The sequence below is a fragment of the Homo sapiens genome, chromosome X (genome assembly GCF_000001405.40).
Source record: "Homo sapiens chromosome X, GRCh38.p14 Primary Assembly".
NCBI classification, from domain to species: domain Eukaryota; kingdom Metazoa; phylum Chordata; class Mammalia; order Primates; family Hominidae; genus Homo; species Homo sapiens.
Genome location: NC_000023.11, coordinates 149,564,196 through 149,687,124, shown reverse-complemented (window position 1 = coordinate 149,687,124; position 122,929 = coordinate 149,564,196). Strand labels below are relative to the sequence as shown.

Here is a 122,929-nt window from a genome sequence, read left to right as displayed (position 1 = left end):
CTATAAAGAACTGGCAGAGACTGGGTAATTTATAAAGGAAAGAGGTTTAATTGACACAAAGTTTCACAAGGCTAGAGAGGCCTCAGGAAACTTACAATCATGCAGGAGGGGAAACAAATATGTCCTTCTTCACATGGTGGCAGCAAGGAGAAGTGCTGAGCAAAAGGGGAAAAAGCCCCATATAAAACCATCAGACAACTCACTCACTATCACAAGAACAGCATGAGGGTAACCATCCCCATGGTTAAATTACCTCTCACCATGTTCCTCCCATGACACATAGGGATTATGGGAACTACCATTCAAGATGAGATTTTGGTGGGACACAGCCAAACCACAACATTCTGCCCCTGGCCCCTCCCATATCTCATGTCCTCACATTTCAAAACAAAATCATGCCTTCCTGACAGTCTCCCAAAGTTTTAACTCATTTCAGAATTAACTGAAAAGTACAACTTCCAAATCTCATTTGAGACAAGGCAAGTCCCTTCTGCCGATGAGCCCGTAAAATCAAAAGCAAGTTAGTTACTTCTTAGATACAATGGGGGTAAAGACATCCATTCCACCTGGGAGAAATTGGCCAAAACAAAGGGGCTACAGGCCCCATGCAAGTCCAAAATCCAATAGGTCAGTCATTAAACCTTAAATTTCCAAAATGATCTCCTCTGATTTCATGTCTCACATCTAGGTCACGCTGATGCAAGAGGTGGTCTCCCATGGCCTTGGGCAGCTCTGCCCCTGTGGCATTGCAGGGTACAACCCCCCACCCAACTTCCCTCAAGGAAGATCCCATTCTGGGATCTGGAGGACTGTAGTTCTCTTCTCACAGTTCCACTAGGGAATACCCCAGTGAGGACACTGTGTGGAGGCTCCAACCCCACATATCCTTTCATCACTGCTTTAGCAGAGGTTCTCCATGAGGGCCCCACCCCTGCAAGAATCTTCTTCCTGAACATCCAAGAGTTTCCATACATCCTCTGAAGTAGGCAGAGGTTGCCAAACCTCAATTCTTGACTTCCCTGGACCGGCAGGCTCAACACCACAGGGAAGCTGCCAAGACTTGGTGATTGCACCCTCTGAAGCCATGACCCGAGCTGTACCTTGGCTCCTTGTAGACACGGCTGGAGGGGCTGGAACACAGGGCACCCAGTCCCTGGGCTGTACACAGTATGGTGGCCCTGGCCCAGGAAACTATTTTTCCCTCCTCAGCCTCTGGACCTATGATGGGAAGGGCTGCCGTGAAGGTCTCTGGCATGCTCTGGAGACATTTTCCCCATTGTCTTGGTGATTACATTTGTCTCCATGTTACTTATGCAAATATCTGCAGTTGGCTTGAATTTCTCCCCAGAAAACGGGATTTTCTTTTCCACTGCATTGTCAGGCTACAAATGTTCCAATTTATATGCTCTTTCACCTTTTGAATGCTTTACTGCTTAGAAATTTCTTCTGCTAGATACGCTAAATCATCACTCTCAAGTTCAAAGTTCCACAGATCTCTGGGGCAGGGGCAAAATGCCACCAGTCTGTTTGCTAGCATAGCAAGAGTCGTCTTTATTCCAGTTCCCTACAAGTTTGTCATCTCTATCTGAGACCACTTCAGCCTGGACTTCATTGTCCATATCACTATAAGCATTTTGGTTAAAGCCATTCAACAAGTCTCTGGAAAGTTCTAAACTCCTACATCTTCCTGTCTCCTGAGCTCTCCAAGTCTCTAGGAAGCTTCAAACTTTCCCACATTTTCCTGACTTCTGAGCCCTCCAAACTGTTCCAACCTCTGCCTGTTACTCAGTTCCAGATTCGCTTCCACAGTTTTGGTATCTTTACAACAGCTCGCCACTACCCGTTACCAATTTACTGTATTAGTCCATTCTTATGCTATTATAAAGAACTGCCCGGCCGGGCGCGGTGGCTCACGCCTGTAATCCCAGCACTTTGGGAGGCCGAGGCGGGCGGATCACGAGGTCAGGAGATCGAGACCATCCCGGCTAAAACGGTGAAACCCCGTCTCTACTAAAAATACAAAAAAAATTAGCCGGGCGTAGTGGCGGGCGCCTGTAGTCCCAGCTACTCGGGAGGCTGAGGCAGGAGAATGGCGTGAACCCGGGAGGCGGAGCTTGCAGTGAGCCGAGATCCCGCCACTGCACTCCAGCCTGGGCGACAGAGCGAGACTCCGTCTCAAAAAAAAAAAAAAAAAACAAAGAACTGCCCAAGACTGGTTAATTTATAAAGAATAGAGGTTTAATTGACTCAGTTTCACAGGGCTGGGGAGGCCTCAGGAAACTTCCAATCATGGTGGAAGGGGAAGCAAATATGTCCTTCTTCACATAGCAGCAGCAAGAAGTGCCCAGCCAAAGGGGGAGAAGCTCCTTATACAACCATCAGATCTCATGAGAACTCACTCACTATCACAAGAACGGCAGCATCTGGGTAACCACTCCTATGATTCAATCACCTCCCACGGATACCTCCCATGACACGTGGGGATTATGGGAACTACAATTCAAGATGGCATTTGGGTGGGGACACAGCCAAACCATATCACTGACCAAACCCTTCTCGAAGTAAAGATAAATGGGAATTTCGTGTCAGAAGATGTTTACTGCACAGTGATTTCCATGGTCTTTCTTCATGTACCACTGTGAGAGAGGCTATGGTTTTGACCACCTAGGAAAGTTTGTTTATATGCTCAGTACTCAGTTTTAAATAAGGCTACATCAAAGGCATTCTTCATTTCTGTTACATTACCTTTGAATTCTAGCACTCACTTTAGATTATTTAATACAGTTTTCACCTCTTTGCTGTCATTTCCCATCTATTCTTGTGTGTTGTCTACTTTTTTTATTAGACCTTAAACATATGAATCACTGATATTTTATATTCATATTTTATAAGTATAAAATTTGTGTTATACTCAGTCTGCTTTTGCAACTTGCTTTGTCACCTCAGGCTCTTTTTCCTTGCCTTGCGTCATGCTGTGGAAGTTTTTGTGAAAAACTGAATGTGATGTATTTGGTAATAGTAAACCAAGATGAAAAGCTTTTAGTGTGATACTTTCTGTTAATTTGACTAGGTCTTGGACAGGGCTTAATGTTTGCTGCAGCTGTAGGTGCCAAAGCCTTCAATGCCCTGCAGTATTCTTTTTTGTCTCCCTCCTATTGTCTTTGGTTTTCTTAATAACTACCAATTAAATTAAGCCTCTGTCTTCTAGCTCTTCATCCATTGTAATCCACTGTCGATGTGGTTGTATCATCCATTGTAATCCACCATCAATGTGGTTGTAAGGTGTTAGGGAAAGAATTGAAACCATCTTTGTAAATGTTATACAATTAATCAGGGAAGAAGAGAGGAGGAGAAATGAAAACAAACCAAGCTTTCAGCACAGTCAGCATTAATCACTAGGTTAGCTTGCTCTCTGACCCACTCCTCATAGTCATTTGTCTCTGCCTCAAAATCACACAGACCTTGTTATCAGATTATAGGTCCCCATAATTGCTCTATAGATAGCAACTTAAACATTCTGAAACGTTAAGTTTTCCTTTTGAGATATTCTTTCCAATCCTTCATACCAGTGAAACCTACTGATTGTAGCTGGTCTGAAGGACCCCAGGAGGAGCTGGCTCACGGAAGAATGCAGTTTCCACATCCTGATGACTTCATCCCTCTTACCCCAAACAATCAACGACTCCAACTTTCAGCCCCTTGCCCTCCATGATCCTCTTAAAAACTGTCACGCGTATCCATGTGAAAAGACCACCAAACAGGCTTTGTGTGAGCAATAAAGCTTTTTAATCACCTGGGTGCAGGCGGGCTGACTCCAAAAAGAGAGTAAGCGAAGGGAGATAGGGGTGGGGCAGTTTTATAGGATTTTGGTGGGTAGTGGAAAATTACAGTCAAAGGGGGGTTTTCTCTTGCAGGCAGGGGCGGGGGTCACAGGGTGCTCAGTGGGGCAGCTTCTGAGCCAGGAGAAGGAATTTCACAAGGTTAATCACTCAGTTAAGGTAGGGCAGGAACAAATCACAGTGGTGGAATGTCATCAGTTAAGGCAGGAACCAGCCATTTTCACTTCTTTTGTGATTCTTCACTTGCTTTAGGCCATCTGAATGTATATGTGCAGGCTTGGGCTCAGAGGCCTGACAAAAATCTCATCCCAGAACTCCTTGGGGAGATGGATTTGGGGGTCTCCTCCCATCTCCTTACTCAGGGCCCTGTGATGATTAAACTCTTTCTCTTCTGCAAACTTTGCTGTCTTAGCGTATTCAACTGTTACTGCTCAGTGAGCACATGAACCTGTTGGTCCTATAACAGGATCATTCTTAATCTTATGATTGAATTGCAGGACTTATTGAATATGTGTCTCTGAGTTGTGGCCTTCGTGACTGTTTCACCAGCAGTATAGTTTCTTTGCCCCATTTCCCCCAAATCCTTTTGCTCACTCCTGTGTTCCTAAGCAAAGAAAGACTGTCAAATCAGGCAGCTCCAGAACCAAAATAGGTTCAGAGCAACTCCAGGGTTGCCACGTGGTGAGATAATATTTGTGAACCAATAAAGGATAGTAATATACAGAAAACAGAAATGACGTACAGAAAGAACTGGATTGGCAACAGCTGGGGATTTGCCTTGTTTGAACCTGCTTTGAACAGTTGGCTGCCTGTGGTTGACTAAGACTCAGTTGCTTGTTACAAGGTATATTACAATCTGTCTATACTTCAAGTTAGGTTACACTTCACTATGTGTAGAGGAATCTTTAGGCCAACCTTCAAATATGTAGAGGGGAAGCTTTAGATCAAACTCAATTTGATATCCTTTAGGTAAGACAAGAAAGCTAGAAGTTTGCAGTGGGAGGAATGCCATTCCCCAAGCTGGGATGACGCTATGGCAAAGCCTTTTACTGCTGGAGAACACCTTTGTTATGGAGAAGGCTCTGAGTGTTTTTCACAATAGCTATTTTTCTCCTACTCCTGCCCAGATGAATGAGAGAAGCTTGCTCAGACCTTCACGGTGAGAATTCGCTGATGCTCCTGGAGGTAAAGCACTCAACAATTTGCCTCCCAAGACTGTGGCTGCCAAGTAATTTATCACTCTCATGGTACTCCACATTCAGCATCTAAAATTTCATTCAATTACCATTTAAAGGTTTTTTACTAGGTTACAGACCCAGAATTGTCTACTCCTGATAAGTATATCTTAGCTTTGCCTCTTTGTACCTGACTCTCCTGATTTTGGGTGGTAATTTGCCCTGCAACATCAATTCCTTAGTATGTGTGAGAAAAATAACTGATTTTCAGTTTGCCAAGCATATTTTTGTAGTAAAAATGACCATGTCAGTGTTCAACACCTTTACAGTCAGGGCTGAAGTTAGAAGCCCTGTATTAACTTTTTAGTTACCGATTTATATTATGTATACCTGTTAGAGTAGGCAGATAGCCAGAAATGAGCAGGCAAGGGAGTCCCTGGGAAAAGAAGTCCTGGGAGACACTGCCCACTGACAATCAGAAAAAAATAAAAATAAAAATAAAAATAAAAACCAATGGCTATATTGGCTACAGCTGGCCTTGTGGTTAGGCTCTTCCAGCCCAGAAGGGGTCTTACCAGGCCCTAACTGGAGGCAACAATGGTAGGGACTTTTCCTACTGAGGAGCATGCACACTCCTCCCATAAATCACCCTGGAGTAGCCTTTTGCTTATTATAATAGTGAAAAACACACCCTGGGGTGGAGACTTTAAATGCTAATGAGACATGCCACATGTGTACTAGTATGCACAACCACAGAGCATGTGCGGTCAAGGGGACCACATAAAACATGATTGCAAGTGACATTCCGTCATGCCCCTTCATGAATAATCATGTAAGATTCTCATAAAGAGAGTCCCCCAGCACTAGCTGCTGCTGGCTCATTCTCTCTTTCAACAGCCCACTCTGATTTGTCTTCCAGAGTGTACTGTCTCTTTAAATAAACACTGCTATTGCTCTTTTTCCAGCCAAACCAGCCAAGGTTTGTCCTAGGGCAATCAAGGCTATCCAGTCAAGGGATTAATGTGCTCACTTGGGTAATTGATAGTGATTATCAAAGTGAAATATTAGTTATGATGGAACGTAAAGGTCTGCATATTCTTCTCCCTGGATCAAAGATAGCCCAGTTAATACTCTTACCATACTGGGTCCCCAAAGCCCAGGGAAAAGAAAGGGGAAAGGGAAGTTTTGGAAGCACGGGAGCCACAGGAGTATATTGGAACCAATTAATCGCTTATCAGAGACCCATGATTACCTTAAAAATTGGAAATAAAAATGTTACTAGCTTATTGGACACAGAGGTGGATATTTCAATCATTAGCGATCAAAACTGGCCAGAAACTTGGCCTTCGGTCACTCAGAAACGAAAAATTGTCGGCATCGGGGAAGCGCACACAGCCAAGCAGAGCACACGCCCCCTAATATGTTGCGATTTGGAGGGAAGAAAAACAGTTATACAACCTCTAATCATGTCCATCCCTGTTAATCTTTGGGGGCGGGACCTATTAGCCCAATGTGGGGATCACTCTACAGACCCCTTTCTAATAATGGCCACTGTTGTAATTCTTCCCCTACCCCTCACGTGTCTCTCTCTAGATCCAGTTTGGGTAGAACAGTGGCCTTTAAAGGGAGAGAAATTACAAAGAGCCCATGAACTAGTTGAGGAGCAATTAAAAGCCAGCCATATAGAACCATCAAATAGCCCTTAGAATTTGCCCACTTTTGTCATTCCCAAAAAGTCTGGTAAATGGAGACTTTTGCATGACTTATGTGCTATTAATGCTAATTTGTAACCTATGGGGCCCCTTCAACAGGGGCTCCCTTCCCCCACGGCGATTCCTCAAGATTGGCCTACAGTTGTTATTGACTTAAAAGAGTGCTTTTGTACTATTCCCCTTGCAAAACAGGGCAGAGAAAAATTTGCGTTTACAATACCAGCTATCAATAATGAAAGGCCAGCTTGCAGATTTCATTGGAAAGTGCTTCCTCCAGGAATGCTGAACAGTCCTACCATGTGTCAGTAACATGTAAATCAAGCTTTGCTCCCCAGTAGAAAATAATTTCCTAATTGCAAGATTATTCATTTTGTGGATAATATTTTACCAGCAGCCCCAACAGAGCCAGTACTTTTAAGTTTATATTCCTCTGTCGTAAAGAACACGCAGTTAAGAGGTTCAATCATAGCACCTGAAAAAGTACAAATGTCCTCTCCTAGGAAATACCTTGGGCACATACTAACTTCCCGGTCAGCAAAACCTCAAAAGGTTAAATTAAATACTAGCAACTTACACACCTTAAATAATGACCAGAAATTACTAGGCAATATTAACTGGCTTCGCCCCACCTTAGGCATAACTACTTATAAGTTCCAAAACCTGTTTTCTATATTAAAAGGCAATGCTGCTCTAGACTCTTCTAGGCACTTAACTCCTGCAGCATAAAGGGAAATTGAGGGAGTAGAGCAAGCTATTTCTCACAGGCAACTAGATTGCATAGATCCATGATATTCAGTTCAGTTGTTTGTTTTTCCCACTAAACATTCCCCAAGAGGATTAATAGGACAGATGGGCCCAGGGCTGCACTTTCTAGAATGGGTTTTTTGCCCACATAATAGGACTAAAACACTCTCTCTATATATCCAGCTAATTAGTAAAGTCATCCATTCAGGCCGCAGACAATGCAATAGGTTGCTAGGTTATGATCCTGATGTCATCAGAATTCCTTTGAGTAAAAAGCAATTCGAAGCAGTATTGCCTTTATCTTTAGGCCTGCAAACAGCACTCTCTGATTACACAGGCCATGTAGAGCATGCCCTTCCTGCTGATAAATGACTTCAGTTCTTATCTCATACTTCTGTGGTTTTGCCTGCAAAAATAGCTCACTCCCCCATACCTAACATTTTAACACTGTTTACCGATGGCTCTGGTAAACATGGAACAGCGGCTATTTGGTGGAGACCGCATAATTCCCTCATTCATTCTGGATTTACTAGCACTCAGAGAGCTGAAGTTGGAGCCTTAATATTGGCCTTCGAGAATTTTTTCGCTCAACCCATCAATATTGTTAGTGACCCTGCTTACTCTATTTATTTACTGCAGAACCTTGAAACAACCCTCATTAAGTCCACTCTGGAGCCCACACTGTGTGCACTTTTTGTTCGACTTCAGCAATTGCTAGATCAACGTACACATCCTATTTTTATCACATATATTCGAGCCCACAGCTCACTGCCTGGCCCACTGGCTTATGACAATGAACAAGCAGACCTACAAGTGGTGACATCACGGCTTAACCAATCCACCCAATAACATCAATTTTCCCACCAAAATTGGAGAAACTTATCCAAACGATTTCAACTTATCCAGAGAGTAGCTAGACAAATTATCCTGCAATGCCCAGATTGCCAGCTCACAGGCACATCCCCTCCTTCTACAGGTGTTAACCCTAGAGGACTAGAACCTAATCAGTTATGGCAAACAGATGTTAGACACATCCCTGAATTTGGAAAACTAAGATATGTACATGTGTCCATTGATACCAATTCTCATGTAATTAGTGCTCATGCCTTTCCTGGAGAGTCCACCCGATATGTCATTAAACATCTTCTTTTAACTTTTGCATTTATGGGGCGGCCCACAAAAAATAAAACTGATAACGGTCTGGCTTATGCCAGCTCACAGCTTCAACAATTTTGTCACATGTGGAACATCCAACATTCCACAGGCATCCCGCATAACCCCCCAAGGACAGGCCATAGTAGAACATGTCCATTTCACCTTTAAAAATATGCTCAAAAAAACAAAAAAGGGGGAATATGAGTTAAGGACACTGCAACACTATTGGCACAAGCCTTATTTACCCTTAATTTTTTAAATTTAAAGATAAATTTCCATCAGCTGTAGAAAAGCACTTTGCTAAAACCTCTCAAGACATAAAACCTGCTGTTTTACAGAAAGTTGTAAACAGTAATGTATGGTATGGTCCAAATGAATTGCTTAAATGGGGGAAAGGATATGCTTGTGTTCACACCCCCTCAGATCCTCTTTGGATTCCAGCAGGATGCATCAAACCATACCATGGCATGACTAGGACCCAACCCATACCAGAAATGAAGAAAATGACCCTGCAGGACCCGCAGCCCCAGACAATACTGCTTCCTCGGATGACACAAGCCCCAGACATTACCTGGGGGATGCTGAAGAAGACAACTCAGGAGGCCGAGCGAATCCTGCTCCGGACACAGACACCATTCACTCCAGATAATTTGTTCCTTGCTATGCTCTCTGTTGTACATTGCAACTCATGTAGGGCATTGATCCTTTTTATGCTCTCGCTTTGTCTGCAATCTGCACCTGCTGCACTCTATTGGACTCATCGCTTAGATCTGCCCTTCTTCTGCCCCATCACCTGGGCAGACACCCCCTTCCCAGCCTCTAATAACATAACTGCTTGGCTGGGAGAGATAGATTTACCCCTAGTGGGGTCCCTCATTAATGGCACACAGTGGACTAAGGTGCCAGGTAACACTACATATCACTCCACTATCCTCCCACTGTGTGTAAGTTATAAAAGTTCTAACCCTTACTGTGTACCTGCTCAAACACAATTTTGGCTACATTGTGGCAAAGGAAATGCTTTAACAGTCTTAGTAGCAGGTAGCCTCAAACCAGGCAATGCAATCAATGCCATTTTCCCAAACATTCCTCCCTGTGCTAAAGAACAAAGCTGGGAAAGTAACGGATTCCACTTTAGCTGGGAGGTCTGTCACGGGGAACAGGCCTGTAGCCTCCAGTTAAGCAATTATAACATCTTAGACTGGAGTCCTCCCAGCCATTTGCAGGGCGATCGTATTGATGTCCATGTCTATCTTGGCATCAATGGCAGTTTTGTAGCCACATCCCGTTCCCCTATAATTTGGGCCGATGGGGGGAGGGATATCCCAGACCCCAAGTAGAGTCCATGCCACCCCAAGACACTTTATGGCACCTGGGACATCTTAGCACTTCCCTTAACACCTGGCATGGGACATATCATAATTCCAGTCACAATTATACTATGACCTTTTTTCATAATCACACCGATCAGTGCCTGATTTGCCTGATTTGCACTACCCATCCATATGTTTTCCTTATGGGAACCAATATTTCTATTACACCCCAAAACTCCACGTTTGTGACTCGAATGCAGGGACAGGCTTGGTTCATCTCTTGTATCACTAATTATAATATATCTAATTTAAATATTGCTAGTGTCATGGTATTGAGGAGACAATCTGAGGCTTTCCTACCGGTCAATTTAACATGCAATTGGCAAGGTTCCTCTGCCCTTGCCACCTTAGAATGTGCCCTGTCCCAGGTCAGACGCAAAAGATTTATAGTTACACTTATAGCCTTTATGGTCTCAGCCATAGTCATCCTAGCAACTGCTAGTGTTGCTGTAGCATCTATTACTGAATCAGTACAGACAGCTACTTTTGTAGATAATTTGGCCAGAAATGTGTCTGATGTACTTCTCTTACAGCAGGGTATAGATCAAAAGATTCTTGCACATCTGCAAGCCCTTGAGGCTGACTTGGAATATGTAGGGGAGCAACAAGATGCACTTGCGTTCCAACAGCAATTAAACTGTGACTGGGAGCTTAGGCACATCTGTGTTACCTCTCTACCTTGGAATCAATCAATACATAGTTGGGATAAGGTGAAACAGCACCTCTGGGGAACCTTTCGTGATAATTTAACAGCAGACGTAAAGCAACTTAAAACTAAAATTCTAGAATCCCTAAACGCCATAGACCTACAAGCCCAACAAATAGCCATACGGAAGGGTATGAGAGAACATCTCTCCTGGATAGATCCCCACTCCTGGGGGTCACTCCTTGATTGGAAAAGAACGTTGTGAATTATACTCATGTTTGCCTTATGTTATTTACTAATTCTAGGATTCAAAGCCAGAATATGAGTTATAACCGCTGTGCCAGACAAACATGTTGCTGTACACATCTGTGCTCTTCAATCAACAAAATCTGATGCAAAAAAACAGAAAAGGGGGAGATGTAAGAGATAGGTCAGGGTGGTGGGAGAAATTATAAGAAGGAATTATAGGAAAAACACAAGCCTTGGAAGGCCAGGAGGTTTTGCAAAAGCTTCAAAAATTTGGCTGAAGGCAGCCAAAGTCTCTTATCCAAAGCCAGAGAGCAAAAAGCAGATAACAAGGAAGTGTAAAGGAATTGATCTAGATCAGTTAGTTTACTTAGGCCCGAAACCTGGCCTTTAACCATCTGTGTGCAGGACTGCTCTCTCTGGGGGGCGGCCATGTTAATTACCCACAAGATGTGTTGACTCAAAGCCTTTGTCATTAAATCTGTAGTGAATATTTGCCCGCAGTGCCGGCTTGTTGGGGCCATGGCTGCTACAACTCTTTATGTGAATGGCCCAGTCCCCTAGCCTTCTCTTTCACTGGATACCTGTGTCTGAGTACATTTTTTATCCATCGCTCGGTCAGCGTCTGCCAGTCAGATCTGGCATTAATGTATGTGGATATTTTATACTCTCGTGAACATTTTACTATATTAATTTTAAAATTTTGATCAAAAATATGAGTGAAAAATATTTTCTCAATGTTACTTTAATTTGTGTCTCTGCATTTTCTAGCTAGGTTAATTAGAACACTAAGTTAATTTCTTACCCATACGAAGCTGGATTTATGCAGTGTTCTAAGTAAGACTATTCCTCTGGGCATGATTTAAAATTTAAAATTTTGAAATGTCAACATATGTTTTTCATTTGAGGAAAAAAGATTCAGTCAGACTGACCAGGAGGCACGGAAGGAGAGCAGACAGGACATGCTCAGCCCGTGAGGGGCATTGGGTGGATCCAGGGGAGAGCAATTGTCAGAGTTCATGAGTGAGACCACATGCAAAACCAAGTCCACAGAGCCCCAGGCAGGCTGGCACTCAGAGCTCTGAATCCAGAGTTCAGCCCACTAGGGACAGGGACCCTGGAACCCAGGGGAAAGAAGCCAGAGGGGGAGGGAGTATACGACAATGTACAGGAGTAGTTTTGAGAAATCTGAGAAGAACAATCATCAGCTGGGTTGGCATTTCACTGTCTTGATGGTGTCCTTTGAAGCCCAAAAGTTTAAAATCTTTGTGAAGTCCAATTTATCTATTTTTTTTCTGTTCATGCTTTTGGTGTCATATCTAGGAATTATTTGCCTAATCTAAGGTCATGAAGATATACCCCTATGTTGTTTTCTGCAAATTTTATAGTAATAGCTCTTATATTTAGGTCTTTTGTTCATTTTGAGTTAATTTTTGTATATACTGTGAGGTAAGGTCAAACTTCATTCTTTTGTATGTGCTTATCTAGCTGCCCCAGCACCATTTGTTGAAAAGATCATTCTTTCCCCCATTGGGTTCTCTTGACACCCTTATTAAAATCAGTTGTCCCCAGAGACATGAGTTTATTTCTGGACTCTCAATTCTATTTCATGGATCTATACTTCTATCCTTGTACCACTACTGTCTTGACCAGTTGCTTTGTCATAAATTTTGAAATCAGGAAGTGTGAGTCTTCCTATGTTTTTTCTTTTATCAAGGATGTTTAGACTAAAATGGGTACCATTAATATTTGACAAGGAAAATCAATTGTGGGAATAGCATTTTTAAAACATTTTATGTGTCATTTTTAAAGAATTCTTACTTTTGTGGGTACATAGTAGTTGTACATCTCATAAGTACATGAGATGTTTTGATACAGGCATGAAATGTGTAATAATCACATCATGTGAAATGGGGTACCCATCCCCTCAAGCATTTACTCTTTGTGTTACAGACAATTCAATTATGTTCTTTTAGTTATTTTAAAATAACTAAAAACTATTGACCATAGTCACCCTGTTGTGACTTAACAAAATGATCTCCAGTTCCATCCATGTTGTTGCAAATGATAGAATCTCATTCTTTTTGATGGCTGAGTAGCACTCCATTGTGTATATGTACCATATTTTATTTAGCCATTCATCTGTTGATGGAAATTTAGGTTGCTTCCGAATCTTGGCTGTTTTGAATAGTGCTGTAACAAACATGGGAATACAGATATCTCTTTGATATACTGATTTCCTTTCTTTTGAGTATATGCTCAGCAATGGGATTGCTGGATCATATGGTAGCTCTATTTTTAGTTTTTGGAGGACCCTTCAAACTGTTCTTCATAGTGGTTATACTAATTTACATTCCCACCAACAGTGTATGGGAGTTCTCTGTTCTCTACATCCTTGCAAACATTTGTTGTTGCTGTCTTTTGGATATAAGCCATTCTAACTGGGGTGAGATGATATCTCACTGTAGCTTTGATTTGCATTTCTCTGATGATCAAACAGGCAGAGCACTTGTTACATGCTTGTTTGCTATATGTATGTCTTCTTTTGAGAACTGTCTATTCAAATCAATAAGGAATTCTCTATAAATACATATACGTGAATATATTTCTAGACTCTCTCTTTAGTTCCATTGACACATTTCTATTGTTATGACAATACTACACTCTTCTGATTATTGTGACTTTATAATAAGCCTTGAAATTAAGTAGTGTAACCCATGCAACTTTTGTTGTCTTTTTTTTTTAACTTATTACACTTTAAGTTCTGGGATACATGTGCAGAACGTGCAGGTTTCTTACACAGGTATACACGTGTTGTTGTCTTTTTAAAAGTTATTTTGGCTACTCTAAGTTCTTTGTACTTATACATGAATGTGAACACCAGCCTGTCAATTTCTATTTTTAAAAAAGTCTTTCAGGTTTTTGATATGGATTTTATTGAATCTATATATGAATTTGGAAAGAATGTACATCTTAACAGTAGTAAGTCTTCCAACTCATGAATAAGATAGCTATCTCCATTTATTTAGGAGACAAATACCAAAATAAACTTTATTTAGGCATTTATCCTTCATTAATTTATCACTGCAATATTTCTTAGTTTTTGGTGTACAGATCTTCTACATATTTCATCATAGTTATGTCTATGTATTTCATGTTTTCTAGTGTTACTTTTATTTTATTATTTTATTTTGAGACGGAGTTTCGCTCTTGCTGCCCAGGCTGGAGTGCAGTGGCGAGGTCTCGGCTCACTGCAACCTCCATCTCCCAGGTTCAAATGATCCTCCAGCCTCAGCCTCCCATGTAGCTGGGATTACAGGTGCCCGCCACCACACACTGCTAATTTTTGTATTTTTCATAGAGACGGGGTTTCACCACGTCGGCCAGGTTGTTCTCGAACTCCTGACTTCAGGTAATCCGCCTGCCTCGGCCTCCCAAAGTGCTGGGATTGCAGGTGTGATCCTTCACGCCTGGCCTAGTGTTACTTTTAAATCATACTGTTTTTAATTTCAATTTCCAATTTCTCATTGCTAGTATATAAAATAGAATTAATTTTTGTGTATTGATATTTTATCTTGTGACCATGCCAAATTCAATTATTAGTTCTAGAAGCACTTTTATTTTAGATTTGTACAGGTTTCTGCATAGACTAAAGACGGTTTTGCTTTTCCCTTTCCAATCTGGAGGTCTTTTTCTTTCTTCGTTGCACTGAGCAACAAGTATAATGTTGAACAACCACTCCACCTCTGTGAACTCAAACGTCTTAGGTTGTAGTTTCCTGCATGCAAACACCCCGCACAACTTCTGGCAAATGAATATCTCCCTCATCCCTCCTGTTAAAACCCAAATCTGGTACTACACAGACTGAGATGAACACAATGCCCATAGTTGAAACAAGACTAATAAGATACTCAGTAGAACAAGGCTGTTTACAGCATGAGAGCCTGACAGCCTGAAGGCAGCGATTTCAGATTGGAAAACAGAAAACTGAAGGGACCTCTACGGACACTAGGAAAAGAATGCGGGATGGAACTTTTCCCTGACAGTAACCAAGAAGTGAGTGGTCTTCAAGTTACATAGGATAAATTTTTAGGAGGGAAGTGGGATGATTCACATCTCTGCATACAGCTAAATCGGCCATATTACCTTGGAGGGATTTTTGGTAAGATGTACAAAAATTAGATAATCGTGAAGGGTAGGAGAGAATGGAGTGAGCCACTCAATGAGGTGGCCATGGGGGAAGGCTTGGAGGGAACACTCTCTCCCCACGATGTGACCCACCAGAACTTAATATGGGGAGATGGAGAGGGTAGCAGGTTAGTTTGGATGGCTGTATAGGGTTGCTAATGAAATGCTACGTTTCTCCAACCAGAGCATCTTGGCCCCCTCACTGCCACCCCTCCCCCACCATCACCACAGAGGTGTCAGGTTGGTGCTTTGTATATTTAAGCCTTCCAGAGCCACCACTGGATGGGTAGTGGCTCTCTGACTAGTCAAAGCTTAGGGATGTGGTTCGTCATTGTCCTGGGAGGGGTATATATGGGGAGGCCAGGTGGCCTGGAGTAGACCATTGAGAGACGAGGACAAGGTGAAGATGGCCAAGAAACCATAAGCCTCCAGCCCAGTTGTGGAACAACCACCTGCCAACACCAAAGAGGCGAGGAGGAGGAAGACCCCTTCTCAATCAAGGTCCAGAAGCCCTATCAAGGTGAGGAACCCACCCAAGCTCCTCCTCGTCTTCCCCTTGACTCCTCCCTCCCAAGACTTCTACCCTATCCTGGCCTGACACAACCCCCCACCCCAGCCTGTATCCCTTCTCATGAAACCCGTCTTTCCATCCCTCCTCCATCCACTTCCCCAAAAGCAATGCCTTTCTGTGATCTCCTTGTTGTCCTTTCAGGTTCCCAAACCAGCAAGGGAAAAGAAACACTTTGATGGCGTTCCAGAAAAGAAGCCTCTCCCAAAATGACCACTGCTTGAGGAAAACTCCAGGAAGGGAGTAGGCCAACACTACCAGGCCACCGTGACCAGCTGAATGAGGAGCTCAATCAAAACGAGCCACAGCGGGACCAAAACCATCTCCAGTGTGTCCCCTGGGCAGCCAGTAATTTCAGGGCAATACCAGAGACCTGAGATCTATCTGCAAAGTCACCAGAGGTCTAGTCCCCAGAGAAATAGCCAACAAGGTCTAGGGTACATTTTATACCCAGCAGGGCATGCTCCATGGTGATGAAAATTAAATGACTCATAGAACAGAAATATATAAAAATATATGTTGAATGTTAACAGGTATTTTCACAGGTTTGACTTGTTTCTTGATAGTTATTCAGACACTAGGGGAAGGTAAATAAAAGTAAATGAAATAAGCAACTAAATGAGACCTAATAATTGGCCTTTGATTTTAAATATTTAATTTGTTATTATAAACCTTATCAATAACAATAAATCTAAATCAAAAAAGAAAACTAAATGAGTCTGTTGTAAACTGATATGTGTGTCTACATGTTCTCCGATGGTGGGGAGAGAGGAAGGAGGGAAGAGGTAGTGTGTGGGAAGAGATGGAGGTGGGTGTTGCCCGGTTGGGGTCACATGGGCAACCCCAGCCAGGTTGATTCACAGTTAGCCAAGCACATAGGAGAAGGATTGGGTCGGGGCTGAATTCTGGAGACAAATTTCCTCCTTAACACATTGGCCCATGGGAGAAGAGGAAAAGGTTGGTATATCCGTGTGTGCTTGCAGGGCTGTGGACCCAGCTGGGGAGAGGAGTTATGTGTATGGTTCCAGCGTCGCCCCCCATAAAAGGCACACAAAGTAATTGCCCTCATAAAAACCAAAAACCTTCCTACTAAAAATCATGAACAGCACTCTGAAGCACTAAATTAATGGTGTTTGGACATTGAAAATCCAACACTGATTCAGCAACACTCTCGCTTAAAAAATACCTTTGGAATGGAGCAGTTGGCTACCAAGGATGGGGTGTGGGAGTGGCTCCTCCCCCGTGCAGGCAATAAAGGGGAGCATTGTCTACATATTATTATTCAAGTTCAATTTTTATTTGAGACAATTGTAGACTCACATGCAGTTGTAAGAAATAATACAGATAGACCCTGTGCACCCTTTATGTACCTTCCTCTAATGATAACATCTTGCAAAAGTGTAGTACAGTATCACAATTAGGATATTAACTTGATACAGTCAAGACATAGAACAGTCACCACAAGGGTCCCTCATGTTGCCCTTTTATAGCCACAGCCACTTTCTTCCTACACCACCTTCTCCTCCTCAACCCCTAGAAACACCACTCATCTGTTCTGTATTTTTATCATTTTATCATTTCAAGAATGTTATTTGAATGCAGTCATACAATTATGTAAGCTTTTGGTACTGGCTTTTTAAAAATCTGGCATGACTGTCTGGCGATTCATCCAGCTTATTGTGTGTATGAACAGTCTATTTCTTTTCATTGCTGAGTAGTATTCCAAGGGACCTGGATGAACCACAGGTTTTGTTTGTTTGTTTGTTCGAGATGGAGTTTCGCTCTTTCACCCAGGCTGGAGTGAAGTGGCGTGATCTCAGCTCATTGCAATCTCCGCTCCCCGCCGGGTTCAACTGATTCTTCTGCCTCAGCCTCCCAAATAGCTGGGATTGTAGGTACCCGCCACCATGCCCGGCTAATTTTAAATTTTTAGTAGAGACGGGGTTTCGTCATGTTGGCCAGGCAGGTCTCAAACTCCTGACCTCAGGTCATCCACCCGCCTCGGCCTCTCAAAGTGCTAGGATTACAGGTGCGAGCCATCGCACCCGGCCAGCAGTTGTCTTTTAAACCATTAGTCTGTTGAGGGACATCTGGGCTGTTTCCAGTACTTGCTTATTAATAAAGCTGCAGTGAACATTCTTGTACAGGATTTCGTGTGAATATAAGTTGTTAGTTTTCTAAAATAAATTCCCAGGTGTGTGATTGCTGGGTTGTTTGTTAGTTGTATATTTAGTTCTAGTTGTTTTTTAATGAATAGGCTTTATTATTAGAAAAATTTTGGACTGGTAGAAAATTGAGGAGATAGTACGTTTCCCATATACTCCTTTTGTCCCCTGTACAAAGTTTTCTCTATTATTATCCTCTGCTAGTATGCTACATTTTTCACAATTAATGAACTAGTATCGTTATTGATACATTGTTTTTAACTAAAGTCCGTAGTTTACATGAAGGTTCACTCTTTGTGTTGCAAGGATCTTTGGGTTTTGACAAATGCATAATATTGTGTATCCACCATTACAGTTTCACCACCCAATGAATATGTGTGCTTCACCTATTTATCCCTCCCTTGCTGCCTCCAAAACTCTGGTAACCACTGATCTTTGTAACTGTCTCTCCAGCTTGCCTTTTCTAGAAAGTCATGCAGTTGGAATCACACAATATGTTGTCCTCTCAGACCGGCTTCTTCACTAGGTTCCTCCGTGGGTTTTTTGTTTGTTTGTTTATTTGTTTGTTTTTATCGTTGTTGTTTACAGACAGTGTCTTGCTCTGTCACCCAGGTTGGAGTGCAGTGGTACCATCACAGCTCACTGTCCATAATAAACCTTGAACTCCTGGGCTCAAGAAATCCTTCTGCCTCAGCCTCCTGAGTAGCTGTGACTACAGGCACACACCACCACGCTCAACTATTTTCTTAAATTTTTGTACAGACAGGGTCTCAGTATATTGCTCAGGCTGGTCTTGAATTCCTGGCCACAAACGATCCTTCCACCTTGGTATCCCAAAGTGCTGGGATTCCAGGTGTGACTCATCGTACCCGACCTGACTTATTTTTATTGATAACATTTCATTGTCTGTAAGTACCACCGTTTATTAATTCATTCACGTATTGAGCACCTCTTGGTTGCTTCCAATTTTTGGCAACTATGAATAAAGGAATTTCCACTAAAGGAAAACGCTTGCTCACAAGTAGAGATAGAATCCAGGCAAAAATCTAGTCCACTACTAGTTCATGCAGCTCCAGAGGCAAAGAGGAAATGCGGTTTGTGGACAAGTTACTGTTGGAAGAATGATGGTTTTTGATGACAGCTGCAAGGTACACAAGCCCATTCTGTGATAATACCTCAAATGAATGCATCACTTTGTTAGCTTCCAGCTGCAGATGCTGAGCCACAGCTTCTATAACCCCCACCCAGAAACCTGCTCCCCAGAGCTCTTCTGTAAAGCTGCTGGCTCCAGGCATGTCCCTCATGCTTCAGGGTGTGGAGGCCCTCCAGGGCTGGCTACACCGGGGTCCTGAGTTGGCCTAAGCTTGTGGAGGACCAGAGAGGTTGTGCCAGGCAGAGGCTTAATATCACCTTTCAAAATTAAACAAGAAAATATCTTTTTATTGGAAATTTCTGGTTTCTGGTCTGGCATATAAGGAGCTTAGAAGTCATCACTCTCATCCTCACAACAAGAACAGAAACTGAGCAAAGCAGAAATCAGTAACTCTTCTCAGATTCATCGGAGAACTAAGGTCACAGAGCAAAGCAGTGCCCCCAAAACTGGAGAGCTAGACAGGTGGATACAGAGAATCACAGCTTACTGAAGCAGAAGCCCAGAAACAGAAATCACTTTTGGAGCCAGTAATGGTGCAGAAAACTTAAACTGTAACTGATGAACTGCTGGAGGCTCAGTGTGGACAAACTTGAGAGTTAAAGTCTTCAAGGTTGCCCAGTCTTAGGTTGTTGGGTTTTTTCAAACTTTATTGATGTATAATTTACAAACCACAAAATTCACCCATTTGAAATGTACAAATCAATGATTTTTTACTAGAGTTACTAGGTCATGCAACCATCACCACAGTCCTAGTTTTAGAACATTTCCATCACACAATAAGATTCCTATGCCCACTTATAGTTAATTCACGTGCCCAGCCCACTCCATGGCAACAACTAATCCACTTTCTTTCTATCTTTAATGATTTGCCTTTACTGGAAATTTCATATAAAAGGAATTATATCACATGGCTTATTTGTTTAATCCATGCTGTACCATGTACCTGTAGCCCTTTCCTTTTTACTGTTGAACAGCATTGCAAAGATGCAGCATATGTTGCTTATCCATCTACTAGTTGATGGACATTTGGATTGTTGTAACTTTTCAGTTACTGTGAATATGCTTCGATGAACATTCCTGTACAAGTCTTTGTATGGACGTATGTTTCCTTTTTTTTTTTTTTTTTTTTAATAGAGTCTTGCTCTGTTGCTCAGGCTGGAGTGCAGTGGTGCAAACATGGCTCACTGCAGCCTCAACCTCAACCTCCCAGATTCAATGGATCCTCCCACCTCTGCCTCCCAAGGAGCTGGGACTACAGGCGCGTGTCACAATGCTGGGTTAATTTTTGTATTTTTAGTAAAAAGGAGGCTTCACCATGTGCCTCAGGTTGGTCTCGAATTCCTGGGCTCAAGCGATCTGCCTCAGCCTCCCAAGTGCTGGGATTGCAGGCATGAGCCACCAAATCTGGCCCATTTTCTTAATTGTGACTTTTCCAGTAAAAAAAGTTTTAAATTTTGATGAAGTACAATTTGTTGATTTTTTTTCAAAAGTGTGCTTTGCTGATGTTAATAAAACTTTGCCTAAGCCAAGGTAATGAAGATTTTCTCCTATGAGTTAATTTTTCTAAGGTCTGCTATAAAGGTGCAAATTCATATTTTTGCAGGTGGATATTCAATTTTCCCAGTGCCATTCGTTGAAAAGACTATTCCTTCCCCCGTGGAATTAATATGTTAGCACCTTTGTTAAAAATCAGTTGATCACAAGGATATGTGGGCTTATTTATAGACTTTTAATTCTGTTACATTGATCTGTATGTCTACTCCTATACCAAAACCATACAGTCATGATTACTATATCTTGAATCGGCAAGTAAATGTTCTCCAGCTTTTTTTTTTTTTTTTTCCAAAATGCGTGTGGCTATTCTGGGTCTTTTGCACTTTAATATAAATTCTAGAACTAGCTAGTCAAGTTCGACACAAAGATCTGCTGGAATTTTTATAGGTATCATGTAGAATCTACACATCATTTTGGAAAGAACTGACATCTTAACAATATTGCATCTCCTGACTCATGAACACAGTGCATGCATCTCTCTCATTCAGATTCCCTTGCACTCCTCTCAAGAATGTTGTTTAGTTTTTAGTGTATAAGCTGTGCACTCATTTTGTTAGATTTCTTCCTAAGTATTTTATTCTTAATGCAATTATTTTCTTAATTTCACTTTGGGTTTATTCATTGTTAGTATATAGAAATGCTACTAATTTTTGTACTGACCTTGTATCTTGTGAACTTGCTAAACTCATTGAATAGTTCTAATACTTTTTGGTGGGTTTGTTAGAATTTTCTGCATACAGGATCATGTCAATGAATAAAATCAATTGCACTTTCTTTCTTCCAAGTTGGGTTAACATTAACAATTCAGAGTTCACTGACTGCACTCACTCCTGCATGACACGGGGTCTCTATCCTCTTGTAAACATGACTCAGTTGTTTTTTTTGTTTTGTTTTGTTTTGTTTTGTTTTAATTTCTGGAGCTGCCGCATGTGTGTTCATGAATAGCGCTCTGGTGAAATTTATACTTTCTCCCCTAGTCCAGACCCTGGGAAGCCATGGGAGGTCAGGGCCCACAGCATCACCTGTGGTCAGTGAATTCTGGAGTTGGTGCTATGCAGATGCTGTCTACAGAGTCTCTATTTCTTGCAATTTCACCCCAAACTGGAAGCTTTGGGCCACCTGCCCCTTTGACTACGGAAGTGGCACTTAAATTTCAAAAGCAAGATGGTCACAATGATCATAATAAGCAGGAAACTTGAGTGGCAAACAGGGAATCTCATCTGCAGAGAGGAGCAGACTCTGTTAACAGAACACAGTGCTTTTAGAGCCAAGATAGAAGAACAGACAACAAGTATGTTGCTTAACTTATATACCCACATGAAATCGAGGCTCAATAAGCAGTAGGCTGGGTAAACTGCTCCAATAAAGTTTTAATCCATCTCCCAGTTTCCAGACCTGAGCCAATTCTCAGACACAGAATTTATTAACTGAACATAACACAATGGTAGAGTCCTCTTGAGGAAACCACCTGCAATACTATGGCAAGTTGATACAATAGTGGTTTTCCAAGCCCAGTTTCCAAAGGAACCTATGTCTATTCACCTCAGTAACTGAACACTGGGAAGGGGGAAAACACTCAAACATTTCAAGGACCGCTGGACACAGAATCTGCATTGACACTGACACCTAGGACCTGAAGCTTCATCATGGCCCCCTGTTTGTTAGAGTGGAAGCAAATGTGGGCCAGGAATAAATGGAGTTCTTGCCTAGGTCTGACCCAGAGTGCCCATTTATCCAGTTTCCAAATGGGAAATTGAAATGGACTTCCTCGATAATGGGCACAAACCCTGACTGGGTCCGTGGCTGTTAGTAGAAGAGCTAGCAGAGTAGAGAAGGCCAAGTGCACTTCCTGCACCTTGGCCATGATAGTAAGTAATAAACAATATTGCATCCTGAGGGATGGAAAATGTTAATGACACCCTTAATACCTAAAGGATGTAGGGGTGGTGATCCCCATCATATCTTAATTTAAGGTAGCAGCCTGGCTCCTACAAGAACCTGATGGGTCACTGGGACTACTGCAACTTTGCACTACTGCAAGCTCAATGGCAAGAGCCTTTAACAGATTTGTTATCTTCACTAGAACAGATCACCACGGCCTCAGGCACATGGCATGTCGCTACTGATCATCATGAGCTAGGTTCTGTCAGACCCACAAAGTCAGGTGATTCCAAAAGTAATCTGTGATAAGATAGAAGTAGCATATCCAGGACCAGATACCAGCACGGCCATAGATTACAAGCAGGTGACCTAATCCCCAATGTCATCTGCCACTGTTGTGTCTGTGTCTCTCCTTCAGCTCTTTTTTATTCCTATAGATTAATGGACCAGGAAGTTCTCTTATGACCAGCTGCTGGAGGAGTAGAAGTGCTGAGCTTAGATAATAGATGGTTTGGCCGGATTTAGAGCGCAACCTGAAAATGAACTTCTGTTGTAATACTACCTCAATCGTATGTGGTCAAGAAATACATTGTTGAGCAGAAATCCCCAGGTGGCAGAGCTTCAAATGGTGCATCTGATGATCCACTTCATATCTAAAAAAGAAGTGACCCAAACTACGAATGGACTTATGGACAGTGAAAAATAAATTGGACAGCTGCTCAGGGACTTAGAATGAGAAGTAGTGACAGATTGCAATAAGCAGGATTGGGGACGGAGGTTTATTGATGGACGTATGAGAAGGGACACTATATGTGAAGATATTTGTATCACGTCTTAAGGCTCAAGAGAGCATTCACCATGGAAGAGACACTAAACGTTTAATCAAGAAAAAAATGACCTAACTAGTTGACATTAGCCAGCCTCAGTCGCTGGCCACATTAATGCTACACAATGGCCTTATGTGTGCAATAGCCACGGTGGAAGAAGTGGATGCTATGCATGTGTTCAACAGCATGGGTCCCCATTCACCCAGGCATATCCAGCTATTTTTGCCAAATGTTCAAACTGCCAGCAACAGAGGCCAGTGCTGAATACCCAGTAGGGCACCATTACTTAAGGAGACTAATCAGCCCCTTGTGGCTTGTTGATTGCGTCCAGCAAATTCCATCCTGGAAGGAGCAGAGATTCATCTTTACTGGAATTTGTACACATTACAGGTATAAGTTTGACTTTCCTGCTCACATTTCTTTGTCGGGCACCACTAACACAGGGCTTAAAGAATGTTGGATACACTGAGCCAGGATACTCCATACGATCAGCTGGGACCAAGGGACCCACATATAGCAAAGGAAGTGCTCAGTGGGCACATGACCGTATGATCTAAAGTTGTTATCTCATACTGCGCCACCCAAAAGCCACTGGTCTACTGGAATAATGGAGTGGCTTCTTCACAGTGCAAATGAGGTGCAAATTTGGAGATCACAGCCTTGAGGATGGGGTGTCATTCTCTACTGTACTGTATATACCCTAAATCTATTACCATTCTCTTCCATCAATAGATAGAATACATGATGCAGATACCAAAGGGTGGAATGACCTCACTTACTGTCACTCCCTGTGACCTGTATGGGAATTTGTACTTTCTGCTACATGAGTTTAGGTTCTGTAGTTCTAGAACTGTGCTTTCCAATAAGGTGTCACTAGCCACATTTAGCTATTTGCACATAAGTTTACACTATTTAAAATTAAATTTAAAGTTCAGGTCCTCAGTCACACTAACCAGGTTTGTATACTCAATGGTCACATGTGGCTGCTGGTTACCCTATTGGACAGTGCTGGCTAGATATATTGGTTCCCAAAGTAAGATTACTTCCACCTGGAAAAAAACAATTTAATGGGACTCTTTCCATTAAATTTCAAGCTATTGCTCCCATCTGGGCACTTTGAGCTTCTCATGCTATAGGACCAGCAAGCATAAAAAGGAGTTGCCATGCTTGCAGGGATATTGGCTCTGATCATCAGGAGGAGGTAGGGCTGCCCTTATACAATGGGAACAGAGAGGAATGTTTGGCTCTCGAGTGACCCCTTGAATGTGTCTTCGTAGTCCCCTGCCAGATTTCTATAGTATAGGGACAATTGTAAGTGCCACAGCCTGAGAAGGTCGTGGAGGACCAGGAGCCCAGAACCTTCCGGGATGAGGGTTTGCACTACTCTATTGGGTAAGTAATAGAGAACAGCAAAGATTCTGGTTGAAACCGACAGTACTCTAGAATGGATAGTAGACAAGGAACAGAATTATCATCAGTTGTGGCTTAGAGGCCAGCTGCCACAGAGGGCCTATCGTTTGTACACTCTTCTTTCTCATGTGAACTTCTTTAGTAAGGGATCACCAGAATCCTTGAGGAGTTGTGCTCAAATGAGGTGAACTTTCTACATGAAAAAGTAGGGTTAATCCACTGCTTGGCATATACCCAAAAGAAAGGAAATCAGGATATCGAAGAGATATCTGCACTCCCATGTTTGTTGCAGCACTGGTCACAAAACCCAAGATTTGGAAACAACCTAAGCATCCATCCACAGATGAATGGAATAAGAAAATGTGATACATATACGCAATGGAGTACTATTCAGCAATAATAAAGAATGAGATCCTGTCATTCACAACAACAAGGTGGAACTGGAGGGCATTATGTTAAGTGGAATAAGCCAGGCACAGAAAGACAAACTTTGCATATTCTCACTGATTTGTGGGAGCCAAAAATGGCAACAATTGAACTCATAGAGACAGAGTAGAAGGATGGTTAACAGAGTCTGAGAAGGGTAGTGGAGTGGGGGGGGGGGGAAGGATGTTTAATGAGTACAAAAATATAGTTAGATTGAATGAATCTAATATTTGATCATACAACAGGGTGACTACAATCAACCATAATTTATTGTACATTTTAATAACAAAAAAGAGTATAATTGAAATGTGTGTAACACGAAGAAAGGATAAATGCTTGAGGTGATGGATATTCCATTTACCCTGATGTGATTATGCATTGCATGCCTGTCTCAAAATATCCCATGTGCCCCATAAGTATATATGCAGCTACTATGTACCGCAAAACATTATAAATAAAAAAAATAGAAAAAAATGTAGGTTTAACTGTTGCAAGAGAAGATGGACTGTAGTGGATGGTATAGTGCTACCAAGATCTTTGCTTTATAACTGAGGCGCTCATTCCCCCAAAGGTATTGTTTGTTGATGACCGATAACCAGGGTCCTCTCCATGGACGGCCCTCAGTTGTAGGAAACTTCCTTTCCGGGGTCAGCTTCCTTCTAGTGACTAGTCAAGGAATCAATGGGAGGAGTACGAAGCCCCCATCCCCCTGCTTCGTATGGGGTTACTTCTTCAAGGCTATCCTGGTTGCTTTCTGTTTTCAAAAATTACTGTAACTACTGTGCTCCGAAATGACAGCAGAATGAAGTGGAAGTTAGACCCTGAGATATCACCACTATTGGAGGCTTAAGCCATGGGCAGGGGCCATCCCTGTCCGCTGTCGGGAACTCTAAAAATAGACTCCTCAGGAATTTGACTTGGGCTCAATCAAAAGCCAGAATCTCAAGCCTACTGTGTCCTGTTACTTGTTTCAGCAAATGAGATAACCTCTGTGGCCCACTGAATAAACTGTAAAGTACTAGTGAGAGGATGCTATTATTGCTGTCACAGCAATAGTTCTGCATCCCACAGTAAGCCAGTGTGGTGGATAAGAACTGAGCTTTGAAATCAAAACACCTGTTATTTGAGAGCTCCACTGAAAAAATGCCTGTGACCCACCCCGGGCTGCCCAGCACTGCACAATGATGGCAGAAGCCATTCAGGATGTGAAGGGGCTTCACCAGGACTGGACACTAGGAGGCTGCAGAAAGTAAGAACATTTGACAGATGCAACAGCACCCTCTGGAGCACCCGAGGATCAGGGGAAGCCTTAAGGACGAGGATAACTGTACACAGTTGACAGATCATTTACTGTGCCAGGCAGTGGGATAAGTGCTTCAAGTTCCTCACAGCCCCGTGGAGGACAAGTTTCGGCCATATTTTACCAACCTTCCACGAGCTGTCTTACTGGATCCTGAAGCCGCACACACACCAGTGACTACTGAGGTCAGGAGTTGCTGATTTAATAAACACTCCCATGACACTTGCTATGTACCAGGCATTGTTTATGTGCTTGACAGATATTACCTGATGCAGTCCTTATATGTGCTTCGTGAAGTACATGCTACTGCTATTCATGTTTGACAGATGAGGGAACTGAGATACAAGGAGTTTGGAAGCTCGCCCATGATCACACAACTAGGAAGTGGCAGCGCCAAGACTCATATCCAGGCTGGCTGGGTCCAGAGCCCCTGCTTCCAGCTGTGTCCCTTAAACCTAAGTCCGGCTAAACTATTCTCACTTGGAAACAAACATGTTTCTAATTGTACATTTGTGTCCTACACACACCTTGGCTCTTCTGAAACCATGCAGAAAGAATCTACTAACCCAGCCACATACCCCTATTAGATCGTGAGCACCTCAAAGCAAGGTTTGAATGCCATGTTTGGAACTACTGGTGCCCGTGATAAGCCTTAGCGCCCACTGGGAGATCATGATATATTTATTAAATAATGGTTTATTGAAAAATCAAATAATCTTCTTGGATCAACTTTATCTGGCTTCCAACACATGCAACAGGCTTGGGCCCTGGTATGTCAGCATGTAAGGATACGGGTGAGGATGTTGGATCCTGGAAATGACTCCTGAAAAGGCCGTGCATGTGGGAGATGGGGAGGTACCTGGGATGTCCTTAACTGCCTAGGGCACCACTCTCCACACCCACTGGCTCCCTCCAAGAAGGGACATGTGATGTCGCTGTTTCCGGTAATGTCCTGTTCCATCCTGGAGCGCCCACAGGGGTCTGACCCAGGCCATTCCTGGGAGCACCCACCTAATGACCTGGTCCAGGGTTCCAGCTCACCTCAGCCTCCTTCTGCTCCCATGTCCCTCTCCCCACAGCCGGCCCAGGGCAGTACAGCTGGACCTGGCAGGTGCTTCTCCTCACGCCCCTCCTGGGGTGGCTGATGCTCAGCACAGCCTAATCCCTCAGGACCCCAAAGCCCTCTCACACCCAGCTGCTTTCCAAGTCCTAACGTGGATCTGGGAGTATTCTGCGGACTGCGGAGTGTCCCGATACTCAACGCCCCCACCATCTGCTACAGCCTTTAGTCTTCTTTAGCTGCCTGTCTGGGGATACCGAGGCCCTAGCTGCCTCTGCTAGGACACCCCAGCCCCACCTCTCTGGATCATCAGCCTGAGAAAGCAAAACCTCATAGTCACCCATTTAAGGTGATCGGTTAATCAAAAGCCAGACATTACCTGGGGAATTATTTGAATAATATCTCCTAATCATCGTGATTTGTCACTCATCATGTCAGAATGCTTATTATTCACTAGGAGCCTCCCCAAAAGGCTTCATCATCTCCTGCCAGTTCTGTCACCACAAGACCTTGGAAGGAGATCCTTACCAGGGAATTTATCACAATGATAATCGCATATGAGCATCAGCTCCAGGTCTTGAGCAGTAGTTAGTGGGGAGAGAGGAAGCGCAAAGCCCCAAGCTGGGCAGACTGAGGCCCGATTGGGGCAGTGTGGACACAGCAGCAGGGGACATGAGAACACAACTATGGGCCCCAGGAGAAGGAAACTTGCAATCCCAACAAGGGCATTTGACTGCTGGCTGCCAGCCTCCAATTCAAGGACACATCGTGGCTCTTAAAATACTGATGGGTCATGCTTCAGGGCCCAAAGGGTGCAGATGGCAATGCAGGAATTCCTGCAGTCAGCTTCCTACGGGGTGTTGCTTCCTGTGAAGACCTCCATCCCTGCCCAGGGCCTTCAAAGTACAGAATCTGGCATCTCGCATAGAAGGGAGCAAATGTGTATGACTTAAGTCTCTGGATGTGTTCTCAGGATGTGAGAATGAAACCCAAAGCTCCCGAGTCTCCTTCTATGGAATCTGCCTCACATAGCTTCATGAGCCCCAGCTTCTTGCCTGCCATCCCCTGAGGACCTGGTGCCAGTTCCCCATCTGTGTCACTCCTCTCCTCACCTGACCAGATCCTGTCACATGGCTAAAGGAGGGGGAAGAGAATGCTTCATCTCAGAAGGAGGGTGAGTAGTGTGCTCTTCCCATGGAGGTCATGTCATTCTTGTGCAGCCTCAAACTCCTGCACTGCTCCCCTGACCTCTCCCTGGAGGGTTCTGCCCACTCCACAGTCCCTCCTGCTGTGCTCCCAAACCCCAGTGTGTATCTCCAGAACATGTCTGCAAGGACCTAGGCCTCCAACATACTCTTCCTTCTTCCCCATCTTGGCATCAAATCTGTCTTGGAGGACTCTAGGAATACTAGTCTGATTTTTGTAGAACATCCCTCAGTTTCAGTGGGTCTAATGTCTTCTCACGATTAGAAGGGCATGCATGATTATGCATTATTAGGAAGAACACCACGGAGGTGGGAAGCCCTTTTTATAGTGAATACAGTATCTCCAGCACTTAGGTCAGTGCCTGGAGCATATGAGGAGCTGGATAAATATTGAATGAATGAGCGAATGAAATCATGTTATGTTACCTCTTGGAGAGTGTGTAATGATTCCTCAAATAACTTCACGCAGCAAGGAACGGTGTGTACAAAGGCAGGGATGGCACCTGTCTACTGGCATTGGGGAGAAATCATGATGGAGCATTCTCCAGATGAATGCAACCTTGCAAACCACGTTGGCCACCCTTCCTACTTTCTCCAGGGAAGTAGCATCAAAGTCATTGGCGAACATGGGACTTCTGTCTAGAGCTTGTCCAGGAATCAATGGGAAAGTGTTACTTGAACTGAATGTTACATAAATCCCTTTAAGGCCCAGCTGAAACCCAGAGACATGTGAGACCTTGACATTGGCTGCTTGCAGACCCAAACGACCAGAGAGAGGAGCAGGGAATTGGGACAAGGGCCACAGCTGCCTACTGGCAAGAGAGAGTGCTCAGATAGCCACTGATGTTTGTAGCCCTGCCTTGCTGACTTCCCCAGGATGCCAGGAGCACAGACCAGGCGCTGGGGCAGCAGGTCTCTGGAGTCCCTAGAGCTCAGTTGCTTACCTGTTCCATGACTCAACAATAAGAGGGTGCTGGGATGCATTTAAACTTTGATTGCTGGGTAATTGGGAGGACTGAAAATGCCACGAGGCTCCAATGCAGAGGCTGCGAATACTAGGACCATGGAGCTGTAGTTCTTCATGCGTCCCACAGCTGAGTACTGAGCATGTACTGTTTGCCAGGCACTGCTCTAAGCTCTGAGGATACAGCATTGAACAAATTCCCTGCTTCTGTGGAGCTTATGTTCTAGCGGGAGGGGAGGGGCAGGCACACAATGAACTGCGGAACAAAGTTACAGGTGAAGTAGGTTTTATGGTGACAAACGCTATGGAAACAAATTGAATCGAGAGAGCTAAATAAGGAGTGCTGGAAATTGGGTGGAAGGAGGGATTGCAATTTTTACAATGGTATTCATAGAAGGCCTCACAGAAGAGATATCTCGAGAGAGAACCGAGGATGTCTGGGAAGGAATGCTAACAGTATTATAAGAGCAATCGTCTAGAAGAGAACAAAGACATGCAGTCGCTCGGGGCCTTGGAACAGAGTGTAGAGGGCAGGGTCTAGAGACACTGGTCTGGTGAGCCAGGTAAAGGGTATTCCCTGATCCTCTGAGCCATGGACTGCCTCAGAGCCAGGTCAGCTGCACTGTACCATGAACTGGCTTCTTGGATCCAGGTTTCTATTCCAGGTTACTGACTTGACCTGAGGACTGGGTACAGAATACAGGTCTAGGTGTCCAGAAACCTTTCTCTCGGGATAAAGGGGATGGAAGGCACCATTGGCATTGAACAGGCAAGGCTGTTGGCCTGCTGCTGTGGCACTGCTGCGGCGGGCAGGACAATGGTGCACGTGTAAAGACTGGGTGCAGAACAAAGCAGAAGGCTGTCTGGTGACACCTAGTGCTCATTCCAGAGTAGACTCTGTGTCTTCAATGAGGGGCCAGATGTCTTAATCCAGGACTGGATTTCCTATCTTTCAAAGTTCACCTCAGGTGGAGGCCAGAAGCAGGTTTGGCTTTTTGTTGGGGGGGAAGGTACACATAGGAGGCTCTTTGTGCTTCCTACTGTACTCCAGCAGGAGGCATACAACTTCTGGCTGTTCAACCCTTGATCATATTGGCTCTGATCAGTGGGCTCAGGTGGAGAGGTGGAGACAGCCTTGTTCCTCCATTGCAGAGTGCGTCATCAACCCTTCAACAATGTTTCATCCATTGATTAGCATGGATTGCATCAGTTGCATTGCTGGATATTGCAAATACTTGTTTTCCTTTTCTCTCATATGTTGCATTTTCCTCAGCTGGAATTCTCCAGTAAGGAAGAAACTTTCCTCATCAACTGTAGCTATTGTGTCATCCTGAAATACAGTTAGTACAGGAAATGCAGGATAAATGTTTTATTCTCTCTCTTGCAGAGCCAATTCTCAATGTGAGGGGTGGTTATTCTTGTTCCTTCCAATGGGGTCCAACAAGTCATTCTTTATTAATGACTTTTTATTTTAGAAAATGTTTAGGCTTACAGAATTATTGCAGAGATAGTACAGAGAATTCTCATATACCCCACACCCAGTTTTCCCTATTACCATCCTCTTATATTAGCATTACACATTTGCCACAATTAATAAAACGGAAGACAAAAACAAGGACACTAGAGGAATCTGAAGCCTCTGGCATCTATAGGTATAAGAAATAAAGCCCAACTCCCAGCCAAATTGACATACATCCTCACTGTAGAGATCTAATTGCCTCTGTTCCTATGACCTCATACAACACGTTCACTCTCAACAAAAGGATTGCAAGGGACACACGCAAAAGAGTAAGAAAATACATAGTCTGAAGAGACAAGACAATCAACAGAACTGGACTCTAATATGACTCAGATATTGGAATTAGGAGGCAGATAATTTAAAATGACTATTTTTAAAAATTTAAGAGGCTTTAATGGAAAAAGTAGGCAACATGGAAAAACAGATAGGTAATGCAGGAAGAGAAGTATTGCGCTCAGCAAAATCCAGAGTATGGGAAACTGGACAGAACACAAGGCATGTCTTCATTTTCAACAAATGAGTTTCAAAAAAAGGTAATGTGGGGGAATCTATAAATTACTTAAGGTGGCTATTAAGAACATAAACACAATGTATAGATCATATTTGCAAACCGATTCAAAGAAACTGCATTTTAACAGGAGCATATGTCCACCAGATACATGTGACAAATAAGTGAACATTTCATTATATTAATGACTTGCTTACATGTTTAGGAAAGATAATAATGTTGGCTTTATGTTTTATAAGAGAGTAGTTATCTTTAGAAATGCACTCTGATGTATTTGGAGATGAGATCACATGGTGTCTTGGATTTGCTCCACATTATTTCAGTTTCTGCTATGCGGAGTAGGTAGGGGTATAACTAGAACCAGATTGGCCATGAGTTGAAGATTATTGATACTGAAAGTCTGGTATATTAGATTAATTATAGTATTTACCCTATTATTAGGTGTATTTGAAAATGCTTGTAATGAAAATATTTTTGAAATAAATATGATATTTAATTTGAAATCCTAAGTGAAATGGATAATATTTTAGGAAAATAAGTACATGAACAAATTGATACAAAAAGAAATTCAAATCTTTAACCAAACAATAAAAAGTGAAACTAATCTAAGCTCAAGCCATCCTCAAATGTGGACAAGGCAGCTTCGGAGGCCAATTCTACATTGTTATCAGGTAAAGCTCAAAGCCACCTTAAGTAAACTCTTCCAAGGCATACGAAAAGTTGGGCAATTATTCAAATTATTTTCCCAAGCTAACCATTCTTCATTCAGGTACCAGAGGAGGACAGCACCGTGAAAACACTTGAGCCAAACTTCACTCACACAGAGGCAAATATATTAATTAAATTAGTAGCATATTCAACATAGAAGTGAATTAACGGATTGTGTCCAAGGAACAAAAACATGATTTAATATAAAACAATTTTCAGTTGTGATTTCCTACGTTATCGAATTAAGATTTTAAAAAGTGATCACTTTAATAGGTATAATAGGTACAGAAAAGATTCTGGAGGAAATTCTACAAGAGGTCATGGTCAAAAGTTTTAGCCAAATGAGGTTAGAAGGAAATTAGCTTTTCCTACGATCACTGGCCAGCATACCCAAATATGAAATGTCAGAAGAATTATTGTCATAGGACTATGCTATAACCTCTATCTTTGGAAATTACACTGTAACATAAGGCCAGAGAGGTGGATATAAAAAAAAATCAGTATAAATATTGAACAGATTTAATATTTGGTACGACAATATGATTATCTAGAAAATTCAAAGAATTGTGCAGATGGAATAGTCAAATAACAGACTTCAGAAAAATAGTATACAGAAGATTACTACAGTAAAATCAAAATCCTTGCAACCCAAATAAATAACTATTCAGAACAAGTAATAGAAAATACCCCATTCACAATGGCAACAAAATCTAGAAATTATCCAATGGAGACAGACAAAGCATACAAGATCTTTATGGAAACAACTATGCAAGTACTGATAGAGTTAGGTCAAAAAGTTCCCAGATAAACAGAGCCGTATTCTATATCCCTTAATAGGGAACAGACTATTGAAAAGATATCAATTTTTCTTATTCAAGATTTACAGATATAATGCTTAAAATTTAGCTGCCAAGATGAATGTCAGGCTTGGACTTCTGCCCTCAACTACCAAAATCAATCCTGGAAAACTATAGAAGAAAGAATAAAATAAAATAAAAAAACAAATAGTATCAACAACAAAATCTAAACAACAAAGCAAAGCCCTGGGGGAGAATGAAGACTGTGTTTAACTGGTACCTGTAATCGAAATGGCCAGAGTGTCAAGGAAGTTAGGGAGAGTCCATAGCTGGCATAGAAGGAAGATGACAGGATGTGTAGAAGGAAATGTTTAAATTTTTGCCCCTATTCCAGTGTGAAAATGTCAGGTGGCACCTGAGACCACAGGTGCCAGTAGTCTGGTTTCATTGAAACAGTAGTAGCTCCAGTCTGTGCTAATAACCACCTAAAACCACATTAATAGGTGAATTGGCTTAACTGAACATAAAGAATGGATTACAAATAGAGTGTTGAGCATTAGAATGAAACAGGCATAATGAGGTTAAGTATGATTTCTGATGCTGAATGAAAGTTTAAAAATGAAAATCACTGCACTGAGCTATGAAATACTCGATAATTCTAATGGCAGGAATCCCCAAATTTCATGCTGCTGCTCAGCCTATTTAATGTAAAAACAAATATTTTAGGAAAACAGGTTTGCAAACTCGACCTGTGGCTGGGGAAGAGCTTCCTTGGGAAGGTGTGTGTCTTCTCCCAGAGGTCACTACAATCACAGAAGCTGCCGCTCTGCAGGGAGTACCTGGCCTGGGACCCGCAGCCATTCTCTGCAAGAGATGCAGCTGGGCAAATGCTCAGAAGTGGCAGAAACAGAGTATCTCCTGCCCATGGCTTCATCAAAGATCCAAGAGCCAGGAGGAGGATCCTCTTGAGTGAGGACTGAGAGTCCACCCTCCCCTTGTAGAGGAACCAGAGAATCCAGCTCAGCCCCTTCTAACAATCCTGGAAGATCCTGGCAATGTTGTCGCCCTGAACACACGCCTCCCACCACTGCCACCTCAGGGGACTGGGAGTCAGAGACTTGGTGTGAAGGGAGCAGACCCAATTGGCAGAGGGCAGGGTGTCCAGGCTCTGCAAGGAATCAATGTCAGGACCCTAAGGGAAGCTTGAGGGCCCCTATAACCATTCCTACCCCCATGCCTGGAAGAATCCAGTTCCGCTGCTGCTGTCGACCCAGGGAAGCCCCAGGCTTGGGGGCCGGATGTCACGCCACTGACGTGGCCTCAGGGGTCAGAGGATAGCAAGAGCGCCTCGCTCTGAGTGGCAGCTTGAGATTGGTGGAGTGAAACAGGCCCCGGCTCTGTGAGGAGGCAAGGTGAGACACTGAGGAAGACTGAGGATGCCCCTACCCCAGAGAGAGGACCCCAATTAACCCAGTGCCACCCCTGCTGCCAGCCCTGGGCCACCTGGGGGCAGACTTCTCAGGCTGGGCCGCTCCCGGCTCCACTGCCACTTAAGCCGCAGGGCATTCTGGAGACAGAGCTTGGTGTGACCAGGGAAAGGCTGATTAGGAAAGGGCAGGACCCATGCTCTGCCTGCCAGGCATCATGGTCCAGACCCTGAAGGAGGGCTGAGATCCCACAGAGCGAGGCTCCATCTCTGCTGTCAGCCCTGGGAAGTTCCGGGCATGGTGGACAGGCATGTGGATCCTGATGTTCACATCGGGGGCTGATGGAGGGAAGGGGCTTGGAATCATGAGCACGGCCTCAGGGGAGCAGAAGGTGGGTCCAGGCCAGGCTGGGAGACAAGGCAGGCCTGAGGGGACCCAGCAACCCAGAACAGGGGGCCTACTCCACTTCTTTCTGAGACTGAGGCACCTTCTCAATTGGCCTTGGGAATTTGAGGGATATAGATTCAGGTCCACAAAGGGGTGAGGCTCAGCCCTGACAGGATCAAGAGGAGGAAGAAGAGGGAGGACTCAGAGGACCTCGACCCTGGGAGGTCCTGGGAGTGCTGGCTGTGTGTGGCACATCTTTGCTGTGTCTTTGGGGTGCCAGTGACGAGAGGGGTGTAATATGAGGAGTAGGGCCTCAGGCCAGCAAAGAGAGAAGTCCCCTAGAGCCCTGAGAGAGGACTCAGCAGACCTGTTATCCTGGACCTAGGAAATCTGCCTCTGCTATCAGTCCTGGGAGGCCCAAGGCAGGCCTGTGGAGAAGGGACATGGTCCCCCACTTTCTCCTTGGGGGTCCCAGGAAGATGGTGGCCTTGGCACACAAGACTCATCCACAGTTGAGCAGGAGCGAAAGGGCTGGGCCCTGTCGGGAATAAATCTGAATACCTGGAGGAACGCAGACAGAGGAGGCACCCCTGAAACCTGCTCCTTCTGTCAGCCTTGGGAATCCCGTGCAGAATTTTCCGTGTGGTGCCCCCTCACTTCTTTCTCCCAGGTCTCAGAGAGGTTTGGGCCTTGGTCTGAGGCAGTGTCCTGAAGTCATACAGCAGAGGAGGCCCAGGTATTGCCAGCAGGCAAGGTGAGGTGTTTACTTTAAATGTATACAAAGGGCTCCACCGGCCCCAGAGCAGAGGGGACTCCAAAGTGCCAACCCACCTGTCCTACTGTTATTGCTGGAGCCGTGGCTTCTGCTGACAAGCTGCACCCTGAGGAGCCCTCTTGTTAGTGGTGGCAGGTACCCAAGTTACCCTGAGTTACTGGTGGTGTATCCATATAGGTCTGCGGCAATTTCAGTTCTTACCTCCTCAGAAGAAAGAATTCGACTGAGGGGCCAAAGGCAGAAGGAAAGACTGAGGCAAAAAACAAACAAACAAACAAACAAAACACAAAGCTTTAGAACAGTAAGGAAAGGAAGGAAAGGAAACAAGAAAAGTATAACTCGGAAGAGGGCCAAGTAGTCAACTTGAGAAACCAAAGTCACAGCTTGACCTCTTGACTTGGGGTTTTATGTTGGCATATGTATTAGTTTTCACATTGCTGATAAAGACATACCCAAGACCGGGCAATTTACAATAGAAAGACGTTTAACTGGACTTACAGTTCCGTGTGGCTGGGGAAGCCTCACAATCATGGCAGAAGGCAAGGAGGAGAAAGTCACATCTTACATGGATGGCAGCAAGCAAAAAAAAAAAAAAAAAAGCTTTTGCAGGAAAACTCCCCTTTATAATAACCATCAGATCTCATGAGACTTACTATCATGAGAACAGCATGGGAAGGACCTGCCTCTATGATTCAGTTACCTCCCACTGGGTCCCTCCCACAATGCGTGGGAATTCAAGATGAGATTTGGGTGGGGACACAGCCAAACCATATCAGCCTACTTCAGAGATCTTGTGTTACTTTCTCCCCAGTCCTGAGATCTTGTTGGGAAGCTGCTGATCCATTTCAGGTGTTTTCTATTAGGAGACTGCCTTCCCCTGGCAAGGGCTGTGAACAATTATTACTTTACAGAAATAGTTAACAACCACTTGACCATCGCCTAATGGTCACCCAACATTCCTAGTGTGTGTGTGTGCACGCACGCATGCATGTGCACATGAGTGAAGGGGCTGGGGGAACCCTCTCCTTCCCTATTCATACCTGACTAGCTACCCACTGTAACACTCTCACTTCCTCCAAGTTCTCGGTGAACAGGCCAGCTAGGAGGATAGGTGCCCCAGGAGGCCCCAGAGGAGCACCAAATGAAAAGATCCATAAGTCTGCTTTTGTTAGAGCCTCCAAGGTTCGGCTCTCAGCTGAGGTCCCTCACTGGCTCCCTCTCTCCTCAGGCCTGTGGGTCCCACTTGCCCAGCTCCTGCCCACACTCTGCCATTCTGACCAGAGTCATCATGTCTCCTGAGCAGAGGAATCAGCACTGCGAGCCTGAGGAAAGCCTTGAGGCCGAAGGAGACGAGGCTTTGGGCCTGGTGGGTGTGCAGGCTCCCTTGGCTGAGGAACAGGAGGCTGCCTCCTTCTCCTCTCCTCTGACAGTGGGCACCCTGGAGGGGCTGCCTGCTGCTGGGTCACCTGGTTCTCCCCAGAGTCCTCAGGGAACCTCTACCTCCCCCACTACCATTGACAACACTCTATGGAGCCAATCTAATGAGGGCTCCAGCAGCCAAGAGGAGGCTCCAGGCACCTCACCAGACCCAGCAGACCTGAAGACCTTGTTCCAAGAAGCACTTGATGGGAAGGTGACTGAGTTGGTTCATTTCCTGCTCTACAAGTATTGAGTCAAGGAGACAAACACAAAGGCAGAAATGCTAGAGAGTGTCATCAAAAATTATAAGGATTACTTTCCTGTGATCTTCAAGTGCATGTGGCTGGTCTTTTTTTTTTTTGACATGAAGGAAGTGGATACCACTGGCCACTCCTACATCCTTGTCACTTCCCTGGGCCTCTCCTATGACGGCCTGCTGGGTGATGATCAGAGCAAGCCCAATGCAGGCCTCCAGATAATGGTCCTGTGCACGATTATAATGGAGGGCAACTGCACCCCTGAAGAGGTCATATGGGAAACCCTGAGTGTGATGGGGCTGTATGCTGGGAAGAAGCACAGTGTCTATGGGAAGCCCAGGAAGCTGCTCACCCAAGACTGGGTGCAGGAAAACTACCTGGAGTACCACCAGGTGCCCAGCAGTGATCCTGCACACTATGAGTTCCTGTAGAGTCCAAGAGCCCACACTAAAACCAACAAGATGAAAGTCCTGGAGTATGTGGCCAAGGTCCATGGGACAGATCCCACCTCCTACCCGTCTCTGTAAGAAGAGGCTTTAAGAGAGGGGGAAGAGGGAGTATGAGTACAAGTTGCAGCCAGGGCCACCAGGTGGCAGGTTTAGGGACAGGGCCAGTGCAAGTTCCAGGGGCACAACCTACCCCATGTGAAATCAGGCCCTTTCTTCACCCTGTATTTGAACAGAGTAGTCAGAGTTCTTGGTAAGGGAGGTCAAGGTGGGTGGAAGGAAACACATTGCATACCATCTTTGGCTTCCTGTTCTATTGAGTGATTGGAGATTTATCTTTGTTTCCTTTTAGTAATTTTCAAATTTGTTCCTTTTAACAGAAGATTTAATTAGTTTTAACATCTAAGTTTATGAATGATATTAATCACACATGTATTTTTACTAATCCATTTCATGTATAAGAGTTTGTTATTTTGTAATGTTATGGGACCTTTGGGGTGTCATTTTTCTGGCAAGAAACCTCTGTGGCCACTGGCACCTTTGCCTGAATTTTGCTTGGGCCTGTTGGGCTTGTTTTGACCATTCAATCTGGCATGCTGCACTCAGCTCGCACTACCAGTCTGTGTCCAATTCCCGCCAAGGGCGAGTCAGGCGTGGAATGGTGAGGGTTGTGTGAATGACTGTGGGGTCCAGCCACTGCACACAGTCCGACATGCCAGCTGCTGCAGTGGGGCAGGCAGCTCTAGGCACTGGCACAGGTGTTGGCTCTCCACAAACCTGCAGCTGGACCAGGCACACCACAAGCAGCTTCCACAGCTGGCACTGCAGAACATGGTGGCACCTAGAAGCTTGGAGATGCCAGGAACTGCAAGGCCCCAAAGAGGGAGTCACAGCCCTGGCTCAGGGAGCTCCCAGGTCTGGGCTCCCGGATGGGCCACAGGTCTTATCTCCTTCTCTTTGCTCGCAACATGGTGAGCAAGGGGCATATTTCAGTCTGTTTGTGTTACAGCTCTATTAGCTCAGCTATTCAATGGGTTCCAAGTTCTTGTCCTGTGACCAGGAAGAATGAGGTACACAGACAAATGGAGGGTGAGCAAGATGAAGAGGAGCTTTAATTAGCAATAGAACAGCTTAGTCTCCTGCAGGGGGTCAGCTCCTTCCTGCAGGCAGGGTGTCCCAACAAGTGTTCAGCTCCTAGCAGAGAGGAGACCCTGGAGTGGGAAGCTTCTCTCTGCAGGCAGGTCCTCCCATCTCTGCAGCTTCCAGCAGAGGGGAGGCCCTGGAGTGGATAGCTCCTCTCTGAAGCTGGTTGTCCCGACATCTGCTCACTTCTGGCTGAGCCTGGGGATTTTTGGGCCTCAGAAGGGAGAAAGTGCATGCCAATTGGTCCATCGGTGGCCATGGGTGGGCCCAGAAAAGGCACCACAAGTTCCCACTCTGGTCCACAGGACTGGCAGCCCAGCCCCCAGACTTCAGGCCCTCCCCGGCCTGAAGGTGGGGCCTCACCAGGGACTCGCCGCCTTCTGCCCAGGAACCTGTCTGCCTCCTGCTGTCATTCACAGAGCCCAGGCCATAGGTGCCAAGGGATGCCTACAGGCCAGTTATGAGCTGCCCTCACCACCCCATCAGCTTCCCTACTATGCTCATTGGCGCCCAAATTCCGTAGGGGTCCAAGCCAGCAGGGGACTGACATGTCAGCACTGCCCTGAGTGTGTGCACACCCAGCCAGGCTGTGGCAGCACCTGGGCTTGGCCCAACTTTGCTCTGAGTCTGGAGTGGTTGCTGATAGCAGGGAGAAGCCAGGAGTAGGAGCAGGCATTTCTGACCCTGCCAGGGTGGTGGGGGCCTTCCTGGGCCCCCAAGAGGGCAGGTATGCCAGAATCTGCAGTGATGGTTTGGGCGGTTGCAGCTGTGCCCAGGGGAGGGGGGCGGGGCTTCTGCCTGCTCCATGCAGCAGGATGCCTGGGTCTGCAGCGATGGTTTGGGTGGCTGCAGCTGCACCCAGGGGAGTGAGGCTCCTGTCTGCTCCATGAAGCGGGAGGCCTGTATCCAAAGCTGCGACTTGGGTAGCTGCAGCTGCACCCAGGGGAGTGAGGCTCCTGTCTGCTCCATGAAGCGGGAGGCCTGTATCCAAAGCTGCGACTTGGGTGGCTGTGGCTGCACCCGGGGAGCTCCCACCCCACCAACTCGGAAGGGGCAGGGCTCCCACTTGTCCCTGCCTCATGCTGGTTCCAAGGAGTGTGCAGCCCTGGCTGCACCTCCCTGTTGTAGTTCATATGATGGTAGCATCCACTCCAGACTGGCCACTGCTGCCTTCAGTGAGACATACTGGGAAACCTTCCATATTGCTTTGTGACTTATAACAATATACCATGGCATTGGAATAGATATTTTCTTGGCAAATGTAAGAAATTATCAATAAGATTGATGGGGCCATAAAATAAAAGGAAAAGTCTGCTAATTCTAGCCTTTTTATCCATTTTCATCTGTTGTTCTATAAAAATTGAAACATATACATATAACTGGATTTGCTTCGCTTTTTCAAGGTTGTAGGAGAAATTACAACTTAAACAAAAGACCTGCTCACTGAGTCTTTCTTTCCACAACTTTTATGAGCATCTCCTCTTTGGAAGGCTCTGGGTTAGTAGTGGAGTTACTAGAATAAGCCAGAGAAACCCCTACCCTTAGAGTAGTAGAGTCTAGGAGTTGCATTCATGTAATTAAGGTGGCGAGATGTCCTCTAAGATGCAGAGGAAAAGTAAGAGAGGGGTGAGGGTGTGGGGCTCCAGGTGAGAGTGGTGAAGTTAAATGCCCTGAGCTGGGCGTTTTGATCTTTGGGAAACCGCAGTTCCTTCTTGAGGAGTTGATTATAATGAAGCTGACAAGCGCCACAATCTCAGACCATGAGTCTTAGAGGGTTAGAGAAAAGCCTGGAATGAAAAACTGCTCTGAGAAGTTCCTTTTGGGTGGTGGATGTAGCAGAGAGGAGTCTCCACCAGGGGCAGGAATGGAAGGTGTCCTGCACTTTTGTCCCAGTGTAGTCGAACACAGTGTAAGAGGTGGCTGACTGATACCCAACATCTGCCATCTGCAAGAATTTCCTGAGATAAGCATGAATCTCTCAGGAAGGGAGGCCAGAAGCCACTGGCCAGGTACTCTTCTGCCTGGTTTGGTGTACAGCTGACTCCACTGAAATGGCTATACTTTTGGTGGGGATGATATGAATGAGGTGAATGAAAAATAGTGGTTTGGTTGAAACAGAAGCTGGGAGGGAAGAAAGGAGTTTGTGACCCAAATTCTAGGATCTTAAAGTTAGTGAGTTGCACTCAGCTATGGAAGACTCCCCAACACCTAATTAAATAATGAATCCTCTTCAAGGGACATTTACTAAGCAGCATTTTTTAGTGATAATTCTGTTTCCCATTCAACTGCAAATTCTCTGAGATGTCCTGGAAAACAAAAATATTTTCCAAAATCTGGGGTCAAAATAATGTTAGAAATAAATGATAGTTGGGCTGGGCACGGTGGCTCACACCTGTAATCCCAGCACTTTGGGAGGCTGAGGTGGGTGGATCACCTGAGGTCAGGAGTTCGAGACCAGCCTCAACATGGAGAAACCCTGTCTCTACTAAAAATACAAAATTAGCCAGGCGTGGTGGTGCATGCCTGTAATCCCAGCTACTCGGGAGGCTGAGGCAGGAGAATTGCTTGAACCTGGGAGGCGGAGGTTGCGGTGAGCCGAGATCATGCCATTGCACTCCAGCCTGGGCAACAAGAGTGAAACTCCGTCTCAAAAAAAAAAAAGAAATAAATGATAGTTATTAAAGATGCAATGTATGTCAGGCACTGTGCCAAGTGTTTTAATAAATGTCTTATATTCTAATAGTCTATTATAAAAAGTACCAAACACATGTTACAGATAAAGAAACTGAGGCTCACTGGGCTTAGTAATTTCCCAGGATCACATAGTTAGTAAGTGACAGATTGGCACCAGATCCCTGGCCTGATTCATCTAGAGACCACGCTATTCCCATTCTCCCCAGCTTGAGGTCTATCTTCTGACTTGTAATTCATTTTTGTAGTAAGTATTGCAGAATGTCTCTAAGGTGACAAAAAGAAGAATGCTGAGGTCAAGGCACTAAAAGCTGACCTAAAGTAAGCATGTGAAAATGATCATCTGAAAACTGTGCCTTGCTCCCAGTGGAATGGCCCAGAATCACCTGCCTTCCCCCTGACATAGAGCATGCCTGCTTCCTGAAAACGTCCTTTGGCTGTCACATTGCTCACCCTGGAACTCCTCTAATGGCAACAGCCTCTTTGACATAAAAGTTCACTTGGACAGTGATGTTCAGATGCCTGGTTATATGCCTGAGAGTCAAAATACACTCTGAAACTTTTCCAAATGGGTGCAGGCTCTGATTTGGCACACAACGTATTCCTTCTTGTTACTGAAATGTAAAGTTAGATAAAGGGTTTTTGAAAGCATCTAGATATAGGAGTAGGATTTTAATAAAATGTCTTATTAGACTTTCCACTGAATACACACAGGTTAATAAGCTTACCTAGGTGGTCAAACATCAAAGCTTGTAGATGCAGAAAGACCATGTAAACCACTGTAGGAAAAAAAAATCTACTGAAGCAGAATTTCTAAAAACCCTGGAGCCCTCCAAGGAGGTGAAAAACGCTTCCTCTTTGGACATGCTAGCTCTGATTTAAAAAGAAAAAAAAAAACTATATTTCTGCTATCTCTTGTCTGTGTGCCTCTCCACAGGAAAATCCTTGTTTGCAAAGTGCCTAATGGCACTTGCACAAGTCTTCAGGTAAGTTCAGTTATGTGGACAGTAACAAAGACTCACAAGTTAAAATTTTGACCATGAATCAAATAGGGTAAAAATCTCAACCTACTGAGATTAGAGGTTATTGCAAAGGGAAGTGCAGAAATGTGCCATTGAGTGAAGAAGGTGAACCTTCCCTGATGAGATTTCTAGAATTATTTGAAAAGTAGATGTGATCCTGTATTTGAAGCATCTGTCATATAATAAGTAGGTACTTGAAAAAGCTGGGGAATTTTGAAGCAAATCTGACCTTTTCAGAAATTCCTCCCAGAAATGAAGAGGATTGCTGTAGTAATAAATTATAATACAGTTGACCTTTGAACAACATGGGTTTGAACTATGTGGGTTCACTTATACACAGACTTTTTAAATAAATATATTGGAAATTTTTTTGGAGTTTGCAACAATTTGAAAAAACTCACAAACTGCATAGCCTAGAGATATAAAAAAAGAGTTATGTCATGAATGAATAAAATATATGTGGATACTAGGATATTTTGTTATTTAGTACTATAAAATATATGAAGTCTATTGTAAAAGGTTTTATCAAAATTTATGTACACAAAAAGTTACAGACCGTACATGGTATTATTCACAGTCAAGATAAATGTAAACAAATGTTGAGATGTAGTATTAAATCATAACTGCATAAAATTAACTGTAGCATAAGCTGTGCTACTGTAATAATTTCATAGCCACCTCCTGTTGCTATTGCAGTAAGCTCAAGTGTTCTTCTATCTGCTTGAAAAGCCATGGGACGCTAATTATCTCCATGTGAGGAGTTTGTCTCTCCAGTAAATTGCGTATAGCAGTAAAAAGTGATCTCTCATGGTTCTCACGTATTTTCCATCATGTTTAGTCCAATACTTTAAAACTTGAATAACACCATTGGATCTATACAATGTGCCACTAGTGATGCTGGAATTCCTGCCAAGAAGCAGAGAAAAGAAATAACATTATAAGAAAAGTTGAATTGCTTAACATGTACCGTAGATTGGATTTGCAGCTGTAGTTGCCCACTGTTTCAAGATTAATGAAATCTGCATAAGAACCATTGTAAAAACAAAAGAAAAAAGAAAAAGAAAAAGAAATTCATGAAGCTGTTTCTGCAACTACATCAGCAGGTGTGAAAACCTTGCACATTTTGTGAAACACCTTTTTATCCCATATGGCAAATGCAGCCTTTATGTGGTGCAGAATTGCCACAAGAAAGGCATACCTATAGATTCTAATATGAATCCAGAAAAATCCAAGTTATTATATGATAACTTAACGCAAAAGATCCGTGTAGAATATAAAGCTGGAGAATATAATGCCAGCAAAGGATGGTTCAATAATTTTATTATGTATATACATATATATTTAAATATATACATAATAAAATGAAATATATATATGTATACACATTATATATAAACTGGGCCAACTGAGGCCAGATATTGGGGAGTATGGGCAAGTTTGGGCAAAGCACAGGTATATATATATATATATATATATCCATATATATATACCCACTGGGATAGAGGCAGTGGTTTGATAATCTTAGAAAGAGATTTGGCTTGAAAAATGTCAAGATAACAGGAAAAGCAGCTTCTACTAACCAAGAGGTAGCAGACAAGTTCCCAGACGTCATTAAGAAAATTATTGAGAAGAAAACATATCTGCCTGTACAGGTTTTTAATGCAGATGAAAATACCCTACTCCGGGGGAAAAATGCCACAAAGGACATTAATTAGTGAGGAAGAGAAGGAAGCACCAGGATTTAAGGCACAAAGCAATAGGCTAACTCTATTGTTTTATGCAAATGCAGTCAAGTTTGTGATCAGGACTGTCCTTATCTATAAAGCTGCTAACCCTCAAACCTTGAAAGGGAAAGATAAAATATCAGCTTCTAGTCTTTGGGTTGTACAACAAGAAAGCCTGGACAATTAGAACACTTATTCTGGATTGGTTCTATCGATGCTTTGTCCCTGGAGACAGGAGGTACCTTGGCAGTAAGTGACTGCCTTTTAAAGTTCTTTTGCTATTAGACAATGTCCCTGGCCACCCAGAACCCAATGAGTTCAACATTGAGGGTGCTGAAATGATCGAAGTTATCCCCAAACACAAGGTCTCTAATTCAGCCTCTAAATCAGGATAAGGACTTCTAAGGCTCACTACACATGGTACTCTATGGAAAGGATTGTCAACGCTATGGAAGAGAAACCCCATAGAGAGAAAATTATGAAAGTCTGGAAGGATTTTACCATTGAAGGTGCCATTATTGTTATAGAAAATCTGTGAAAGCCATCAAACTTTAAACAATAAATTTCTGCTGGAGAAAATTATGTCCAGATGTTGTGCATGACTTCACAGGATTTACGACAGAGACAAATAAGGAAACAATGAAAGAGGTTGTGGATATGGTCCAAAAGATGGAATGTAAAAGATTTCAAGATATGAATCTTGAAAAAATTCAAGAGCTAATAGACACCATGCCAGAGGAAATAACAGAAGGTGACTTGATGGAGATGAGTGTTTCCAAACCAGTGACAGATCATGAGGAAAAAGATGTATAAGAAACGGTGCCAGGAAAAAAAACTAACACTAGACAATCTGGCAGAAGGGTTCCAATTTTTTAAGACTGCTTTTGACTCCTTTTACGACATGGACCCTTCTATGATGTGGGCACTGAAACTAAAACAAACAGTGGAAGAAGGATTGGTACCATATAGAAACTTTTAGATATAAGAAAAAGAAAATTACAACGTATTTTCATTCAATTACACTGAGTATGCCTGCCTCTCCTGCTTCCCCTCCTACCTCTTCCTCCTCTGCCAGCCCTGAGACAGCAAGACTAACCCCTCCTCTTCCTTTTCCTCAGCCTACTCAATGTGAAGATGATAATGACGCATATCTTCATGATGATTTACTTCCACTTAATGAATAGTAAATATATTTTCTCCTCCTTATGATTTTCTTAATTTTTTTTATAGTTTATTGTTAGAATACAGCATATTATACACATAATACACAAAAATATCTGTTAATCAACTGTTTACATCATCAATAAGGCTTCCAGTCGACAATAGCTTATTAGTTAAGTTTTGGGGGAGGCAAAAGTTATAGGTGGATTTTTGACTGCATGGAGGGTCAGTGCCCCTAACTCCCATGTTGTTCAAGGATTAATTGTAGTTGCTTTATGTTGGACATCTGCAAAACAGTTTATGGGAGATACTACAAGTGCTCATCTATGTCTTGTCCTCCTTTCCTTCCTGAACACAGGGGAACATCACAGTCCTTTTGAAGTTAGGAAGGGTCATGTGATTACTCTTTGCCACTGAAATAGAAGCAGACACATTATTTTGTCACAGTCATTTCTATTGAAGGTGCTGCAGAAGCAATACATTAATTCTCAAACCATAACAACACAGAACACAGATCACTCTACACCTAGGAGTTGTCATACACATTTGCTCCTTTAGATGTGAGAAACCAGATTCTGTGCATTTAAGGCCCTGGGTAGGAATCACCCCATAGGATGCTGACTACAGGAAGTTTTTCATGTGACCTGCAACCTTCAGGCTTCCGAAAGTGGTGTTGTCCTCCTCAGTATGGGTGGAAGGCAGTGGCCAAAATAGCCAAAATCTCAGTTGAGACCAGGGGTTTCCTTCTCTCGTTGCTGTGCCCAAATGTGCCCATAGTCCCCAATACTTGGCCTCAGTTGGCCCTGTTTACAGCTTTACCGTTCTTATCTCTACTAACAACCACTGGGCCCAAGACAGGATCTGATGATTATGTTAACACGCAAATATCATCATTTGAAATTCCCCAGTAAGGAATCCCCTTCCAAGATATTGTGGTAGAACTGGCAGGAGATGATGAAGTTTTTGGCGAGTCTCCTAGTGGTTGGTAAATAATAATCATTGCAGTGTGATGAGTGACAAATTACTATGATTAGGAGGTACTATTCAAATAATCCCCCATGTAATGCCTGGCTTTTGATTAACTGATTACCTTAAATGGGCGACAATGAGGTTTTGCTTTCTGAGGTTGATCCAGAGAGGTGGGGCTGGGGTGTCCTAGCAGAGGCAGCTAGGGCCTCAGTATGCCCAGAGAGGCAGTTAAAGAAGACTAAAGGCTGTAGCAGATGGTGGGGGCGGTGAACATCGCAACACTCCTCAGTTCCCAGAATACACTTAGACCCACATTAGGATTTCGAAAGGAGCTTGGTGTGAGAGGGCTTTGGGGTCCATGCTGAGGAACAGCCACCCCAGGAGATGAGTGAGGAGGAGCACCTGCCAAATCCAGCTGTACTGCCCTGGGCTGGCTGTGGGGAGAGGGACATGGGAGCAGAATGAGGCTGGACCATGTTATGAGCCAGGTACTCCTGGGAATGGCCAGACGCAGATGCCTGTGTGGCACTCCAGAATGGAAGGAAGGACACTGCTGGAAACAGGGATACTGCATGTCCCTTCTTAGAGCCAAGGTGTGTGGAGAGTGCTCACCCTGTGTTTCCTAAGGACTGCAGGGCTGGAGCAGCTAGGATGTTCCACACACCCCCACAGCCTCCCCTGGAGGCATTTACAGGGTCCAGCATCCTCCACAGCAGCCTCTAGTGTGGGCACACATCACACAGGACAGAGCCAATCTTGACCATGTCAGGGCGGAGCAGATAGGAGCCTCCCTGTGCCCATCCGTGGATAGGTCTTGAGGGTTTCCAGATGTCCTGAGCCTGCCCCCTGAGGGGCGGGTGGGAGGCCTCACAGACATGGTCTCACTTCCCTGGGAAACCTCCCTGTTCCACCAGCCATGGCTAACCCCCTACTCTGAACTCCAGCCCCCTTGGCAAGGAGCTGACCTCCTGCCTGGCTCTTGCCAGCCCTTCCCTTTGTTGACATCAACACAATAAATTGCTGGATTTTAATTGGGATTTTGTTAAATATATAGATCAAGTTAGGAAAAACTGACATCTTGACAATACTGAATCTTCCTATCCATGTATATTTGTTTTAAATGCCTCCATTTATTGTTTTTAATGTTTCTGTACCAATATTTGTCTTAGAGTCTACATGGGCATTGATTGGTACATTTCTTCCTCTCCTGAAAATCTGTTGTTGTGGGTAGTTCATCTCACATCTCGGAACTGTGCAGATATGGTATAACTTGTTCTAGCCCTGGCTGGGGCAAAAGTCAGGGTCACTGAACTGGGGCCAGGATCAATATATGGATCTGTGGGTGTTGACCCTGAAGAAGGCTTCCAAGACATCTTCCAGGCCCACCCTCCTTGCATTCAACCCAACACCCCAAAGCTTTGTGAGGGAGAGTCCTCTGGCTGGACACCCTGAATGCCAAAGAAAAGGTTCCACACTGCATTCTCCTGGCCTCCCAAGTTCATGGTTTTGAGGAATGCTGGAGCCACATTCCAAATTACCTCTGTCACAGCTTGTACTTGCAGGTTGGCCCTCCACATGATTATTTAAAAAACATTCTTACTAATTGTCTAGGAAATGCAAATTTAAACCACAATGAGACACCACCTTACTCCTGCAAGAATGGCCATAATTTAAAAATAAAAAAAAATAGATGTTGGCATGAATGTGGTAAAAAGGGAACACTTTTACACTGCTGGTGGGAATGTAAACTAGTACAACTACAGAAAACAGTATGGAGATTCCTTAAAGAACTAAAAGTATAACTACCATTTGATCCAACAAACCCACTACTGGGTATCTACCCAGAGGAAAAGAAGTCATTATATGAAAAAGACACATGCACACGCATGTTTATAACAGCACAATACACAGTTGCAAAAATATGGATCCAACCTAAATGTCCGCCAACCAACAAGTGAATAAAGAAAATGTGGTAGATATACACCATGAAATACTACTCAGCCATAAAGCAGAATGAAATAATGGCCCTTGCAGCAACTTGGATGGAGCTCGAGGCCGTTATTCTAAATGAAGTAACATATGAATGGAAAACCAAACATCGTATGTTCTCACTTATAAGTGAGATCTAAGCTAAGAGGATGCAAAGGCATAAGAATGATGTAATGGACTTTGGGCACTCAGGGGGAAGGGTGGGCAGGGGTGAGGGATGAAAGACTACATATTGGGTACAACATACCCTGCTCAGGTGATGCACCAAAATCTCAGAAATCACCTCTAAAGAATTTATCCATGTAATCAAAAACCAACTATACCCCTAAAACTATTGATATTTTTAAAAAAACTATCGTTGCTCACACAATCATTTTCAAGGTTTGAATCAGCCTGGGTTTACCTACTTGTCAACTGCAAACCTCTCTTGTGCCAATAATATTTCCAATTTCCTTTTCTACATTTCCTCCCAGAAAGCAGCCAGAAGAGGAATTATGTCTCTGAGGACACACTTATGCCCCCATAATGAACTGGAAGCCACCTCCGAGTGGTTTGGGTAAGACTCTGTGATGGTTAATACTGAGTGTCAACTTGATTGAATTGAAGGATGCAAAGTATTGATCCTGGGTGTGTCTGTGAAGGTGTTGCCAAAGGAGATTAACATTTGAGTCAGTGGGCTAGGAAAGGCAGACCCACCCTTAATCTGGGTGAGAACCATCTAATCAGCTACCAGCATGGCTAGAATATAAACCAGGCAGAAAAACGTGAAAAGACTAGACTGGCATAGCCTCCCAGCCTACATCTTTCTCTTGTGCTGGATGCTTCCTGCCCTTGAACATCGGTCTCCAAGTGCTTCAGTTTTGGAGCTTCAATGGGGTCTCCTTGCTCCTCAGCTTGCAGACAGCCTATTGTGGGACCCTGTGATTGTGTGAGTTAATACTTAAACTCATCTTTAAATATATATACATATATCTATCCTATTAGTTCTGTCCCTCTAGAGAACCCTGACTCATACAGACTATAAAAGATTAGTTCTTCTGGCTGCACCTTTTCTATGCTTGACCCCTAGTGATCTGCCAGTTTCCTCATCTGAAAAACGGGGTGTATTAGTCCATTCTCATGCTGATATGAAGAAATACCGGAGACTGGGTAATTTATAAAGAAAAGAGGTTTAATTGACTCACAGTTCTGCAGGGCTGGGGAGGCCTCAGGAAACTTATAATCATGGCAGAAGGGGAAGCAAACATGTCCTTCTTCACATGGCAGCAGCAAGAAGAAAAGCTGAGCAAAAAGGGAAAAGGCCTCTTATAAAACCATCAGATCTTGTGAGAATTTACTCAATATCCCAAGAACAGCATGACGGTACCTGCCCCCATGATTCAATTAACTCTCACTAGGTCCCTCCCATGACAGGTGGGGATATGGGGAACTACAATTCAAGATGAGATTTGGGTGGGGACACAGCCAAACCAAAACATAGCACAACTTCGGAGCATTGGTGTAAGATTGCGCTAGTTTCCTGGGACTGCCATACCGAAGTGTTATACCACAAAGTGTGCGGTATAAAACAGTACCAATTAATTCTCTCTCAGTTCTGGAGGTTCAGTGCCTAATATCAAGGTGTTGGCAGGGTTGTGCTCCCTCTGAAGGCTCTAGGCGAAGATCTTTCCTTGCCTATTCCAGCTTCTGGTAGCCCCAGGTGTTCCTTGGCTTGTGGCAGCATCACTCCAGTCTCTGCCTTCAGTTTCACATGGCTGTCTTCTCTCTGGGTCTGTGTTTCATTTTCTCTTTTCTTACAAGGACATTAGTCATATTGGATTAAGGGCTCACTCCAATGACCTCATTTTAACTTTATTACAGCTGCAAAGTCCCTATTACCAGTGAGGTCACCTTCACAGGTATTGGGGATTAGGACTTCAGCATATTGAAGGGTATATTTTGGAGGGTACAATTCAACTCATAACGACGATTATAAGATGGCCCAAAGTAGGCCTTCTTATGATGAATAAAAAGGAGCAATTACTGCTGAACATCTAAGATGCACCTTCTCCTGTACATGGTAATATTTCTGAAAGAGTACAGATCTTAAGATGCATAAGTACATTGATTCATGCAGGGTTTTACCCTTGAAAATCTGTTATTAAATAGATGGTTCATCTCACATCTTAGAACTGTACAAGCATGGTATAAGTTGTTTTATAATAAGACACAAAAAACCTCAACATGTCAATGATTTGTAGGAAAGTGGGAGTGTGGGTACCCACATAATGTCTGCAGCTATTAGAAACTTGGAAAGAAAGGGTCATTTTTCCTGCAGACACAAGTTGCCTGGTTTGAGGCAAGGGATGAGGAAGAACTGCTTTTTTGTTTGTGCCCTGTGACTGTCCAACATCAGCATTCATTTCATGACCATTGCCTGAGCACCTACTGCATGCCAGGATCCAAGAATACAGGGGCATAGTGGGAAGCATCATGGGACTCCAAAACTGACTCCTCCAAGCACAGAGAGCTGAGAGCACACGCACAGCTGCCTGTAGGCAGAGTGGGGTGGTGGGAAGGGAAGGGAGGATGGTTGCAGACAATATTGTTCTCCAAAATGGTGCACCTGCCTCCATTCACTGACTTCTGTGTTTTTACAACTGTTGTTTACTCTGCCTGGAACCTCATTTCCTCTCTTCCTACCTTACAATGTTATTTTTTCAGCTCAGCGGTTCCCTCATCCCCAATGCTTATCGTGCACAATGCTGTGTTTTCATTATTCATATCTGTGTGTTCCCAGTGCCTTCCACAGTGCCCGGCACAAAGCAGACACTCTGGAAGACATATGTCAGATGAATGCAACTAAAGGAGTGAAGGTTACAGGCTACCCAAGATGAAAGGATCCATTAGGGGAAGGCAAGATGAGGAAGAGCACATTTGATTAGTTAGGGCAGAGGGCCCCAGAGGAATGTGTCAGAAATACAGTGTGGAAACAGAAAGGGAGAAAGACAAGCATTGAGTGGAGATTCAGGAATGAGAGCAGGTTGGGAACAAGGAGAAAAAGGAATCATGTGGGCAGCTGGTTGGTGACCTTTGGCAAGCATGGGCCTTTTTGTCTGCCCCGTGTGCTTGGCCACACACACTTGACCTGGGCTTTGCATACACAGCACACTGGAGGAGTGTGGCACAGCCGGGAAGGCTTCCTGGAAACCCTGGCATCAGGAGAGGTCCAGAGGAGAAGCACAGGGATACCGTGGTGGTTTGCTGGCCCAGGCAAAGGCTCCCCATTCTGCCTTCCAACAGGAAATGGCCCCTGCTTCCTTTAGCAGAAAGCTTGCTCCATGAGGGATGATAAACCACCCACTCCCAGGGCTACCCTGGGTGACAGGAGGTCCACTGGGGCCTTGGGACTGTCCTCCCTCCCTCTTCTCTCTCAGTAACTGTAATTTGCCTACCTGAGGGAAGACTCCCTGAGGAGGTGGCTCCTTCTGGGCTCTGGAAGGCCATAGGGGTTGCTGCAAGTCCAAGCAGAACTACAGCTACTACCTCTGTGGTCCCTTCAGTTGCCTCCCTGCAATCTCCTCCTCCAGTTCTCCAAGCCCCTAAATCTAGCCCCGTATTTAATCAAATCCCTGTCTAGACTCCAGACCCACCCACCTCCCAGGGAGATCTCAGATGTGTATCCAAGTTAGGCTAAAGTTGCCTGAAACAAAGGGTTCTGTCAGGAAGCAGGAGATTGCATTCTGCAGGTGGACTAATTCCCAGCATCTTCAGCAATTCTCTAATTGGTGGCATTCAAAGTGTGGACTTTAGGGAACCTAGGGTGAGGAATTCCAGGCTAAGAAAGCCTTGCAGGCTGGCACCTCCATGTTTCCTGGCTAAAGAACTTGTCAATCTGACCTCCGAGAAGCTCTTTATAGTCCCATAGGCCTTGCACGGGACTGGATCCCAGCTGGCCCTCCCTCCACTGGAGCAAGGGTGAAACTGGTGTTGAGTTCAAATCTACTAATTCCACACTCTCTCCATTCTACTGCTGCAGCCAGGGAAGGAGCCTTGGTGGTGTGTGGAGGGCGGTTCCACGGCCATTTTCTTCCCCTATGCCAGGTCTCCCCAGTCCAAGTGTCTAAATTCACCAGGATTCTCTTCACCAGTGCCTTGCTCTTCAGAGGAGAGGCATCCTATATCACCACATTGAAGCCAATGTGAATATTGAATTGGACAAGCCACCAGCTTATCAGAAGGGTGGTACAAATCCAAGTTAGTCCTTAAAACCATGGTCAGATATACACTGATTCTTCTGGAACACTGTAACCTAAGCCCACCCCAAAGTCACCAAGAATATGCTGTCTGGCTTATTTGGGGGTCATACTTTTTCAATCCAGAGCCATTTCTTTCCTTTGAGTGAAGAATGTTGGGAGCCCCTAGCAAGATAGCCCTGGAATTTTTTGGCAAGTCAAGGAAAAGATAAAGTCAAACTCTGCTAGTGGAGAAGATGTGGGTGTCATCTTCTCCACTAGTCATACTTAGCCTTGATGTATCACCTTTCTTCTGAGAATGTAGAAACATTTAATAAGTGGTAATTAAGCTTCCCAGCACTCCTGGTGCCTGCATATGACCCAGGGTCTTTCTTTAATGTCAGGATCACTTGTGGGTCTGTCTACACAGGTCATTGAGGCTTTGGACCTCCATCTAGGGTGGGACACTGAGTGAGGGCTCTGAAGTGAGCAGCAGGTTGTCAGTAGGGTCTTTTGCACTTGCTGGAGAGAGGACCAGATGGCCATCTGGTTTCTGGCTTTTTTTTCCCCATGAGAGCACCAGTAGCATAAAGGGTTGGGCTTCCAGAATCAGTCCAGGTAATCCACCTCTTGAAGACTGGGGATGTGAAGCCTTGGGAAAGTCCAGTTCTTCCTGTATTTCCTCACAGACAGGTTCATATGTTCCTCTTGGCAATTTACCTTGTCAGAGCAAAAGAACACACTGACAAGTAATTTGTGCATCAGTGTCCTGTTGCCTTTGCTAGATAGCTTCCAGGGCCTGGTCAACTCTGGAAGAACTGCTAAAATTGAACTTGTGGGCCTGCAGAGCAGTGGTTCAGCTCCCAGACTCCCTGGGATCTCATTAAAGTAGCGTCTGCCCTCAAGATTCTGGACTCTGAGGAGCCTGCCTGGTCTCTATCTATGAAGCTCTTGAAAGGGCAGTGATGCCTGTTATTCAAGTGTCTGAACTGGCAGACCATCTTCTCATGCCTGCTTGGGGCACGGTCACTGGTAATGAAGATGGTGCTGTCCAATCTGACCACTGGCAAGCACCTCTTTCTAACAGTATGGGCTGCAGGTTCAGCTAGACCCTGAGTTTCATCTGTGCTCCTTCACCCTTACTTGCTGGCTCGCTCAGGGCCTGTTATACAAGCTTCTCTGCGCCTTAATTCCTCGTCTGTATTTGAGTGTTCATTGAGAACCTCCTCTGGGCTACACATTGGACTTTACCCAGAGGATGGGAAAGGAAGATGGGTGAAAAAGTCTGGGACAGGGTCCTGGTGCTTCAGCAGATGAAAACTTGATTTGGATTACTCAACCTTAAAATCAGCTCATATAATAATATCCATTTCCCAGTGGGTGTTGGGAAGCTTAATTACCACTTATGATATGTTTTTACGTTCTCAGAAGAAAGGTGATACATCAAGACTAAGTATGACTATCGCAATTGTGATTCTCTCAAGCTGCCCTTGGGGCTAAACAGTATAAAATTGTCATTTGTGAAACTCTGCTATTGCAACAAAGGATGACTATTATCCATAATGATAGTAGACTAATGTTTAAGGCATTGTTGTGCTCATGAAAACTTAAATCTGCCCAAAGTGAAGATGGTAAACTAGGTCACCTGCTATGAGCTTGTCCTGCTCTTGGATTCCAAAAGCAAACAAAATCCTTGAGGAGGTTGACACCTGAAAGAGTACCAGATAGCAACAGCATTCTTTGTACACCTAGCATGTACCAGGCAGTGTGTTATGCACACGATCTCACTGAATCTTCCTAACACGCTTAGAAAAGAGGTTTTTATCATTTCCATTCTGCGGAGGAGAAAAACTGAGACTCAAAGATGTTGACTTGCCCAAGGAAGATGAACCTGGTACTTGTAAGTAGGGCAGCCTGGAGTGGAGGCAGAGGTCAGGTGTGAAGTGACCACAAAGTTTAGACAGGATCCAAGGAGGCTCTGAACTGGGTTAGAAAAATGAGGATGATTTCCACGTCTCCTGCTTGAATACCCCCCTGCGTACGAATAGGCCTGCTGCTAAGGGAAAAAGGGAACCCAGGAGGGGAAGGCGGTTGGCACGGGAAGTGACTTTGGTGCTAGGTAACTTGAGTAGGGAATAGCCAGCATATCTGGACACGCTGGCTTGGGAATTGGAAGGGAAGTTGGGACCCAAACTTTGGAGTCGTTGACAGATGTGACAGGTGAAGCCTGGGATGACATCGCCAAAAATGCAACGTCTCACTCATTGTCACTACTCCCAGGGCTCAGTCGTCACTGGGGAAAATCTCCAGAAGGTAGCGCGGGCCAAGGTGACAGGTGTCTGCCAAGATCTGCCCGCCAGACTCCCGGGCGGCGCGCTCCCTCCCTGCAGGCCTTCAGCCCGTCAGCATCCCCTTCCTCGGGGCCCTGCTCACTCCCAGCCTCCATCCCCCTGCCATCTCCTCCGCCGGTCGCGTGCGGACACAAGGATGGGGACCTCCCAGCGAGGAGCGCTCTGGGCGGGGCTCCGGACGCATGCGCGGCCCTCGTACGGAAGCCCGGAAGGAGGGGCAGGGGGCGGTGGCTCAGGTTTCTCCGGGCGGCGGCGGCGGCGGCGGCGGCGGCGGCGGCGGCGGCGGCGGCGACGGCGACGGCGACGGCAGCGGGGACGGCAGCAGTAGCGGGAGCAGCAGCGTGGACGCGGCTGGCGCTGGCGCCATGAACCCGCTGTAAGGCGCAGGCTGTGCAGCACGGGGTGCGGGGGAGGAGGAGGAGGACGCCGCGGTGAAGTTCTCCGCCATGAACCTGAGGGGCCTCTTCCAGGACTTCAACCCGAGGTGAGGCGGCGTCGTTGGCGCCCCCGGGAGTCCGCGCTGCGGGCTCGGGCGCGGGCTGGTGTTCGGCTCCGGGGAGGCACGGCGGGCGAGATGCTGCAGCCCGAGGACCCGGGCGCCTGCCCGAGCCTCCCTGCGGGTGCAAGCGGTCCCCAGGCAAAACAGTCGGCCTCGGCGCCCGCCCGCTTCCTCCTCCCGTGCCCGGTGCTTTCAGCCCCTGCCCGGCCACGGCCGGAAGGGCCCGGCCGCGAGCCCCGTCCTGCCCCAAGGGAACCCCATTCTTTTCTGCTTGCTGTCCCTCATTGGTGTCCCAACTTCTTCGTCTCGGTTCCATCCTCTTCTGCGCCGCTGCGGGCCCTCCATTCTCCGCGTCAGGGCCGTCTCACTCGACCCAACACCCCTACCCCCACCCCAGCTGTTTCCTCCAGTTCCTCGCAGTCCTTGGGGTTTTCCTTGGGTTTATGCCCATCCCTCTCTTGTTTGCTTCTTTGTTGAACGGATACCTGAAACACTGTTGAATCCTTGGAGTCAGTGTCGGGGTATGGCAATACCTTATATAATGCATTTCTGGGTGAGCCTGATCATTTTCCATACTCATTTTCTCATCAGTCTTCACTACAAGTTTATTTGCAGGAAGTAGATATTGCTGTCCTTCTTTTCCAGATGGGGAACACCCAGTGGACAGTGTGGAGAAAACACTGGCTAAGCACTCAAGCGCCTGTCCTTGCACTTGCCCGACTGTTTTGTAACTGTTCTTTACCCCAGGCTGTGAGCTCCCTGAAGCTGAGACCATCTCCTGCTCATCTCAGTGTCCCCAGCGCCTCCCACCCACCGTATCTGGCACATAGTAGGCACATATAAAATGTTTGTGGAACTAAACTGAGCCCAAAGACTTGGATTGGAGACGAGGCCATATGTAACTGGGTGATTCTCTGCCCTTCTTTGGCCCTTCTGTAAAATGAGGAGTTGGCCTAACTGATCTCTTAAATGCACTACTCTCCGAAAGGAGTATCCGTTTCCCTTATTTGCCAGTTGGGAAGACGTGCTCAGTAAATATTTGTGTGCTGTAACCTATGTTAGGTGCTTTAGATGCTGGCGGTCTCAGCATGGGGTGAAGAAGGGCTTGTACACTTAAGATGCCTTACAGTACTGTGCAGTGCTGTACTGCGGGGGCCAACTCTGGGGACCTATGCCTTGGCTGCTTGTTGAGGATGAAAGGAAGTTTTAGGGGAGTATTTGTATGTTGAGGGTGCAGTCTCCCTAGGGATGGTGACATTTTAACTTGTGAGTCATTGTGACTTTGTATGTGCTCTTATTCCACTTTGAGTTCATGTTCTGGTTAGGAGTGCCAGTGTCTCTAACACGGTGCAGACATTATCATTGTTGGCTTCGAAGGCATAGAGGAGGTAACAGAACTAACTGCAGTCCCTTCCTCTGCTGCATCAGGGGGTTAAGATTGGTCTGCAGGGTAGTAGGGTTGGTGCTGTGGCTGGACAAGCCCTGTATGTCTTCTATTTGGAGATGGTGATAAGAAAGTTAAGTAAAAACTGAATTGTTTTGTGCCCTTGGGCAACTCACTTATCTATTGTTTTATCTGTAGAATGAGTATAATCTCTCAGTGGGGTAGGGAGGCCAATTAAGGATTGATTACAAAGTGCCTTACAAATAGAAAGCTACAGTGACTTGTTTGCAAGGTGACAGAGAATTCAGAAGCCTCAAGAAACTGCCTTAAGTGATCAAACAGGCTAACGGAGTTGCCAAAGCAAAATAGTGCTGCACTGATACTACCTTTAACCGTTTTTTCCTTTAGCCCTTTTCCCCCCAAAAAAATTAGTATATGAAATTACAGTGAAATACCTGGTATCTAAGCAGATTTATAGTAATTCTCAACATATTCATCAATCTCTTAATTCTACCTGCATTAAAATGTATTTCTACCTGAAAAGTTTAAAGGTCTTTTATACTGTGCCATTTTCCTGATTCATTGTTGCCAGAGGTAGTGAGTTCCTTAATTTTACAGATATTTCAAGAGGACATTGGCCAGGTATTATTGGTAAATCAGATTTGTTTTTTTAGCTGGTAGTGTTTCACCTCTCCTGAGCACTCCTAGTTTTTGACAGTGTGCTTTAGTCTCCTTCCATGCTGAGGAAGGCCTTCTCTATAGGAGAAAGAAAACTGAGGGGTGTACACAGGAAGTTACCTTATGCTGGGGACTCAAACCTTGATGCTACTGCTTTGCTCCCTGCCTCTATTTTTGAACCAATTCAACATCTCCCTCCTACCCCAGGACCTTGTCACACACTGTTCTCTTTACCAGGAATGTTTCCCTCTCTTTTCCTCTCCTCCAGACCTAGTGAACTCCTATTTATCCTCACTTGGCACTTGCTAAGGGAAGCATTCCTGACTTCCCTGACCAGATTTACTGCTCCCTGTTTCTACAGTTCCTGTAGTATTTACTACTCCTCCATCATAGTGCATATTTGTACCCTTGTGTCTGTCTGGATGCTTATTTGATTAATACCTGCCTCCCCCACTAAACTTTAAGCTCCATGGGGTCAAGGCCGTGACTGTGTCAGTATCGTAGCCTGCATACTTGGAATAGTACCTGGCTCAATAAATATTTGTGGAGTAAATAACTGAATAACTCTCCAGAGCCTATAAGATAAATCTAGAGCTGCTGCTTTCAATCACTGCTTTCCTGGTGGTCTGTGGCCTGGTTCTCTTTCTTCTCACACTCTTCCCACCTTCAGAGTGCAGCCATTGCTTTGGAGAGATGGGAGAGAACATGGCACTAAGGCAGAATATGGCTATATTTACTTTGAAGAGCATGTCTTTGTCATAGAAATAGTCACTGTCATGGTTTGGTGGGTCCCAAGGCATGGGTCATGGCTCCAGATCCCCTTTCCAGCCTTTTGGATCTTGGTAAGTCTGAACCCACTGCTGCGTTGGCAAGGCTCTGGAAACTATAGTGACAGAGAATGATTCACAAGTGTCAACACTCAGATGTACAGGGCTGCCAGCTGACCCACTCTACCTATTTCCATCTGGCACTGAACTGGTTGATCATGAACTTCTTTTCATAATTGCTTTTTAGTTATGCAGGTTAAGACATGCCGAAACAGATGTACCGGACCCACAAACAAGTCCTTCCTTGAATGCCTGAGGCTTCCTAACAGTGAAAGAGCCCTGTTCTTAGAGTAGGCAAACTGATTCTGAGGCATTGTAGGTGGTAGGGATCTGGTAGTAGGTAGCATTAGGTGGGCTCCCGGCACTCACCATGGAGCCTTGAAATTTTCTGCTACTTTGGGGGAGTTGCTGGTTCAGAGAAGGCCCTTCCACCCTGGTAGCCATGTGGCACTGGAAGGCTGTGAAAACTCTGCTGGGCCTTCTTAGTCATCTGTTGTGAGCTCCTGATGGGAGTGTGGTGTATCCCTCAGGTGTGCTAGACTGGAACAAAGGCTGAGAAGTGTTGCTCTGGGGGTTCCAACTTGTGGGCATGGGGTACTGATGAGATCAGTAGTGTTTGGAGACTTCTGTATGCTCCATCTTCAGAAGACATTCTGGAGTCCATATAAGTTATCTTGTCTCTTGTTTGAAGCAGGAAAAAGGAATGCGATTGCTGGTAATATAGTTCACTAAAGTCAGCTACCTGGCCTCTAACAGTTATTTGCAAAGTATATTATAACATTGATTCCTCAAACATCTAGATTCCTATCTCGTGCCAAGTGATGTACTAGGTGCTCTAAGTACAAAAATAAAGGAATATAGTCCTCCTCTCAATGCGTAAGCCTAGTGGAAGAAGCAGAAATGAAAGGGAAATAAGAATTCAATAGAGTATGAGGCATTACAGTGAAAGAAACCAAATGTCTTAGAAGTACAAATGGCAGAGCTACTAATTCTGTCTCGAGCAGGCAGGGAAGAGTCTATAGTGGAAATGACTTTTGAGCTAGATTTTGAATTGAGCTAGTCTTTTGAGCCAGACTTTTGAGCTAGAATTGTAGGGTTGTCATCAGACCAGAGAGTAGGAAGGGTACCTTGTGAGGAAGAGAGAGAGAGATCAGATTGTTACTGTGTCTATGTAGAAAAGGAAGACATAAGAAACTCCATTTTGATCTGTACTAAGAAAAATTGTTTCTGCTTTGAGATGCTGTTAACCTGTAACTTTAGTCCCAACCCTGTGCTCACAGAAACCTGTGCTGTAATGAATCAAGGTTTAATGGATTTAGGGCTGTGCAGGATGTACCTTGTTAACAATATGTTTGCAGGCAGTATGCTTGGTAAAAGTCATCGCCATTCTCCATTCTCGATTAACCAGGGACACAGTGCACTGCGGAAGGCCGCAGGGACATCTGCCCAAGAAAGCCTGGGTATTGTCCAAGGTTTCCCCCCACTGAGACAGCCTGAGATATGGCCTTGTGGGAAAGGAAAGACCTTACCACCCCCCAGCCCGACACCCGTAAAGTGTCTGTGCTGAGGAGGAGTAGTGAAAGAGCGGGGCCTCTTTGCAGTTGAGATAAGAGGAAGGCTTCTGTCTCCTGCTCATCCCTGGGAATGGAATGTCTCTGTGTAAAGCTGACCATTCCCATTCGTTCTATTCTGAGATAGGAGAAAACCACCCTGTGGCTGGAGGCGAAGTATGCTGGCAGCAATACTGCTCTGTTACTCTTTGCTACACTGAGTTGTTTGGGTAAAGAGAAACATAAATCTAGCCTGCGTGCACATCCAGGCACAGTACCTTTCCTTGAACTTATTCATGATACAGATTCCTTTGCTCACGTTTCCCTGCTGACCTTCTCCCCACCTGTTGCCCTGCTACACTCCCCTCGCTAAGATAGTAAAAATAATGATCAGTAAATACTGAGGTAACTCAGAGGCTAGCGCTGGTGCGGGTCCTCCGTATGCTGAGTGCCGGTCCCCTGGGCCCACTGTTCTTTCTCTATACTTTGTTTCTGTGTCTTATTTCTTTTCTCAGTCTCGTCCCACCTGACGAGAAATACCCACAGGTGTGGAGGGGCTGGCCCCTTTCAGTATCTCAGAAGGGACAAAGTACACAAAGGCATGGGGTCATGATAGTGCCTGGTATGTTCAGGTAGTGAAGAGGTCCATGTGGTATGAGCACTGCAGATGATATGTGTCGTATGAATTAAAAATACATAGTTACTGCAAATAGTTTTTACAGGTTATTGTTTTTAAGAAAGCAGTATCTAATGCACGAGTGTACTGTCAGTACTGTCAATGAACTACTTACCACTCAAGTGACTGCTTATCTGTTGTTCTGTCCTCTCAAGCCACCTACAGTCAGAAAATGGTCTTGATTTTACTGATGTTGCTGTTAATAATAGCTGTGACTTCTTGAGTACCCACCACATGCCAGGCCCAATGTAGGGGCTTTGCATCCATTATCCATGATCTTTACAACAACCCTGCAAAATTAGGTATCAGCCTTATTTTAAAGTCTTGACAGCTTGTGACTTCCCTGAAGTTGCATAGGCAGGAAGAATCTAAGTCAACATTCGAATCCACGTCAGTCTCATGAAGCCTGTGCTCTTTCCTGCGTGCCATGCCATAGTTCTAGTTAAGTGACAACTCCTTTCCTCCATGACATTGTAGATCCAGTATGCTAAGGAACCCTCTATTTACAAATTGTAAGTGATTAAACAAAACAAACCTGTTAGTGGCGCTTATACATCCAAATGAGTGTTGTTATTCAAAGAGGTTACTTGGGGAAAGAGAATGTATACACCTATTCCATTGTTCATACTCCTTGTTACTCATCTGGAATTCCCTTTAAAGTCAGTTTACATATCACATAAGAAGATCCATCTCATTGCTTTATGATCATCTATCATTTTCAACCAAAATAGTTCCACCTAGTTTGATCACACATCTTATTCACTAACCTTGGCTCTGACTGACTGTTTGCCATTTCCAAAATTTGAATCCACCCTCAGTGAAAATTTAGCACCATTTGGGATAGTCAGAAGATCAGACTGCAGGTTCTCAAGGTGCTTCCAAGAAGAAAGCTTCAAAGATGATTTGAGTAATGAAGTACCATTGGAATTACTGCATTGCCTCCCAAGGGGACTGGTTAAAGGAGAGAAATCTCATTTGAATGTATAATTTCCAGTTTTAAAAGTATCATTCCTATTACTTGATAATTACACACACATTGTTCTTAGCTGTGTTCTTTGAGGGCCAGGATTTGGAGGTGCTGAATTACGTGCTGAATGAGTGGATGTTGGGTACAAATAGACATCTACCACTGGGAAGTCTTTGTTGTACAGGAGAGACCGTGGATTGAAGGAGTTTTAGATAGTTTCCTAGGACTCCAGAAGTTAAGCTTTTTAATATGGAGCTTGAGTTTTCTAATCATTTTGCCTGATATGTCATGCCTGTACAAGATGACTGGAATTTAAGACAAAAGCCTCGAACTCTGGAGATAGATGCTTTATAAGTGGAGACTCATACTTTGTCAGCTCCAACCTAATAGTGACAACAATGATTGCTAAATGAGATTATTACCTACAATGTGGCAGAACTTTTGTCTTTCATAATACTGCTAAAGCTAGAATGGGTAAAATGTATCATTTACACAGTGCTTTCACATACCCTTGTCTTAATGAATCAGTATATGAGGAATCAGATGAGGAGACAGACCTGGGGGAAAATAACTCACCCAAGACCACACCGCTGATGAATGGCAGTTGAGGAACTTAAATGCAGATCTTCCTACTGGCCTGGGCTCTGCTTTTATTTGGCTTTTGTGCTTTTTTGTATCTACTGGTTAAATGCTCTTAAACATTTTTTATCTTAATAAAACCAGCTAAAGTCTCCACTAAAAGACTTTAAATTTGGTTAATAAGGTGTAAGAGGGGCAGTTCCCTTGATAGTTTGTGAGTATGTCAGGTTGTCATTTGGAGCCATTCTGTCAAGCTTTAGACTGGGATGTGCCATCCAAAGTTTGTGTGTGTGTATGTGCTTGTGCGTGTGTACGTGCATGCAGGCATGTGTTAATGCGCGTGTATGTGCTCCAGTGAAGCCAGCAGCTTCCACTGGAAAAAAACTGATAGGTCTAAAAAGAGTCCAGCTGCATTCTTATGATATGCAGAAAACAGATACTAGAACTTTTACATTCAGAGTCATCATTCCTTTGCTAAGTATATTCTCTCTCTCCCTCCCTTCTTCCTTTTCTCCCTCCCTATTCTCCCAACCCTGCAAAGTGGAGAGAGGGAATTTGAGCCTGAGCAGAAAGCTCCATGTAAATTTCAGAGAGGATACTAGCTTTGGCCCAGGTAGCACTACTTAGTGATTCATCGTATACTAACACTACAGATTCAAATGAGAGTGGAATAAATCCATTCTAAAGGTGTAACTGGAAAAGTGAATTTTAAGAAGTAGTGATTAATGTTAAACCAGAACCTCCCATTTCTCCCAGGTTTGTGGAGAATTAAGCAGTCTATTTTTATACTTGGAATCTGGTCTGAATGTTTCTTGAAAAGTAACTCAAAGTAGTTTAGGCTATGACCATAAGTTATTTTTGTAAATACATTTTCTTATCACTGTATTATTGCATATTATTGTGTATTCTTTTGCAAATCAGGCTTGATATTTCCTTTTGGCTATGCAGTCACCTTTTAGACTTTGCTTGCAAATATATTGATATAGTTAAGATACTATTCTTTCTTTCCCCAACTAGGAGTGTGTATGAATTACATCTTTTGAACTTACTGATTGTATTACTTTGTTTTACTTGATCAACTTTGTAGTTTAATTTTTTTAAAAAGCTAGCTGTTGGGATTACTGATCAGTTTCATTTTTATATCTATATTTCTACTTTTAGTTTTATTATTTTCATGTTTTGGCTTTTTCCCCAAATTTCTTAGAAACTCAGTTTACTAGTTTTCTTTTGCCTCTTTTTTTTTTTCTTTGTTTTCTACTTTTACTTAAACATTTTAAATGAACACATTTTCTCTTGAGTTTTGTTTTGGCAGCTGCCCAGGTATTTTTATGTTTCAATTGTATTTTAGTAACTCTACTAAACTGCTTAACAAATCAGTATTGAAAATGATCCATTTTTTGTCAGTGTTTTTATGAATTGTATAAAATGTCTACCTCTGGTCTCTACTGATTACAATCTACCTTACACACTCATATGTATCTTCTGTCACTCTTGTTGAGAAAATCTGCAGTGGCCCCATATTACCTATTAATAAATTCCAAGGACTTTACCTTGATATTCACATTCCCCTACCATGTTACCACAGCCAACTTCTGGCTTATTCCCCCCAGTACCCTTTCTCCTGTCTCTGCAGCACCCTACCCACCACGATTTATAGAAAGTATTCTGTGTGTTCCAGTCTGCTGGAATTGGAGAGGGGAGGATAAAGAGGGGATGAGCAATGGGTACAATAATACAGTTAGATAGAAATAATAAATCTAGTGTTTGGTAGCACAAGAGGGCAAATATAGTTAATAATGTATATTTGCAAATAACTAAAAGAGTGGAATTGAAATGTGCCTAACACAAGTAAGTGATCAGTGCTTGAGGTGATGGATATCCCAGTTACTCTGATTTGATCATTACACATTGTATGCTTGCATCACAGTATCACGTGTACCCCATAAATAGGCACAACTGTTTTGTATCCATAATAAATAAAAATAATTTTTAAAAAATTGGAAAACATCTTATTCCCTTTGTCTGGAATTCCTTATTCCCAACTTGTTGCCCAGATTCCACTTCTCTTCCCATCTCTCTCAGGGAAATTAATCTTCCAAGTCCCCTAGTTTACCATATGTAGTTACTTGTTGATACATCATCTCCCTCTGTTCCTATTAGTCTGAGCATCTTGAGCGAACGCATTGTTGCTCCTTTTTATGTATCTCACACATTTCAGGCACTCAAATATTTTTAACAATTGTAAATTAGATGTGTGTTTATTGTGTATTGCTGCCCCATGATCCTTTTTTTCTCCCTGGAAAAACTATATATATGTAAAGCAAGTATGTTTTCTTGTTCTGCTACGTAATTATCTTCATATAAGCTTGCTGTTTTTTAAATTTTCTCGTTCTGCTACTTAATTCTCTTCATATAACCTTGCTGTTTTTTAAATCTACTCTTGTGTTCATTTCCGTATTTTCCTTAGGAACTTTGTCTGTTTTATCTGTCATGATTTAAGAGTAGCATGAGGAAGCCCACAATTAAAATATTTCTGTGTATCCTTAAAAAAGAAAAATTGTAAAATTATTTCCATATTCCATGGTCATGTTAGGTTTTTGTTATTTAGGTTTTCCTTATTAGTCCTTTTAGCATTTTAATACTTTCGGCTTTGAAATCTAATTTATCTAATTTTAAAGATAGTAAATTGTTGCTCTTGTCTTCATCCAGGCGTGCTAAACCTCTGTCATCTGATTTCTGATAGTTGGTTCGACTTTTGACTTTGGTTCCAAGCGTAACTCTTGAATGTAACAGGTTTACTTTCTTAATCTAGGAAGCAACCTTTCTTTTTACAGAGCTGTGGTAGGCAGAATAATGACGCCCCCAAGTATGTCCACATCCTAATCCGTGGAACCAGGGAATATGTTCTGTTACATGGCAAAGGGGAATTAAGGTAGCAGATGGAATTAAGTTTGCTCATCAGCTGACCTTAAAATAGATTATTCTGGATTCTCTGGCTGAGCCCAATGTAATTACAGGGCCCTTAAATATAGAAGAGGGAGACAGAAAAGGAGGTCAGAGTGATTCAGTATGAGAAGAACTGCATTCTCCATTGTTGACTTTGAAGATGGAGGAAGGGGCCATGAGCTAAGGAATGTGGCAGCCTCTAGAGCTAGAAAAGGCAAAGAAACATTCTCTCCTAGAGCCTTCAGTAGCATAGTCCTGCTGACACCTCAAGTTTAGCCCAGCGAGACCCATATTGGACTCTGACCTCCAGAATTGTAAGGGTTATGCCTTTTAAACCACTAGGTTTATGCTTTTTAAACCACTAGGTTTGTGGCAGTTTTGAATGGCAGCAATAGGAAATTAATAAGAGAACATTCAGCTCATGTATATTTTTCTAACCCTAGTATTTGAATCATGAATTATATTTTGTGGGTCCTTTTGTAAGTTTATCTTGTTTTCTATTTTTCATGTAATAGACATAAAATTTTAAGTTTCCTTTAAATTATGTCAAAAACCACATAAAATAATCCCTTTTCCAACATTTAAAACATTTTGGTACTTCTCTTTTCTTTAGTTCCACTACTCTCTTTTTTTATTAAATAAGGAAACTGTTTTACAGAGGATAATGAAGTTAGCTTACAGCATTTACCACCCCCCCCCACCAATTTACTTTTTATTTATAGTCTGAAAATCCTTTAGGATAAAAATTACCTGTACATGTTATCTAATTTACATATGAATCCTGTGTCGTCATTATCTTAGCATTTGTTAATGTTTGAATCCACTAATTTCTTTTTTAAATAGTCTGTTTTCAAGTCCATTGTTTCTGGTAATTATATTTGTAGCCACAGGCTTTAGTTGACAAATTGGTTCTGATTTTTTTAGATTTTGGAATATTTCCCTCTGCTTTAAGAGAGAAAACTTCTGCCTCTACTAATTGTGTACTGTAATTGTGGTGATAACTCCATTTCTATTAACTTGTGAATCACCTTGACACAGGCTCTCTTCTTGTCCAAAGTCTAAGGGATGAAGTCATTTTTATCTTGGTTTCTTTAAATGTTCTTTCTTTGTAGCAGCTTATAAAAGCCTGTTTTTGTTTTCGAGTATTAATATTATTAGCTAATGTGTATTGAGTACGCTGGTTATCAGACTGTTTCCCACAGACCTTGGGAGTGGGCCTTGAGACCCTTTCCAGGTATCTGCAAAGTCAAAATTATAATACTAAGACATTCTTTGCCTTGGTCGACATTGGCACTGGTGGTACAAAAGTAGTGCATCAAACAGCTGGTGCTGGAGCACAAATCAGGACAGTGGCACCAGCTGCACTAGTCTTCTGTCACTGGATTCTTCACCACCACGTGCTGGACTTGCAGTTAAAAAAAAAATGCCAGCTTCACTTACGAATGTCCTTGATAAAGCAGAAAAATATTAATCTCATTTAATCTTGACCCCTGAATGCACATCTAGTTTAATATTCCATGTGATGAAATGGGAAGAATGCATAAAGGCCTGTTGTATGCTGAAGTGCAATGGTTGACTCAAGGAAAAACGTGTGTGCCTGAGTTACAAGCTGCTGTTTTCATGGAGTATCATTTTTATTTGGAAGGACAACTGACAGACAAGACTGTGGTTATTTGTGTTATGGTGTTTGGCAGACATTTTCTTGAAAATGCAGGAAGCCACAATAAACATACGTGTGCATGTGTCTTTATAGCAGCATGATTTATAGTCCTTTGGGTATATACCCAGTAATGGGATGGCTGGGTCAAATGGTATTTCTAGTTCTAGATCCCTGAGGAATCGCCACACTGACTTCCACAACGGTTGAACTAGTTTACAGTCCCACCAACAGTGTAAAAGTGTTCCTATTTCTCCACATCCTCTCCAGCACCTGTTGTTTCCTGACTTTTTAATGATTGACATTCTAACTGGCACTATTCACAATAGCAAAGATTTGGAACCAACCCAAATGTCCAACAATGATAGACTGGATCAAGAAAATGTGGCACATATACACCATGGAATACTATACAGCCATAAAAAATGATGAGTTCATGTCCTTTGTAGGGACATGGGTGAAATTGGAAATCATCATTCTCAGTAAACTATTGCAAGGACAAAAAACCAAACACCACATGTTCTCACTCATAGATGGGAATTGAACAATGAGAACACATGGACACAGGAAGGGGAACATCACACTCTGGGGACTGTTGTGGGGTGGGGGTTGGGGGGAGGGATAGCATTAGGAGATATACCTAATGCTAAGTGACGAGTTAATGGGTGCAGCACACCAGCATGGCACATGTATACATATGTAACTAACCTGCACATTGTGCACATGTACCCTAAATCTTAAAGTATAATAATAATAAAAAAAAGAAAAAAAAAGACAAAAATACTATAATAAAAGATGCTTCTATCACACACACAAAAAAAGAAAGTGCAGGAAGCAAAACTTCAAGGAAAACAACTCATGGTATTTTTTGTAAATGGTAAAATTTGATCTTTCATGGGAAAACCAGAATTTTTGAAAAGTTGTATCTGCTACCATGAGCTTGACAACCTCCCAGTAATTAAAATATTTCTGATGAAGTTGGTGAAGATAGTAAGTAATGTGATTTTTTTTGCTATTGTATATGAAATGTGTCAACATTTGAAAGATCTTTATAACTCAGTAAACCAATATTTTCCAGTCGACCTACATTGCATTATACAATAATGCTGGGATAAAAGATTCATTGAAAGTATAAGAGAGACCAGTGGATTTCAGTGTAGCAGAGTACAAAAAGGTCATTGATACGATTTCAGATTCCACATCATAGTTAACCTTTAAGAAACTACCACTTGTTGAGTTTTAGTGTCCTGTTGAAGAACGTCTACCATTATCTGAAAGAGCTATTAAAATAGTTCTTTTCTAACTACAGATCTCTGTGAGGCCAGATTTTCTTTGTATACTTGAACCAAAACAATGTATTGCAACAGAATGAATGTAAATATAGATATTAGAATCTAGGTGTCTTCTATGATATCATACATTAAAAATTTTGCTAAACTGTAGAAACAGTGTCGCTACTCTCACTAAATTTGTGTTGGTTTTGGAAATGTTTTTAAATAATGTTATTTATGTTAGTATGTAATGTGTTTATTATTACCTTCGAAGAGTAGATATTTTTTGAATAACAACTGTATCGTAAATATTAAATACCAATAGGGATAACCCATATCAACCAGAGCTCTTTGGGATCCTCAGTAAGTGTTAGAACTGAAAAGGAGTTCTTTTTAAGAGTTAAACGTCAAAATTTTTGATACTAAAAACTTTGAGAGCCACTGATTTAGTGCTTTATACAAAGCACTTGTTATACTCATTATCTTATATTCGTAGCCACCTTATGAGGTACATATTATTGCCCTAACTTTATGGGTAAGAATACCATGACACAATGATGCTATGTATATTTTTTTAGCAACCCCTCTGAATCTCATGATCTTCCCAGCGTAGTTTTCTCTCTGGGAGGCTTGCTTCCAAGTTTAATTTTGTAGGTCCAGTCTTCTTACAACCCTCCTCCCTTTTTTCCAATCGAAGTTTCTTATGTTATTTTTCATAGTACAAAAACAGTACACGTACCTTACAGAAAACTCAGATATCATAAGCAAAAGAGTATAAAGACTATCCTTAATCTTCCCGAGTGGAGACCTGTTAGCTGCTCAGCAGATATTTATACAGATGCTTTTCTAAACATGTTCATTTATCAGTGTAAAGCCGGTATAGTATAATACTCAATTAGAAGGATTTTGGAGTCAAATGGTTTGACTCCCAACTCTGAGCTCTTAGACAAGTTATTTAACATCTGAGCTTTCTGTTCCTTATCTGTAACCGCACTGATCTGTTTTTCTGTGTCTAGAGTTTTGCCCTTTCCAGAATGTCAAATAAGTAGCATTGTACACTATCTTGTGTTTTCCATCTGAATTATTTTACTTATAGTGCATTTTAGATTCATCAATGTTGTTGTTGTCATCCATAGTTTGTTACTTTTTACTGCTGATTAGTATTCCATTGAACGGATATATCAAAATTCAGTTAACCATTCACCAGTTTATGGATGTGTGAGTTGTTACCAGTGGCAATTATGAATAAAGCTTCTTGGAATATTTGAATACAGGCCTTTGTGTGGACATACGTTTTCCTTTTTCTTGAGTAAAATACCTAGGTGTGGGATTGCTGGGCCATAGAATAAGTATACACTTAACTGTATAAGAAACTTCCAAAATGTTTTCTAAAGTGGCTGTACTATTTTGCATTCCCACCAGCATATATAAGAGATCTAGTGTGTGTGTAATCTTATCTCATTGTCGTTTTAGTTTGCATTGTCCTAACATCTGAAAATACTGAGTATTTTTTGTGTGCTTATTTGCTTTTTGTATGCCTTCTTTGATGGGATGTCTCTGAATTTTTTGGCCATTTTAAATCGGGTTGTTCACTTATTTTTTTAGTTGTAAAAGTCCTTTTTATATACTGGATACAGGTTACTTTGTCAGATACGTGTTTTCAGAGTATGGTCTCCCAGTTTGTGGCTTGGCTGTCATTTTGTTAATGATAGGTATCTTTTGGAGAGTAAGAGTTTTTCATTTTGGAGAAGTCCAATTTCATATCCCATCTAAGAAATGTTTGCCTAACCGTAGGTTGCAAGTATTTTTTTTTCATATGTGTTTTGGACATTTTATAGTTTTGTGTATGACATTTAGGTCTATGATCCATGTCACATAAATTTTTGTATATGTTATAAGGTTAAGAGTCAAGGTGTACTTTCCTCATTTATCCAGTTGTACCACCATTTATTGAAACATAATTATTTCTCCATTGAGTTGTTTTGGCACCTTTGTGGAAAATTAACTGACTCTATATGTATGGGTCTGTTTTCCAACTCTCTAGTACGTTCTATATATCTATTCTTATGCCAGTACTACATTGTGTTTATTACTGTAGCTTTATAGTAAGCTTTGAAAGCATGTAGTATAAATTGTCCAACTTTGTTCTTTTTCAGAATTGTTTTGCCCATTCTAGGTCCTTTGCACTGTCATATGACTTTTAAAGTCAGTATGTCAATTTCTACAGAAGAACCTGCTGGCTCCCAATTTTCGCTGGGATTGCATTGATTCTTTAAAATAATTTGGTTAATTTGGTGTGTGTGGTAGGCTAAATCATGACCCACAAAGATACCCACTTCCATGGAACCTGTTAAAGATCTTGAGATGATGGGGTTATCCAAGTGGGGCAATAAATGCAATCAATCACAGGTTCCCTTAAAAGAGGGAGATAATATTAAGAGGAGAAGGCAGTGTGGTGGAAACAGAGACAGAGATTTGAAGATTTTATGCAGCTGGTTTTGATGATAGAGAAAGGGGCCATGAGCCAAGGGAATACAGCTCTGGAAACTGGAAAAAAACAAGTAATAGATTCTCCCATAGAGTCTCCAGAAGGAGTAGGTCCTGCTGACATCTTGGTTTTAGCCCAGTGAAACCCTTTTTGGACCTCTGGCCTCAGGATAATAAATGTGTGCCATTTTAAGTCACCAATTTTGTGGTAGTTTGTTACAGCACCCATAGGAAACTAATACACAGAGGATGTAAATCTTAACAGTATTGAGTGTTCTATGAACACAGTATATGTCTCCATTTATTTAGATCTTTAATTTTTCTTGGCAGTTATGAACTGAATGTGTCCCTTTAAAAATCACAAGTTGACTCTAGTCCCCAGTGTGATGGTATTTGGAGGTGGGGCATTTGGGAGGTGATTAGGTTATGAGGGTGGAACCCTCATGGTTGGAACTAGTGCCCTTATAAAAAGAGACCAGAGAGCTAACTCACTCTCTTTTCACCATGTGAAGGGTATTGAGAAGTCTGCCATCTGCCACCCAGAAGGCAGCCCTCGCCAGAACCCAGCCATGCTGGCATCCTGATCTCCAACTTCCAGCCTCTGGAACTGTGAGGAATAAATTTCTGTTGTTTATTAGCTTCCCCACAGTCCTACCAGTGTTTTGTAGGTTTCAGTATATAGGTTTTGCATATATGTTGTTACATTTATCCCTAAGTGTTTTATATTTGTGATGCTATTGTAAATGGTGGATTTTTTCATAAACTTTTAATTTTTGAATAGTTATAAATTTATAGGAAAGTTGCAGTAAATGATACATATTTTTAAATTTCTGTTTCCAATTTGTGATAGCTACTATATAGAAATGCAATAATTTTTGTAAATTTACCTTGTGTCCTTCAATTTTGTTAAATTCACTTACTAGATCTACTAGCTTTTTTTTAGATTACTTAGGATTTCCTACACGGAATATCATGTTGCCTATAGATAATGACAGGTTTACTTCTTTCTTTTAAAACTATATTCTTTTAATTTCTTTTTATCATCTTATTGTTGTGGCTAGGACCTTTAGTACAATGTTGAATAGATGTGTTGAAGTGGACATACTTGCTGTGTTTCCTGTCTTAAGGGGAAAGTATTGAGTCTCTCACCATTAAGCATTATAACTGCAGGTTTTTCATAGATGCTCTTCTTTTCCTAATTTGTTTAACGCTTTTAACTTGAATGGGTAGCAAATTACGTCAAATGCTTTTTACACAACTATTGAGATGATCATATGATTTTTCTTTTTCAGCCTGCTAATACCACGAAGGTTGCTAACTGATTTTCAAATGTTAATCCAAGATTGCAATCTTGCAATCCTAGCTAAACCACACCTAGTCGTAATGTAGTATCCTTATATATTGCTGAATTCAGTTGGCTAAAATCTTTTCAGGATTTTTGCATCTCTGTTCATGAGAGATATTGGTCTGTAGTTTTCTTTCTTTGTCAGTTTTGTTATCAGGGTAATGCTGGCTTCATAAAATAAATTGGGAAATGTTCCCCCCTCATCTTTTTTGCAAGAGTTTGTGAAGAATTGGTGGTATTTCCTCATTAAATGTTTGGTAGATTTTGCCATGGCCTGACATTTTCTTTCTGAAAAAGGTTTTAACTAGAATTGCAGTTTCCATGTCTTTGTTTCAAGAAATTTCCTGGCATAAAGTTGTTTATAATATCCCCTACTTATCCCTTTAGTATTATTAGGATTTGTAGTGATATCCCTGTTTTCATTCTTGATATTAGTAATTTGAGCCTACTCTTTTTTACTGATTATTCTGGCTGTAGATTTACCAATTTTCTTACTTTCTCAAAGAAACTGCTTTTAGTTTCATTGATTTTTTTCTCTAATCCCTTTTTACTGTATTTTATTGATTAATGTGCTTACATTTATCATTTTCTTCTTTCCATTTACTTTTTACAAATTTCCTTCCGTTTCTTACATGGAGGTTCCTTACCTCCATGTTCTTTCTAGTTTCATAAGATAGAATCTTAGATTATTGACTTGATATCTTTTCTAATGTAAGTATTTGATGCTAAAATTTCCCTTAAGTACTGCTTTAGTGTATCTCACAAATTTTGGTATATTGTGTTTTTGCCTTTAGTCCAAAATATTTTTCAATTTTCTTCATAGTCTTTGACCTATGGATTATTTCGCAGTGTGGCATTTAATTTTCAAGTATTTTGAGAATTTTCCAGATATTTTTCTATTGTTGATTTCTAGTTTGACTCCATTGTGCTTGTTTACTTTGTATGATTTCAGTCCTTTTAAATTTGTTGAGCTTTGTTTTATGGCCCAGAATTCAATCTATCTTGGTGAATGTTCCGTGTGTGTTTGAAAGGAATCTGTATTTTGCTTTTGTTGGGAGGAACTCATTAATATTAATTAGGTCAAGTTGGTTGATAGTGTTGCTACAATCATATATATCCTTAGTAATTTTCTGTTTATGTGTTCTATTAGTTACTAAGAAAGGAATGTTAATTTCCATTTATAACAGTTTGATTTTTTTATTTCTCCTTTTAGATTGATCAGTACTTTCTACATGTATTGTGAAACTTTGTTATTAGGCATATGACAAATTGACCCCTTTATCATTATGAACTACCTCTATTTGTCCCTGGAAATAGTCCTTGTTCAAAAATATACTGTGTCTTATGTTGTGGTAGGCAGAATGCCCCACCCCCACAAATACACAGATACCCAGGCCCTAAGCCCTGAAACCTGTGAATATGTTATTATTTTACATGGCAAAGGGGACTTTGAAGCTATATTTATTAGCATTCGTTTCTGCTGTTACCATGACAAATTACTCTCAGTTCTTTAGGTCAGAAGTCCGGGTACAGCACAACTCAGATGGGTCTTCTGCCTAGTTTCACAGGGTCAAAATCAAAGTGTCAGGAGGGCTCTATTCCTTTCTGGAGCCTCCAGGGATTAATCTGCTTTCAAGCACATTTGGGCTATTGTCAGAATTTAGTTCCTTGGGGTTGTAGGGCTGAGGTCCCATTTACCTTGCTGGCTGTCAGCTGCGAGTTATTCTCAGCTTCTGAAGCCTGCCTGCATTCCTTGGCTCATGGTTCCTTACCTCCATGTTCAAAGCCAGAAGTAACAGGCTGAATCCTTCTCAAGTCTGGAATCTCTCTGACTTCTGCCTCATCTCTCTTCCACCACATTTCTCTGACTTACTCTTCTGCTTTCTTAAGGGCTTATGTGATTACACTGGGCACACCTGGATAATCCAGTATAATCTTCCTATTGTAAAGTTAGCTGATTAGTAACCTTAATTCCATCTGCAAAGTCCCTTCACAGTATTACTCAGATTAGTGTTTGATTGAATAATCAGGGGACAGGAATCCTGGGAAACTTCTTTAGAATTCTGCCTACCAACCACAGTTATGGACCTTAAAATAGGGAGAGTAGCCTGGCTTAACCAGGTGGACTCAGTTTCATCACATGAACTCTTAAAAGCGGAGAACTTTCTCTCAGTGGAAGCAGAAGCGATATGGCAGAAGTAGTGAGAAAACATCCCAAGCATGAGAAAGATTGAATATGCTATAGCTTGTTACTGGCTTTGAGATGTAGGGGCCTATTTACAAGGACCCAGGAGAGGCCCCTACTATCGCAAGATCAGCTGCTGCGTGACAGCAAGCAAAGAGACACATACCTCAGTCCTACAACCACAAGAAACTGGATTCTGCCAACAACCTGAATGAGCTTAGAAGTAGATTCTGCCAGAGTCCCCTGATAAGCATTCCACCAACAGACATCTTTATTTCAGCCTTGTGAGATTCTGAGTAGAGAAACCAACCAAGCCCGTCTCGCCTTTTGTCATATAGAACTGTGAGATAATAAATTTACGTTGTTTTAAGCTGCTAAGTTTGTGGTAATTTGTTACAGCAGCAATGGAAGACTAAACAGATATTAATATAGTCATTCCAGCTTTCTTTTGGTTAGTGTTTATTTGGTATAACTTTTTCTTTCCTTTTGCTTTTAATCTATCTGTGTCTTTATAGATAGATAAAGTGGGATTCTTACAGACAGCATATAGTTGTCTTGCTTACTTATCCAATCTGATCATCTTTGTCTTTCAGTTGGCCATTTATATTTAATATAGTTATTGACAGGGTTGAGTTTTAACTGTTTTCTTGCTGCAGCCTGGAAACTGCCTCTGATCTGCAAACTGGGGCAATAGTAGGGTTTACCTCCTTTATTTCCTCCTTCTCACCTGTTCTCCACTGCCTGTTGTCAATGTCTGAAAACTGTTCTTTTGTAGACTGTATCAAGCTTCTTATTTAGGCGGGAAGGTAAATTATATTCCTATTATTAAGTCAAGGCTGGAAATAGAGGTCCTCAAGAGTATAATTTCTAATTATTTCAAGGACATCCTCTGTAGCAATTCCCTTTTATATGAGACGTGAGCATGTGTGTATGTGTAATTTATTCATTCATGGAAAGTATAATACATACACTAAAATGTTCATGCCATATGAATATGACAGATGGCTGCCTTTTTAGAAATAGAATCAGTTAGTGATAGAACTTGACCATTTTCAGAGCATGTCAGCCTTTTCCAGTCTCTGTGTCTTGGTATAGCTAGTTCCTTCTGCCTGGAATACTTCCTCATCTCACTTGCTTTCCTGCCTGGCAGCTTCCTACTTGCCCTCTGGAACCAGCTCTAGGGTCACCACATCTCTGCTTCTGAGTGCCTCCTCAGACACAGTCTGTATTTCCTCTTCCAAGCTCTCATCACAAACATTGTGCTGTATTATATGTTTCTGTGTGGTCTTCCTTCTATGAGGAAGCCTTGGAAAGCAGGAGACTTATTTTAGTCTTCTTTATGTTTCTTTTATTCCCAACACATTATGTCTGCCCCATAGACCTTTTCAATAAATGATTATTGAGTTAGTGACTCCTTTTACATGCTGACAAATGTGGCTCTTATTACTCCCCATTTCAGTATCACATATTTGTAAAAGTGAATCCTTCTTAATCGTTTTACTTTTCTCCTAGTAAATTCCTCATCTATGCCTGTCTGCTGCTGTTCTCTGTGCTGCTGGCCCTTCGTTTGGATGGCATCATACAGTGGAGTTACTGGGCTGTCTTTGCTCCAATATGGCTGTGGAAGTTAATGGTCATTGTTGGAGCCTCAGTTGGAACTGGAGTCTGGGCACGAAATCCTCAATATCGGTAATACTGCTTTATACAACCCATTGGTCTCTAGCATGAGGGAGCAATATCTTGACTTTTCTCACTTTTGATGAAGTAAGGACCATTTTATTTTCTACCTATCTGGGGTCTTAGAACTATAGTATAAGCTAACAGATCTCTTCTGTGTTTTTGAAAATTTAGTCTTTGGTATGTATTTTCTTACAAAAGCAGTGCCATTTGGGGGTAAGTTGCCAGCCAGCTCACAGATGCCTATATAATCCAAAATGCACCCAAAATACAGAACTGGTATGCCATACTAGACTAAGCAGCATGAAACCACCCTGTTTTTAGGAAAAGACACTCATATTATGTTTGGTCATGAAAGATCTTTCTCCAATACAGTTTTGGAACTGGGGCTCCCCTTGTCCCACCCTCCTAGTCCCAGAGCTTTAGGACTATTAGCAGTGTAGGGGAGGTGGCTTGACCAGGAGACCATGAGTCCCTGAGACAGCAGCTGGGGAATGAGGAAAGTCAAAGATTGGATGCCGAGAAGGAAAGCAGAGCCTTTGGGGGCAGGGGAGAGGGGTACCCTTTACCGTTTCCAACTCTTGCCCTCCCTGCTCTTGGATGCCTCCGCTGGCCCAAATTCCTGGGAGTTGGCTCACGCCAGCATGCAACCTGCTTGTTGCTGGGACCTGCGAGAGTCTTTCCCTTCTCTGCCACAGAGACTGTAACTACATAAAGGGAAAAAGGGGGACTTAAGACTGGGAGGCTATTATGAACCTCCACTGGGAAAATGAGGAGTACAGGAATTCCCAGAAGGCAGCTGCTCATGTGGGAAAAGTGTAAAGTTGAAACTACCGCACCTTTTTTTTTTTTTTTTTTTTTTTTTTTTTTGAGACAGAGTTTCGCTCTTGTTGCCCAGGCTGGAGTGCAATGGTGTGATCTCGGCCCACTGCAGCCTCCACATCCCGGGTTCAAGTGATTCTCCTGCCTCGGCCTCCTGAGTAGCTGGGATTACAGGCACCTGCCACCATGCCCAGCTAATTTTTTGTATTTTTAGTAGAGATAGGGTTTCACCATGCCAGGCTAGTTTTGAACTCCTGACATCAGGTGATCCACCCGCCTTGGCCTCCTGAAGTGCTGGGATTACAGGTGTGAGCCACCACGTCCGGCCACTACATCAACTTTTTAAATTTTTGTTTACTAAATATGAAAATGATTCAGATTGTGTAAATTACATATCACATACATGTCTAAGAACTGTAAAACAGTTACACAGAGAGCCTTGGCAGGTGAGGGACATTCATGTATAGCTGTTTCAGAGTTCTTAGATTTTTTTTGAAAGATTGATGACCTGTGTGGCTGTATGTGTTTTATTTTTTTATGAGATATTTTCAGATATCTAATATTAATTGCTTCTCAAAGAATGCAAAGTTAAATAAACATTTAGGTTCTACTAATTGATATTTAGAATATATTCAAACTTCTCTTTGTTGGTCTTATTTAAGATGTTTTGAGCAAGGAAAGGAATTGTGTATGTGGGGTTGAATGTAAGGAATGTACAGGCGTGGTCATTCTCATGTTAACATTAACCAGTGGAACATGGTTGGGTCCTACAGGAATAACCTCTGATAGCATTTTCTCTATGATCTAACTTCCGGTGTATTTGTCACCCACAATACATGTATATCATAAATGTTCATCTGTATTTTGAATAAACATTGTAGGCCTTTCAGATGCATTATAGAGCCTTTTCCTGATTAGCGGCCTTACCATTGCTCAATTGTAGATCTGTTAAGGTTATTGTGCATGATACTTAGCTAATTAAACTGATTTTGTTTGAGAACAGTTTTAACTCTTGTTCTTCTTTCTCTTTCATGTGCAGGTGTTAATTTATCTTAATGGAATAGAAAGGAAAATGAAAATCATTTATACGTTTTATTTGCATTTAAAAATAGCACCTAACAATAGTTACTACTATCTTGAAATATAACTGGCACTTGTTCATAGAACTAGAGTTATTTTTATAATATTGTGTGAAGGGTGGTTTACATGGTTTCTTGAAAAATGAGGATCATGAGACTTAAGGGGTATTTGCCTGGTTTTAGCAGCAGAAGCAAATCAGCTTGAATAATCTTGGAAGTAACTCTTGTTGTTGAATTTAAAGATGTGAACAGAAGTGTTTATGTACATTGTCAGGGAAATAAGAACTGGCTATTACTTTTGAGAATATCCTTATACGGTTAAAACATTAAATTCTGGTTTGGTTGTAATGTTCATTTTGTATTATGTAGTAGTTCTTCGATGTTTCAGAGATTGCCTACCAAAGCTTAGGTTTAAGTTAGCTTTCTACCTGATTTCCCTTTGCTTTTGTCAAATTTTCAAGTAAAATTCAAAGTATAAATATAAGTTGGTATTTGCCCTGAACTGCTTGCTTATAGTGGAGATTCTGAACTGAGGGTGTTTTCTTCTTCTCTCCCTTTTTTAGAGCAGAAGGAGAAACGTGTGTGGAGTTTAAAGCCATGTTGATTGCAGTGGGCATCCACTTGCTCTTGTTGATGTTTGAAGTTCTGGTCTGTGACAGAATCGAGAGAGGAAGCCATTTCTGGCTCCTGGTCTTCATGCCGCTGTTCTTTGTTTCCCCGGTGTCTGTTGCAGCTTGCGTTTGGGGCTTTCGACATGACAGGTCACTAGAGGTGAGATTTCATATATTTAAGAATGTTTTCCACTTTGGGAGGTCAAGGCAGGTGGATCACTTGAGGTCAGGAGTTTGAGACCAGCCTGGCCAACATGGTGAAACCCCATCTCTACTAATAATACAAAAATTAGCCGGGTGTGGTGGCATGCGCCAGTAATCCCAGCTTCTCCGGAGGCTGAGGCGGGAGAATCTCTTGAACCCAGGAGGCGGAGGTTGCAGTGAGCCAAGATTGAACCATTGCACTCCAGCCTGGGTGACAGAATGAAACTCCGTCTTAAAAAAAAAAAAAAAGAATGTTTTCAAAAGTAAAATATTTTGCTCAGTTATTCAGATGTCAATTTCTTACCCTTTGTTAGGAAGAGCTTGATCATTACCAACTCTACATCATGAGACAACAAGGCAACAAAAGATGATGGAAATAACAATTTTTCTTTCTTCACTTAGAACACTAGCTTTTCACCCAGGACATCAGCCTTCTCCCAGCTTCACATCCTGTATCAATCAGACAGAAACAGAACTGATAGGTTAGATACAGATATATGTATAAAGAGAGTTAAGGAACTGGCTCACATTACTGTGGGGCTGGCAAGTCTGAAATCTCCAGGGCAGGTGAACAGGCTGGAGACCTAGGAGGAGTTGACACTGCAGTCCTGGCACAGAATTTTTTCCTCTCCAGGAAACCACAGTTTTTGCTTTTAAGGCCTTCACCTGATTGCATGAGGCCCACCCATGCTATGGAGGGTAGTCTCCTTTATTCAAAGTCAGTACCTTCACTGCAACAGCAAGCTTAGTGTTTGATTAAATAACTGGGTACTATAGCCCAGCCAAGTTGACACTCAAAACTGACCATCTCCCCACCTCAGACCCCATGATTTAGCACCTCCCCTGCTGTCTGGTTAGCTTATCCTGATGTGCCCCTGTGTTTGTTTATTCATTCAATAAACATTTATCAAGTATTTACTAGATGCCAAGCCCTTTTTCCCTAAGCATAGAGGATATGCAGATGAATAAAATACCAGGACTAGTAATAATAGTAATGAAAGTAATTGCAGATAACGTTTATTGAGCACTTACTGTGTGCCAGGCATTGTGCGAGGCACATTACATGTGGTAGTTTTCTTACTAACTAACTCTGTGAGGTAGGTCCAGAGAAGATAAGTCATTTGTTCATGGCCACATGTGAAGGGGCAGGACCAGGATTCCGTTTGAGTCAGCCCGACTCTAAAGCCCGGGCACATAACTACATAACTGCATAGAAGCTGAGGGCCCAAAGCTGAATACTGATGGGTTGAGGGGAGAACTAGAGGCTGTAGATGCCTGGTTTTGAGCCGTGTGGATGAAGAGTGAAGGGAGAAGACTGCAGTTGGCTTAGGAAGTAAACATAGCAGCTGTAGGGTGGGTCAGGCATATAAGCCTAGACCCCAGGTATGGGCGTGAGGGGAAGGTATGTAGACAGAGGGACGGTGATGGAGCAAGGCCCTGTGGGACTCAGGGAGAATGGGACCTAGAGCACCAGGAAGGGTTTGGCCTTGAACAAGGGGAGCTATTCCCTGATTTTCATGCTGGTGGAAAGGCCACAGCATGGGTATAGTGGTAGGTAGGAGTGAGCCGTGGAGGGAGAGTATCTGATGGTCCACTTTCACCCTCCCTACAATTCCCAGTTTATATCAGGGACTTGAGCATCCATGGATTTTGGTATCCACAGGGGGTCCTGGAACCAATCCCCCACAGATACTGAGGGACAACTATACAAGGACTAGGACTGCATTGGGCCTGAATTACAGAAAGTAAGTCTTTCATATATTCACACTCTAGGCATTCCTGCCCTTGGAAGAAACAACATACCAGGAGCTGAGCTCCCTCCTCCTGTGATGCAAGAACAGTACCTATGTTGGTGAGGGGGTGGTCTGGAGTAGGCTCATACAGAGATGGGAAGGAGGAGTTGAGGGTCTGCCAGGAAGCCCTGTGTTGGGAGGGAAGGGATGGCATTTTTGGGACACATTGAAGCCTAGAGGCAGGAAACACTCCATCAGCTGAGTGGACTGTGGCGATTCAGATCCGACGGGAGCACAAGGTGGAAAGGAAGGAACTGTGGGAGTTGAGAAGAGAGGGAGCCTCTACAGAGGGATTGGGGCAAATAGGGGCCACGTCCTCAGCCCACAGAGCATGTGCTGAAGTGCCCCAGGCACCCCAGTGCACTCACAGGGCACCAGGGGATAGTGGACATTTTGAGGAAAACAGTAATACCTGACATTTGTTGGGACACCATACAAACTACTAGCTTGAAATAGTTTACAGGTTTATTTTTAGGCCACACTGCATTCCTTTCAGTGACGTCGTATCTTTAAGAAGCTGGGTTTTCAGCAGTTGCTGTGAAAACAAAAAAGGCTAATGCTGTGTGAAAATCCGGGTGAAGAACAGGTAACGAGTGGGAGCACCTTGTCTGATTCCAAGGCGTGGGAAATGGTGAGCTACCTGACAGGCACACGCATCCCACTGGGAATTAGTTTTGGTTATTTAAGAATAATATTAACATTTTTCTTTAGATTTATATGAATTATTTTTTCTAGTGGCTACTTAGAAATACTTACTAAGTTAGATGTAATTACTTAAATCAGTGCAACTGTTGGCATTCCCAGCCACATTAGGGATTTCTTTTGGCCTAGAGGTCTATGGAGGAATTACTAAATTCCCCATGTACCTATGTACTGAGAACTTTTGGGAAGCTCTGGGCCTGGTCCCAGATTTCAATTTTGTGGGCAAGAATGTACTTTACCAGAGTGAGGAGCAGCCTGCAGGGCGTTTGGGCTGGAGGCGGGAGGTTAGTAAGGGGTTGCTGAAGTGGTAGGCGGATGGTGCCGAAGAAGGCCTCACTAGGCAGTCATCATCAGGATAGGAAGTGGGCACGGGATTCAGGAGAAATCTGGACTTTACAGTGGACAGGATGTGGTGACTGAACGTGACAGTGTGGGAAAAAGAATGCAGGGTGATTCCCGGGCTCATGGCTTGAGAAATGAGACCACTGTTGTGCCTCCAAGTGACATGGGAGGCTATAGAAAGTGACATGGGAGGCTATAGAAAGTGACATGGGAGGCCATAGAAAGTGACATGGGAGGCCATAGAAAGTGACATGGGAGGCCATAGAAAGTGACAAGGGAGGCCATAGAAAGTGACATGGGAGGCCATAGTGACATGGGAGGCCATAGAAAGTGACATGGGAGGCTATAGAAAGTGACATGGGAGGCTATAGAAAGTGACATGGGAGGCCATAGAAAGTGACATGGGAGGCCATAGAAAGTGACATGGGAGGCCATAGTGACATGGGAGGCCATAGAAAGTGACATGGGAGGCTATAGAAAGAGGAGATACAAGGTTCTAAGTGCAGGCGATAATGATCTCTATTTGGGACTGGCTTCATTTGAGGTGCCTTTAGGAGAGCCGAGTGGCCTATGCACAGCTGGGTCTGCTATGCAGCAGGAAGGCTAAGTTGGAGACAGATGTGAGAACTAACCATGAAGGAGGTAATAATGCAGACCAAGGGTCTGGTTGAAATTTCTTCTCCCCCAGTCCAGGGTGCAGCGGGTGAGTGAAAATATGTGTGTTTGTGTGTCTGTCTTCCTAGTCGGGAGAGAAGACTGAGTTTGTGGCTCTGCGGAGCATCACCATTTAAGGAGGGGGAAAAGGAGACAGAAGGAATTACCAGAACACTCCAGAGGGCTCCAAGACTGTATGGTGGGATCTAGATGGCCAGGAGGAGGGGAGCAAAAAGGAAAGAGTCATCCACAGTATCAGTAGGATGCCAGTTGAAGTGTTTTTGCTGCCTCCCGGTTATCGGTGACTTTGATGAAAGCTGTCTTCTGGTGGTCATGGGGGTGGAGGCCAGATCACAAGGAAGCTGGGAATGGTAGATGAGATAGTAGGGGCTTGCATATTCATTACTGTCTCGCAGAGAGAAACCTGAGGCTAAGAGGGGTCTTGGATCAAAGGATGGGGTGGGTTTATCTGGTTTCGGGGCTTTTGTTTTTAATGAGAAGGAGTCATTTCTGTGCTGCTAGGAGGGATCAATGGAATAGGTGGGGTTAAAGATACAGTACGGAATCTACAGTTGATGGCTTGATGTGACAAGGTCCTCAAGGAGCCTGAAAGGAAGGGGTGGGGTCCAAGGGCAAAACCGAGGTATGAGAAGAAGGATGCACAAGGATGGTTTCGAGTAGACAGTATTGTTGGTAGGGACATGAAGGAAGTTTAGTGGTCTATTGCAGCTAGCCTGTGTTCCCAGTGAACCTGGAAACAAGGTTCTCATCTGTGCTCAGGCCTCAGGCCAGAAAGGGCAAGGCAGCAGAGGGGCAAGGCAGCAGGCTGAGCCCCATTTCCCCTTGCCATAATACTGCTGTGCCCCTCTGGTACCGAAAATCAGGAGTTTCCAGTGCAATATAATATTATACAAGTTACACTGTATTATAATGTGTATTGTCTTTTAGTGTGTTAACCAAATTACTGCAGTATTAAATGCAAATTATACTTTGTTTAACTGATTCTTCTCTTCATTTTTAGTTAGAAATCCTGTGTTCTGTCAACATTCTCCAGTTTATATTCATTGCCTTAAGACTGGACAAGATCATCCACTGGCCCTGGCTTGTATGTAACTTTTAAAATCCTTAAATAAAGTTCTTTTTTATTATAAAAGTAATTCATATTCACTGTACAAAGCTTGGAAAAGACGGACAAGCAGAAGTAATAGCCTAATAGTCACCCATAATCCCACCATGGGGAGATAACATGGTTAGTGTTTTTATGTCTGTGTTTTATACAAACAGTTTGGATATAACTGTGTGCACCATTTTGTATCCTGATTTTTTTGTTTTAATGTTGTATCATAAACATTTTATCATGTTAATAAAAGGTCTTTATAAACATGACTTCTAAAGTTTAATTGATACAAAATATTCTTCAAGTGCATGTATCAGACCATCCTCTTATTTCTAAAATATGGTATTTCCATTGTTGCCAGTGTTGAATGATTTTAAATCATACTGCAGTATATATGTTTATGCATTAAAATTTTTGCCTTTTGTTTTTTGGTTGTTTTCTTAGGAAATAGTCCAGAAATAGTGTTACTGAGCTAGAGGTTGGGAACTATTTGAGATTCCTATATACGTATACTGCACTGCCAACTTGCTTTTCCAAAAGCCATACCTGGCCAGGCGCAGTGGCTTACACTTACAGTCCCAGCACTTTGGGAGGCCGAGGTGAGCTGATCACTTGAGCTCAGGAGTTCGAGACCAACCTGTGCAATGTAGCAAGACCCTGTCTCAAAAGAAAAAAAAAAAAAGCCATACCCATTTACACTCTTGCTGGTGGTGGCATCTATGTCATGCTTCTAAACTGTGACTTCAGTTACTGGGCATTTGGTTGAAATTAACTGTGAATAAATGGGTAGATGGATGCAGAGATAGAAAGATAAGTGGCAAGGTAGAAATTAGAGAACACAGTATAGATTCCACTATTAAATGCATGGAAAAAAGATGGAGACTAAAGGCAGAAGAGTTCCATTGCCACTGGGAGGTAAGGTCATGCTAGTGTTTTTGTTCGGTTTTATTTTCTCTGTTGTTTGATGTATAATTTTGCATACAATATATTTTATGTATTAAATATAGCTACCCTTAAAAAGTGAAAAGTATAGTAAAGAATTGGGAGCAGAGAAGAAATGAAGGGAACCTAAGTATACTCCATATTTAAAGATGGGAATAATCACTTCTGCCCAAAGTCTTTGATAAAACATTCATAATAAAAAATATTCAGTCACTCATCCTACAACTTCACAGTGCTGTATCTGGAGAATGGTCATTGGGTTCAAAACTGTTTCTGTTGTGACGTGAAGGAAACATATCTAAACAAGACCAAATTTTTTCGTATAAGATACTGTCAGGGAAAAAAAAGATTAGTAATTTTGAGAGCTTTCCACAAATGAGAAGAAAGATTTTTTCTGCCCTTCATCCTCTGTAGATCCCAGTTGATGAAGCAGTCTGAGTACATGTTTCCCATAGTGAGCAAGAGAAAACAAGGAAGCCTATTGAGATCTAACATTCCACCCATGAAGGGAACTTCAGTAAAAAGGAGAATCTCATCACAGAATGGGGAACGGGGAAGAAAGGCTGTGCATAGACTCTGCAGAGAAACCTACAATCAAGAACTGGTCAGGAGAAGTAAAATTCGTATGCCAACTCAAATCATAGATCTAAAAGAAAATGTAAAACTATAGATCTGTTAGGAAATAACATAGGACAGAATCTTTGGGGTTTGCAATTAGGCAGAGAGTACTTAGAAATGGCACTGTTAATATGGTCCATACGAGAGAGAAATCATAAATTTGGACTTCCTCAAAATTAAAATGAAATGAAGACAGGCCACAGACTGGGAGAAAATATTTGCAAAGCACACATCAAAACACTGACTTGCACCCAGAACATACAGAGAACTCTTAAAAACTCAAAACTGCAAAAAGAAACACCTAAAAATTGGCAAAAGAGTTGACAATTTGCGAAGGGGATATACACATGGCGAAAAAGCACAGGAAAAGATGCTCAACGCCATTACAGGTTAGGGAAGACAAACTACAACCAGGATGAGGGCCCGAAACACATGGCTTCAGAATGGTGAAACTCAGCAACACTGACGAGGCCACGTGCCTGGGAGGATGCAGAGGAACTGGGACACTCCAGTGTTACTGGCGGGAAGGCAGGTGGTACGGGCACTGTAGAAAATGGTTTGGCCATCTCTGATGCAGTTAAAAGCGCACTTCCCGTGGGACTTGGCTGCCCCACTCCTGGGTATAAGATTTACCCCCAGAGAAGTGAAAGCGCGCAGCCTTGTAGAAACCCACACACCAGTGTTTGTAGCAGTCTTGTTTGCATTTTGGATAGCGGCCTTGTTTGGTTTTCACAAACCACCCTCAGCGGACAGTCAGATAAACTGTAGGCATCCATACAATGGAATACCACTCAGATCTGAGAGGGAACGACCTGTGGATACAGGGAGGGAACAACTTGGATGAATCTCATTAGAGACATTATGTGGATGGCGGGAAGCCAGTCTCAACAGGTTACTTGTCTCGCGATGCCATCTACATAAAGTTCCAGCAGAGACAAAAGTACAGTGAGAGAACAGATCAGTGTTTGCCGGGGCTAATGGTGGGGACGGTGTGATAGTGAAGGGACAGCACGGAGAGTTTTGCAGGGTGACAGACCTCTTCTGCATCCTGCCAACGGCTGTGTGAATCTACTTGTGTGAAGACTCAGGGAACTCACACCAAAGGAAGACGGTCACTTTTCCTACTGTATGATAGATAATTAATAAAAAGGGAGAACGGAGGAGTGTCGTCCCAGGAGGCAGGGCAGGAGGGCGAAGACGTGTCACAGGGGAGCCTGGCCAAGTGGCGCCCCCGGAACTCGTCCTCTGGGCTTGTGTGTGGATGAGACAAGGTCTACCTGGTACGACAGGGACATACTGGGAATGCGCCCTTGCCGTGGAGGCGGGGACCCGGCAGCGCTACGTATCCAGCATCAACCTGTATCCAGCATCAACCCGCCAAGTTCACTAACTTGGTAGGGGTGAGGTTAGGGATCCTTAGGAGCCCAGGCAGCCAGACTTTCTGGGGAGCCCATTCCCATTTGTGTTGCCAAAGTACCCCCAGCAGGTTGTGGGAATGTTGCCTGTGAAGAGAGTCTGTTGGGGTGAGATCTTGTGTGTGTGCACAGGGTGACAGTTGTGTCCCATTTCCCGGGAAGCTGTGATGGCAGCAGAACCTAGAGGAGCCTGAGAGAGTGTGGGAGAGTGGGCCTCTGGAAGAGTAGAGGCTGCGGAGCCAGGTGCAGGGCTGTCTGTCACCCAAAGGAAGAGGGACTGATGACTCACTGAGCGTGTGTGTCCCCTGGTGGCAGCAGGCCCCATAGTGAACATACCATACCTTTTCTGTCCTGAGCGATGCTCCCAGCAGTCCTGGGAGATGGAACGGTCCTTATTCGGCTCACAGGAAGGACCGCCTTAACTGGACAGACACAGCAAGGTGCTAAAGATGCCTTCCATCAGAGGCCAGGTTGGAAGCTCTAAAGAGACTTCTCTTGCTGTTCTCTCACCCACCCCCAGGTTGTGTGTGTCCCGCTGTGGATTCTCATGTCCTTTCTGTGCCTGGTGGTCCTCTACTACATTGTGTGGTCCGTCTTGTTCTTGCGCTCTATGGATGTGATTGCGGAGCAGCGCAGGACACACATAACCATGGCCCTGAGCTGGATGACCATCGTCGTGCCCCTTCTTACATTTGAGGTAAGCGTTCCACGGGAAGCCTCTTCAGCCCCTGAAGCTTGCGCTTCCCCTGACAGGATTCTGCACCCCTAGAAAGGCAGCCTCTGTCCCTCGAGCTCACAGTGAGCCCACTCCAGGAGAGGGGAGAGAACACAGCCATCTCCGAGAGGGAGCTTCGGTGAAAGGAGAGCATCCTTCCTTTCTCTTGGGGGCAGCACGTGGGGCTGGCAGGGAGAAGAGTGCACCTTTTTAGCCATGGTGCCTCTGTATGGCTCCAGTTTCCACTCTGGGGAAAGCAGAGTGGGATGTCAGATTTGTGTATTGGAGTCACGTGGAGAATTCTAGAATGGGAGCTGTTGACTCCTTAGAACAAACACCCGGAGGAGTTTGCCATAAAACTGCTGGCACTGGGAACTTTTCAAGTGGATAGGCTATTGCCGAGCTCTGAAGAGGGACATAAAAGCTCATTTCGAGCTTTCCCCAGGGATAGGTGGTTTCCTGCCTTTTTCTGGCGGTGCTGATGTTCCCTCTTGTGGGAGCTCACGCGGGGGTGGGGTGGTGGGGAGGAACTGCCTAATGAAGTCTGGCTTCCGCCTCTGCCCATTTTCGGTGCTGGCATCAACCGGGACTATGTCTCTTTCTTTAGATTCTGCTGGTTCACAAACTGGATGGCCACAACGCCTTCTCCTGCATCCCGATCTTTGTCCCCCTTTGGCTCTCGTTGATCACGCTGATGGCAACCACATTTGGACAGAAGGGAGGAAACCACTGTATGTACTCAGCATTTCAGAAGTCCTTGGTGTGTGTCTGGGGGGGGACCAGGGGGTGGGGGGTGGCGGATAGAAGTCTAGGAAGGGATGAGTCCCCGAGGGCCCCAATTTAGAAGCTTGTGTGGGAAAGTGAGGGCTGAGGAAATTCTGGGACCTTCTAAGGGAAGGGCATGCCGTAACTCTGGTGTTCTGCTGGCCTGCACCGGGACTTTTCTCGCAGTGCACGCTGCCATTTGAGGTAGAACCAGACACGGCAGGCAACCTCTCAGAGATCCCGTTCCCTCCTCTGCAAAATGGGGATCAAGACAGATTCTTCCCAGGCCCGGGAGGGTTTGATGGAAAATCCACATCTCCCACCCAAACCTGGGATTCATCCTAGGTCCCTGTTGGCCGCTCTGCCTCCCCCATATCCTTGCTGCCATCACCCGAGTCTTGCCTGTCTTGCCTTGCTAACACTCTATTCCCCTCCACCTGCTTGCTGAGGCAGACACTTCCAAAACGATCTCTGCAGAGGGTGCCTTCCTGGCAAGGCTGTGGGCTCCATGGCACGGAAGCCCAGAGCATTGCCCTTCGGAAAGCCAGTGGGTTTGGGGGCAGGGCCTCACTGCAGCCCAGCAGCCCGGGCTGTGCTTGCTGTTTGTGCCTCTGCCCCCTACCCCGCACCCGGGAGCAGGGAGGGCTTGCACCGAGCTGACACTCCAGTAGCCTACAGAGAGGAGTAGTGGGACTGGGAAAGTGGCTTTAAGGTGGCTCCATGAGTTCAGGCCCCCTCCTGGCCAACCCGTGCATGACTACCGCCCTCACGGATTCCAGAGGGTGACAGAAATCTTGTTCTTGGGTGGCACTGTCATCCATGAGTTTATCCTGGCTGGAGAAGATTAGCGGAAGACACCGTAGTCTGCGCACCACAGATATTTTGAGACTCACTGGAGCAGTAGTTCTCAAACTTGGGCATCCAGCAGAATCCCAAAAGGGCCAGGAAAAGGGGACCGCTGGAGCCCACCCTAGCCCGACTCAGTTTCTGGAGGTCTGGGCTGGGGCCCGAGAATGGCATCCCTAACTAGGCCCCGTGGACGCTGTCCCTGCCGGTCCGGGAACCCCACTCCAAGCACCACAGAGCTAGCATTTGCACTTCTTCCCCATTTTGGGTACTCAAGCCCTGTTCAGGCTTTGTGACTCAGGAGTCTGGATAAAGTATGTTATGACATTGTAGGAGTGAAACTTCTTGTTACGGAAAGAAAGTTAACAGGAAGGTCAGTTGAGCCTCGTGTGTGAAATAAAAAATTCTTATTTTTCAGGGTGGTTTGGTATCCGCAAAGATTTCTGTCAGTTTCTGCTTGAAATCTTCCCATTTCTACGAGAATATGGAAACATTTCCTATGATCTCCATCACGAAGATAATGAAGAAACCGAAGAGACCCCAGTTCCGGAGCCCCCTAAAATCGCACCCATGTTTCGAAAGAAGGCCAGGGTGGTCATTACCCAGAGCCCTGGGAAGTATGTGCTCCCACCTCCCAAATTAAATATCGAAATGCCAGATTAGATGCCACTTCCGGGGACAGAGCTTAAGTGGACTGGGACGCACTCTCTCCGCCTTCCTCTGCCCCCTCGTTCACCCCGCAGACCAGAACCAGTACTGGAGCTGGGTCTCCAGGTACGTCCATCTCATGCCTTGTTTGCATCCAGCGCCTATCAGCCACTCACCACGACGGGACGCGGAAGTGGCAGGTGACGGGGGTGTGTGCCAGCAGATGCGGATGCCAGGAAGAGTGTGAGAACAGGGGTGGGATTACCGTCTGTCTGGGAGGGGCTCCAGGTACCCCTCTTCCCCGTCAGACCCACTGGGAGATGGCTGCTTGCCAGGCCCCCAGAAGGAACATCTGTCTATACGGTGCTGAAATCCCAATCAAAAGTATTGTTTAGAAATGTATTTCTCCACAGGGCTGACCTCCTGCAGCTCGCTGAGCACTCCCAGGTCCTCAGCACTCCCAGGTCGTGGCTGGGGCAGTCAGTAGGAACTGTAACTATGTCTCTGATGCACCACGTGTTTAGACACAGCACAGTCCTTTTTTCTGTTCCTACTGTGGAAGTAGTTTCTCTTTGGGCATGCTGACAGCAGTTTTTCATAGCCTCACGGATGAGCCCTTTCTACGGGAGTGACTCCATGCTTGTATACAGAGTATTTATACAAATGTTTTAGCATCTTCATATGCGGTGTTAACCCCTAGTTCTGTACAGCATATTCTGTTCAAGTATTTTTTTACAAGCTTGTGCTGTAGGCACATGCCTTCTGCTGCAGAAGTGGACGCCCGTGGCACACTCCCCCCCCCCCCGTGGGGTGCCACGCCTTCATGGGACATTGCCACTTCTGCCCTGGAACTCGTGCAGGTACGTAGTAGCTGCTACTGCCACAACGGCAACACCAAGCAAGAGATGGTCCATGCTTTTCTGACGTTCTCAGAATAGTGGCTAGCTTCAAACCTGACAAGCGCTGCTTGAAGCCGGAACACTAGAGAATGTTGCTGAGAGCAGAAACGGCCACGCGGGTCACGACTATGCGTGGGAAAGTCTCAAGCTTCCCTCCTGCCAGCAACAAGAAGGCTTTGGAGTAGGCATGATGTTTTCACGTGTGCGTGCCGTTTCTCCAAGCACTGCAGGTTCCACCGTGTGTCAGAGGCTGCAAGTTTAACATCCTCCTGCCTGAAAACAAATAGGTCCTTTGCTGAAAAGAGGGTAAAAAAAGAGCTTTGATCTTCTCAGCCAGGAGAAGAGGGTGGTGTTTTCACGCGGGCAACTGCTCGCCGGCCTACATGGGGTTAATTCAAGTCTGCTGCGAGCACGACTCCGCCCTTGGCACTGGCCTCCAGCAAGCCCTGTTCTCTTTGGGGTACAGGGGAACGGGATGGTTTAGACTTTCCTGCTCAGTGTGTAAAAAATGTAGCTAAAGCCACTATTTTTGCTCTCCTTAAGCTGTTCAATAAACCGGTTCCTCATTTTACACGTGCATGATGTGTATCTTCTTTGCTGGATGGGCCAGGAAACTGGAGTGGTCCTCTCAGCCAGCCTCAGAGGAAAGAAATCTCTAGCTGGCACAGGCAGCCAGTGAGTGAGGCTGGCGGCTGCAGGGGCACAGCCTTTAGAATGAGTCCTTCAGTGCACAGGTCCCAGGGTATACGGGGTAGTGGGAGGAAGGAGGGGACGCCTCGCAGATGCCACTGTTGGCTGGGCTACACCTTGCCACACTTGTTACTGCTTAGGAGGCTTTCTGGAGTGTTCCTTGGGTGCTACGACAATCTGCAGCAGACACTGTCCTTTCACCGCTCCTGGTCCTCGTTTGCTCCCCAGTGATGTCAACAGCTGAGGACTGCTCACGCTGCAACAAAAGGCTCTGCAGTCGCTGTCTAGCTTGCCCTAGTCGTCTCTAGAGTTCTGCCTGAACTGAAACTCAAGTGGGGTTCAGCTCATGACTTGTGGCAATTGACCAGGAAATTCACCAGTTGCTGTGGCTGGAAGGATTTTCAGTCCTGTGGGTTGTAACCAGAGGCCACAGGTGGATTCTGCCTTAGGCTCATGAGATTTCCGACTTGCTGTTGAAGAAAATGCCTTGTGAAGTGACAACAGTAGCTCTGACCCAACTGCCGGTGCCTCGCTAGTTCCTATACGTCCCACTGGATCCTCACAGCCCCGGGAAGCAGGTGCTACTACTCTTATCCCCGGGAGGAGACAGAGGCCGAGAGAGGTTAAGTGACGTGCCCAAGTCACACAGCTCGGCAGCGGCCGGGTTGAGCATCAGCAGTCTGTTTGCAGACCCCTCACTGTCACCCCCTGAGCCAGTGCGCCTTGGGCCCTGCGGTCAGGATGTCTCAAGCGTGGAGGCATCACCGGTTCGTGGCAGTCTCTGGAAGGTCACTGAGCTCTGTGCCCAGAATCGAGTCGGGGGAGTCTGTGCAGAGGTGGCCCTGTGTGTGGGGACAGTGTGTGACACAGACACTGCTTTGGATGGACACCTCTCCCGTGACCTCCTAGCATCCAATCCCAAAGGAACAACTGTTGCAGAGATGGACCGCTGGACACAAACCCACGTGCGTTTCTCTGGAGACACTGGCCAAGGAAAACAAAACATGCTCGAAGGCCAACAGCTGCATGCCCCACCGCGATGTGACCGCAGACACCCGGGGTGTAGAAGGGTCTCTGCCTGGTGGGGGGACACGTGCAGGCCGAGGAGAGGCAGGAAGGAGGCTGCCTCCGACTCCCCACTGGACTGCATGGCGACGGCGTGTGGTGGGGCAGTCAGCTAAGCCATTTGCCTAAGGGGCTGTCGGGCATCTGCGTGCTGGGGACCGACAGTGTGGGTGTGTTAGGAGGATCTGTATGGAGCACATTGCTGCCTCTGGCTAGGACAGGGTGGAAAGGGTGGCGTGGCTACAGCCTGACCCATGGGCACCGTCCTACCCTTTGTTCTGTGCTTCCGAGTGTCAGTCATGTGCTGGGGTCTGTGGGCCCATGACTCAGACGGTGAGCTCTGACCTTCCTGAGCCAGGGCTTTGCTGTAGTTGTGCCTGGCTCAGGAGCTCTAGGACAAGGGGACCGCTCCAGGTCTGCATCTACGGTGTGGCAGGGCCCCTCGGCACTCTTGTGCACTAGTGTCATCTTTCCCATTGAAATGACTGTGAGGACCAGAATGTGCACATGCAGATGGGCAGCTACTTGTCTGCCTTGGCCCTTTATTACACAACTTGCTGGGGGTGGAGATGCCACCCCCCGGCAGTCAGAGCCCCTTTATGATGTCATGGGGCTGGTTACATGACTGCCAAGGGGTGCTGCTGGCCACACTGCACTAGCAAGTTTGCCAGATGGAGGACAAGCGATCATTGAGTATGGCTCGCTGTGAAGAAAGAAATTCGAGGGGACAGGATCATGGCTTGGAAAGGGTGCCTTTCCCTCCCCAGTTGCAGTCAGAGACCTACCTTCACCCAGCAGATCCTTCCCCTGCCTGGGACGACCCGGGGTCCACTGGGAGCCCTAACTTGAGGCTGCTGACAGAAGAAATCGCTTTCCAACCTCTGGCCGAGGAAGCTTCGTTCAGAAGGCCGCACCCTGACGGTGACGTCCCGCCCCAGGGAGAAGATAATCTCCTCTCCCTCCCCTTTCCACAGAAACTGTGGAGACTGGTCAGCAGCAACCAGTTTTCGTCCATCTGGTGGGATGACAGTGGGGCTTGTAGAGTGATCAATCAAAAACTCTTTGAAAAGGAGATTCTCAAAAGGGACGTCGCACACAAAGTGTTTGCCACAACTTCGATAAAGAGCTTCTTCCGCCAGCTAAACTTGTATGGCTTCCGAAAACGGCGTCAATGCACTTTCAGGACCTTCACCCGCATTTTCTCCGCAAAAAGGCTGGTCTCCATCTTGAATAAGGTAATGAACGACAAGCCTCTGGAGGGGTTAAGTCGGTGGGCTCTGGGGCCTGGTCGGGTGGAAGTCCCAGGACTGCCTCCTGGGAAGTGGGCGACCTCAGGCAGGGTGTGGGGCCATCGCTGTGGGCCTGTGTCCCCCTCTGGGTGGAGGTGACATGAACTAAGAGTGAATGTGGGGAGAGGGCTGAGGATGGTGCGGGCCCCTCTCGAGTGTGTAAAATATCACAGGTGCCAAGTAGCCGTATCTGCGTGTCGTCCTCCCCGGGGCCAGCCATGTCATCTGGCGGTTGCTGTGTCCCCCTGACTCCACAGCACATTACCCTGTGAGGTGAGCAGGCCAGGGGAGTCTGGTATTTGTACCACTGTCACCCTAGCTGGTGTCTGGAGAGGTGCTCAAGTGGAAGCACTGAAGGGCGCCTGGCGCAGGAGGTGCAGATGCTCCTGCTGCCCTTGGTAGGTGGGCCCCTGGTGTGGAAGAGCCAGTACCCAGGGCCTCCAACCCAGCCGGGGTGCATTCTGTTGCCAGCTGACACTGCATGGGGGAGGCCCAGAATCTTCTTCCCTCCTGGTCTGCAACTTCAAAGACCCTTTCCGCCGGCCATGGACACCCTAATCTGCCATTTTGAGGCTTTTTCCAAGACGGAAAGGCCCGCCACAACTTGGTAAACCTTGACGATGTGAACGCGAGTCCCCAGCTTCCTTTGGGGACTGGGACCTTTTCCAGAAAGGCCTCCTGGGCCAGTAGAGTTCTCTTGCACAGGGGCGTAGATGGTTGGTAGTTGTAGTCCATCCTTGTGACTTGCAGTTTCCTTTTGTTTATTTAAACTTTGACTTATAGTTAGAGTTCTACTGCCATCCTTACTTTCAAAGAGACTCCCCTCACCTCCTCGTGAGGATGAAGAGAAGAGTGGGTGTCAAGTCTGCACCAAGACATCAGGAGGAGGACAAGCCAGAAGCTGCTGGATCCTGTCTGGCACCAGCAGACACTGAGCAACAAGATCACACGTCTCCGAATGAGAATGACCAGGTCACACCGCAACACCGGGAACCGGCCGGTCCCAACACCCAAATCAGGAGTGGCTCTGCTCCACCAGCAACTCCTGTGATGGTGCCTGATTCCGCCGTGGCGAGTGACAACAGTCCAGTGACCCAGCCGGCCGGCGAGTGGTCAGAGGGCAGCCAGGCTCACGTCACTCCGGTGGCCGCTGTCCCTGGGCCTGCAGCGCTGCCCTTCCTCTATGTCCCTGGATCTCCCACTCAGATGAATTCTTACGGGCCTGTGGTGGCCCTTCCCACAGCGTCCCGTAGTACCCTTGCCATGGACACCACAGGACTTCCTGCACCTGGCATGCTGCCCTTTTGCCATCTCTGGGTACCGGTGACCCTAGTGGCTGCTGGGGCTGCACAGCCTGCTGCCTCCATGGTCATGTTCCCCCATCTCCCAGCTCTGCACCACCATTGCCCCCACAGCCACCGCACGTCACAGTACATGCCAGCTAGCGATGGGCCCCAGGCGTACCCAGACTACGCAGACCAGAGCACATAGAGGGCAGCATTTGGGCAGAATATGTGCTGGTCAATAAATGTGTCAGAAAATGAGTAATTTTCTGACTGCACAAAAAAGTCTTCATGGTCTCCATCCTTTTTCTTTCTTTGCAGTCCAGTACCCCCCTCCGACATCTTTGGCTTGCATGATAGAGACTTCAGCCTAACACGCCTCCCTGGAAAAGTGCCCAGGAGATACTCGAGCAGGTGCTGGGTTTTAGGAAGCCCCTCAGACATCCCGCCTCTACTCATTAAAAATTACCTGGAGCTGGCCGGGCGCAGTGGCTCATGCCTGTAATCCCAGCACTTTGGGAGGCCGAGGCGGGTGGATCACGAGCTCGGGAGATCGAGACTGTCCTGACTAACACGGTGAAACCCCGTCTGTACTAAAAATACAAAAAATTAGCCGGGCGTGGCGGCGGGCACCTGTAGTCCCAGCTACTCGGGAGGCTGAGGCAGGAGAATGGCATGAACCCGGGAGGCGGAGCGTGCAGCAAGCCGAGATCGCGCCACTGCACTCCAGCCTGGGCGACAGAGCAGGACTCCGTCTAAAAAAAAAAAAAAAAAAAAAAAAATTACCTGGAGTTGCTCGCTGAGTGCTAATTGTGCTGCTAGCATTGCCGGCCTAGGGTTCACAATGACTCTGTGTTACTGGCCATTCCTTGTCATGGCGGTGCCTTTATATAACAGGATCTTCACTTTACATACAGATGAGATCACGTCTGGCTTTGTCATTGGGTTAAAAAGTGCCCTTGATAGTTGTGGAGGTGACACATACTACCAAGGAGTCCTACGGGTTTGCAGTTTAGAGGGTGCTCATTAGTGTCTGGTGGACAGGATTTATGTTTGGCTTTTATGTCTGTACTGGATCTGGTGGGGTTTTTTACTTCCTTCCTTGATTCCCCCACTATGCCCCCACTTTTTCTTTCTTGTTTCCCTTCCTTCCTACTTTCCTTTCCTCTCCTTTTTTCTCTCTCTCTCTCTTTGCTTCCTTCTTTCCTTCCTTCCTTCCATCTCTCTCTCTCTCTGTGCTTGCTTGCTTCCTTCCTTCCTTCCTTCCTTCCTTCCTTCCTTCCTTCCGTGTCTCTCTCTCTCTCTCTTTCCCTCCCTTCCTTCCTTCTCCTTTCTTTTGGAGTCAAAAATTAATTTAAAAGATGTCATGTCATGTTTTAACTTAGGAAGCAGCCTTTTCTGCTCACTTGGGGTGTTCATCTTAGAACACATGCTATCATCGACGAACTTCTTTGACTGATCAGAGGAAATAGATTCAAGTTCTTACCGTAGACACAACTGGGCACAGACATCAAAAGAGCTCTGAAATCAGGGCGTGCAGAGAGCCCCAACACCCACACACCAGAACCCAGAGGTATCCCTGCCTGTGATTTTTAATTTGACAGTAGGTGGCAGAGTCCTGGGAGACGTGGGAAGAGGCCATAAGAGAATGCAGACATGGGAATGGATTAATCCAGAGTCCAGCCATGGTCTGCAGGTGGATCTCCCTGTCTCGGCCTGCTCACTTACAAATGGGTGCTCATTTACAAATCGGTGTGAATCACATTTCATCATTTGTGAGCTCCTTAGTTTCCAAGAAGTACAGTTTTCTCATGTGTTTCTTGGACTTTATGCATATGCCTCCAGAGTTTGAATCATGCAAAGATGCTGCCACTTAAAAACCTCTTTCCTACAAACTTACACCCCTCCGATCGTGGTTTTCCTGTGAATCTCAGCTGGGCACGATGGCTGACGCCTGTCATCCCAGCACTTTGGGAGACTGAGGCAGGTGGATCACGAGGTCAGGAGTTCAAGACCAGCCTGGCCAAGATGGTGAAATCCTGTCTCTACTAAAAATACAAAAAATAGCCGGGCACGTTGGCAGGCACCTGTAATCCCAGCTACTTGGGAGGCTGAGGCAGGAGAATCGCTTGAACTCAGGGGGCAGAGGTTGCAGTGAGTCGAGATCACGCCACTGCACTCCAGGCTGGGAGACAGAGTGAGACTCCATCTCCAAAAAAAAAAAAAAAAAAAAAAAATACTGTTAGAAGAATGGAAAAAACTATATAGATGGAGAGAAAATATTAGTAATCTGATATCTGATAAAGAACTCATATGCTGAATAAATACCAAACATTTAACATTCAACCTTTGAAAACAAAGAATCCAACTAAAGATGTAAATGATTTGAAGACATTCACCAATGAAGACACGCAGAAATACACATACATTCACCAATGAAGATACACACATGAAAAGATGATCACCATAATTATTCATTAATAATGCAAATGTCAACAGCACTAAGATTCCTCTACCCACCTATTACAATGGATAGAATTCAAATACCTGAGAATATCAAATTCTGGAGAGGATGTGGGATTCTCATTCATAGCTGGTAGACAAGAAAAATGTTTCATTCACTCTAGAAGGCCTTTTGGCCCTTTCTTATGTAGTAAAACATAGACTTACCTTTAGATCCATCAGTCGTACTACTAGGTTTTACCTAAGTGAATTGGAAACTGGTTCTCACATGGAAAATCGTGTACACGAATGTATTAGTAGTTTATTCATAATCACCAACCAAGATGTCCTTGAAGAGGTGAATGGATAAAACCAATGGTACTTCCACAAACTGAAAGTGTATTCAAAGTTCAATCTACCCTCAAATATTCCAGGACAGGAAATTTTGGAGGCCAGTTCAGCCAAGTGGCAAGGGAAAATGAATCACCATCTTATCTCAACTCTTCCAATGCATCCAAAATGGGCAATTGTTTAACTCATTCTCCCAGGCTCGCTCTCCTAGATTCATAAACAGATGAAGGCACCCGAGCACTCATGAAAAGAATTTGTGAGGCAAGTGTTCACACACATCGCAGCAAATGTCATAAACAGATAATCACATATCCAACACAACAGTGGATTAAACGAACAAGCTGCCTGTATGCATGGAATAAAAATAGGATTAAATGTTAGAAAAAAATTCAATTCTAACTCCCTGCATACAAGATAGACTAGAAAAAAACATTCAGTCATGACAATGGGTACAGGAAAAGGCTCTGAAATGAATTCTATGTAAGTACAAATTAACAATGTTTAGCAAACTAACATTAAAAGGAACTTCCATTTCCTAAAATTGGCAGCAAGCATACATAAATGTGAAATGTCAGAAGCTCTGCCATTCACGGCAGTGACAAGTCGTTGACATATGCTGTCACCACTACCACCTACATCTGCAGTGAATATCAAAATGAAAAAGAGCCAGAGCTATGGATGTCAAGATGAAAATGAGATATGAAGACTGCAAAGAAATAGAGTATTTGTTAACTATATGATTATCTACATAGAAAATTCAAAGGAATAGACACATTGAATATTCAAATGAATAAAAGACTTCAGAAAACATCATACAGAAGGTCATTAAAGCAAAATCAAGAGCCTTGCCACACAAAAGCAACTTAGTATATAAAATAGAAAATAGAAAATGCACCATTCACAGCAGCATTAAAATCCAAAATGTAAATAAGAAGAGCCTGACAAGACCTTTATGGAAGCAACTGTGCAAAGTTGCTGATAGACTCAGGAAATAATCTCAAGTAAATGGATCTGTATACCATATTCCTTGATGGGGAACAGAATATGGCAAAGATGTAAATGCTACTTAAATTAAATACAGAGTGAGTGCCTTAACTGTCATTGCCAAAGTGACAACCAAGCTCAGGTTGCTGTGCTCTGCTCCCCAAATCAACCCCGGAAAAAATATAGGAGGGAAAAGATTAAAAAAAAAAACCCATCAAAACAGAGAAAGCCCTGGGGATGACTGAAGACTGTGCTAAACTAGTACTTGTGTTTTGGGTCCAGGGAGCAGCAGGGAAATCGAGGAGGTCTGTACCCTGCATAGATGGCAGATTACAGGATGGATAGGAGAAAGTGTTTAACATTCCACCCCACATCATCGCGCAATCTGAGGCAGCACCACAAAATCTGATGCCAGTAGCCCTGGAGTAATATCAGGACACCAGGAAATTTGAGTTGATTGAGACACTATGGCTCCAGAGTTCTGCTAACAACCACCTGAAACAAACTTAGTAGGAGAAGACCAGCCTTCCAAAAAATTATTATTTTAATGGAATATAAAGAATGAACTAGGAATAGAATAGTAAGTATGTGTGAAGGCCACATACTATGAGTAGATATTAATAAAATATGTGTGCATATATATAGTATAAAGTCTAGAAATACAAACGAATATGTAGCTAAAGATATATACATGTAAGTAAATATAAGATATAAAGATATATATGCGTGTATGTATACATATAAGCATAGATGTATATAATGTCTAAAACAGGTATGTATATAAACGTAGATATAAACAAAATGTACAATACCATATATAATGTACACATACAGTGTAAAATTTATTACCATGTGAATGAGAATTAAAATATGAAAATCGCTAATCTGGACTCTGCTGTGTTCGATACCTTCAAAACACATGGCTTCTCCAAATCTCTTGCTGCTGCTCAGCCTCTTCCGTGTAAAAATAAATCTTTTAGGACAAAAGGTTTGCAAAGTCTAGCTCTGGCTGGGGAGGAGCCCCCATGGGATGGTGTGCATCTTCTCTCACAGGTCCTACAATCACAGGTGCTGCAGCCCCCCAGGGAGCATCTAGCCTGGGACCCGCAGCCATTCTCTGCAACGCGTGCAGCTGGGCAAATGCTCAAAGGTGACATAAACAGATCATCTCCCACACATCACTTCATCAAAGAGCCAGGAGCCAGGAGGAGAACCCTCCTGAGAGGGGACTGAAGGTCCAACCTCCCCACATAGAGGGGCCACAGAATCCAGCTCAGCCCTTCCTGTCAGCCCTGGAAGACCCTGGCAATGTTGTCACCCCGACCACACCCCTCCCCTCACTGCCACCTCATGTGACTGGGAGTCAGAGACTTGGTCCGAGAGGAGCAGACCCAATGGGCAGAGAATGGGGATCGAGACCCAGGCATCAAGGTCAGGACCCCCTGAGGGATGACTGAGGGCCCCTATCCCCATCCCCACCCCTACTCCGCCAGAACCCGGTTCAGCCCCTACTGGCAACCCAGGGAAGCTCCAGGCTTGGGGGCCGGATGTGACGTCACTGACGTGCGCACTGGGGGTCAGAGAGAAGGGAGAGGCCTCCTTCTGAGGGGCGGCTTGATACCGGTGGAGGTAAGCTGGCCGAGGCTCTGTGAGGAGTCAAGGTGAGGTGCTGAGGGAAGACTGAGGATGTCCCCACCCCAGATAGAGGACCCGAAAGAACCAAGTGCCGTCTCTGCTCCCAGCCCTGGACCACCCGGGGGCCGATCTGGGGCTGACTTGTGAGGCTGGGCCGACCCCCTCCCTCCGCCGCTCAAGCTGCTGGGCACTCTGGAGTGAGAGCTTGGTGTGACCAGGGCAGGGCTGGTTAGGAGAGGGCAGGGCCCAGGCTCTGCCGGGCATCAAGGCCAGGACCCTGAGGGAGGCTGGGCCCCCCCAACCCAACCATGACCTACAGCCCCAGGTTCCCCAGCCCCATCCTCAGCTCCACTCTACACCCCACCCCACCCCACCCCACCCCACCCCAAACTCCACCCCACCCCCCCAACTCTCCCGCGGCAGAATCTGGTTCCGCCCCTGTTGTCAACCCAGGGAAGCCCCAGGTGCCCGGATGTACGGCCAGTGACTCCCACACTGGGGGTCAGAGAGTAGCGGGGGCCTCGCTGTGAGGGGCGGGTCGATATCGGTGGAGGGAAGCGGGCCCAGGCTCTGTGAGGAGGCAAGGTGAGACCCTGAGGGAGGACTCAAGACCCCCCGCCCCAGATAGAGGACCCCAAATAATACAGCGCCGCCCCTGTGCCAGCCCTGGACCACCCCGCGGGGTCGGGCGTATCAGGCTGGGCCCAGGCTCTGACTGGCATCAAGGTCAGAACCCTGAGGGAGGGCTGAACGCCTCCACACCCCTAACCCAGCCACCACCACCATGACCTACAGCCTCAGGTTCCCCACCTCCATCCTCACCCCCCCCCCACTCCACCCCACCCCCAAGTCTCCCGTGGCAGAATCCGGTTCGGCTCCTGCTGTCAACCCAGGGAAGCTCCGGGTGCCCGGATGTAAGGCCTCTGACTTGCGCACTGGGGGTCAGAGAGTAGCAAGGGCTTGGTTCTGAGTGGTGGCTGAAGATCGGCAGAGGGAAGCGGGCCCAGGCTCTGTGAGGAGGCAAGATGAGACGCTGAGGGAGGACTGAGGACGCCCCCACCCCAGATAGAGGGCCCCAAATAATCCAGCAGCACCCCTGCTGCCAGCCCTGAACCACCCCGGGGGCGGACTTCTCAGGCTGTGGGCCACCCTTCGCCACCCCACCACTTAAGCCCCAGGGGACTCTGGGTCAGAGCTTGGTGTGACCAGGGCAGGACTGGTTAAGAGAGGGCAGGGGCCAGGCTCTGCCAGGCATCAGGGCCAGGACCCTGAGGGAGGGCTGAGGCCCCATAGAGGGAGTCACTGCCCCTGCAGTGGACCCTGGGAAGTTCCGGGCATGGCGGTCAGGCAAGCGGATCGTGATATCTGCATCCTGGGCTGACCGAGGGAAGGGGCTTGGTATCGTTAGCGTGGCCGCGGGAGAACAGAGGGAGGGCCCAGGTCCTGCTGGGAGACAAGGGAGGCCTGAGGGGACCCAGTACCCCAGGACAAGGGGCCCACCCCGCCCCTATCTGAGACCGAGGCCCCTCCTCATTCAGCCTCGGGAATCCGACAGATAGAGACTCAGGTCCACAGAGGGGTGGGGCCCAGCCCTCTAGGAGACCAGGGAAGGAACAAGACGGAGGACAGAGGGGACCCCGGAGTCCAGCTCAGTGGGGATCTTGGCCTGGGCGATCCCGGGCACGGTGGCCGCATGTGGTGCATTGTGGCTGGTGGGATCGGGTGTCAATGGGAACAGGGCTGTGGTATGAGGAGTGGGGCCTCAGGTGAGCAGAAGGAGGAGTCCCAGAGGCCTGAGGAAGGATTCACCAGACCTCTCATCCCAGACCTAGGAAACCTGCCCCTGCCGTCAGTCTTGGAAGGCCCCAGGCAGGACGGTGAGGAAGGGAAGTGCCCCCTCCACCCCCAACACACACTTTCTCAAAGAGGGTCTAAGGGAGAAATTGGCCTTGGTCTGCAAGACTCACCTCTGGTTCAGCAAAATGGAAGGGGCCAGATTCTGTCAGAAGCAAATATGAATACCTAGAGGACACCCAGACCGACGAGGCCCCCTGGAACCTGCTCCTTTGGTCAGCCTTGGGTATCTCATGCATGAGTGACCATGAGGTGGCCCCTCACTTCTGCCTCCCGGGTCTCCGGGAGGTGGGGGCCTTGGTCCGAGGGGTTTCCTCAGCTCAGCAGAGGGAGCCACACCTGGTCAGCACAGGGTGGAATCCAGGGTCTTCCAGGAGTGACGGGGAGGAAGTTTGGTGAGGACTGAAGGTAAGAAGGTACCTCCACGCTCTCAAAAAAGAAAGGACCTCACAGACACTGGTGTCACCTGTTCTCAGCCCCAGGTGGCCCCAGGCAGGAATGGCATGAGGCATGCTCTCATTTCTCCCACGTGACTGGGGGTGAGAGGTCTCAGGGAGGTGAGTACCTTGATCCCAGGGGGCACTGAGAGATCCAACAGAGGGCTCCACACCTGGTCAGTAGAAGGAGGACTCCCAGGATCAGCAGGACCCAAGGTGTGCCCCCTTCATGAGGAATGGAGGTACCCCCAACGCAGAAAGAAGCCACCCCACAGAGTCTAGGTGAACTCTGTTCTTAGATCTGGGGGCGGGGGGGGGCCTGATCAAGGATGGTGCTAAGTGGCAAGCTCATTTGTACCATGGCAGGAAGTTGAGGAACCCTCAGGGGGATGAGGCGTTGGTGTAAAGGGAGATGTCTGCTCATCTCAAGGGTTTGAGGGTCGAGGAAGTAGAAGCCCCAGCAGGAGTAAAGATGAATAACCCGCAGGAGGACTTTGGAACACCCACCTCATACCTGAAGGGTTCAGCTGGTGGGGTCAGCCCCGGACACCCCACGCAGGGGTGACATATGTGGGGCCTCCTCACCTCTGTTTCTGGATCTCAGGGAGGTGAGGACTTTGTTCTCAGAGGGTGTGTGTGGACAAAACAGGGAGGCCCTGTGTTCGACAGACACAGTGGTCCCAGGATTGGAGAGCAGTCCAGGTGAGGAACCTAAGGGAGGATCGAGGGTACCTCCAGGCCAGAGAAACTCTCAGATCAAGAGAGTTTGCCCTGCCCCTACTGTCACCCCAGAGAGCCCGGGCAGGGCTGTCTGCTGAGGTCCCTCCTTTATCCTGGGATCACTGGTGTCGGGGAGGGCTGGCCTTGGTCTGAGGGGGCTGCACTCACGTCAGCAGAGGGAGGGTCCCAGGCCCTGCCAGGAGTCCAGGTGCAGACTGAGGGGACCCCACTCACCAAACACAGAGGACCTAGCCCCACCCTGCCCCTTGTGTCAGCTGAGGGAAGCCGCTGGGTGGATGGACTCCCCTCACTTCCTCTTCAGGTGTCTCCTGGAGATAGGGCCTCAGGTCAACAGAGGGAGGGTTCCAGACCCTGCAGGCATCAAGATGAGGACCAGGCAGTATCCTCACCCCAGGACACATGGACCCCATTGAATTTAGACATCTCTTACTGTACTTCCGAGGAAACCCTGGGCAGGTGTGGGCAGATGTTGGTTGGGGCATGTCCTTCTGTTCCATATCAGGGATGTGAGCTCCTGATCTGAGAGACTCTCAGGCAAGTAGAGGAGTAGAGTCCAGTCCCTGCCAGGAGAAAGGTCAGGGCCCTGAGTGAGCGCAGAGGGGACCATCCACCCCAAAAGTGTGTAGAACTCAAGAGTGTCCAGCCCGCCCTCTTGACAGCACTGAGGGACCGGGGCTCTGCCTGCAGTCTGCAGCCTAAGGGCCCCTCGATTCCTCTTCCAGGAGCTCCAGGAAGCAGGCAGGCCTTGGTCTGAGACAGTGTCCTCAGGTCGCAGAGCAGAGGAGACCCAGGCAGTGTCAGCAGTGAAGGTGAAGTGTTCACCCTGAATGTGCACCAAGGGCCCCACCTGCCCCAGCACACATGGGACCCCATAGCACCTGGCCCCATTCCCCCTACTGTCACTCATAGAGCCTTGATCTCTGCAGGCTAGCTGCACGCTGAGTAGCCCTCTCACTTCCTCCCTCAGGTTCTCGGGACAGGCTAACCAGGAGGACAGGAGCCCCAAGAGGCCCCAGAGCAGCACTGACGAAGACCTGTAAGTCAGCCTTTGTTAGAACCTCCAAGGTTCGGTTCTCAGCTGAAGTCTCTCACACACTCCCTCTCTCCCCAGGCCTGTGGGTCTCCATCGCCCAGCTCCTGCCCACGCTCCTGACTGCTGCCCTGACCAGAGTCATCATGTCTCTCGAGCAGAGGAGTCCGCACTGCAAGCCTGATGAAGACCTTGAAGCCCAAGGAGAGGACTTGGGCCTGATGGGTGCACAGGAACCCACAGGCGAGGAGGAGGAGACTACCTCCTCCTCTGACAGCAAGGAGGAGGAGGTGTCTGCTGCTGGGTCATCAAGTCCTCCCCAGAGTCCTCAGGGAGGCGCTTCCTCCTCCATTTCCGTCTACTACACTTTATGGAGCCAATTCGATGAGGGCTCCAGCAGTCAAGAAGAGGAAGAGCCAAGCTCCTCGGTCGACCCAGCTCAGCTGGAGTTCATGTTCCAAGAAGCACTGAAATTGAAGGTGGCTGAGTTGGTTCATTTCCTGCTCCACAAATATCGAGTCAAGGAGCCGGTCACAAAGGCAGAAATGCTGGAGAGCGTCATCAAAAATTACAAGCGCTACTTTCCTGTGATCTTCGGCAAAGCCTCCGAGTTCATGCAGGTGATCTTTGGCACTGATGTGAAGGAGGTGGACCCCGCCGGCCACTCCTACATCCTTGTCACTGCTCTTGGCCTCTCGTGCGATAGCATGCTGGGTGATGGTCATAGCATGCCCAAGGCCGCCCTCCTGATCATTGTCCTGGGTGTGATCCTAACCAAAGACAACTGCGCCCCTGAAGAGGTTATCTGGGAAGCGTTGAGTGTGATGGGGGTGTATGTTGGGAAGGAGCACATGTTCTACGGGGAGCCCAGGAAGCTGCTCACCCAAGATTGGGTGCAGGAAAACTACCTGGAGTACCGGCAGGTGCCCGGCAGTGATCCTGCGCACTACGAGTTCCTGTGGGGTTCCAAGGCCCACGCTGAAACCAGCTATGAGAAGGTCATAAATTATTTGGTCATGCTCAATGCAAGAGAGCCCATCTGCTACCCATCCCTTTATGAAGAGGTTTTGGGAGAGGAGCAAGAGGGAGTCTGAGCACCAGCCGCAGCCGGGGCCAAAGTTTGTGGGGTCAGGGCCCCATCCAGCAGCTGCCCTGCCCCATGTGACATGAGGCCCATTCTTGGCTCTGTGTTTGAAGAGAGCAATCAGTGTTCTCAGTGGCAGTGGGTGGAAGTGAGCACACTGTATGTCATCTCTGGGTTCCTTGTCTATTGGGTGATTTGGAGATTTATCCTTGCTCCCTTTTGGAATTGTTCAAATGTTCTTTTAATGGTCAGTTTAATGAACTTCACCATCGAAGTTAATGAATGACAGTAGTCACACATATTGCTGTTTATGTTATTTAGGAGTAAGATTCTTGCTTTTGAGTCACATGGGGAAATCCCTGTTATTTTGTGAATTGGGACAAGATAACATAGCAGAGGAATTAATAATTTTTTTGAAACTTGAACTTAGCAGCAAAATAGAGCTCATAAAGAAATAGTGAAATGAAAATGTAGTTAATTCTTGCCTTATACCTCTTTCTCTCTCCTGTAAAATTAAAATATATACATGTATACCTGGATTTGCTTGGCTTCTTTGAGCATGTAAGAGAAATAAAAATTGAAAGAATAATTTTTCCTGTTCACTGGCTCATTTTTTCTTCAGACACGCACTGAACATCTGTTATTCGGAACACCCTGGGTTAGTAGTAGAGATGCTCGGTAAGCCAGACCCACCCCTTTGCCATAGGGTGGTGAAGTCTAGGGGCTACAATCCTAAAATTAAGGTGGTGCCATGTCCTCTAAGAAGTAGAGGAAAATAAAACATGGGTGAGGGTTTGGGGCTCTAGATGACAGCAGTCGAGTGTATATGCCCTGAGCCAGGGCCCTTTGGGCTTTGGGAAACTGCAGTTCCTTCTGGGGGAGGTAATTCTATTGAAGCTGGGTGGTGCCAGAGCCAGATTCTCAGAGGATGAGAGAAAGGCCTGGAATGGACGACTGCTCAGCAGTTCCTTTTGGATAGTGGATGAACAGAGAAGAGTCTCCACCTGGGGCAGGAATAGAAGGAAATCGTCCCGCGCTCTTGTCTCGGTGCGCTTGAACACAGTGCAGGGGCTAGGTGATGGATACCTATCATCTGCAAGGGTTTCCTGCAAGATGAGGGTGAATCTCCCAGAAGGGAAGCCCAGAAGTCATTGGCCAGGTGCTTTTCTGCCTGTCTGGGAGAGCCAGAGTTGATCGTATTTAAAAGGCATTCTAATCAAGTTATCTCAGGTGGGATTTGACCAATTGTGAGCAAAGGCTAGATTTCGAGTGTTAACAAAATAAGTGAAAACAGAGTCTCGGATCCAAAAGCAGGTGGGAGAGAGGAAAGGAGTTGATCCTCGATTCAAATTCTAGGAGCTTTGAGCTGCATTCAGCTGCGCAAGACTGCAGCACACCCAAATTTTGAAGCACCTTCGCTAAGAGGAAATACTTAATTTTATTGACGAAACTTCCTGTTGGGGCTGATTATCCCATGTCCTACTGAGCTGTATATTCTCTGGTAAGTCTTGGAGAACAACAACATTTACGAAATCCCAGAGTGCTAGGGTCTAGGGTCAAATAGTATTAGATATGACAGCCATCCGCCATTCCTTAAACTTCTAACTTAATGCCAGGCCCTGAGCCAGATGCTTCACTTACATTGCACGCACTCTAACCGTCCTAGTGGAAGGGCCTCATCATACCTGCTTCACAGATGAAGAACCAGAGGCTCACAGAACTTGGGTATTTCCCAGGATCAGGTGGCTAGTAAGGAACAGAGCTGGAACCGGATCCCTGATCTGAATTCCTCTAGAGCCCGTGCTGTTCCCACTCCCCTGAGCCGGAGGCAGACCTCCTCACTGGCACTTCATTCCTCTTCTCAGCAATGCATCATGTCTCTCAGGCAACAAAAAGAAGGACCCTGAGGCCAAGGTACTAAATGCAGGCCTAAAGAAGGTGCCAATGAGCATCAAATACAATTTGGGGATGGCATGCCGGGGGTCCCCTGGGAACTGTCTGCTGGGTGCTGCCTGTTGAGCACCTACTATGCAACAGGTTGTAGGAGCGCCTACAAATGCTCATCCACATCTTTGATCTTCTCTTTCCTGGGCACAAGGGACGAATACATAATCAGCACTTCTGTCTGGCATCAGCACGTTCCCGTGTCACAGTGCCCTTCCCCGGTCACTATCATGTTTCCTCCCTTCTGACTCTGCGACCTGACCTGCTGCTTGCTCTTCACTGTTGCCTCCCCCTGGAGGCTGGGCAGACCCCCCTGCCCTTCCTGCAACATGGAGCATTCCTAGCCCTTGAAGTAGTCCCCTGGTTCTCGCACGGCTCGCCCTTAGTCCAGTCCCACAGCCGCAACCATTCTGGACGGTGACTTTAGACACTTGGTCCTCCCTCCCTGGGAGAATTCTACTCTGTGTATTCCCAGTGGGCTGTGAGAAGAGTCCAATTTGACCCATAAGCTCCTGGTTGGGTTGCAGCCCCCAGGATTGAGAGAGTATTTTCGCAGTCAGTTGCATATTTGTAGTAGGATTTTATTGAGTTTGTTATCTGAAGCTGGGGACAGAACACGCAAACAGACGGATGGTGCTCAGAAATTCCCCTCCTAAGAGGTAGAAGAGGAGCAGCCATTTCATGAAGCTGAATTCTTACAAACCCTGGGCTCCTCCCAGGAGGGGAAAAATGGTTCCATGGCGAACATGCCAGCTGGAGTTTCAAAAGAATATTTAACCAGCCTTTCACTGCTTCCTGTCTGGCATCTGTCCCCAGGAACATGCCGGCTTTCAGCGTGACTAGTGGCACCTATACAGGTGTTCAGGTAAGAACAGTCATATGGAGGGTAGCAGAGATGATGGGTAAGATTCTGCCCCTGCATCAGATGGAAGGAGGAAATCCTCAGCTTCCTGAGCTGATAGATGGTGTGGCAAAGGGAAGTGCAGAAAATGCTATGGAGTGTACAAGGTGAACTCTCCATGCTGACCTTACAGGATCCTCTTCAAATCAGATGGGTTAATGCAGTGATCCCCACCCTTCCTGGCACCAGGGACCGGTTTCTGGAAGACAATTTTTCCATGAGCACGGGGTGGGGGTGGGGCATTGTTTCAAGATGATTCAAGCACATTACATTTATTGCGCACTTTATTTCTATTATTATTGCATACTCACCGTCGTGCAGAATCAGTGGGAGCCCTGAGCTTGTTTTCCTGCAAATAGATGGTCCCATCTGGGGGTGATGGGAGACAGTAACAGATCATCAAGCGTTAGATTCTCATCAGGAACACAAAACCTAGACCCCTCACGTGTGCAGTTCACAATAGGGTTCCCGCTCCTATGAGAATCTAATGTCGCCACTGACGTGACAGGAGGTGGAGTTCAGCTTCACCTGCTTGCCCAACCACTCACTTCCTGCTGTGCAGCCCAGTTCCTATCCATGGCCGGGGGTGTTGGGGACCCCTGGGTTAATACGTTTGAAAGCATCTGTAACATAGCAGACACGTCGAGCATTTCAAGGCAAATCTGGTCTTCTCAGAAACTTCTCTAAGAAACATTGTTGTTGTCACAACAGTTAATAGTTTCTGTAAAGTGTCCTCTACTTCTAGCTGTGTTCAACGCTGTTGCTTCTCCAAAACCACGTTTTCTGGGGTTTGGCTTTGTTTTGTGAGACAGAGACTCACTCTGTTGCCCAAGCTGGAGTGCAGTGGCAAGATCACAGCTCACTGCAATCCCTGCCTCCCAGGCTCAAGCCATTTTCGTACCTCAGTCTCCCGAATAGCTGGTATTAGAGGCATGCACCGCACGCCTGGCTAATTTTTGTATTTTTAGTAGAGACAGGGTTTCACCATCTTGGCCAGGCTGGTCTTGAACTCCTGGCCTCAACGGATCTGCCTGCTTCTGCCTCAAGAAGTACTGGGATTACAGGCTTGAACCACTGCACCTGGCCCAAACCCATGTGTTTTAAATTTCTCAGATTGACTTCGGGCCTTTCGGCTTGTCTGATCTACTTAAAGATCTAACTTTTGATTCCATCAGTATTATTTATTGTTTTTCTAAAACTTCTGAAATCTCAATTTCATTAATTTTTCTCTTCTTGTCTATATTATCCCCATCGTTTTGCTCACCTTAGGTTTAATTTCCTTTTCCTTTTCTAGCTATTTGAGATCAAAATATACATATTTGAGTCTTTTATTACTTTCTAATATAAACATTTCAGTACATAAAATGTCCCCTAGGCACATTTTAGCTAAATTGCAGATATTTTAAAACATCACATTTCCATTTTTATTTATTTGAAAATATTTTCTAACCTTCCTCAAGAATTTTTTTAAACATGGATTAGTAAAAATGTGTTGTTTATTTTAAAAATACTTAAGGACTTTACAGATATTTCCTTTGTTATATTTTGAATTACATTCCATTATAGATTTTAAAAAGATACTTTGTACAATTCCAATTATTTTAAATTTTTTATGGGTTGTTTTCTGGTCTCTTTTGGTAAAAATTCCACACACACTTGAAAATACCATATAATCTACCGTCGTTCTGAGGAGTGCTCACTAAAATCTAATCAGCTCACATTTGTTCTTTGTTGTTCAGCTCCTCCTACACCCTTGCAGAATTTCTGTCTACTTCAATCATTTACTTGGAGAGGACTGTTGCCATCTCCAAATATCATTGTAGATTTGGCGATTTATCCTTGCAGTTCTATCAGATGTAGTTTCTTGCATTTTGAAGCTCTGCTTTTAGGTGAATTAATAGTTAAGATTATTACGTCTTCTCCCCAAAAGAAACCCCCTCCATGTGCAATTCATTTATAGCTGTACCCACCACTGCGCGCCGAACCCTGACAGCCACTCATCTGTACTCCATCGTTTCAGTTTTCTCTTTCAAGAATGCCAGGTAAACAGAATAATAGAATATGTAACTGGTTGAGACTGGCTCCTTTCACACAGCAAAACACCTTCGAGTTTGAAACACATTGTTGTGTGTATCAGTAGTTCATTCTTTTTCATTGCTGAGAAGTATTTCATAGTAAGTAAGGATGCCCCAAAATTTCATTTCCCATTTACCCATGGAAATACATTTGTATAATTTCCAGGTTTTGGCAAATATGACTGGAGCTGCTATAAACATTCACGTACATAGGCTTTTGTGTGAACATAAATTTTTCTTTTTCCCTTAGATGAAATCGCTGAGTCACATGGCATGTGTTCATAAGTAATTACCAAATCATTTTCTGCAGTTGTCCCGTTTCATAACTGCCACTAGCAATGTATGAAATTTCAAGTTGTTCTTCATCCTTGTTAGCACTTACAAGTATCTCGTTAAAAATTTCAGTCATTTTCAAATATGTGTTATGGCATCTGATCATGGTTTAATTTGCATTTCTCTAATAGCTGTGATGTAGAATAGTTTTTCATGGGCTTATTTGTCATGCGTATGTCCTTTTGGGTGAAATGTCTATTGATATGTTTTGCCCTTCTAAAAAATGTGGTTGTTTGTGTTAAATGAACTCATGGGAGGCCATTGTTTTGCCCTAATCTCTGGCCCCAGACCCCAGCAGAACAGACAAAATCAGAATAGTGTCCCTTGTACTAATTGCCATTCATCAAAGTGAACATTGAAACGGGCCAGTTCTCAAAAAACTAAAAACAGAATAGTCACAGCAACCAATAACGAGGAGCCCACCGTACCTGAGCAGGCACGATAAGAAAGTTTTCTCTGCTTTAATCCTACAAGGAAATCAACTTTGAAATCACCAAACCACCTTTTGTTCCCTGTTTCTACTTTTTTCGTCCTCTTCTGCCTATAAGCCAACGTCTTTTGCTCAGCACATAGGGACACTCATTCAAGTTGACGGAGAGAAAAAATGCCCATTCAAGAATCATAAAGAAAAGCCAGTTAGATCTTTGAACAAAATTTGGTGAAACTTTGTGTTTTGACATGTGTTCTAAGTTTTGAGATTTTGGGAATCTTTATACAATTTTCATAAAAGGCCTTTGGTGTATATATGATTTGCAAATACTTGTGAATACTTCGTTTGGCTTTTTAGTGTCTCTTCAGTGTCTTTCTCAGAGCAAAAGTTTTAACTCTGAGGAAGTCTAATTTATTGTTTCTTTTCTTTATGAATCACACTGCTGGTGTCATGTTTAAGACCTCTTTGCCTCACATCAGGCTACTAATATTTCACCCTGTGTTTTCTTTAAGTTTTTTCTTGCTGTTGTTGTTTGTTTGTTTGTTTGTTTGTTTGTTTTTTGAGACGGAGTCTCACTCTATTGCCCAGGCTGGAGTGCAATGGCAGGATCTCGGCTCACTGCAACCTCCGCCTCCCGGGTTCAAGCGATTCTCCTGCTTCAGCCTCCCGAGTAGCTGGGATTGCAGGTGCGCACCACCACGCCCAGCTAATTTTTATATTTTTACTAGAGATGGGGTTTCACCATGTTGGCCAGGCTGGTCTTGAACTCCTGACCTCGTGATCTGCCCACCTCGGCCTCCCAAAGTGCTGGGATTACAGGCGTGAGCCACTGCACCCGGCCTTCTTTAAAAGTTTTATAGTATTTCATGTAACATTTGGATCTGTAATCCACTTTGAGTTAATTTTTGTATAACATGTGAGGTTTTGGTCAAGTCTTTTTTATAACACATGGATGTTCAGTTGTTCCAATACCACTAATTGAAAAGACTAATATTTTTCCAATAAATTGTCTTTACCCCTTTCTAAAACCTCCATTGCTATATTCGCGTGGATCTATTTATGGATTCTCTGTTTTAATCCATTAATCTATACGTGTATCCCTTAGAAAAGTCCATAATGACTTGATTGTTTTAGGCTTATGCTAAATCTTAAAATTGAGTGGTACGATTTGTGCAATTACTCTGTGTTTTGAAAATTGTTTTAATTATTTCAAAACCTTTACCTTTCCGTATGCTTTTTGAATCAGCTTGTGTACAAGTACAAAAAAGCTTGCTGGTATTTTACTGGAGTTACATTGGATCTATGGATCGCTTTGTTACAGATCACATATCTTCACTGAGTCTTCCAGTGAATGTACATGCTATGTCTATTTAGTTGGGCCTTCTTTGAATTTTTCATCAGCATTTTGTAGTTTTCACCATCCTGATATGTACATGTTTTGTTAGATATATACCAAAGCATTTCATTTTTAATTTTATTAAAATGGCTATTTTGTTTTTGTTTTTGTTTTTTGGGTTTTTTTTTGGTAAAAAAAATCAAGAATGTATAGTACAGAATCTACAGTGTAGCTGGAGTCAACAAAGCCTTTGAGGATAATATGCTGTATCAGCTGGGCCTCAAATGATTATTTGGAAAGGAGGAAAGGGCACACAAGAAGTGATACTAAAAGAGCAAAGTGATTGAGATGGGATTTTTTTTCCAGGGAATCTCTTTTAATTTTAAATTACTATTATTACATTTTAAGTTCTGGGGTATATGTGCAGAACCTGCAGGTTTGTTACATAGTACAGAACGTGCAGGTTTGTTACATAGGTATCCACGTGCCATGCGGCACTATTCACAATAGCAAAGACTTGGTACCAACCCAAATGTCCAACAATGATAGACTGGATAAAGAAAATGTGGCACATATACACCATGGAATACTATGCAGCCATAAAAAAGGATGAGTTCACGTCCTTTGTAGGGACATGGATGAAGCTGGAAACCATCATTCTCAGCAAACTAACACAAGAACAGAAATCCGAACACCGCATGTTCTCACTCATAAGTGGGAGTTAAACCATGAGAACACATGGACACAGGGAGGGGAGCATCATACACTGGGGCCTGTCAGGGGGTGGGGGGCTAGAGGAGGGATAGCATTAGGAGAAATACCTAATGTAGATGACAGGTTGATGGGTGCAGCAAACCACCATGCCACATGTATACCTATGTAAAACTGCTATGTTTAAAAAAGTTTTCCAATTTTCTTAAATGCTTATGTTCACTCGGGTATGTAAGGAGCTAGATGGCTCTCTGCCTCTGACGCAAACAAGATAAGAAGCTGAACAAATTGGAAAACAACAACTTTTCTCTGATCCCTCAGAGAGCTGAGGCCATAGGGCTGATTGCTGACCCAAAACGGAAGAGACAGTAGATACAGTCAGCCACAACTTTGGAGAGCAGAAGCTCAGGAGCTGAATGCCCAGAAACAAGGACCAGGATACGAAAACCTCATCTTTATAAGACGAATGGTGGAGGGCTCACTATGGACAAATTTGAGAACTAAAAACTCCTGGGGGCACCATCCAGAAGGCTACCACAGTTTCCAGAGTTTCACCTCTGGGAGCCCTATCAGGTTCCCCCAGTGAGGACCAGAGGGAGAAAGGAGTCATTCGAAAATATGCCCAGAGTATTCTGTTCTTCAAACGAGGGTCTGCCCTCAAGAGAAACTGTTTTACCAGAGTCTGTCCTACTTGGTTTTTTTCTAGACTCTCATCAACACTGGGTAAGGAAAACACCCAGCTACAACATTCTGGCCCCTTAATGTCTGTCCAAGGAGAAAACAAAACAAAACTGAGAAGCACTAGTGAAAGCCACAGCCCGGTGTACACTGACTCAAGCCTGCCATGTAGTCATAGGAGGATAGAAGTCTTCCCCTCCCTCTGCAGCTCACTGCCACATCAACTGGGGAATGAAACTGAAAGAACTGTGAGTGCCAGACCATAGTGAGCAGGTCTCCAAGGAAAACCAAACACAGCCAAGGAGGAAAAGTGAAGGACACCACAGGGAGGTTTAGCCTCTGACACCTACAGCTACAGCAAACAGTAAACACAGCCAGATGAAGGTAAACCTCACACTAAAGGCCTATTTAACTCCATTCTTTTCATCTGACACATCGTGGCAAGTTTGCAAAAGGAAATTTCAAAGCATACTAATAGACAAAAAAAAAAAAAAAAAACACACACACACAGTGTGAAGACAAAGAGCAGGTATCAGAAACAGACTCAGATATGATAGAGATGTTGGAATGATCTGACTGGGAATTTAAGACAAGTATGAGTAACACGCTGTGGGCCCTAATGGAAAAAGTGGATAATATCCAAGAATAGGTAAGTACTGTAAGTCAAAATATGGAAACTCTTCAAGAACAACTGAAAAGGGGGAAACTGTTCTGTTTAGGAAAGCTAGCACAGCCTCCTTTAGAAAGACTCATTAATTCAGGGGCTTGTGTGAAACAACCTTCAGGGGAGGGGAGGCCATTTCTGTGAACTAGCCTCCTGTCCTAAGCCCCAGCTGACCACACCCAACCAGAACATGGTCACTTGTGCTGAGTGCCACGTAAGCATCCAGGGCTTTCCAAGGGGCCAATTAAAAAAAAAAAAGTGCAGAATCTTCCAATTAACCTGAGTCAGCATAGTAAGGAAGTCTCCTCTTCTTTAACCCTAAGTGGAAAGTAAATTTGAAATGACCAATCTGCTTTCTTTCTTTCTATTTTTTTTTCTTATTTCTGCTTTCTTTAGCACTGTTCTGCCTATGAAGCCAACCTCCTCTGCTCGGTTCACTGGAACACTCATTTTATTTTATAGAATGTTGTGTTGTCCAATTCTAGTATTGTGAAAAAACTTTAAAAGCCAGCTCGATCTTCAAATCGTATTTGATGTCATTTATTCTCTTGGCAGTTTCTGGCAACCCATGAAGGGACACAAAAGACACAGCTGATGTCTCTGGAGACTCCTTGACAAATGCAGGGAAGATGCCACTGACAGCTTTGGAGGCCCCTCTCACCCTCACAGAGACACAAGTGTTCTAATTTCCTCTCGGGTCAGATTTTTGCATTGAGTCCCCTGACTCTTTTGGCTCTTGATTCCAGGATTCATTTGTCCTGTGAGAGAGAACATGACCTGGGGGTTTGTGGGAGCTAACAAGTCACTGACAATACATGTAGTTTTAAAGGTAACTGATGGCAGGAGCAGATTATCACATGCAGTGTGTGACTCTGGCTTTTGGAAATTTGCAGGGATGTGGGTTCTCCAGTTTCTTTTGCTTGTATGCTTCGGTAGGAGAGATTCACTGGCTACGTTAGTCAGGGGAAGCTCAGAGCCATAGCCATGACTGACTGGTGGCTCCAGTTTAGGCACTTAGGAGCGATTAGAGCACTCGCCACCTAAAAATAAGACGTCTGTGTTAGGATCAGCTGGTCATGAAACAAATAAGTTAAATACCATGTCACCGTCAGCCTCAAGACAGCATCCATGCAGCAAGGTTCACTGGAAAGCAAACCAGGACCCAATCCCGTGGCATTTCCTTCTTAGACTTTGATCTTATCTCTGAATCAACATAAAAATGGGATCCTTGCTTTCCAGACAACTGTGTACTCCACCTTCTGGCTATGCCTGCTTTCTATATGCGTAAGTATTACGCAGCAGAATCAGCAAACCTTTTCAAAAAGGTGCAATCTTCATAAGGATAATTTAGACTTACAATGGCCATCATGTGAAACATTTCAGATGAACAATACTGTTCATCCCAAAAATGTGCTTAAAAATTAGGCCCTCTGAAATAGGCCCCCACATGGATGCCTATTCATGTGCACAAATTTCTAAAAAAGGTTTTTGTAAAACTTGCCTCCCAGAGACAATTTGTGGGTGTTCTGGATTTTATGGCAAAGTTGTTTGCATAAGTTCAATCACAGTCTGCTCTCTTTATAACAGGATGCAACTGGGAATACTAGTTATACTACCCAGGTTGTCACTGCGATACCATGTTTGAGAACGTCCATAGAATGTATGGCTTTAAGTGTTCCCAGATTTATAGTGAGAAAAAAAGTCACTTCCTGGAAAGCCCAGGAACCTCAAAATATTTGGGGGACCCCGAGAAGAGAGAAATTCACCCAAATCTATAGGTGCAGCAGACAAAGTCTGAAGTCCACCTTGGTTTGGCTTCCTAGCATAAAGAGGCTTTGAAAACTGAAATCTGAGAATCCTCCCTAAAAGTTCCAACAAAGCAAACTTTAAAAGAGCCTATGTGGCTAATGGATCCTTGCTGCACTTACATAAGTAATCATTCTAAGTTTGATGAGACTAAACTTATTTTTTTATCAAAATAGTCTTACTCTAGTTATCTTTGATAGAAATGCAGACAGAAGAGAGAAAAATTAAGTTTCAGGAAAATTAAAAAAACTATGGTATACTTGTTATTAGCTTGTAGCTCTGTTCGTTGTTTTCGAGTCTAATTGCAGGCCATACATGATTCTAAATTGTTCTAATTTTCTCCATTATCTGGCTGCAAGTCTCATACTAACGGGAACTGCTCAGGTCCTCTGTAAGCTGCAGCTCAACATCTCATGTAAACGTCAACAAACAACCCTCCCGCCTGATGTGTGAGCCACTCAGAGAGTTCACCACAATGCCTGAAGCCATAAGCAGACTTTCAAGCTATAAGCCAGAATGAGAACTCGATGACTTCATCCTGTAGACAGCTTCTCTGAAGATGTTGAAACAAGACTCCCTTTCACAATGACATCCTTATCCCTCTTAATTTTTTCTTGCTTATGCTTCCCTCTTTCACTTGGCAAGATAACACCTGTATGCTAGACCTTTGAACGAGGTGGGGGTTAAGGGGACCGACTCCCAATGCAGTCAAAAATCTGTGTATAAACATTGAACCCCCAGAAACATAACTACTATTAGCCTGCTGTTGACTGGAAATATTATGGATGAACACATATTTTGTGTTTTAAGTGTATTATGTACTATATTTGTACAATAAAGAAAGCTAGAGGTAAGAAAGGGTTATTAAGAAAGTCATACAGAGGAGAAAACATATTTACTGTTCACTAAGTAGAAGTGGATAATGATAAAAATCTTCATTCTCATCAACTTCACATTGAATAGGCTGAGGAGGAGGAAGAAAAGGAGGGCTTGTTCTTGCTGTCTCAGGGATGGCAGAGGCAGAAGAAAATCCATGCATAAGTGGACCCATGCAGTTCAGACCTGTGTGGGTCCAGGGTGACATGTAGTTAGAATTTTACAATGATCAGCTTCCATAGAACATTGGATATCCCATGCCAAGCCCATATCTTTACATGACCCAAGACATTCTTTAATCCACCCAGTGGCTAAATTTAGAAACATCCTTGATGCAATTGTTTGTTTAAACTTTGCTAGGGATCCCTTTTATAGTCAGACTTCAAGATCCACTTGGCCTCACTCCCTGCCTCAGTTTAGCCCGTGATGGGATACTAGATCATGGAACTGCAACCTTCTAGCTCAACAGGAAGGACTCTGTGCAGCTGCTAACACTTTCTTTTGTACGTGGATGAGTAAGACAAACAGGCTGGTTGGTTAGAATGGGTAGATTCCTCATCTGGCTCATTCTTTGGTCTGCTCAGTTTCAGTTGGTTTAGCTCATGGGAAGCCTGCCTAAGGGGCTGTTTTCAGAGCCCCCAGCCAAACTGAAGTTCTAGTACCAGAATATCTGGTGAGGCTGACCTAACTGGAGATGGAGGGGAGCTGATGGTAGGTTTTCCAGTATGCCTTTCACAGGGTAATTCTTGTGCCTGGCGGACAGCCTAATAAGTTTATTTTCCACAAGATTTGGTTCAGGAAAACTACCAGGTGGTTTCACATAACTGGTTTCAGTGAGGGCCCTTAGAACCCACAGTGGAGAAGACAACCAAGCTGTCTTTTGGGGTTCTTGATTTCAGAACTTGGCTTTTGGACGGCATTTTTAGACCTGTCCTGGGCCAGGAGGGAACCCACTATCCTGAAGTCTTACCAGATTTGCTTGGCTTATTTGATCATGCAAGAGAATTACATATGAATAATTAGGTCCCCCTGCTCACTGGCTCATTTTTTCTCAAAAGATTCATTGAGCATCTGCTATTTGGAAGGCTTAGGTTAATAGTAGAGATGCTAAGGTAAGCCACATCCACCCCTAACCTTAGGGCGGTAGAGTCTAGGATCTGCAGTCACATAATTAAAGTGGCTAGATGTCTTCTAAGATCTGGAGGGAAAATAAGAGAGCGGTGAGGGTGTGGAGCAACAGGTGAGAGTATTAATAGTTGAGTGTACATGCCCTGAGCCAAAACCTTTTGGACTTTGGGAAACTGTAGTTCCTTCTCGGGGAGCTAATTGTAATGAAGCTGTGTGGTGCCAGAGCCAGATTCTCAGGCATGAGAGAAAAGCCTGGAATAGAAAACTGCTCAGCAGTTCCTTTTGAATAGTGGATAAAGCAGAGAGGAGTTTCCATCTGGGGCAGGAATGGAAAGCATTCTGTGCTCCTGTTCCAGTGAGGTGGAACACAGCACAAGAGCTAGGTGATGGATACGCATCACCTGCAAGTGTTTTCTGAGAGATAAGGGTGAATATCCCTGGAAGTGAGGCCCAGAAGCCACTGGACAGGTACTCTTCTGCCTGGCTGGGAGCCAAAGCTGACTCTATTAAAATGACATTCTAATTAGGTCATCTCAAGTGCCATTTGGCTAATTTTAGCAACGGCTAGATTTTGGGTGGCAATGAAATGAAAAAAAAATAGTGGTTTGGATGGAAAAGCAGCGGGCAGAGAAGGAAGGAGTTGGTCCTTGACTCAAATTCTAGGAGCTGTGAGCTGCATCTGGCTTGGGAAAACTCCCCAACAACCAAAGTTTGAAGTATGTCCTCTAAGAGGAAATATTTACTGAATTTTATAGATGAAACTTCATTCTTTGACTGATTATTCCATGTCTTACCAAGCTGTATATTATCTGATAAGTCCTGGAGAACAATGACAACAACAACAAAATCCCAGAGTGTTAAGGCCTGGGGTAAAATAATATAGGAAAAAACAGCCATTCGCCGTTCTTTAAACTTGTAATTTACGCCAGGCCCTGAGCTAGGTGCTTCACTTGCATGGCACACACTCCAACAGTCCTAGTGGAAAGGACTTGTCACACCTGCTTCACAGACGTAGAGCTTGAGGTTCACAGGGCTTGGGTATTTCCCAGAATCCCGTGGCTACTAAGGGACAGGGCTGGAAAGACCCCTGGTCTGAATTCCTCCAGAGCCTATGCTGTTCCCCCTCCCCCCAGCCTGAGCCCCATCTCCTGACTGCATCTTCTCAGCACTGCGCCATGTCTCTCAGGTGACAGAAAGAACCCTGAGACCAAGGTACTAAAAGCAGGTCTACAAAGGTGACAATGAGAATCAAACACCATTAGGGGGTGGCATGTGCTAAGTCCCCTGGGAGCTCATGGCTGAATGCTTTCTGTTGAGCACCTACTATGGGTGCTCATCAGGTTGTGGGAGAGGCTTCAAGTGCTCATCCACATCTTGCATTCCTGTCCTTCCTGGGCACATGGGACAAGTACACTCCCAGGATTTGTTTCTGGCCCCGACAGTTTCTCGTGTCACAGCACCCTTTCTCAGTCACCCTCATGTGCCCTCCCTTCTGACTAGGGGAACTGGCCTGCTGTCCGGTCTTCACTGCTGCCTCCCCTGGAGGCTGTGCAGAATCACCTCCCCTCCCTGGGACATGGAGTAATCCTATCCCCTGCAAAAGTCCCTTGACTCTGCCACCACACACCCTTGGTCTTGTCTCACAGCCACAGCCACCCTGGACTGCAACTTTAGACGCTTGGTATTCCCTCTGGGAAATCCTCTGCATACTGTTTGTTTTCCCAGTGGGCTGCAAGTAGAGTATGATTTGAAACATAATTTCCTGGTTCTTAGGGTACAGGCCTGAAGGTAGACAGAGAGTTTGTCCAGTCACTAGCATATTTGCAGTTTTATTTTAATGACCTTCTTATCTGAACCTGGGGACTGAACGGGCAAACACAGGGACAGGCTTTCTTAGGTGCTCAAAACTTCCATCCCCTCATAAGAATTCTAAGAGGAACAGCGATCAACTGAGTCTGAATTCCTACAAACCCTGGGCTTCTCCCAGGAGGTGAAAAATGGTTCCATGATTGACATGCCAGCTAGAATTTGAAAAGAATAATTAATCAGCCTTCCACTGCCTCCTGTCTGGCATCTCTCCCCAGGAACATACTGGCTTTCAGTGTGACTAGTGGTGCCTGTACAGGTGTTCAGGCAAGAATGGTTATGTGGAAGGTATCAAAGACTCTGAGCAAAATTCTGCCCCTGCATCAGATGGAAGGAGGAAATCTTCGGCCTCCTGAGATGACAGATGGCACTGCAAAAGGAAGTGCAGTAAATGCTATGGAGTGAAGAAGGTGAACTCTTTCTGCTGACCTTTACAGGATGCTCTTCAAATTGGATGGGCTAATGCATTTGAAAACAACTGTCACGGCCAGGCGTGGTGGCTCACACCTGTAATCCCAGCACTTTGGGAGGCCAAGGTGGGTGGATCACGAGGTCAGGAGTTCAAGACCAGCCTGGACAATGTGGTGAAACCCCGTCTTTACTAAAAATACAAAAAAATTAGCCGGGCATGGTGGCACACGCCTATAGTCCCAGCTATTCAGGAAGCTGAGGCAGGAGAATCACCTGAACCCAGGAGGCGGAGGTTGTGGTGAGCCTAGATCACGTCACTGCACTCCAGCCTGGGCAATAGTGCGACACCGCGTCTCAAAAAAAAAATCTGCCACATAGTAGGCACTTAAAAATTAAGACAATTTCAAGGAGAATCTTGTCTTCTCAGAATCTTCTCTAAAGAACGAAGAGTGTTATCACAAGAAAATTATAGTTTACATATACTTTCCTCTATTTGAAGCTTTGTTCAAAGTCATTGCTTCTGAACAACTTTTAGAAAAAAATTCTCAGATTGATGTCAGACATTTCAACTAGTCTTATCTATTTAAAGAAGTAACTTTTAGAGGCCAAGGTGGGCAGATCACCTGAGGTAAGGAATTCGAGACTGGCCTGGCCAACATGGTGAAACCCTGTCTCTACTAAAAATTAAAAAATTTGCCGGGTGCGGTGGCGGGCACCTGTAATCCCAGCCACTCGGGAGGCTAAGGCAGGAGAATCGCTTGAACCCGGGAGGCAGAGGTTGCAGCAAGCTGAGATCGTGCCACTGCACTCCAGCCTGGGCGACAAAGTGAGATTCTATCTCAAAAAATTTTTTAAAAAGTAAATTTAGTTCCATCAACCTCATTTATTATTTTTCTATAATTTCTGAAATTTTTTATTTCCCTATCTATATCATCCATATATATATATGTATAAAAAATATATATACATATATTTCTTTTTTTGAGATGGAGTCTTGCTCTGTCACCCAGGCTGGAGTGCAGTGGTGTGATCTCGGCTCACTGCAACCTCCGCCTCCTAGGTTCAACTGATTCTCCTGCCTCAGCCTCCCGAGTAGCTGGGATTACAGGTGCCCATCACCACGCCCAGCTAATTTTTGTATTTTTAGTAGAGACGGGGTTTCACCACCTTGGCCAGGCTGGTCTCTAACTCCTGACCTCGTGATCCACCCACCTTGGCCTCCCAAAGTGCTGGGTATCATCCATATATTTTTGTTGGCCTTAGGTTAATTTACTTTTCTTTTCTCATTATATAAGATCAAAGTTTAGATTTTTTGTTTGAATCTTTTCTTACATTCTAATACAAGCATTTAATGATATAGGCACTACTTTACCTGAATTCCACAAATTTTTAAACATGACATTTACGTTTTAATTTATTTGGAAATATTTTCTAACTTTCCTCAAGAATTTTTTGAAACATGGATCACTAAAAATATGTTATTTTAAAAAATACAGGTATCTCATTCGTTATATTTTTTATTTTATCCCATTACAGATTTTAAAAACATACTTTGTACATATTCAATTATTTTAAATTAGTTATGGGTTGATTTATGATTTATTTTGGTAAAACTTCCACATATACTTGAAAATCTTGTATATTCTGCTGCTTTGCTGTGGCGCATTCAGCAAAAGCCAATCAGCTCGAGGTGGTTCATTTTGTTGTTCAGGTCTTTCCATAACTTTGAGGACTTTCTGTCTAGTTCATTTATCATTTACTCAGAGAGGAGTGTTGGAGTATCAAAATATGATTGTAGATTTGATTATTTGTCCTTTCAGTTCTATCAGATGATGTTTTGTGTATTTTGAAGCTCTGCTTTTAGGTGAATTAACAGTTAGGATTATTATGTCTTACCTGTTAAGTGACTATTTTTTATCATTGCATAATGTCCCTATTTATCCATGGCAATTTTCCTTCTTATAAAGTAAAAAATTAAGTAATATAGTCACTCTAGCTTACTTTTTAAATTTTATTCTGTAAAGTACCAAATACTAAAATATCAGGCAAAATTCACTCCCGATATTTCACGTAGGTTCTTTTCTGTTTTCCCTAAGTGTCGGCTGGTCTGAGACATAAAGGGAAAGAGTACAAAAGAGAGAAATTTTAAAGCTGGGTGTCCAGGGGAGACATCACATGTCGGCAGGTTCCACGATGCCCCCCAAGCTGCAAAACCAGCAAGTTTTTATTAGTGATTTTCAAAAGGGGAGGGAGTGCACGAATAGGGTGTGGGTCACAGAGATCACATGCTTCACAAGGTAATAAGATATCACTGGAGGCAGGGCGAGATCACAGGACCACAGGACCAGGGTGAAATTAAAATTGCTAATGAAGTTTCGGGCAGGCATTGTCATTGATAACATCTTATCAGGAAACAGGGTTTGAGAGCAGACAACCAGTCTGACCAAAATTTATTAGGCAGGAATTTCCTCGTCCTAATAAGCCTGGGAGCGCTATGGGAGACCGGGGCTTATTTCATCGCACAGCTGTGACCATAAAAGACAGCCGCTCCCAAAGCGGCCATTTCAGAGGCCTCCCCTCAGGGACGCATTCTCTTTCTCAGGGATGTTCCTTGCTGAGAAAAAGAATTCAGCGATATTTCTCCCATTTGCTTTCGAAAGAAGAGAAATATGGCTCTGTTCCACCCAGCTCACTGGCAGTCAGAGTTTAAGGTTATCTCTCTTGTTCCCTGAACATTGCTGTTATCTTGTTCTTTTTTCAAGGTGCCCAGATTTCATATTGTTCAAACACACATGCTCTACAAACAATTTGTGCAGTTAACGCAATCATCACAGGGTCCTGAGGTGACATACATCCTCCTCAGCTTTCGAAGATGATGGGATTAAGA

The 122,929-nt window shown here is 44.6% G+C and overlaps 3 protein-coding genes and 1 pseudogene across 10 annotated transcripts, besides 6 other annotated features; all 4 read left to right on the top strand.

Moving 5' to 3' along the window:
* Window positions 11,084-11,624: an enhancer, noted in NCBI's record as "OCT4-NANOG hESC enhancer chrX:148757169-148757709 (GRCh37/hg19 assembly coordinates)". NCBI's record gives its function as "activates a minimal SCP1, AML or CMV promoter by ChIP-STARR-seq in naive and primed H9 embryonic stem cells {active_cell/tissue: H9 hESC(naive and primed)}" and the evidence as "EXISTENCE:reporter gene assay evidence [ECO:0000049][PMID:30033119]".
* Window positions 36,943-37,948, top strand: LOC100420321 (MAGE family member A11 pseudogene; annotated as a pseudogene).
* Window positions 55,333-90,569, top strand: TMEM185A (transmembrane protein 185A). 4 transcript variants are annotated; one of them, NM_032508.4, is made up of 7 exons: window positions 55,333-55,582; window positions 75,662-75,838; window positions 78,291-78,498; window positions 83,055-83,138; window positions 86,646-86,822; window positions 87,448-87,571; window positions 88,870-90,569. In NM_032508.4, the coding sequence occupies exons 1-7, from the start codon at window positions 55,545-55,547 to the stop codon at window positions 89,112-89,114; spliced, it is 1,053 nt and encodes a 350-aa protein (NP_115897.1). In that variant the 5' UTR covers window positions 55,333-55,544; the 3' UTR covers window positions 89,115-90,569. The 4 variants fall into 4 exon arrangements, 3 of the variants coding, with proteins under 3 accessions (NP_115897.1, NP_001167563.1, NP_001269231.1); NM_001174092.3 differs by lacking the exon at window positions 75,662-75,838; NR_104121.2 differs by lacking the exons at window positions 75,662-75,838; window positions 78,291-78,498; window positions 83,055-83,138.
* Window positions 55,344-55,388: a repeat instability region, noted in NCBI's record as "repeat instability region; expansion of the (CGG)n trinucleotide repeat (CCG relative to the plus strand of the reference genome) is associated with fragility at this site". NCBI's record gives the evidence for it as "EXISTENCE:Southern hybridization evidence [ECO:0000078][PMID:7881407]".
* Window positions 55,344-55,406: a nucleotide motif, noted in NCBI's record as "nucleotide motif; (GCCGTC)n(GCC)n motif found on the plus strand relative to the reference genome". NCBI's record gives the evidence for it as "COORDINATES:manual assertion [ECO:0000218][PMID:7881407]".
* Window positions 55,344-55,411: a tandem repeat, named in NCBI's record as "FRAXF repeat instability region".
* Window positions 55,371-55,780: a silencer, noted in NCBI's record as "silent region_21045". NCBI's record gives its function as "represses an Ori minimal core promoter by ATAC-STARR-seq in GM12878 lymphoblastoid cells {active_cell/tissue: GM12878}" and the evidence as "EXISTENCE:reporter gene assay evidence [ECO:0000049][PMID:35858748]".
* Window positions 55,791-55,840: a silencer, noted in NCBI's record as "silent region_21044". NCBI's record gives its function as "represses an Ori minimal core promoter by ATAC-STARR-seq in GM12878 lymphoblastoid cells {active_cell/tissue: GM12878}" and the evidence as "EXISTENCE:reporter gene assay evidence [ECO:0000049][PMID:35858748]".
* Window positions 91,811-94,613, top strand: HSFX2 (heat shock transcription factor family, X-linked 2). The gene is made up of 2 exons (NM_001164415.3): window positions 91,811-92,988; window positions 93,826-94,613. The coding sequence occupies exons 1-2, from the start codon at window positions 92,425-92,427 to the stop codon at window positions 94,531-94,533; spliced, it is 1,272 nt and encodes a 423-aa protein (NP_001157887.1). The 5' UTR covers window positions 91,811-92,424; the 3' UTR covers window positions 94,534-94,613.
* Window positions 94,614-99,613: 5,000 nt separating this feature from the next.
* MAGEA9B (MAGE family member A9B) lies at window positions 99,614-105,472 on the top strand. Of its 5 annotated transcripts, none has more exons than XM_024452436.2 (4): window positions 99,614-99,763; window positions 103,492-103,578; window positions 103,737-103,805; window positions 103,881-105,472. In XM_024452436.2, the coding sequence occupies exon 4, from the start codon at window positions 103,946-103,948 to the stop codon at window positions 104,891-104,893; it is 948 nt and encodes a 315-aa protein (XP_024308204.1). In that variant the 5' UTR covers window positions 99,614-99,763; window positions 103,492-103,578; window positions 103,737-103,805; window positions 103,881-103,945; the 3' UTR covers window positions 104,894-105,472. The 5 variants fall into 5 exon arrangements, with proteins under 5 accessions (XP_024308204.1, NP_001074259.1, XP_005278250.1 ...); NM_001080790.1 differs by having other exon boundaries at window positions 99,666-99,731; XM_005278192.4 differs by lacking the exon at window positions 99,614-99,763 and adding an exon at window positions 100,220-100,322.
* The last annotated feature ends 17,457 nt before the right edge of the window (window positions 105,473-122,929 follow it).

Bases quoted from the DNA above. Each gene is read 5' to 3' on its own strand.
- TMEM185A (NM_032508.4), top strand. From the start codon at position 55,545: ATGAACCTGAGGGGCCTCTTCCAGGACTTCAACCCGAG. The intron at 83,139-86,645 runs GTATGTAACTTT...ACCCACCCCCAG, and splicing joins TCATCCACTGGCCCTGGCTT to GTTGTGTGTGTCCCGCTGTG. The intron at 87,572-88,869 runs GTATGTACTCAG...CTTATTTTTCAG, and splicing joins ACAGAAGGGAGGAAACCACT to GGTGGTTTGGTATCCGCAAA.
- HSFX2 (NM_001164415.3), top strand. From the start codon at position 92,425: ATGGAGGACAAGCGATCATTGAGTATGGCTCGCTGTGAAGAAAGAAAT. The intron at 92,989-93,825 runs GTAATGAACGAC...TTTGACTTATAG, and splicing joins TGGTCTCCATCTTGAATAAG to TTAGAGTTCTACTGCCATCC.
- MAGEA9B (XM_024452436.2), top strand. From the start codon at position 103,946: ATGTCTCTCGAGCAGAGGAGTCCGCACTGCAAGCCTGATGAAGACCTT.